General features: G+C 26.5%; 5 protein-coding genes across 8 annotated transcripts; 3 read left to right on the forward strand and 2 right to left on the reverse strand.

Annotated features, from left to right (window-relative positions):
• The first annotated feature begins 545 nt into the window (after positions 1-545).
• On the forward strand, positions 546-24,072 carry LOC113555992. 4 transcript variants are annotated; one of them, XM_026960661.1, is made up of 21 exons: positions 546-918; positions 1,086-1,162; positions 3,112-3,318; positions 4,442-4,825; positions 4,891-5,029; positions 9,307-9,486; positions 12,068-12,253; positions 13,458-13,573; positions 14,335-14,377; positions 14,464-14,651; positions 14,720-14,819; positions 15,202-15,340; positions 16,338-16,473; positions 19,981-20,140; positions 21,536-21,648; positions 21,715-21,906; positions 22,098-22,285; positions 22,359-22,503; positions 23,313-23,525; positions 23,585-23,658; positions 23,863-24,072. In XM_026960661.1, exons 3-21 carry the CDS (start codon positions 3,130-3,132, stop codon positions 23,939-23,941), a joined length of 2,964 nt encoding a protein of 987 aa, XP_026816462.1. In that variant the 5' UTR covers positions 546-918; positions 1,086-1,162; positions 3,112-3,129; the 3' UTR covers positions 23,942-24,072. The 4 variants fall into 4 exon arrangements, with proteins under 4 accessions (XP_026816462.1, XP_026816465.1, XP_026816463.1 ...); XM_026960664.1 differs by lacking the exon at positions 3,112-3,318 and having other exon boundaries at positions 547-918; XM_026960662.1 differs by lacking the exon at positions 546-918 and having other exon boundaries at positions 1,106-1,123.
• A 9,819-nt stretch (positions 24,073-33,891) lies between these two features.
• On the forward strand, positions 33,892-37,707 carry LOC113558734. Its single transcript, XM_026964260.1, has 3 exons — positions 33,892-34,019; positions 36,499-36,981; positions 37,514-37,707. The coding sequence occupies exons 2-3, from the start codon at positions 36,536-36,538 to the stop codon at positions 37,644-37,646; spliced, it is 579 nt and encodes a 192-aa protein (XP_026820061.1). The 5' UTR covers positions 33,892-34,019; positions 36,499-36,535; the 3' UTR covers positions 37,647-37,707.
• Positions 37,708-39,144: 1,437 nt separating this feature from the next.
• LOC113556744 (cytoplasmic dynein 1 light intermediate chain 2-like) lies at positions 39,145-43,807 on the reverse strand. The gene is made up of 10 exons (XM_026961873.1): positions 43,581-43,807; positions 43,253-43,326; positions 43,074-43,190; positions 42,740-42,970; positions 41,506-41,633; positions 40,810-41,039; positions 40,234-40,345; positions 39,963-40,172; positions 39,786-39,903; positions 39,145-39,700 (listed from the first exon to the last, which is right to left on the reverse strand). Exons 1-10 carry the CDS (start codon positions 43,601-43,603, stop codon positions 39,504-39,506), a joined length of 1,440 nt encoding a protein of 479 aa, XP_026817674.1. The 5' UTR covers positions 43,604-43,807; the 3' UTR covers positions 39,145-39,503.
• Positions 43,808-46,066: 2,259 nt separating this feature from the next.
• Positions 46,067-49,553, reverse strand: LOC113557282. Its single transcript, XM_026962722.1, has 9 exons — positions 49,335-49,553; positions 49,182-49,262; positions 48,826-49,120; positions 48,035-48,341; positions 47,850-47,949; positions 47,388-47,740; positions 47,073-47,331; positions 46,761-46,928; positions 46,067-46,649 (listed from the first exon to the last, which is right to left on the reverse strand). The coding sequence occupies exons 1-9, from the start codon at positions 49,395-49,397 to the stop codon at positions 46,104-46,106; spliced, it is 2,172 nt and encodes a 723-aa protein (XP_026818523.1). The 5' UTR covers positions 49,398-49,553; the 3' UTR covers positions 46,067-46,103.
• An 8,120-nt stretch (positions 49,554-57,673) lies between these two features.
• On the forward strand, positions 57,674-90,142 carry LOC113556078 (MFS-type transporter SLC18B1-like). Its single transcript, XM_026960811.1, is given in 14 exon segments — positions 57,674-57,721; positions 75,176-75,730; positions 81,694-81,789; positions 82,278-82,351; positions 83,674-83,821; positions 83,938-84,006; positions 84,107-84,197; positions 84,302-84,456; positions 85,911-86,104; positions 87,219-87,314; positions 88,066-88,140; positions 88,408-88,501; positions 89,944-89,971; positions 89,974-90,142. Coding segments are annotated over 14 exon segments (1,881 nt in total). The 3' UTR covers positions 90,132-90,142.
• The last annotated feature ends 17,578 nt before the right edge of the window (positions 90,143-107,720 follow it).

A 107,720-nucleotide genomic window follows, 5' to 3' on the forward strand; every position in this document is an offset into this window, starting at 1 on the left:
ATATACATCTAAATACACTTTAATAAAATATAACTATTCAAATTGCAGGTAGGAATATCATTGGTTATAAGGTACCGTTTTTCTGATACATTTATTTTAAGCATGTCATTAGTAAAATGCATGCTCAGATCCTATAATATGAAGTTTACAGTTGCCCTTTGACTTCTTACAATTTTGGTTCATCACAAAAATTGAAAAATTAATCCATTTGGTACATCTAAACAGTTATTATTTAAAATTCATTTTTTTATGTATAACAATTTTGTACTTGAAAACTCACCGCTCAGGATCTTTGGGAAATCTAAAAAACCTGTACCCTATGCACGGAGATCGCCTCTCGCATGCATTAACAGCACACACATTTCCTTGGTACGTGGACATATTTATAATTAATCAACTAATTAATTTTTTTTTAAATAACGTTTACTTTATACAAATCAATAAAATATGTACTGTTTTTAATAACTATAGTCTATAATTGTATTTTATTTTATTAGATTATGTTCTATATTTACCGTGGTATCAAAATACAGCAGGCCGAATGGATATGGAACCGCGGGAAAAAGACTGATAACAGGTTGTAGCGTAGTAATCGCATTCCGGCGGCAATCCAGTGATCGGTGCTATCGGACGTCGTGCATATCGCGATGTAATCGACATATTGTGTTTTTTTTTGTGGTACATTTCCATGGAATATGGAAACGCATATCTTTCGGCACGTGATGTTTATGAATCGTTAGTTTGTCACTATCAAACGAACGGTTGTTAAATACCATACTGCTAGACCGATTTCGAATATACAGCGGCCGTCAGAGTTTCTGACATTTCATCACTTATCGGTTCTGTGAAGATTATAATATAATGTGTTTTATGGCTTACACCCTATATATATATATATATATATGAACACGTAATTATGTAAGTACTTTCGTTCACGTGTAAGCGAATCTGCCGAGTACGATGCTCGGTGTGCGTTGCTACCTATATTTGTCAGACATGTCGAACTTCTGGATTACAATATCATTGTTTCAATGAAAACAAAATAGATGCACCGATATAATGCCTAAATTCTTTTAATATTTTAGATATCGACTTGGAATGTTCAAATGGATACCACATTATAGTTTAGCTCATTGATTTACTTTACATTATTCAGATAGAGGTTTGTACAATCAATAAAAATATCTTAAAATTTTATAATTACTCGTTTATCATTTAGTCCATTTTCTAAAATCAATGAATAAAAATAATTTAAATAAATCTCGGACGTTTCTTTTATTTACTATGCTGGGTATATCTGAGTTAGTACGATTACTAATTTTGATTTTAGGGATTCGAATCCATAGTATACGTACCCGAGGTGGCTCGCTAAAAGTTTTAACAGCACACGAAAAATTAAAATATTTTTATAAACCAGATATCAATGAATTGGCATCAAGTATCAAACAAAAAATCACATTAAAAAAATAAATAATTAACAAAGTACCTAATATTATTATATTCTGTATCTAAACTAACCTTTTTATATTATTACATTAATTTTACTATGAAATTACTATAATTTTTTTCTTACTACATTGAATACAATGTAAATAATATTGTCCATGGCAAACTTGAAAAAAAAAGGTAATTTTTATCATGTAGCGTTCAAATTATTTGCTACCATTGTTCTATATGACGCTTATTCTGATGATCTGAATAAGTTCTATACAACGATTAGTGCTATACTGACATCATAGGCATCTCTACTAATAACTGAAATCTATAATATTTTATGTTCTCTGTGATTACATTTAATCTTTCAACACTTTTTATTCAGATTTGTTATTAGCAAAATTTTAATATTCTTATTGGTACTTGTTTGTTATTACATGTATAACATGCTGTATTGTAATACACATAGGCCTCTTCATCTATTTATTCTGAAACATTTTGTATCTTATAACATTTTCAAATAAAAGTCAATAATAATATATTACAGCAAATAAACTCTTAAAAATTCATCTTTTTCAATATTAAAAATTGTTTGTAAATTGTATTAAAATGATTTAATACAATATTAATCAGCATTATGAAATACCTTTAGAAAAAAGTTATAATAACTTATATAAGCTATATTTTTAAACAATTAAGGAATTCTTTCTAGCTTTTATTTTTATCAAAATGTTAAAATGTTCACTTTAGCTACAGTATTGACATAATTAGTATCAGGGTTGGGACGTATTATACCTGATTGTATAATTGATATATTATACTATGTATTATATGTATTATACTTCACGCATTAAATGTCCAATTATAAGTAATATGTTTTATACACGAGTACAAAAATTTTTAAGTGTTTATTATGCTCTTAAAATTGAAGAAAAGCATTTAAACTCTACTGAAGATTATTAATAATAAGAGAATACCTAAATTATTTGATTTTAATTTTGAATATTTAATATAAATAAATAAATGTGTTATAATATATCATAACATCTATAACTATTAACTAATGATACTTTAAAAAAACATAAGATTTTATTGTGTTATACATTTTAGATGGTATAAAATGTATAATATGTTGACACATATAAAACTTTTATACAGAAATTTGTCCAACCCTGATTAGTATATAAAAGTTATTAATTTTAATTAATATTAAACTTAAAAAAATAATGAAAATTTAATTGATAAAAATAAGCAATTTTGTAATAACTTTTTTTAAATCAATAATATATATTAAAGCTAGCTGATAATGATTAATATTTAAATTTATATAGATCTAGTTATTACACATAACATTAAAATAATGCTACTTAATAATTTAAGTATCAATCTATAAATTGAATACTCTGGATATTATTAAATTAATATTTTATTAGCATTGTTAAATTTACCAATTAAGGTTTATTTACAATTTACTTAATAATTATATAATTTTTAATTTTAAATTCACAAAGTAAAATTACTCAACATTTGTTTAATCTATTTTGTTCCTTATTAATAAAATTGTTATAAATATATGAAATTTAAAAATAACTTAAATTTATAAATATGACAATATTCTTTACATGTAGTACCAAAATTAGAAATAAAATAATAATATATATATATATTTTTTTATAGGTATTTCATTTACCTAACATGGAACAACCAGATTTAAAGTATTTAAAAACGGTTATACGGAGTATTTTAACTAGCTCTCCGAGTAAAGTGACAATTTCTCAAATATTAAATGAATACTCTAACTATGAAGGTATACAATTACCATTTAAGCATTTGGGGTTTAAGACTGTTTATGAATTACTAGAAAATATGTCTGATGTTTTAAGAGTAAGTTGAAAACATGTTTTGCTCAAGTTTATTTTGATATGGTCGATGAATTAAATAAATTACATTTTTTATTAAAAAGTTATATTTTATAAATGATCATTAAGCCTATTTTAGGGGACTGCTTCAATAAGTATTGTACAGTACAGTATTTTAAGTTTTGTATAAAAAATAATAATAGTTAGGTATTTTGCTTGTTTATTTTTTAAAGGGTTATGCTGTCATTACACAAAGTAGTTGTGTTTAGACTTAATCATCTGTTAAAAATACAAAATTGATTAAATTTTAATTTTGATTAATTGACAAGTTTAATGATTAATAATCTAAGTGGTTTTAATGTTTGTTTTTTTAATAAAATGATTTTTCAGTAAAAGCTGTTTTTATATATAATTTAATGCACAATAGCAAATTTGTTTCAGCAGTTAAAATTTAATGTTGCAAGTTATAATATTAGAGCAAACTATCAATTATTATCAAATTTAAAGATAAATAATTATTTGTTTTATTTTTATATTTTTATATTTTAATTAATTTTGTTTTAATTTTTAAGTTTATTTAAATTGCGATATTTCACATACTCATTTCTTGCTTTAAATTAAAACATAAGAATAATGGACGTTTAAAAACAGATGATGTGCAAACTTTAAATTATATACAAGATAGTATTGCCTTTAAAGTGCCTTAAAATAGTGACCATTATATTTATTGACATGTAGTTGCTAGTACTTTAGTACAAAAATAATAAGTAAACCATTCATACAGCTAATAATATTTCTAAATTAAACTAACTCATTAAATTGTTTAATTTATTTGTCATACCCTCTTAAGTCACCAAAATAATAAATATTGTAATATCAAAATTACCAAAATGTTTCTTCTTAAAACATAGTTTACAGAATTTCTCTTTAGTCAATGACTTATAATTGTTTTGTGAGAATGGAATAGAGATAGAAATTTTAATTTCTAGGGGCACTAAATCATGGCACTGATGGTTATACTTATGATAAATTATTATGCATTAAGTGCAGCTTTAAATCTTACTACTACACGGTTTAATAGAATATTTTAATCGTTATTGAATTAAATTAAATGTATGTTATTTATAGTTGACATTCTTTTATTTTAGATACCGCCAAACCCAAATTTGAACTCATTTATTATACTTATTGTTGATCAAAAAACTTCACATCTCAGAGAACTTGTTGTAAATCAAAAAACTAAAAGGCAGCGTCCTAAAAGAAATACTCCTACCCTAAGAAGTAATAATCACATGCCGAAGTCTGCCAATTTTAGATCTCGTTCTAACAATTACAATAATCATAGAAATGAGTATACCACTCCTACTAGATCTGAATTTAATACTCTTAGAAATGAATATAGCACTCTAAGGTCTGATACCACTGCTCGTGGATATGACCATATTAAAATCAAATCTTTTAACTCAAAACCTAAAGGTTCTGTGACAACAAACCTCAGGAATAGTATAGAAAATCTATGCAATACTTCAGAAGTAAGTTTTTTTACAACATTAACAATTATTATTTTTTTATCAAATAATTTCTAATTTTTATTTAGATAGTAAGTATTAATAAATTAAAGAATTGTCTAATAAATCATCCTGATTATAAGAAAATGGGTACAACTAATATTGAAGAATCTATAAACATGTTAAAATATTTTATCTATATTGATAGAGGAGGAGTACACCTTAAAGGTAATAATCAAAAAAGTAAATTTATTTTATACTTTATGCATTCATTATTATGTTTATTAATTATAAATATTTTGTAACTTGTATATATAATACAACTTTTTGTTTGAATGTAGTAGCTATACAAATAATACAGAATTTATGATAATATATTGTAATCATAGTGAATTATCATGACTTTATTTTATATAACTTATAGTTTGTGATATTTTCACACTAATCTACATTTTTTTTTGTAACATTGTCTTCACATATTAGTTATTACTATTTGAAATATTATTTTCATTGATAATCAATCCATACATTTACTTATGAAAATTATTCACCCAACAACTCTTCATTATATATTAACCCTTAGACAACTTCATTCTTCAATTTTTTTTCTTTTTAAGTTACCTTATTAGTTATAAAGCATCCCAATTAAAAAGATAAAAAAAAGAAAAAAACTTTTGTTTTCTTTTAAGTTTTAAACCTAAAACATTTGCACATTTGTTTGTAGTACACGAAAAAGTAGAAGAATAAGTGATAAATCTGTTTTATTCTAAAAGGAATTCATTAGTTTTGCATTTTTCATGAACTATTCTTTTTATTAATTATGCAGAAATCAGTATCACATAATTACTATTATTATAAATTACTTCAATTAAATAACCATCTGCGCATATTTAAAAGTTATTTGTAATAATTAACATAATTTGTTAAAATTAAGCTGTTTGTGCATAAAATTCTGTTTAAACTAATTGGGACCTTCAGTTATGGGGGAATACAAAGATCTTCTTTCATCACTTCAATGAAATTTTATTTACTTGTCACATATGCTTATAGTACAATGTACTAAGTACATATTATCAGGGTTGGGCAAGTAACTTTGTTTATTGTTACTGGTTACAAGTTACAAGTTACTCTAAAACTGTACACTAAAAGTTTATTGTAATAATATATTAATTATTTTTTACTGAAAAATGAATATGATTTATTTCCCTTAAGAAAAACTAATTTTTCAAAATTTTTGTCCGATAATTACTAATATTTATTGTGGGACAATGAATAAATTCAGCAAATGAAAATAGCCTTTCCACTGAAGCAGAAGAACAAAAATGTGTGTTAAATTTCATAAATAGTTTTTTAATCATGGTATAATTATTTAAAATTATGATATTATGACTTCTAAATTTGCTTTTGAATCAGCTATTGTTTATTCTTGAGATGAAAATACAAAATAATCATCTTCATATGGTTTAGCTGAAGAATCTATAACAGTGGTTTCAATAACAACTTTTCAACAGTATTTATACACATTTTGAATTCTCTCTTTTCCATATCATTATTCTTGGGTATCCATCTAAGTTTAAATGCTGGGTGAAAACATGATGCCAATTTAGCTTCATTCACTTCAGGTGATAAGTCAAAAAACAATTTAAAACATTTTTCGAGTGATTTAAGTAAAGGATCAATAAGATTTGCTATGAAACGAAAATTTTGTTCCTTAAGTGATTGTATTCGAAACCTCAATGAAAATAAAGTGGGAATTAAATTACAATAAAAAAAATTTGTTTCTCCTTGTAAATGATCCAATGTAGTAGCAATAGGTTTCATTAATTAAACATACTCTGACAAATAATCAATATGACAATATCTAATTCTTTAGTTAATGTATTTAATTTGTCTTTATATTTTAATAATTAAAATACTGAATTCAATCTAGTTATAATAGGGAACGATAATGAACAATTTAAAATATTACTTATTATTTCTGATGACTTAAGTTTTCTAGACATATTCCATAAAGATGAATATTTGGCAATCGCTGGGTGATAATATCTATTGATAGTTGAGGTTTATTATTGAAATCTGTTGTTGCAATCAAACTTAATGTATGAGCCTATGAAGGGCATAACATAAGTGACGAGGAAGTAAAAAACTATTTGAATCATATCCAATTTCAACAAATGTTAACTCTTGATTATCGTCTTCTTCTTCATCTAATTAAAATAAATTATTTATGCTATAGAAACATGCTTACCTTCTTCATCAGATTCCTCTAAAAGTTTTTTTTAATTTTAAGCCAAATTCCTTAAATGCGTTGACAAAATTTGATCTATTATCAGTAATTGTATATGTAATTTGATCATATGTTTGGTTTACCAAATATCAGGTGTTGTGCAAATATAAACTTGTTTATTATAAAATAAATTCATAGCATTCACAGTTGATTCATCATTAATCCTTAGTCACTGATATTTTTTGTCAATTTTCGTCTTGATAAATTTTAACATCAGAATCTAATTCTAAATATGCATAGTTGATTAATACTAATAGGTGTGCAAAAAACAATAAATAGTCAATAGGTAATAATTAGAACATGGATTTATATACATTAAAAACCAACCAAATATGCGCTAAAAATAATAATATGCATAAGAAATTAGCAAAAAAAATTATTTTTTGTACATTTAATTAATGCAATATATTTAAAAAATCACGGAACCCTACTGAAATGTTAAAATATGCAAAAAAAATATGCGAAAAAAAATTACGAAACCAAGGGGGTGGCTAACGGGCTTTAGCCCCAAACATTTTGATAATTTTATTAGGTATATTGACTTTAAATTATTATACAAAAAAATTACCAACAAACGGAATTGAAACATTAGGTGTAACATAATATTATATATCTATACCTGTCATTCCGGGCCCCGGGAGAGACCACTGTTTTATGTTTAAATTTTATTAATATTAATTATTATAAATACTATTAATATTTAAAAATGATTTAAATTTAGCCTCCCCCCCCCAAAAAAAAAATATTCTGGGTGTGCCCCTGTACGAAACCCTACTAAAATGTTAAAATATTCATAAAAAATGCAAAAAAAAATTAGTAAAAAAATGTATTTTTTGAACATTTAATTAATACAATATATTTTAAAAAGTTACGGAACACTTATATGTATACTTATTTAAAATATTATAATATATCCAGAATAAATATGCAAATGCATAAAAATCCGCGCTCTAGTAATAATATATTAACCATTAATATATTTTTTTAAATCTTCATTCTCAACAGTTAGGAGAGGTTTCATGCTGTTTATAATATAGTTCATTATATTTGTATTTAATAATTATTACTTTGATACACTATTATTGAAATCCAGTTTTAATTGTTTTTTTTCGGAGTACCAAGATGTTTAATTTTTACTTTTGTTGAAGAATGTGACTAAACAAATTTTTTAAAATTCTAATTTACCTGGATGCAGTCGCAAAAAAATAATTTAAAACAAATATTACTTATAGTAACAGTATTATATTTATACACCAATGGTTTAACATTTTGTATCTATTAGGAACAAGCCATGGCATGTATTTTGTATTTTGTAATGTAAAAATGTATAAGATACATATTCAATAGATAGGTAAAGTAAGTACTTTTTCATGCGTTCGAAAATTTGAAGTATGTTTGTTTGAGCCGCTAATATGTTTTTCTTCGCATTTATTAGCTTTATACAACATACATCTAGCTACAATATTTTCATTTTTTTTAACAACAACTTTAAAAATTGTTCCATTTAACACAGCAGGTTGATAATCCACATTTGTAAAAAATAAAACGATTCAAGTTTTACACTAGTCGACAGTACAATCACAAGTAAACAGCGTAAACTCGCAGTAGTCGCAATAGTTTTGTACTAACTCGTAAACTCGTATTGCCTTCGTAAATCGTAACAGTCGTTTAACCCATCAGCAGGCGCGTACCTATGCACGTTTTGTATGAAAATTATGTATTATAATTATAAATTTATCGACATAACTTTATCTACGTAGACCGATTAATACTGGGATTTTTCCTATTCCACAATAACGTATTTGTTATAAATACTTAATAATTGTTATCTTTTTTATGTCTTTTTCAAATTATTATCGACGTATATTTCAGTCTACTTCGTCCTATCGTACGAAATACGTCTCTCGCGTATTTCAATTTTTTTTATAATAATATGATAATTTATCACACAGTGGTGAATATTAAATGTGTATATAATGTATCATGTAACTTTAATTGTAACTGTAACTTTCATATTAAGTTAAATTAAAAATGAGTACTTGTCACAAGTTACAAGTTACATAACTTATTTACATGTAACTATGATATGCACATAATCATTGAAATAAAAATTATTATACGTTAAAAAAAAATATTTAATGTTTTGATATTATATATTTCAAAAAAATAAATAATTAATCAAAATGTTTATACTATTTATTTTGTATTTAATTTTAAGATTCTCCATTTGAAATATTTCCATCCAAGACATCTGATTTAAGAAAATACACAATACCAACATCTGCGAGTTACCTGAATAGTTTTGTTGATGAAAACAAGGAAATGTCATATTATGAACAAAATTATGATCATTTTGATGAAATGAATGATTCAAGTTCTGAAGACCTATATAGACCTGGTAGGCTTACCATTTATCTAGTATATTTGTTATGTATATTAATACATCAATAATTTAATAACCACTAGTTTATAAAGCTCGAGCTTTGATTATAGAATAGACAATGGTATAGGGACTTTTAATGATGAAAATTGTATTTATAATAACTGCCGATTGCTATTTACGATATTTAACGATAGCATTTTATGAACTCAATTATACTATTACTGATGACAATTATAACATATTCCTAGATCAGTTTGTGGCAGTAAAAGGAAAAAACCAATAAGCCTATGATAAAAAGAATTAAGCCTATATTTTCTTTGCATTGCACTATCTCCACAATATTGTTAGTTATTATTATGTCGTGTTGTATGTAACTGGAGAGTAATAATTTATTTTATTACAAAAAATTAACTTACTTTTCAATGTAATGATTCAGTAAAATTTGCTTTGTATAAATGTATTTTACTGAATATTAGAAATACTATACTAGATTTACTTAATTTTAACAATAGAGCAAATTTTTATTGTATTTTAATACTCAATGATTTTTTATAAAATTAAATAAATTATTTTGTGTTTGTTTTAAAAATAATAAGAACACAACAGCATAAATAATGTTCTTCATTAAATTATTGTTATAATTTATAAATAAAATAACACAATTGTGTTTTGTACTCAATAACAAAACACAACTGTATTATTTTATACATATTGAATATGTTTGATTTAGGAACCAACAATAGTCTGCGTGATTTAATGAAAAATGATTCTGAGTGAAAATAGACCTAGATTACATTACATAAGGTAATTTTAACAAATTTTTATAATTTTTGTTTCCCTCGGAATCTAAAATTAATCAAATAGATCAGCGGTTCTAAACCCATATAATAAATAAAATACAGTAGAACCCGTTTAAGAGGCACTCCAAGGAACCAGTTAAAAATAGCGTTTTAAGAGGGAAATCGTATTAAGCGGGTACAAACATTTTTTATTATATTTTATAATACATCCATGTAATATACATACAAATTATATCTTTTACTTTGCAGAGTGAATTATTACATATAAAAAAATTAAAATTTAAGTAAAATATTACAATTATATTACATATATTATTTTATATTACTTATTTCAAAAAATCATCTCTTTCTTTGTTTCACATTTTTGATGTTTTTTTTAATACAGGAAGTTTTCAATTTTATTAAGATGTTATCGACGATGGTTATCGTCCGATAACCAGTACAAATACACATATACATTATTTGTTTTTTTTTTATTATTAGTGAGGTATTTCTTTAAATTGTATACAATGTATTTTTATATTAACATCATTGACAAGACGAGCGTCTTATCTGGGAACATAGAGCGTATACTATCTTATTTGTTATTTTTTTTTTTATTTATCTATTTTCATTAATTGTTCTTATTGTTCCATGTGTAACAGATATAATAAAAAATATTACAAAAAAAAAAAAATATATATAATTGTATTCTCCATCTTCTATGTCTATTGTCTATTCTATAATAGAAGTATTACGAGTATAGTTATATTTTTTGTTTTAATGTAGTACTTAATTATCAAAGTAATAAAAAATGTATAATATTTTAAGTAAGTTTATCAAAGTTTATAATGAAGTATTATGAGTTCATATTAATTTATGTCATATTTTATATATCTTATAAATTTAATCATAGCAATAAAAAATTAAGTATATAACTGTAGTTTTGCTATTATACAATTTACATTTAGTGAATTGCAACTTTAACTTTATGTTGCTAATTAATTTGATATTGATTTAATTAATTAGCAACATAAAGTTAGCTTTTGAACTCTGCCATAGTCATGATTAGAGAACTGATTTTATTGTAATAAAAAAATCAATATATGTATCAATTTTTCTTAAAATATTGAATAAAAAATCCAAAATATGTAAATATTAAAAAAAATATATCATTATTGAAAATTACAAAAAAATAAATATTTTATAATTATAAATATTTAATAAAAGTAATACAAATGAAATGATGTAGGTATATATAATTATGAATATTATTTCAGAACAAACAAAGTAATGAGAAACAAAATTTTACTGTGGGTTTGCAAATAAAAGATTTGGTTGGAGAATACTTTTGTATTGGCTAAAAGACCGTTCCACATCAATTGATGTGATAGGGACGTAATTCTTATTCACTATATTAGGAGTGAATTCAATTTCCAGAAATCCTTGTTGAATTTCTCCTATTAAAATATCTTTGTCATAGATTTATTTCAAGTAGAATTATCTAAATTATAAACTTCTTTTACCAGATTTAAAATATGTCATTCCAATAAAAATATGTATTTACAATAAAATCCGTTCCCTAGTCATGTTCAATAGATAAGTTTAATCTGGTCAAAGTAAAATTTAGCTAGTTTCTATAGAATTTGAAATTACAACTATGCTTGATCACAAAAATACTGATGTTCCATTAATCTCAATATACTCGTATGTTGATCAATGTCCTTAAGCTTAAAAATGTTACAAAGCCAATAGAATAAGTTTTGTTTAGAGTAATTTAGTTTAAACTATGTTAATATAATTCTATGTTGTAACAGAAAATGAATATAAAATAAACCAAAAATCTATCAGTACTGTGCATCATGGTAATACAAATTTGCCAAATGGTATTTCTCCACAATATGTTGAAAGATGTCAGAAGTTGTGCACTGATGATTCATTGTCAGAACTAGATGCATCGAATCAGTCAACAGCTCAGAACTTGGTTAATATGTTCAAAACAGGTGTGTCCTATTTAAAATTTAGTATAATGTTTTTTTTTAATTTTTATTTATATTGGTCGAGTAATAACCAGTATAAATTCAGGTTAAGTGCATCCTACTCTGTATGTTATACTGTAAAACATTCAGATTCATCATAATAAGATACCCTACTTATTTCTTATAGAATGGAAATTATTAAAAAAAATATGTTATTGTATTCAATTCATATATTTTTTTAAATTTGTTTTATGTGTTATTTATTTTTTACTTACATCACCATTTAGAACTGTAAAAATTAAAATATTTATGCAATACTTGTTTTTGACAAAATTGGTTTAGTTATTTTGATAAACACTAAATATTTACATATTTATTTACACTAAATAATTATGCTAGCATTTTCTAGACACAATATAAGTTAAGAAATATTTTAAACAATTTTAGTTATTTTCTAGTAATTTAAAAAATATATATCATAGATATAACAAAACTTTTTTCTATCTCTTAAAATTTTTAAAATACACTACTATTGTCACTATTATCTATTTGTCCCACGATCTCTTTTACATGTCACAGTTATAAAGAACAATCAGTTGGATAATTCAAATTTGGTAGTTTTGTACGAAGAGGAAGCCCATTTTACCACAGAAATAGTGATACTAAAAGAGTGCTAAAAGATAACAATGCCAAACCTAAATTCAAAATACTAAAATTTCTGGGATTGGAGATAGTGATGTATGTGGTTGATGTGTTAGAGGTTAGAGGTTAGGTCAAGGTAGAAACGGTAATGAAGTGTCTTTGTCGAGACCGGGTTTCTTATGTAAAATCTTAGCTAGCTAGTTTTGAAAACCATGCAGTGAAAACTAGATCTAGATTCCACTATTATAATTAGATCTGTCGGCTGAAGATTACCAATGCCTTTTATATAATTTTTGATTGTGCACTACTCATGGAACCAACAGATCTACTCAAGGTGATTACTCGAGAAAGCATATTTGTTTTTAACATTAAGTGGTCATAAACTACTGCAAAGTAATTTTTATTATACAGATCCTCTATTTCTATCAGTTAAAAAGATAAAAAATAAATACCACACAGACACAAATTTAAAGGAAAAATATAATATTCAATTATGTTTTGGTTTGAGAATTCTTTATAAAAATAAAATTGTGTTCAATTATAATTATACATTTCATTTGTGTAATAATTGTTATCTATGTTGTAGATTTGAATGATTCAGTGTCAAAAAATAATGACTTAATTCCAACTCAAAATAATGTTAAAAATAGATTGATGTCGTCAATAGTTCAACAGTTCACTACTAAACCTTTTCATCATAAAGTAAATATTATTATCATTATTATTTAATTATTATTTATACTTACATTGTTGTATTGTATAGTTTAAATGTTTAATGTTCTTTAAAATTTAAAGTATTTTAGTAGGTTTTTTAATACATGATTAATAACTATCTATATAAATAACTAACTATTTAATAATTCATCTTAGAGCAACAGACCAAACGTTTTGATTTGATCTCAGGGAAAGAAAGAAGTTTCACTACATCTGTACCGCATACTTGCAACACTCACTCTTTTAATCTTTTTTAAATTTTATTTATTTTCATCGTGTTCTCTTGATATTCTATTAAATTTTTAATATCATTTAAACCTTATTTGTTGTACAGTTCTATAGATACTTATTAGATTAATCTCTCTAAATTATTAATTAAAAATAAATAGATAAATCTTGTACTTTTTAAAGTATGATTGTATTATTCGGTGGCAACTGGTTTAGTTAGCTTCTGAAAATAAAAACCGCTAGCTCATAGTTTTATAAACAAAAATAATGTTTACTATACTTTAATAGCACTGAATGTTTGAAGTAATGCTATTTATTGGCAAGTAGTTGTCATAACAATAAAAAAAGTTATATTTATTTAAATACAAATATTTCGATTTGAAATCTTTTAGCCAATTCATTATAAAATATAATCTGAGTCGTGACTTTTATCAATGTCTTTATATTAATGTAATTTAAAAACGTATAAGTTATACAGAAACCATTTGTTAATAGTTATTTATTTTTAATATATTTTATAGATTGTGTCCAAAATAGAATGTGAAGCAAATAGTGATATGAAAAGTAAGTGCCTAGCAATTGTTACAAAATTAATTTATTATTTACAGTTATTTCTTAATAACACAATGGGATTATTATTGTATATCTAGATTCTAAAATCCAAAAAGATGATTATAAAAGTGCCATTGTTGCTATTATAGCTAGATCTAATGAACCAATTACTGTAAATAAAGTATTAGCCATATTTGAAGAAGAACGAGGTTATACTTTTCCATTTCAAAAATTTTCGTGTGGAACATGCATGGATTTTTTTCGTTTGTATCCAGATATGTTTAGAGTAACTAATTTTGAATTTGGAATATTACTTTACAGTACTAAATATAAATTAAATTACATTTTTTATAGTTGGATAATCAATGCTCCACCAACAGTATTGTTAGTCTAGAAAAACAAATTATGTTGAAACCAAGAAAAACGACTATTAGAAAACACTTTATTAAAGCATGTAAGTCATAAAAATTAATTGCTTTATAATTAAATTGCATTTTATTTGTAATGCTTTTAATAATACAATACTAGATAATAAATTAATACTTTATAGAATTATTGGTGTTTTGTAGATTATAGTTTAACATCTTTTTAAATTGTGTAAAAAAGTTCTAATTTTAAATGTTATATTATTATTAAAATATTAGGTATGCATGTATATTTTTTGTGATTTTCATATAAACAAGTTCTAAAACAAAGTATTGTTAACATAAAATATTTAAATTATGTATAGAATATCTATATGTCTTAAAATCATTATTTTTTTTAAAATTAATTTTACATACTATTAATAGTGCTATATTAAATATTTAATGTTAGTTTATTATTTATATTTTAAGCCATATTTAACAATGTTGCTGTTACCAATTCAGAAAACAAATTTTTAAATGACAGTAAGTTTATATCTCAACTTTTATCAGATGAAAGTGATAATCAGAATAATAAAGATCCCATTATTGATAATTCATACCAAGCACAGTAAGTATAATATAATATAAAATCCCATAAAACTGACTGTTGTGATACAAAAATTATGACAAAATATTGGAATTAATTTTGAGCTGATCTTATATCCTAGTAATAAAGTATAAAAATATATTTTATAGGAATTGAAGTGCTTCAAATGTTTAAGACATTGCCTTATTTAATATCAAACAATATATAGTATATTAGTTGTTCAAAATGTTCAAAACGTTTTGTTAAATAATTCTGAAAAGCTAGTTTAATATGATATTAAAAATATATCTACTATATATTAAACCATGACTTTTGAGTTCTATAATTTTAGTTTTAGATTTTTTTTTTTTTATACAATTGTAATTTAAAAAAAAATATTTTTAATTATTTTCAAATCTATACTATAAACACTATAGTAACCTACTAAAACTTAAGAAATTCATAAATATTATATTTATTTATTTACTATACTGGGTAATCCATTTAATGTAAGTCACTCATTATTTAAAAAAAGAATTATAAACATTTCTGAATATATTTTTGTTATATCATTTTAAGTTGTTAAAAACACTTTTTTTCTAATAAATATTTTTTTGAATTATGTTTTATTACTATTTGTTATTCCTTATTCTAAATCAGAATATTTTTGGAGTACTTCAATTTTTTATATTTCTTATATTTTTAATTTTTTGTTTTTTTTTTGCTTTTGAATAAGGAATTAAAAATATATGTTTTAAAGAATTATAATGATAAAAAACATAATAAAAAAAAAATTAAAAATTAAAAATAAAAAAAAAAATTATAATTTTTATCTGAATATATTTATATATATATAAATATATTTCAAAAACGTTAGTTTTTTCTATAATTATGAATGTTTTATGTTAAATACATCACCTTGTATTATATATGAATTTATATGGTTATAACTATAACATAAAATGTCTTTATTAGAGCTAATTTATCATTTTTCTCTAAAATATAATTTTAATTATTCTGATTTTTTTTTGCATTGCAGTTCTGTAAAGTCAATAGAGTCATATGAAATGTATGACTCTGATACAATATTGGACACAATGAAAGTAAAAATGCGCCGTATTTTAACTAAACATAAAGATGGTATATTGTGTAATGATTTTATGGATATTTATGGTGTAAGTATTCAATTAAAATAATTTTTTTTTTTTATTCATATGACATACAAAGAATGACATCTCCAGATAATATTACCTTACTATTAGATAAAAGATAAATTAAATTATTTTAACTAACATAAATTAACATTTTAAGATCTAAAAAACATGCCACATTAAATATTATTATCTTAAGAGACCAGCCAGGTCACTGTGTCTGCAGTTATTTTGATGAAGTTTTCCAGATTACTATCTTATCATCTTCTAGTTAGTAATCCAATATTAGGTGTTAAATCAACTGCGCACCTTTGTTACAGCACACTAGGCTCTCTAAGTTTCCCATTTTTGCGTAAATTTGTTTACATAGCCTAACCTTTCTTGCACTATGTGTATGCAGTGAGTAACCCAGTAATTCTTAGTAGGTCCATTCACATTTTCTACACGAATCCCTCCTGGTTTTTTTCTTATCCATACAATTGGGTTAAAATTCCTCATCTTATTGATGATTGAGGTTCTTGTTCTTGTATTGACGAAGGAAGAGATTCTTTAATAGTCAGATAGAGGGTAGCCATTGGTTATTTGTGCTTGAAACTGTACCCAATATCCAGTGGCGGCTTGTGGTATGGTGCACAGGAACACGTGAACCACCCATAAAAATTATATGAAAAAATTATTAGTTTCCTATAGTAACATATAATTGATTATTATGCAAATGGTCTGTAATATAAAAATAAAGTTTTTGCAAACGATTAAATAATTTCGCGGAGCACAATTTGTTTGTGCTCTGGGTGGCCGTGTAAAAATTAGCTACATGCCTCGACACGTCAGTTAATAATTTGGAGCACATTTAATATGTGCACCAAACCTTCTTTATCGTGTTGCGATGTCGCATCATTCATCGAAACGATAATACATTATTGTACATCAACTGCCGCCAGTGTATATATTTAGGTAAGATAAGTAGGTACATTATTTTGGTATGTACCTATAGTAAAATAAATTTTTTACCATCAAACATAGATATCTTATACATTTTTTATGTACCACCTGTAAACCTCACGAGCCAACACGGCCAATATTATAATATGCAATATGTCCATGCTATACTAAGATACTCTGGTAGTTAATCATTTTTTATTCTGTAATTGTAGAAGTATACAATTTATTATTCTCTTCAGTTTCTATATAGTTTAGGTGAAACATCCTACCTGAGGTCCTATTTCCTAAGGAACTATTTTAATAGTAATTTGTTAAATGTTAAGCCTTGTCTTACACTACTATATATTATGTCGTTAGCATAATTGTACTAAAATTTAGTCTCTATTCTCTATATAATGGTATATGTGGGTAAATGTGTTAAAGAGAATTAGAGCTAGGATAGACTCTTGAGTTAATCATTTTTCTAAATATTGCTTTTCTGGTTTCCAAGAAATATTCAAAACAATTTATTTCAAAGATGGTACATCGTATCAAATGTGGGAATGAAATAATGTTTGATAACATACTCAAAAGCTCATCTAATTTCTATAGCAAATCGCTTTTCCAAATCATTGCACATATTATGCTGCAGAATGGTCAATGAAAGTAGCTCCAGACTGAGATGATCTGTTATCTATAGAGTGATAATTAGTTGGTTTATAAGCTGGCTTTCTTGATTTTAAGGTATGATTATCTTTACCATTTTTCAACATCTAAAGATTTTGTTACTTTTAGAAATTGCATGTAAGATATTTACTTATTAAAGATGGGCTTTAGGGTCTAAGTTATCCAAGTATTCCGGGTGTATCCAGTGGCGGCTTGTGGTATGGTGCACAGGAACACGTGAACCACCCATAAAAATTATATGAAAAAATTATTAGTTTCCTATAGTAACATATAATTGATTATTATGCAAATGGTCTGTAATATAAAAATAAAGTTTTTGCAAACGATTAAATAATTTCGCGGAGCACAATTTGTTTGTGCTCTGGGTGGCCGTGTAAAAATTAGCTACATGCCTCGACACGTCAGTTAATAATTTGGAGCACATTTAATATGTGCACCAAACCTTCTTTATCGTGTTGCGATGTCGCATCATTCATCGAAACGATAATACATTATTGTACATCAACTGCCGCCAGTGTATATATTTAGGTAAGATAAGTAGGTACATTATTTTGGTATGTACCTATAGTAAAATAAATTTTTTACCATCAAACATAGATATCTTATACATTTTTTATGTACCACCTGTAAACCTCACGAGCCAACACGGCCAATATTATAATATGCAATATGTCCATGCTATACTAAGATACTCTGGTAGTTAATCATTTTTTATTCTGTAATTGTAGAAGTATACAATTTATTATTCTCTTCAGTTTCTATATAGTTTAGGTGAAACATCCTACCTGAGGTCCTATTTCCTAAGGAACTATTTTAATAGTAATTTGTTAAATGTTAAGCCTTGTCTTACACTACTATATATTATGTCGTTAGCATAATTGTACTAAAATTTAGTCTCTATTCTCTATATAATGGTATATGTGGGTAAATGTGTTAAAGAGAATTAGAGCTAGGATAGACTCTTGAGTTAATCATTTTTCTAAATATTGCTTTTCTGGTTTCCAAGAAATATTCAAAACAATTTATTTCAAAGATGGTACATCGTATCAAATGTGGGAATGAAATAATGTTTGATAACATACTCAAAAGCTCATCTAATTTCTATAGCAAATCGCTTTTCCAAATCATTGCACATATTATGCTGCAGAATGGTCAATGAAAGTAGCTCCAGACTGAGATGATCTGTTATCTATAGAGTGATAATTAGTTGGTTTATAAGCTGGCTTTCTTGATTTTAAGGTATGATTATCTTTACCATTTTTCAACATCTAAAGATTTTGTTACTTTTAGAAATTGCATGTAAGATATTTACTTATTAAAGATGGGCTTTAGGGTCTAAGTTATCCAAGTATTCCGGGTGTACAGTCAAGACAGTGTAAAGTTGGTACTGTTGGCAGGTTTTATTAATTTGTTAAAAGTCTTTTTTAATACTTTTTGCTGCATGCATCTTGTTCATTATTTTCTTAGAATTTTTCATTAAAATGGCTTATGGTTTTATATTTATTGGAAGAATTTACCTTCAAACCCATTTAGTAATTTTCACGCTTTTCTGCATGTTTAAAGACTAAATTGTGTCAATCCACTTCTTTATTTTGGTAACATTTAAGGATGATAGCAGTTGTACAAAACATTTTTTATGATATTCACTAGATAATTTAACTTGTATAACAGATTGGTTATTATAATAGCTTGAACTTATTAATATTATAATTTAATTTATTATATTTATTTATTAGTAATTAGTAAATATTAATAGTTCTATTTAAATATGGCATATGAACTTTTTTTCTAGCTATAACTTATATTTTAAAATAGATACGTTAATTTGTATTTAATAATAATTATTTATTTTTTGCTTTTAAAATAATTTAACGAATCATTGAATCATTCCAAAGATTAATCTATTGAATAATTATTTTACAGAAAGAATATAACAGTTATTTTAATTTTTCTGAATATGGATTTCGAAGCATGAGAGATATGGCTTACAAGTTACCATCTGTATTTTATGTAAAAGTAACTGATGATGACCATGAATGTATTCTATTTGAAGCTGATAAACGAAGTGAACTAGAAAATAACGGTTAGTATGATGAATGTGTTAATCATAACCTAATAAATAATTGCAAAATAACAAAAATGTTTTTCTTATTATTATTTTTTTACCAAAATATATAATAATTAATTATACAATACAACAAAAATTAATTTTTAGTTTAAAAGTAGTCTCATTTTTTTAATAATAAAAATATCTGGAATTAATACTCATTTTGAAGTACTTTAGATTTTAATGTTTGCTTTGATCTTATTAATTTTAATTTCAAAAAAGCCAGTTGTGGCTGTAATTCAACATAATCCTTGATAATGTTCTCAGAAAATAGTATTATAAGTTGATAGGATAACATAATATCAATAAGCATCTTGAGTATTTTTTGGTTTTCGGTTGCTTGAGAATTTTTTGATCTGATGTGAGATATATCACTATTTTACAATAAATAGTCATTGCTGTGTTAATTTCTGACTAATTTTGTTAGAATCTATTACTATAATTTATTACTTTAGAAAAAAACTCATAATTTAGTTTCAATTAGTCCATCCATTGTATTCATATTGGTATTTAGTTTTTGAATTTATTCTTATTTGGTTTCTATCACTGGCTACCATTGAATTGGCTCCCAATTTTGGGTAAATATGAATTCAACTCTTGAATTGGCTCCATAAATTGTTAAATTTTATTATCCAACCAGGGGTTCTCATATTATAAGTGTTTACTTTTACAACGTCAACCTAATAATATAGCCTGGCAGTTTGACAAAAAACTTTTTATATTAGATGTTTAAGATGTCTAATGTCCTTAAAGTAGTTTTCTAATAATTGGATGGCGAATGGATTGACATAGTAATTTAGTCTCATTTTGTATTTGTGAACAAACTTTTGCATTTTGTTTATCATTGGATTTTGTCTGCTATTATTAGCAGCTTCACAGAAAATTGCATCATTTCTTTCAAACTGGTAGACTTCAATGATCCAAAAAGCAATATTTTGACAGTATTGTATTTCATTGATATTAGACATACTGGCAAAGTGGCAAACTACATAGTTAAATACTATAATTCAAATTGGTTTTATAATAGCTATATACAGAAGCCATCAAAAACAAGGCTATCTCTGAGCGTGGTTCAACTAACCAGTAAAGTTTTCTCATGTTTTCTTTAATTTTCATTTTTTTCTGCCTGAGTAAAATTTTCAAAATATTATGCAAAGTATATACAATAAATACAGTTTAAAATTTTAACTTATTTATGTATCACCTATTAATTGACTATCTAACAAACTTATCTATCTATCCACACATAATTTATTTCACTGGAATACTGTTAATCTATAAAGTACATTCAAGACATCTTTGATTTAAGATATATAATAATAAAAATAAATATGAACTATTTTTTAATTAAAAAAATAAAATTATTTTCAGATCCATCACTATATTATAAAAATATTCCAAAGACTATATTGTGTAATCTTTCAAACTTCTTTAATAAGTATCGGAATGGTGTCAAATTGGATGAATTAATGTCTTTATATTGTGTAAGATTATATTAAATTAAATAATTTTTCTTTACAACAAATATTTAAGTTGTATTTATTTTTCAGGCAGAATATGGCCGAGCTTATGAACCATTAAAGTATGGATATTCTTCTGAAAAACACATGTTCGAATGTTTAGATAAAATGGTTGAAATAGAAAATAATGAGCTGTTTACTGTAGATGCTTTTGCCTATACAACATGGTTGAAAAATAAAGATCCAATAGATAACTATGCTAACAATTCAGTAGTATTGCCAGTATGTATTAAATAATTTATACTTTTTAATAAAATATATATTGTGTTAATTATCTAATTTTAAATAATTCTTATTTTTTTTTAAACAACTTTAAAAACTGTTAAAAATAAAATCTTAATTTTTAATTTATATACTATTGTAATTATAAAAATTTAATTTGACGTTTCACTGGATTGTTTTGTCATACACAGGATCATGATTTTCTATTGCATTACTCTGGCAAGGATATCTGCAATGGAAGATTTAAGTATTCTAAAGTGAAGTTGCATGATGAAAAATGTATAAAAGTCATAGTTGCTGAAATTTATAACCCAAGTTCATTTTACATTCAATTATCAGCAGAAGTCAATAACCTGAATAGTTTCATGGATAGATTGCAGTTAGTTTATAATTTCATTAATTTGTTGATACATAGTTGTCTTAGTAACTTTGTAACTTTTATGTTATTATAGAGTGTATTACAATGAAAATGAAGAAAAGTACAAAGTTATACCAAAACTAATTCTTCCAGAATTAGCATGTACTTCATGTTTTGAGGATTCCAATCTGTGGCACAGGGCTATAGTATTAAAAATAGTTGATGAAGAAAATGTGAAAGTAACTAAGTTTTCTAAATATATATATAGCTTATATTAAATTAAAAATTAATAAAAATCTGTTTTAGTTTATAAGTTAATATTTCTATGGTTATAATAAGTGAATAGTATCTGGTAATCTTCTGTAATTTGTTATTGATTTTTAATACTATTAACTCTACAGTCTACACGAAATACATAAAATAAAATATAACTAGTGCTATATAAATAATAACTAAGTTTTACTATTTATAATTACATATTTTTAGAGTAGAAACTGGTCTTAAACTTTTTCCGAGTAAAAGTAATAATTCTTTGGACACTTAAGACTAAATTAGTTATTTAGTGTTTTTGTCTTGTAGAGCTTTGTAAAGATGTTTTGTTCAGGAGTTGCTATAAAAAGTTGCTGTATTGGTAATACTTATAATAAAAAATAAATATTCGGAAAAAAATTAGAATTACAATAGTATTAAGATTCTATAATTCCATCTTTCTGGTTGATAACAATTGTACTGATGCAATTATTGTGCCAATATCAGTGTATATTTGTATACATATTTTTATCAATATTTTGTGCCAAAACAATATAGTTTTTCAATTAGAGTTATTAATTATTTTTTTTTTTTTTTAATAGATTTTATGATTAAATTTAAAACAAATTTGTAATTTTTATTTATTTGTTTTAAATTATGTTTAGTATTAAACATGTGAAAATTATATAAACTATTATATAAAAATTATATAAATTATATAATTTTCACATGTTTAATACTAAACATAATTTTTTATTTAATTGGCAAAAATATTAAATTCCTTTTCATTATTTTTTAGTTATTATATGTTGATTATGGATCAATTGAAATAGTACCAAAAACAAATGTAAGACTTTTAGCATCACAATTTGGGGCATACCCTACTCAAGCAGTGCATTGTGGTTTGTACAATTTTAATGAATTAAATTATCCACGAGAAATAAGTGAATCTTTTGCTGAAATCACTGAGGACCATGTGTTAGAAGCACAGTTTCATCCACCAACATCTGAAGTAATTTTTTAAATAATCACAGTTTTATTTAATTATTATTAAATTTTATTTTTTATCAGGATGATTCTCAAAAAATGATTGTAACATTGTTTTTGAATACTATACACGGAAGAATTAATATAAACAACAAATGGTAAGCTATAAATATTTTATTTATAAGTGTTATTTGAAATTGAATGAAATTATTCTTTTAAACCCACAATACTTGAATATTTTACTTTGAAATGAGTTTTGGGTTATGAATATATTTTTATCTTTTGTGGCTATTGCTAGAAAACAATTTAAAATATTTTATTATATATTGCATTATTTTATTTATTTTCAATGTTATTTTTAGTTCTAAAGTAATGATAAATCAATTAAATAAAAATCAAGAATCCGTTAGGAAGATGATTTATAGATTAATGCAAGAATAAGAAAAGTAAAGCAACACGAAAACAGAATGTCTTTTGATTATTAAATATTTAATTTAATTTAATTTAATTGTTTAAAATATAGTTATACTATATTATTTCATGTATATTTGCATTATTTGAAATATGTAAATAATTACTAACATATTTAAAAATAAAAAGTTTGCTCATTATTATATAGAATTGATTTGTTGAAAGTGTTTTATGTGTGTATCTATTTATATATATCATGCAAATAGTTACGCATTTTAACTGATTTTTTTAGTTACTACATTTTGTGACTTGATAATAAAAATTGATTTAATATTATTTTTATTTTTGAATGGTAAATTTGTAGTTGGAATATTGTACTAGAGTATATGATTTTTTGAGCCATACCGTCTTGTCAAGTGAATTCCAAAAATAAAAAGACATATGAAGTAGTAACTAATCATTTTATTGTTATTAGTTATATGAAAAATAAAACAAAAGATAATGTTAAATATTATTAATTTTTTGTTTGTTTTTTGTTATTGCAATATTTCTAAAATGTTTGACTAACGTGTATTTAAATCATCACTTTAATGAACTGTTATTCTTTAAAACGTACTTATATAATAATGTGGTAATAAAATGAATATATTCAATATCGATAATAATGGTATTATTACGATATAAAAATAGATAATGAAATAATATGTAATTGTTCTTGGAAATTTCGGCATTTTTATAATTTATAATACTTAACAGGTAAATTGTATTAGAAACATAAAATATTGTTTCGTTATTGAGAGTGACTATATGTTATAGAAAATGAATTGACTAATGAGTTATAAAGCAACCAACCACTATTATGTAATGTTTACGTTATAAAGAGTTTTCACTGTAGTTTGAATGTTAATACCAATTATGAGTGTATTTATAACTGTGTAAGAAAGATCCATTAAAAGGTCCAGTAAAGTAATAATTGTTGATGTATGTTTAAGCTATTTAATTTGTGTTACGAATTACATTATACAGTGGAACCTCGATTTTCCGGGGTAATGGTAGGGAGGGGATCACATGGATAAATGAAAATCACGGTTAATCAAGACTTTTTATAATAATGTAATTTTTATTTAATTATAATTATAATTAGAAATATATACAATAATGTTATACATCTACAGACCATACTTTTTTTTAAATTTTCAAAAGAATGAGCACGGTTAATTACGAACACAGATAATTGAGTCACAGATAATCGAGGTTCTACTGTAAATGTTTATGATGGTTTAGATATCGAATATTACTGAGTTATTAGTCAGATGTTAAATCATATCAATATATATGTATGTTGAATCTAATTTAAATTAATTAAGTAAAAATTTAAATTAAATAAAACATTAGCATTAAGGTTGTACTGGTTTCGATTTTATCATAAGTTTAACGAATTCATGCTATAAATTATATAATTTTTCTATTGTTATATTAAAGGTATTAGTGATTCATATTATCATTAAAATATTAAATTTAAGAAATAAGCCCTTTAATTCACCTAACCACATTACATTTATATTTTGTGCATTATTTTATATTGTTGATTAAGCGCTATACATATTTTATCATTAATAATAAATATAATAAATAAATACTAATATGTTTGCAAAAGTATTCAGAAAAATATAGTTTTATTTTGATTGCTTAAAAAAACTACATTATAGCACATAAATTAATTATATTTATATTTATTTTGTAATAATGTACTTAAAATAACATATTTGAAGCATAAAGTAGATATGAGTTATTATGGCAATGTGGCTGCTCAATAACTCACTATTGATACAAGTTATACATAACTAAAAAATATTATTGTTTAATCACTTCAAATAAAAATTTGAATTCTAGAAATTTCATATAAATTATGTATTTATTTGTACACTATACAATTATAAATTACATAATGAATTATTTCTTAACCATAACCTATAATTATCATAGAAAATGCTAGTTAACATAAACATATATACATTATACATATATTAGTATAATAAATAAAAAGTAAAACTAATATTTAATATACAACAATACAACATATACAGTAAATAGATGTTGTTTTAACTAACTTTAGAGCATTTTTTTAGAGCTATAACATAATATTCACTATACGCTTAAGTTTATTATTAACCAACTCTTTGGATATTGTGTAATATTTATTTATTTGTTGAAATACGATAGGGTTGAATCCAATTCAATTATGTTTAAACTTATAACAGATTTAATTGATAAAATAACAATAACAATTAAATAACTATACCACAATTATAATCATAATAAATAAAATCAGTACTTGTTGGTCAGTTTCATCATTCTATACAAACTGCAAAGAATTAGTTTTAAAATAATAAATAGAAAAAGTTCTAAGAGGCGATAAAATTTTTTTTACTGGAGTTAATAGTTTTTGACAATACTAGATTATTATTTATGCATATATCTGATATATCTACCGAGGATTTTAATCTAAGGGCACGAAGAGCAGGTAAAATTTAGAGCTAGCTACCATAGGGCGGGCAATCAAAGAGAAGTATGAATACGATACATATAGTAGAATAACTGCTATATTTTATTTTATTTTTTCCTTTTTTAATTTTTTTTTTGTAATGTTAAATATTTAATGTAGGTATATAAAGTTAAAATATGAATAGTTATAATGATTCCCTTTAATAACTTTGATTTAGATTTTTTATTTAATGAAAAAAATACTATTTGTTATTAACAACTGTAATCATTTTAGTGTAATAATGATCTTGCTGTCTTTTCACTGAACATTAGAAGTATCAGAAAACATCTTAACGAATTATTAATGGTTTTAAGTTCTGCTATTATTAAATTTGATATTATGTTGTCTGAGACAGCGGCGTTATTTGGGGTGGGGGGGGGCAACTTGGGCATTTGCCCTAGTCTAACATTTACATCAACCTTAAGTCGGTACATTTAAAAATTATAAGAAGTCTTATTTTTAAATATTTATTTATTATTTTTTAAAGCCATTGTTATAAATCATAATAATGAACATTAATATTTTATAAGTAAAAATGTATCATAATATTATATTGAATTATTAACCGTAAAAACTTAAATATTAAATATTTAACAACTCAAATCGGGTTATTGTATTAATAGTGTATTTTGTTATTGTTCCCTTAAAGGACCATCCAAATCAAAAAACTATAATTATTTTATTACCATAATAAATAGAATAGAATCTAATTAAGATAATGATACAACTAAACTTCGTTTATGACTATTCGTTCCCTAATCCCTAGTTGGACATTGCGCGTGATATCATGGATTTGTTCGCCGCGGCGGCGGACATGTATAATACACGGCAATATTTATCAATTTTTGGTTTAACTTAAAATAAATATAATCAGCTTATTTTTCGAATGAACTAATCCAATATATTTTAGAGTACCTCATATTTTTTTTTTTTTAAAAAAAATTGGAATGAACCACAATATGTAGTTGTGTATAATTTCTTAATTTTTATTAATTTTAATATTATAGTAATTTGTTTATTTTTATGATTTTTATAATATTATATTTTTTAGGTAAATGTTTATTCTTGTTATATGTTATAGATATTATAGTTTCTAAAGTTAAAAATACTATAGTAAAATATTAGACTATTGTGAAACAAAATTAAGTTTTTCTTTGAATAAATGTTTTTTTTTTAATACTTTCAAATTAAATTATGTACATTTTTATAAAAATTTTACTTGCTTCCAATTGTATAATTAAACGGTACATAAAATATAATCACAAGACACTTTAAACATAGAATTAACAGTTATAAAATTTGTAGCCAAATCGTTATACAATTCCCATTGGACTTGTAAACCCCCAACTTTAAAATGTGCACCCCAAAAAATAAAACGATTTGTCTGTTTTAATTTACCTATTTGAACACTAAACTGTGCAAATTAAAAAATTTTAACTTTAATTTCAAAAAAAAAATTGTTTGTCTTAAGATTTAGCAACCGAACTGGCTTTCAAAGGATTTATGATAAAAATTACTTAGGATGATCATTGAATTTTATACCAGGACTTTTTTATCATGAACCAGTCAATACTGCGGTAATTTTTAGGAATTTTTAAATAATTTTTATATAACTTAAGTTTCTAAAATTTTACTTTTTTTTATAATTTTGACATTTTTATCTACTTCCCTTGTTCGATAAAACATTATCAACTTTTGAATTTCAAATAGCAATTTATGTATGAAGTTTCAAAAATGGTATTTATTTTATGAATTTTTATGTTAAATTTATGTTTTTTAATAACCCGTTAACGATGTATAGACATTGGCGCAACTAAGGGGTTGCAAAAGGGACTTGTGCACCCCAAAAAATAAAACAATCTGCCTATTTTAAAGTATATAATTTCATTAGTAAAAATAATTTGTACTAGCTATATAAATAAGTACCTATCTACATAACACCAACACGTTTAAGCCGAAAAAAGTTTGGCCAACCCTGAGATGGTCATAGCTTCGGTTTTCTTTACAAACGAAAATGTTGTTTTTAAAAAACTTAACAAACGACTTAAAAACCTTAAGTTATGTTTTGATAAACATTTTTGATATTGAGGGGGGAGGCTGGAGAAATGTCTGTGTCGATAAATATTATCGTCGTCTGTTTCTTCGAGTAATAACCATTAAATTAGTTGGTTTTTGTTATTATCCATGTTTGTGTTAGTCAAATTATGACACAAATTAAAACTTATAATACATATTTGATATGAAAATTCAATAGGTACTTATCGATTTTATTAAATCAAAACAAAATGATCACATAAAGTATTCGGTTATAATAATTGATTATAATATTATTATAACAGCTATTATCTAATCAGTTATCTCTTATTATTCAGCCCCGGTCCCGGTCTATGAGACCGTGTATGGTATATTATATAAAATAGCTCCCGTAAGAGACTGTGATTATTATTCGGTCGCAATCGATCTAGTCTAACTGTACCTTAAAAAAATATATCAATAGTTTTTCGACAAAAATAATTTAAATATAATTGTATAATAATCTAGTAGGTACATCAAAAATCGTATTATTACTAACGAAATGTTTCTTTGTGTCAACTTGCTCTTATCGAATAAAATTTGTTAAAACAATAAAATTACTGAATATAACTTAAAAAAAGTACCTATTTGGTAGGGAGCCTCTAATAATTTTTAAGAGGATCTACCAGAATTTTCCTATATCCCGCCGCGTAGCCGGGACAGTACGCGCTTGAGTCTTGTTTTTACCTTTGTCCTTGGAGTTTGATAATAGAACATTTCACTAAAATATTTAAGCTAAATGTACAATAGTGGAATTGCTAAACGATATATTTTGGTATGGAAACACATGCGGGTACGACGTTCTCTCAAGATGCATATAATTGAGTGCTATATTATTATGTTACGACTTTAAAACATTATGGTGCTCATCGTTAAGAGAACGTAGTACTCGCATGTGTTGTCTCCGTCTTACACACGTATAACATAGCAAATTTTCGTTCACGAGTTTCAATATTGTGCTGTTAGTTTTGATAATAGGGTGAACTGACTTATTATACAATTTAAAGGTAAGATTATTATCCAGGGCCCCGCATAGCCTTTTATTGATATTATAATTTTTAAGTAAGTCATGATCTTTTTGAAACTGCACATTTTAAGTTCCAAAACAATAATCTCTGTATAGATTTACCTATGACGTAGAACGGTAGATGGCGTCCCTCTTATCGTCTGAATACGAGAGAATACATATATTCGGGTGTTGGGGCCTCTTAAAATAATAAAAATAATAATTTTCTAAAACTATATAAATTCAATTTTTCTTCACCCTTACGTATTTAATAGTTAAATCACTAACAAATTAATTTTCAAATGGCAACCTAAATTTAAAATATCATCAAATAATAGGGCTATTTTTGAATTTGATTTTGATGTTCAAATTAATATTTTTCGTTCATTTGTTAACGAGTAATAGCTGCTCAAAGTTGGTTTGTTTGAGGTTTTTAAGTATTCAATCCACCGATTTTCATGGCTGTAAGGACTGAAGAATTGATCATAGCATATTAAAACACAATTATTATTTACAATTTTACAAAGAATAAATACGATCAAAACTACTGGCATACCTTTGGTTATTATTTAAATTAGATTGAATGATAGACAATATGTTATTACAGGTTGGACTTTGTAACTACAGGTTACTACAAAGATAATTTATTTTATAAATCACTATAATATCACTAATATTTGGGTAGGGTGGATAATAAAATTTAAATAGGGTGGCTGTTGACTAGATTATTCAAAATGTTGTTCGGCGCCACTGTTGTATACAACTGTAGATATACCTAATAGTTTATCTGGCGTGCCTGTGTATGGCTGCATACAACAGATTGTAGACTGTGACAACAAAGAACCTTTTTTTTTTAATTTACTTTTGTGAATAGGTGTAACTTTTTTCACCCAAAAATGACCTTCCACTTGTCGATCAAATATAATTAATTTGTTTCTCTTTTTATGTAAACATAATTGCTTTTTTTAGTCTACGGATCACGTTTAAAAGCTTAGGAAATATATTTTCAAAATTAGTTTAATAAAGCCATTTAGTATAACCCAAGGGGCAATTTTACAATTATTTTAAGGCTGAATGAAGAAATTACTTTATCCTTATTTTATCATATTTGATCGTAAAGTATACGTAGCCAAAACAAATACCATTTAATGCCACAAAATTATAATAGTAGGTACATTTTAATAACAGTGATAAAAATATAAATTTACTTAATATAAGCGGTGATAAAACTATAGAAATAGTATTATAAATAAGTATATCTATTCCTTTTAGATACTCAGGTATGAAGCAACAGAAAAATTATCTTATATCCCATGCCATATTTGATATTTTTATCGCATTATTTTTTTTTTTTTTGAGTAGTGTAGTTTCTATAGAGTAGGTATACACTGTATAACATGTATGTATAAGCAGTATGCACATATATAAGAATGTACGGTTTATCAAAAGGTATAATATGTGGAAAATACAGGGATTATATTGTACATCATATAGAATGTTCTGACACAAACCGGTTTGCATCTGTTAGTAAGAAGGAGCTCGATAAATTGTGTCCACCATAGTATACGTATATTTTAATAGTAGTAAAATGAATATTGTAAAAAAATAAATACCTAGTAGATAAGTTAGGTCCTGTTTCTACTTTTGATTATTATACACATATTACATTTACTGCTATACTGCTACCATTATTATTATATTATATTAAAAAGTACGTTGATAAATTAATTTTATTTTTATCGAAATATACAGAAATGTATAATTTGATGCTTCCTGAACCTCAATTTACCTACTACTTTTTTCCCGGAACCCAATTAACCGAAAAAGGTCATTAGAGTCAATTTCCCAATTTACTATCCCGAGTGTTAAAATGATGTACACTTTATAATATCTATCCTATATAATAACCAATATATTTCAATAGATATTCGATAGAAGGTTAAGGAACGTCGAACATAACATATAGTAAGGTATACTGTCATTTAAGGCATAAAGGCATCGGTATGTATACTGTATGTATATAAAATTCGTTTAACGTGCTTATTGTAATAATGTATAATATATGTACAATGAAACCTCTGAATGGCGGACACTCTCGGTTACCAAAATTGTGTTCGTTATTAGGAGATGTCCGTTATTCAGAGGGGATACATTTTTGAAATTTATTTGAATAATAATGTACTATGTATGTATGTATAATATTATTATTTATTATTTATTGTAAATTATTACATTTTTATATTTTTACAAATTATTATTAATTATTATTTTTATTTAAAGTATATTTTTGCAATCAAAATTATAAACATGTATTTTTAAATTATTTTTGTTTGAAAAAATCGGTGAGCCTTGTCTGTTTATAATTACATCACTGTCTCTCAACAGTAATACTAGAATACACATACAAATGTGAATACGTATTATTTTCAAATAAAGATTAGGGACTTAAGAACTTCCTATTAAAATAATGTCCGTTATTTGAAGAGTCCGCTATTCGTAAGTTTTTCTATTGAAAAGTAGTGAAAATGTCCCCGTTCCCCAAAAAATCGTCCGTTATTGGGAGGTGTCTGTTAGTGGAGGTTTCACTGTATATTAGATATACAGTGACTTCCAAAATTCCCCCACCACCCTTAAAATCTCCGTGGAAAATCAATAAATTTAAATTTGATTAATTTTACTGTAATACCGCAAAGAAATTTTGATTGAATGGTATAAGATTCGATTTTTTTTTTTTTAATTCAAACACTATCAAAAAATGTTTTTCATTATAACTAATTCAAAAAATTAATTGTTTTAATAAAAATCTAATAAAAAACCGCTTTTAAATATATTGATTTTTGACGAAGATACTAAAAGAAAGGGACGAGGATCCGAGATTTTTGGATCATACTGTATTCCACTACACTGTATTCATTTTCTCCTCTATTTTAATCGGCTAAGGGTAGCCGCCCAGCAATATACTATGTATGGCGTACAAAGTGCGTTCTAAAATACGCTGCGTCGTCGAAAACAACTGTTGATTTTAAACAGTGTATTATAAAATTTGCGAAAATCCTTAAAACATTTAATCGTAGAGGCAATAGTTCCTTAATAATCGTTGTTCAAATCATATTAGTTTAAAACCTGTGCACACTAACCCAACCCCCATTAACCAATACTTGATACCTTATAAAACAATTATATAGGTATCGTTACAATTTTATTATTTTAGTAGGAATAATATGGAATGCGGTAAAATCGGTACCCCAGTCTTGTTTTCGACCTACGGCCAACCCTCGTCGAATATGTGCGAGCAGCTGCACCGATTACAATGGCAGTGGGTCGTATTGTCGTCACAAGTGGTTGGCCTTGGAGAATGGAATGTGGTGTGCTATGACCGTTGTATGGACGCGTGGGGTGTGATGCACATTGTACAGTGTTTGTCGACTTTTACTGCGTTCTATAGATACAATATTAACAATTATGTTAGTAATACAAGATGTATAATCGATATGAGTGTAGCGTTCTGTAATTTCAGTGTTACCACTATAACCAATGGAAGTTGATACATTATTGTACATCTTCTTTACAATAAATTCAATAAACAAACTTAATTTATCAGTAAAAAAAAAAAAAAATCAAAAACATGATTGATAAATTAAATCATAACTACGGGTTTAGCCTTTCTACACACATAATGCATCTATACTGTCTATACATTATATTATTATCATTATTATTATAATAATTGTTATTGTGTACCTATTATAATTAAATAAGTATTGCTGATGCCTGAGCCTGATTATGATATCCATAAGTTGACAAATGACGAATTGACGCTCGATCAAATATGTCTCTTTGTTGGGAAAATGACTGTGATGAAATGACGGTACGCCATATTAATAATATGTATGATATATAATCATGCACTACACACGAACAATGACAATTAATAATTAATATTTAAATTTAAAAAAAAAATGTTTTGTTCCGTAAGAATTCAGTGCCGGCGCTAGATATTGCGGGGCCCTGGACATGGTATTAGCCATTAGGTACCCCAGAGTACCCCATTCTAATATTATACATGTGTGTTGTGTAGTATAGAATAATACATTTATAAACTTATAATTTATTAATTTAAATTGTATTAATGTAAAATGTCAATGTATCTCACAAGAGCGGGTCCCTGGACATTTGTCCCATTTTTCCTCCCCTAGCGCCGGCACTGCGTAAGATAACAATATCTGTTTAAAAGAAAAAAGGCGCGTTGTCGATCATCAATAGCTCCGTGTACCATGGACGGTGTTACCACTAACCGCCCGTTGTTACAGTGGCGCGCCCATCGGTAGACCGCCCTAGCGCGTGTAGCATTGCTTAGCGTCAGCGCTGGCTCATTTGCTGTTCGCCTGTTCCCGACAATCGTAGTCAGTTTCGTGGTTCGTCCCGATAAAAATCCATTATCCAATCAACTGTGTTACTGGGTCATCCCCATTGGACTGCTACTGGTAATATGATTTGCATATAATTATTTAATATTATATTTGTGCTTATTTTAATTCTTGTCTGTTACGGACTGGAGAAATATTTCCACCGAACGTGTGCGTGTGTGTATGTATGTGTGTGTGTGTGTGCGTGCGCGTGCGCGCACGCGTATGTGTGTGTGAGTGGTGTGTGTGTGTACAGGGTGCTCAACAAGTTTGGAAACGTTCATTAGACTAGTTAGGACTGATAAACGATATTACAGTATAATATTAATGAAGTTGATAAATATTTTACATTATAAATGAATAGCAGTGTAATTTTTCTATGCATGTATTAAAATAAGCTTTCAGTAATGATTTAAAGGTTCCAAATTTTTTGAACACCTGGTATGTATTCATATTTATTTATATTAGTGATTCTTAACCAGTATTCAGTGAACTTGGTGTAAGTGTTTCACCAACATTTTAAAATCAGTTATTCATTAATCATTATTTTATTATTATTTAATTACTAACATGTATGCAAATTGTGTTATGCTATACATGCATTATTTAATATTATTTAAATTAAAAAATATATTTAAATACTGTTTTATTTTACGGTTGTGTTCCATCATTCGAATAAGGTTAAGAGCCACTGATACACATGTTAATGTACAAGTAATGCATACTAAATTGTATTTTTACCTCTCTGATTACTAACTATTTCATTGACAGCTACTATATATCTTCACAAGTAAAAATGTATGTGCTTATTTAAATAATAAAAAAATAAAAATCTACAAGATAATAATTTCTTTGATTTTGATTTGATCGTAACTAGGGCTAGGATTTTAGAGCATAATAAATAACAAAAAAAGCACAAAATTGTTTTAAAAAAACAAAAATGAAACATATTTATTCTTTAAAAAAGCAAAAAAAAAAGCATGACTTAAAATTAACATGAATTAGTTATAATTTTATAAAACTGAATAAAAAAAAATTGAAAATTAATTTAAATTAAAAAAAGAATTTACAACCATGTATTTGGCAAGGTTTTCAGAAGTTAAACTGACTCTATTGTCTGTGAGGATGTTTTTATACAACACATTTTGAACTGGTCGATATCAATGTTATACGAGTACTGAGTAAGTTCTACAGACTATATGTAATAGCCGATAAGCTATCGGCCCATAAGATATCTGTAAATCGATAATCTATACATTTAAGGTTGTTTCACACTAATGATACAGTCACGGTCATTATTGCGGGTTTTCATATTTCTTGTTAAGTAAATAAACATTTATTTTTATAGCTGAACAGATATAAAAATTCCAGTTACAATAACTGAAAAAAGCAAATAAAAATTTTTAATAGGATGTATTATCAAAAATGTGGTAATACTTCAGTATTTGGCAAATTAGAAGTAAAATAGAATACATAAGACAAAAAGATTTTCCATTAATGACAAAGTAATTAAAAACATTCTTAACCATATCAAATAACACAGCAAGTTGTAAAAAATAATTTTCCTGCTTAGAAATATTTAAAACAAACATATCTTGGAACAACAATAGTGTAATAACGGCTAAGTAGCCTAGTTTAGGTTTGGTTACAACCAAAAAAAATTTAAAATAAATTTTGTTTATATTATTATAAAACAAAGTTATTACTATTAAAATATATCAATTTATTATTTATTAATTTATAAAGGAAATTGAAGTATTGCTGGTATTGGTAGGTTAGAAATAAAAATATTTCTCTGCACCATCAAAAATTGAAGTCAATTTATGCCATTGATACTACTTTACTTATACTTACTTTTAATTTTATTCCATTTTTTTTCTCATGAATATTATGCCATTAAATTGGCATTAATCAATATTATTAATTTATTAATAATTCAATATTCATGAGAAAAAAATGGAATAAAAATGCTCTAAAGTCCCTAGTTACGATCAAATCAAAATCAAAGAAATTATTATCTTGTAGATTTTTATTTTTTATTATTTAAATAAGCACATACATTTTCACTTGTGAAGATATATAGTAGCTGTCAATGAAATAGTTAGTAATCAGAGAGGTAAAAATATAATTTAGTATGCATTACTTGTACATTAACATGTATATCAGTGGCTCTTCACCTTTTTCAAATGATGGAACACAACCGTAAAATAAAACAGTATTTAAATATATTTTTTAATTTAAATAATCTATTAATTATTTAAATAATTTATTAATAAATTAATAATATTGATTAATGCCAATTTAATGGCATAAGATTCCATTGTTAAAATATAATTTTATTACATGTAAATAAGATACAATAAAAGATAAAATGTTTGTTTGTTTCCTAGTCAAAAGTCCTGAATATGTAAATACAATGCAAATTAATTAATTAATTGTTCATGTATTGTTAAAAATATAGAAAATACATAGATAGGTCAAATTTTTGATAAAATTATTAATTTTAACATCTAAGACATTTAACGGTATTAATCAAGTTATTTTTTCTTTTAAACAGATACTATTAGTAAATTGGAAAAAAAAAGAACAACAAGATGGAAAAAGTACAAGAATCGAAAAAAAAATTGTTCAACCCTAAAACAATGGTGAAATACGACCATGTGGAGGTTAATAACAACCGTCCGCTATGGGTCTGCAAATTTTGCTTAAAAGTTTTGCTTAGTGAACTTAGTGCTATGTCACACCATGCAACTTGTAAACCAGCACCGACTAAGAGATCCTTAAGAATTGAAAAAATCCGTGAGAAAAATCAGGCGGCTGTGAAGAATCAGGAGGCTGTGAAGAATCAGGCGGCTGAGAAAATTCCGGTGGCAAAAAAAACTCGTGGGACCAAGAGAATTCGAGTGACCAAGAACACTCAGACGGCCAAGAAAATTCGTCTGACCAAGAACACTCAGATGGCCATGAAAATTCCCAAAGTTGAAATGGTCCCGAAAACTCCCAAAGTTGAAATGGCCATGAAAACTCCCAAAGTTGAAAGGTAAAATAATATTTGAATCACCATTATTCAAGAGGAGGTTATACCCGCATATAAGTGTTGTATCTGTTTTACATACATACATACATACATACAATGTAAAACATTTTTGTTAAGCAAAATTAATTTTGCAATGTTAGCTTAAATATTAGATAGAGTACATTTACCTATTATTAAATTTAAAGGTGAGAATATTATCACAGAAATGTCATATACTTTTATTGATATTATCATTTTAAAGCGAATTATGGATATTTTAAAGTTGTAATATTTTACATACCTTTAACTCACTTTAAAATGATATTATCAATAAAAGCATATAACATTTCCATAATATTCTTACCTTTAAATTTGATAATAGGTAAATTTACTCTAATATTAAAGCTAATATCACAAAATGTTTTCTGCTGAACACAAATTGGCTCTGATGTACGTTATTTAAGACAGAGACATAGGGGAGTATAACGTCATCTTAATGGTTATTGTTCATTTAAAAGTTATAATATCTTATTTTTTTTTCATATTTTGTGTTTAGTGATAATAACGTACCGCCTTATATCTGTTTGTGCTGCAACTACGTGTTCGGACGTAAAGTTTCATTTGAGCAACATCTGCGGCTTAAACAAATTAAAGAAGCCGTGTCTGATGAGGAAGAAAATACTTACTAAATGAAGATGAACTATAAGAAGTTTAAAAAATAACTCATATATTTATTCTGATAACAATGATTATTATATTCTATTTTTGAGTCAGATTGTATTAGAATTCTTATTATTTGTTATTTGTTCTTCTTTATTAAAAATCTAATAATAATTAATAACAATTTTTAAGAACTGTTCTTTATTAAGCATACCTATTCATTATTTGTTGGTAACTGAATTATTTAGTATTTAATTGAAATATTAAATTTATCTTCATTAGATTTATTTAGAGGACGTTATACCCACACATGTTGTCTCCGTATTACTACTGCATACCATGCAAAAAAAAAAAAAATAACTCAACAGTTCCAATTTTATGTATTTAACTTGAATATTCAAGTGTAATGGCATATTATCAAACTCAAAGGTAATAACATCTGATCTCTCATCAGTTTTTCCAGTATTTTAATTTTTAAGCGAGGTATGAGTGTAAAATATTAATATTAAAAAATGCTCATAATTAATTGTATAATAGTTTGGGGAAAAATTGATTTGAATTATCTCAAGTAAACATAATAAAAAATTTATATCAGTTTTTAAAATTATATACCTACAATACTATGACCATATAGGTATGATTGACAATATATCGGTACATTTTGATTGAAATAAATATTCCTTCCCCCGCAAGGTAAATTAAAAAATGGTTTCATCGGTGTTTTTGCACACACTAGTATGACATCCTCAGTCTTATTAAAGCCCTATAATGTATAATGAATCAAGAAAAATATTTTTTCAATTTTCTAACATATTGCTATTTTTAAAACTTTTATTAAACGGTCATTTTAATATCAAAAAGATTAGTTGTGTTTATTTTCTTATTGTAATTGATTTATTCTATTAACAATCCAATACTTATATGATTTTAAGTAGTGTCAAGATTATGTATAAAACTATAAAACTATTAGGTTTTAGCTTAATCATTATAAAATGGTCTATTAAATGTATACAAAAATTACAATTATTTCATATAAAAATTTAAAGTGCATGTTGACCACAATAACAAATATAGTATAGTACTCTAAATAAAAAAAAGATACAAATTTTATAAAACTATAAACATATACAAACATATAGGTGCTAGTTAAAATTAAAAGCAGTAGTTAAAGGGCGTGTATTTTTTACTTCAATGTTATAATTAACTTTCAGTACATTTACACGTTATATTGATGACAAGTTGTATGTTTATGGCCCAACTTAGAAGTTGTTGTGATAAAGGAAATTCGTTTTAAATATATTTAACTTTTATAAATTTCTATAAAAATTAATATTTAAATTGATTTGAAAAATAGATGATATAAATAAGATGAAACTTTTTTAAATTTTAGTTTGCCTGTATATTGAAAAATATTACCCACATAACCGTCACACTTTAAATACCACAAAATTTATTTCTAAAATTAAAATAAATATATATATTTTTTTTGAATAAACCATATACTTAAATTATAAAAAAACAAGCATGATAATTCTATATTAACTTTAATAATTTTGAGGTTTTAAAACAAGTAAGATAATAAAACTATAAAATTCAGTGTCATAGTATTGTGTCTCATTATTCATATCTTGGGGACACTATGTCTTTTAACTTGTTTATCTAAGTTTGGCTCAAGTTATACAAGAATTATTGACTATTTTGAAATATAAACCGTGCAATAATATAATAAAAATAAAAATAATATTTAAAGGTTTAGTATAAAAAAATCAATAAGTATTTTATATGTTCACTCTAAGCTAAAAAAAAATAAATAAATAAAATTGCACAAAAGGTTAATGATTATTAGGTTATCACAAAAATAGGAAAAATAATTTATCGACCCTGAATTAACATTCTGACGATGATTTTTCACCAAAAGTAGTTGAGATTTGTTCCTCAATTCCGTTTTCAGATGAGTTTGTTTCAGTAGACGTATCATGTGATAAATTCAATGTTCGTTTAGCCAATCTGTTGAGTTCAGCTGCTGTGTCTGTATGATATTCATTTTTCTCCAAAGATAGAGATTTTGAACCAGACAACTCACCTATAACATACAATAAAATAGTTTGAATTGTTGGGTATGAATATATGACAATGTATGATGATGATATGAAAAAATATGTGATTACTTGATGTTTTGGTTACAACAGGACTTTGATTGGATTTTTTATGCAACAAAGAATTGAAAAAGTTAGCTAATACTCCTTCACCTGGAGTTGACGTGTTAGCTGATTTTACTGGATCGATCTATAACATAACATATAGATGTAAAATCAAACTATTAATGTTTTAGGGAGCTATCTAACCTTTTTTGTTGGAGAGCCTTGCCCTTGACTAGTTAACGATAGACGTCTATCACCTGTCTTAGAAACACCTGTCAGTGATCTCATAACAGAGTCTTGTCTTGGTATACCAATGGCTGATTGTTGACTTGTACTCTGGTTCAGTAATCCTAATTGTTTGTTCAAAAATACTTGTTCATCTTCTGCTTGGATTTCATGGTCTTTAGCAAAAGCCTGAGAAAAAAAGATGGGTAATAAAACAAAATTGTTGTATAAATTGCTATACAATACAAACCTTTCTTGTATTAACTTTTGTTATAACAGAGTTATAGAATTCATCAGGTTTTATGGTTTGCATGTTATCGTAAAGAATACTAATCTTCTTCATACTATCCCATCCTGCTGGTCTGAAACAAAAAAACCAAGCACTATGCATGTTATAAAAGTTTATTAAAATCAGCACATATTTCATGTTTTATAATAAGATTATATACAGTAGTGTTGTGGTAATCCAAACGGCTTCAAATGTTCATCGTCACTGTTCTATTATTGTACTCGTAATTATGTAGACCAATAAAATAATAATCATGACAACTATTACGACTGCATATCACACATGTGCATCGATAACGATTATTTGTCGAGGGTCATACTTTCAGTGTATGATCGTTAGTTTATAGTGATTTAATTTATGTCGAAAAAAGTACATGAAAACGGTCCCACATAAACAAAGTTATAGGTAATCTGAATGGCCCCTTTCCTCAATTCCCTTCAGATTACCGCAACACTACTGTAATTATTAAAATTCATAACTCTCTAATCACAATTTAATAAATGTTTAAAATTCAAACAATCACAATAATAAACCTACATGAAAACTGCATCTTTTTCAACAATCAATGCTGGTGTTTTAAATGGAAAGTTATAAATCTTATGTGTAAGGAATTTATATAATAAATCACAGTTTTTGTCTTCCTTGGCTGAAGTATAAAATAGTGATGCACCATACTGTAAACAAAATTTGCGTACTGCTTGTTGTATGAAATCAAAATGTTCATCCTTATAGTCATTTTCTTTTTCCAAAAAACTTATGTAATCAGTCTATAACAAATAATAATAGATGTATCAGTTAACATTGGTTATACAATAATTATTTTAAGAAGAATCCATACCTGCATGCATTAATTCTTATTTACTAACACAACAATTTAAAAAAGAATTTTAATCAGAAGAATCGATTTTATACTCTTATTTCTTATATTAGAATGAATTGTATTATTAAAATAATAATAATGAATATTATTAAATTTAAAGCTAAGAATTTTATCCATGGCCCCATGTAGGTTTTTTAAGTAATTTTTTAAAATTTGTAACTTTTAAAATTTATATAGGACTTTGAATAATATTATTACCTTTAAATTGTATAATAAAATAATTTACAATGTTAATTAATGGTGTAAACATTTTATTATATTATGTAAAATATAAAAACAAAGAACACTTGTGGATACAGCATCCTTTAAATCAAAATACTTATATTATCAATGATACCAATCAATATACATACCATTGTAACAACAACAATTATATTTAAACCTAAATTTCTTGTAAGTACACCATCTCCAAGTGACGGTTCCCAATACCCATTTTTATCACCAACATTTTCTTCGATGTATTCATTCCATTTTTTAATGCCTGTAAATAAAAAACAACAATATTTGGTGAAGAACAGTGTTGCTGTGTTGGAATAAAAATCAATCTAATATAATATGTTATCAAAATAAAATATAATAAACATAGCTTTTGTAAGTATATAAAATAATAGGAAATTTTATAAATTCACCAATTGATTTTTTTACAACAATAGTTTTGAATCGACATTATTTAATTATGCGTAAACAAATTAAATAGTTTTGTATTCATAATAATATTAGTCAATAAGGTAAAAATTACATTATAATATAAGTGTACAATACAAGTAGCATACAATGATTTTAAGTACTGTAATATATTACATTATTTTAACCCGAAAATATATAGTTCATTAAGAGGACGCTACACCCACATGTGTTTTCTCTATCTTACACAAGTAAAACATAGCAATAACTTTTTCTTGCGAAATAGAACCACTCTGTAGTGAAAATTAAAACTCCAAATTGATAAACATTTAATTAAAAACATTATCTGTGGAATGTGGTTTTTATTTTTTTGATATCACCTACATGGAAAAAGTTATTATTTCAAAATTCATTATTTTTGAACTTGAATAACTTTTTTTGTTGTTCAGGTATTGAAAAAAATAAAAGACATTTCACAGCCAATGTTATGTGATGAAAATGTTGTTTCTTAGTTATGAGTTTATGACTGTAGCTTTCTTGGTTCTTTCCGGCCCAAAACAGTTTTTACCATGTTTTGCATTTTTAAGACAGAGACATCACTTGCGGATGTAGCGTCCTCTTAACTTAATACTAAATTGTATCCATATTATGATCAAATTTAGGTATATTAAATATTTGTTTTTCTCTTTTTATTTGACTTATAAAAAAATATAAAATACTCGTATAATAAAGAATAAGTGTAATTCAATATAGGTAATATCTATTAAAATCAAACAAAAATTTAAGTTCCAACAAATATATTACATTGTTCTATATATCTGGTGACATATTATACAACTACAATACAATTTACAAGAACTCTAATTGGTAAATAAATAAATAAAATTAATCAATTTCAACATTATAAATTAAATTGCTTTTAATAATAGTTTTTTTTAACTAAATTCAATAGTTAACACTTACAATTGTGTCTATATTCTCGGAGTTCTTCACTAGGAATTGGCAAATTGTCAATGTAGTCTTGTAGTAATGTTGCCCAACTTTCTAGCTGATCCATTATATTCCAAGGTGTTTTCATAGAAACAACAAACATAATCAATGTGTTCTTAAAGTTCTTCTCTGACAAAGCAAATTTTAATAGAAATGAGTACTTAGGATTTCCATCTTGTACCCATACATTCAATTTTGTATGATCTAGAAATTAGTATTATTTCATATTGTATTCATAGTCATAATATAAATTTCAAATATATAATTATAAATATTTAGTTACATCATCACCTGATAACTAACTAACCTTCTTTATAATCATCACGAATATCAATATACGCATATTCCAGTCCAATTCCCTTTGTTAGATCGTCAATACCCTGCAACTTTGCCACAAGAGTGGTTTTACCACATTGGTTATCGCCTAAAAAAAATTAATAATATAGTACCCATAGCAGAAACAAATATAATTTTACTATAGTTTACCTATTATAATCATTGACTTGTCAGTTGGTAACCGGGTCCCGCCCTTTTCTTTTAATGAGATCAACATGGAATTCCTACAACAAAACATAAAACATTATGTCGGTACATTTATGGGTCTATAACGGTTGGTAAAAATCAACCATTCATTAACATTTTATGAAACAAATACGGATTAAGATTTTACATACATTATTCAAGTTTAAAATTTTATATGATTTACTAACTCAAACGGACATTTTTACAACCAAACAATGTTTTACTGTTGACACCATATGTTTAGTATGATTGTAGTTCATACTTATGCAACAAAATGGTATTGAACACTCACCATAAATTTTCTTCTTCTTGCATTTTACTGTAAGAAGTGTTGTGCTTGGCGATTCAACAGCAGAGTATTGCCAGCTGACAAAGTTATAACAATAATAATAAACTTATACTTAAATTAACACGATAACAATTTAATTTAAGTCAATACAATAAAAAAATAATCAAGTATTATATATTAAAAACTATTCTGTCAATTTGTCATTATGTTGTACTAAATAAATTATGAAATTGGTAGTTTTTTTTTATTATGTTTTGGAGTGATTCAGTGATATCATTAATGTAATGTGATTATAATAAAATCTTATCACATTACTCTTCAAAATGGTGATAAAACTGTTATCACAGAAACTAATCTTTAATCACAGATAGAAATGATAGAATAAACATGAATATTTATTCTACATAATATCTGTGTCGCTAATATACACAACATAGATGATCTTTAAAATTAGTATACTTACCTATGGATTGTGGAAGCAGATCGTCAGTGTTCTGAGTTCTAGAACATAACAAACCCGAAGAACCGAAGAATGCAGCAATATTAGAGATGACGGTGATTGAGGTTTATGTGGGTATTGGTGTTTGGAATTTGTACATTTTACACAATGTGCCTGTTAAATAAATTTAAGCTATTGCACCGAAAAATAAATCGTATTGTGGACGGCTAAAGACATAGTCACGAAGTATCTAGGAATACGATTTTTTTTTTTTATAGGTACGTATTTCGATATCATTAGCACAGTGTATCAGTATATTGGTGTGTGTGTGTGTGTGTGTTGGTTTTGAAATTCTGACATGGCATTCCAAAACAGCAATATAACAATATTAATGATATGCATTACGGCATTAACAAATAGGTAATAAATTACTAGTATGTGTACTCATTGTATATTTAAAAATTAAAATTAAATCATGATGTTTAACTTGGTTATAAGTGATTACTAATGACAAATAACGCATCAGGTTTCTTTATATTAACATATATTTGATTTTAAATACAAATATATATTTAAATAATTATGATTGTACTGAGTTAAAATAAATTGAACAGAACAAACATTTTGGACACAATATGACAGACACCATCGCTGTGAACCTGGCTTTAGTTATACAGATGATATATATTTCATAGATAGATTAATGATTTTTGGTTTATAAACAAAATAAGAAAAAAATGTTGGTATATATTATACAAGAGTAAATGACATCTAATCCACCAATAAGTATTAAGCCAGGATGATTCTCAACATTTTTGTACAGTATTATTTTAATAGATATTAAATAAAAAATAATTAGGAATATTAATGTATTTACGTTTTGTTTTACACAATTTAAATTCATAGTTTTTGTTCATATAAAAAAAAAAAAACATTTTAAAATAATATATTATTCATTTTTGTAAAAATGATTTCATAATATTTTGAATAAATTTCAGATTTTTAAAATTAAGAAAATTGAACACAAGTATGAAATATATAATTTATTAAATTCTTGATATTTTATGTTTATAAAAATTAATTCCGTTTACATATACCTAATTTGTTGGTATAAGCATTGACTTTATAATATACAGATAAGCCATTCTATTGTTAATAGTGGGAGCGGCTAATTGCATTCAGCCGTTGGGCGTCACTGTGTTTGATAGCATTCAAGAGAAGTAAACATAGGACTAGTGCTGTTTTCTAATCAATCAGTGGTATAAGTAACTCATCTTATCTTGAGTTATGTTTAAAGTATAGAAAAAGAAAGATCACACAAAGTGTATCTGGTCCATTAAAAACAATTTTAACAACATACAAATGTTGTACAAATAAAAAATATTTTGCCAAATAATATAATACAATCTATTATGTTATAGAAATAAATCTTACTTGTTTTTTTATACATTTTATATAGCATTTATAATATGGTGATAATCATTTTAACTGATAGGTTAGATAACATTTTGCTTCTCCAGAAGAAATAAATGTTAATTGTGTCGTAGGCTCATGCAGACGTTCCCTAAACCCTAATCTGAGACTAATATGTGTAAATTGAAAATAGTTCTAATACCTGTACCTTCTTAAATTTAATCATGAATAATCATGTATATAAAATGTATTTTTTCTTCTGAGATCACAGGTGGCATGATCTAATTATGATGATACTGTATTGACTAGTTCATATATTATAATCATATACTTTTTCAACAATTTAAAATTGTTGATCTTAATTTTTTAGTATTTTATCAATGCCGTGTTTCTCCACGCAGCATTTGAATCAATTCCTAAGGACTCATATTGAATTAAAACTTACATCAGTTTAACTTTATTTTGGTTTGGAATCTTACGAAAAATTATAATTTATAATTTATTATAAAGTATTTTAATTTTTTATTCATTTGTACATTCATAAAAGCATTAATATTATGTAAAATGTATTATAAATAAGCTATTATAACTAATTAATAACATTAAAATATTTACAAATAACAATTAAAACATCACTCTATATACTGATTTAAGTTAACATTTAACTTGACACATTAAAAATCTTTAGTATTAAATTTTATTGCCTCACAAATATTATTTAAAAGAGATGAACATTGTTTTAATCTTTCTAACTCATCTGCTGTTATTTGAGTTTTGCTCACAATATCATTCAAACAGTCAATATCTGTTCTTAATGTATCTAATACTTTATCTAATTTACCATTAAATGTACACATGTGTTGAAATTTTCCACACAAGGACAATTGTTCGAAATATTGTATGAAATCATCATGACTATAAGTATGATTGATTTTCATTTCCAAATAATCTTTTATAATAGTTCTAACTTCAGGTTGTTTAAAAATCATAGAAATTAAGTTATTGTGACTTTCAGTAACACTAGAAAAATACACTATAGTTTCAATGGTCCATTGTTGTACTAATGGATGATGATCAAATAAGTATTGAAGAAAAATTTCCATTATTAGTTTTTCTTGAAACCGTGGCATATGCAATAATATTGATCGGATCAAGCGTAGCCTGCATCGCTTCATTTCTGTAGTATCATCATAAGAACAGCTACTCAATATTTTAATAATCTAGCAATAATAATAAATACATATATATATATATATTAATATAATGTTAATATATTTTTTTTTATTTTAATATATTCTTTTCTTTTTTAATTTATCCTAATATTGTTGTACCTTTGGAATAATTGTTTTTAGTAATTTTTCAGAACCAATACTGACTTCAATTAATGCACATACATATTCTGGCGGGTATTCGTCCTTAACACAATTCCATAAATGTATTATTTCCCTATTTAAGTGTTCATAATTTGTTTGTTCTGGTAATATACTCATGATTTTTATCTAAAATAAATATTATACAACTATTTTAATATAATCAATTTAGTTCCATGAACATGCAACACAAAATAAACATAGGCAAATTAATAAAAGAATATTAACTTAAAAAATGAAAATGAAGCAGAAAAACTGAAAATTGTTTAGTACCATTTCCGATAATTGATTGTATTCTGAAAGTGTTGAAATATGAAGTATTCCAATAGTAGATTTCAGACTTGGTAATTTTAATTGAGGACAACAGTTCATTAATTGCTTTTTATTTGTAATTAAAGAAAAATGTCTTTTCAACAACATTTCAAGATAAATGTTTTGTGGACATTGTGTAAAACATGGAAAAACAATCAATGCTTCAAAAAGTTTGGCTAATTTTGCAAATTGTAAGATACATGAATCAGGTGACAAATATCTAAAAAAAAAAAATTGATTTTCTTTGTATTTAAAAAAAAAAAAATTAAATCAAACCTCATAATAATCATCCACAAGTCACTACTAAACAAGGCTGGCCAATACTCAGTATTGAGAATATTTTGAATTAAAATGTTTTCAACATTTTCAAACAAACTGTAATCTGACACCAGAATTAAGGACGTTACATTAATCAGTAAGTCTTCGTAGATATCTACATTGTAACAACACATTGCAGATTCTGAAGATTTAATCAATTTAAAAACATTGCATATAAGCTGATGAGATTGTTGGCTGCCATAGGGAGATCTGAAGAAACGTCTTGTTAGCAGCATTGCAATATGCATAGTAGACATCTTTTCACTCGAAGAGTTGCTATTAATTATTTCTTGACAGCTTGACTGAAATATCTAAAGCATAAAAAATCAGAACTCTTAACAAGTTTAAAGTTTATTTTTGATTTAGGCTTCTTAATTATTTTTTGTTGATTATAAATACATTATAACTAATTTGAATTACCTCTAAAAATGTATCATCTGATAACAACACTAACTTATCGACAAATTGTGATAATCTATCTTTGACAGCGACAGCATCTTGTGTATAAGATAACCAATAGCTAGAATGACAAATGAAAAAATATCACTGAGCATAAACTGATGCAAACTGTATTTGATTAAAATGATATAATTATATATTCACACCTATTTAAGAATAAAATAAACTTTAATAATATGTTATGAGATTTTGATAAATGGCCATATGAACAAAGCTTAACTAAAACACTCATCATATATGTTGATAATTTTAATGACGCTTCATCATTTGACTGGAAAGATAAAATTGTTTTTTTAATTTCTGAGCACAGAAAATTGATTGGTTCATCAATTATGATACATAATTTTGCAGAATATTTCATTAATATGTTAATATATGCTTTCCAATGAGAAACCATAATTTTGTTGCTTGTAGTATATACTGCTTCAGCACCACGCCAAATGCACTGTAATACTGTAAAGAGCACAAATATTAAAATATAGTGAGAACTTACAAGGAATTGATCTGTTGACGTATAAGCACATTATTTTTGTACGACAAACCTATTTATAAATTTGTAGTAGACTACAAAAATATTTTAAGAAGATATCAATACATTATTAGTTTTCTATATCTGGCCCACACTTAATATAGTCTGTTGTAATTTTTTTTTTTTTTAAACAATTTGATATACATTAAAATTTACAAAAATAAAAGTATTTATTTTTTTATAAATTTAAATAATAATATAAAATATAAAAACGATAAGTTAAATATTCAAAAAATCATGAAAAAATTAAATTTATGCAAATGCATGGGCCTTAGGTACAAAACAAATATTGTGTTAAAATCATCTTAAAAAATAACAACACAATGTTAACCTATGTTAGTCAGTAATAGCAATAACAGATAATTGAGTTTACCCAAAAATCATATAAATAGTCACAATATATCTTACCTCTAAGCAATAAGCTTGAGTCATCTGGTATTGAGACATCAAATCTCACTTTTTCTGAGATACTAAAAAATAATATCTGTATTTCAGATGCCGTTTTGAATAATTCGGTAAGTAATTGCTTTACATTCATAATTAAATTTCCATAGATCAGATTGCTTTCTGAACAATGTTTAAACAAAGCAATTATGTCTTTTTCATATAATACAAGATCACTAACTATACTGCTTGATGTACAAGATCCTTTTTCAATACATTCCATAGAATTTTTTTTAGTGTTCAGTATTTCAATACAATCCTGAAAATCATTTAAATCATTTAATTTTTTTTTTTTAGAAATGATTTAGATATTACAGTACCTGCAATAATTTATGCACAGAGGATTCTTTACTTCCTTCATAATTCAAATCATTGACGATTTGTTTTACATTATCCAATTTCTAAGAACAGTTAAATAAATATAATTAAAACACTTTAATTCATAATAAGTAAATAATTAAATAAATTAATACTTTTATCAGATCTGTGTCATGAAAATCAACTAAAAAGTTTTCTTCGGTACTGTCATCCATCATTTTTCCTACTTTATAACATAATAGATTAATAGAATACTTATTTTTTTTTTAAATGTTTATGCTTCAATATTAATATCACTTAAAAAATAAATAATAACTTAATAACTTAACAACGAAACGACTGTATAGTGTAGCGTGTAGTGTAGTGTTACACAACAAAGGATTTTACGAAATTCTTAAAATGATAACAAATTGGCGCGATATGTTCTTACTTCTTATCACTAAAGACAGTGAATGATAATATTTTAATCAAAATAATAAATATTTTTAAAATTATTAAAATTTACAATTTCCATTAAATGATTGCCCATCGGTATAGCTATATTTTATTAAACCCCCTCCCCACGGACAAATCTACAAAAGTTGTGATTATCTTCGTTTTGCCCACATCATATAGGTTTTGATTTAACTGAAAATAGGTAGGTCGTAGGTTTAAAGTTTAATAGCTTTTTCCACCGCTCTGCACTGTTGCACTGGTGCACATTATGCATGTTTCACTTTCCACCTGGAACACTAGTGCTAACTATATGACATTTTTTATGTTTCACATCACTGCGGCCAGTGTTTTGCACCGAGTGCATTGATAGTTGCACGAGATCCAGTCTAGGTATATGCTTATAATCCAGTCGACGGTAGGTTTAATCATTTTTCCATAGACATATAATAAAATAGACCAGAAATGATAGCCGTTTTACGCGTAATACACTGAAGCCAACGTGTGTGTGAGAGAGACAGACAATGTGCGGTTTATTCGTGGAAGAAAATGTCTTTGTTTTGTCACTTTTTTCAAAAATATGTACTTTATATAGGTTGATATACCGTATTTTGAAATTTTAAATTTATAAAACGGAATACCAGAAATAATGATAATGTCGAAAATATCAAAAATTATATGTCTGCATTTTTCTGATAAAATTGATGGTTGATACAGTCTGATAATACTGATATAACAAATTATACGATATATAATTTGTAAAGGTTTTAAGTTTTTGAATTAATTTTGTTATTGAACATCATAATACTGACACTTCTAGTACGATCGTCGATCACTACTAATACTAAGTATAGTACGGTGAACTAGTAACTAGTGGATTTTTTTTAATGTAAGGTTTAAAGAGTTTTTCTTTTCACTCATCCAAAGTCCAAAAATATCACGATAAAAAGATAGTAGGTACTATGAACAGTGAAAACTAAAATGTTTCAAAACTTCCGAAGAATTTTGAGTTGTATTTTCAATCCTTATTGACTATTAAAAGTTACTAATTTTTAATAATTTCCTCGTTGACTTAAGTTTCGCTTCCATTTTCCACGTATAGACGTTGAACGTGCATCATACTTACGCGCGCTGATGAAATTACGAAAACACGACTGAAGTAGGTTATTAAAGCCTCGATTACACTGAGCAAATTTACTCGCTAGTCGCTGCTTGTCAGCCGACATTGTAGTGCGCGTTGTGTAGCGACTAGTCCGATTACACTTGAGAGTTGATTTATTAGCTCATTTACTCGTTCAGACCGTACAGTAGCCATTAGTAGCTATACTTGCTATAGCACACTAGATCCGCTATCGCCATACAGTAAAATGAGAGGCACCACAACAATTTTATTTTACTATACCGATTCTAGATTCTAAAACTTAGGATCGTATATTATTTTAGACCCAAACCTGAAAAAAATTATCTACCAAGTGACAAAACTTTGTTTGGTAGTTTGGCATCGGTATTAATAACTAATTTATTTCTGAACGTGATAACTAATAATATAATAATATACTTCAGTAAGCAAAATCATATCATTTTTTTTTTTTTACAAATATTTAGTGTACAATTGGTATAGATTTGTATGCCTATTGATCAAATTCGTACTACCTCCCTCTCAAACCCCAATTTATTAGTCTTGTTAAGTATTCAAATATTTGTATTTAAATAAATACTTTAAATTTTGTTTTTTTTTTAAATAATATTTCAGTATGATTCTAAGAATTGATTATAAGAATTATAAGATTTCATCAAATACCTAAGTAGATAATAGAAAAGTTAACCGGGTTGGCTCCGAATTAGAAATTCTTGAAGCTATTAAAGTATTAAAGTATTATGACTATATTCAATTTAAATACTTTTAAATAAGTTTAAGCATCTAGATATTTGTGATAAACGTACATATATTTCAATATAAAAAAGTATTTTTAAAGTATTTATATTTGTATTTAATAGCATTCTTCCCTCGCGTCATTTATGCTAGGTACTTACTATAAATAAAAAAATATCCATTATTATTATTGTACTATTTTTTATGAATAGATTATAAAATTTTCTAAGTAAAAAATGTTTTTAAATTAACAGTGGTATTGCGGTAACATACTATCACTAACGATATTTTATTAATAATATGATTAATATGATCATATTAATTACTATACATAATAACCGTTGACTAAAAAACTAACAATATTTTAAAAATAAGCATTGTATTAAATTATATTATAACTACATAGGTACTAATTATTTCATAACATTGAAAAAGTCACTCCGTTATAATATATAGCGAAGGTTTTGAGTGTACTTCGTCATTGAGTAGGTCACTGCAATGGGTCATAAATCATTGCATACGACAAATTATCCTAATAGCAAAGAGCCAAAGACGATGTGTCAACTTTGATTTCTAAGGGTGTAATTTATTTATATTAATGTATATAATATATTACATTTATTTATTATATAATCAATGTACTTTCAGCAATTTATTGCTATAATTTATATAGATATTATTAAAAATGATTCTGATTTCTAAGCCTAGACGATCATCGAATTATGTATATCTATGTACAAAATAATTCGTAAATAAATTTTAACAAATTTCGACAATATTTGAAAATCAAATGCTTATTATAGAAAAAAATTTTAACCATTGTATTTTCGATATTTTTTTATTACTGTAAAATATTCATACTTTATTACTCACAGCAAAAATGTTACCATACATAAGTAAAAGTCCCATGTGGTCTTATTTTGTCATGGTTTACACGAGTCCCCCCTCTCTCGTAAAAATGTGTACGCCCCTGATATAAATGGTCAATTCACACAATGTAATCGACACTTATCGTTTGCTGTCACACGTGTCCGCCTGCACGCGTTTCATTACAGACTCTAACCTTTTATCATTTAGGAAAAATAATCGTAAAACGTATGACAATGCAATGGGAATAATATTATTATGTAGTATGTACCATACTCCATTATAGTAGAGCCGCAATATCATCGCAGTTGCATTATAATTTTATCTAAATCATTAAACGAGACGCAGTGATGACATACAGACAACGTTGTAATGACAACTAATGACGATTGACAGGTCAAGTATAATAATGAAATATTGAGATAAGCCTCGCGCAGGACGGTCGTCGTACGTGACCCTATTGGCGGGCGCTGCTAGCATAAACCTACATAAGAGCAGGATCCCATGCACAGCTCTCGTATAGCCCACTATTCGGTATAATATCTATAAGTCTGAGGCCTGCAGAGCACTTTCATATAAGTTGTCACGATAATTTGTTACTCAACATTTAGATATGAATAATTTTCATCTGAATATATAAATATATTATGTAAGTTTGCTAGGAATAATTTTATTAGTTTACACTTAAAATATTCGGATGACATTAATTTGCACTTATAGACAATAATATTTTATTTGATCATTGGAATATTGCATTTCATTCAATATTGAATGGCAATGGCTAGATGTTTAAATGTCGAATTGTAATAAACAATGATAAAGTCGTGTTTGTTTACAAATTACACTCGTGCGGTCTTCTGACTTTATTCGTTATTGTTATAGTTGCTATTCAATCGAGTACCAATTGGTAGCTTGCAAAGTTGCAACATCATCCGCACAGAGCGTCATGAATATAATTTTGGTAAAATTTAATCGGCGCGCGTATTATATACGTGTATCCGTAAAACGGGAAAAGGATTTGACTTTATAAAACAACCTTTATAATCTTCATATAAGAGAATAAGAAATTAGATTTCTCTACTTTAAATACTTAATTATTTTTGTTTATTTTCAAGAAAATATACATCTATACTAAAGTTTTGTTTGTGTACCGGGTTAAAGAAAAAAGTTTTATGTAAGTAGCCAAGTAGGTATAATTACAATTTAAAAATTTTACAAAATTGAAATATTAATACGTTTATGTATGTAGGTATGGTATATTGGTATATTATGGTGGGAGCATATTATATTAGTAATCACATAAAATATACAAGCATTGAATGATGGACTATATAATAAAACTATATATTATTGTGTTTGACCGAAATATGAATAACATACAGACAGCAATATACACCATAATATTACTAATCCTTTAGAGTTTAGATGATAAAAATGATTGAATTTGGCAACGTTGAAAAAAAGCGTGCTCAATCGTAATACCTCCTAAAAATGTTGCTACGATAAGGACCAAATGTCCAAATATACTTACCGGTGTAACAAAATTACTACGCAAGACAACAGTAAGTACCTACCTATGATAATGTAATATTATTATTCCTGTTTATACTTACCTATATGCTACTGCAGTAAACAATAATGATCGATGAACCTGTATGTCTATAACGTGTTCCGCCTAATCTTATTTTGATTATTATTAATTTATATCACACAATTAATACAAATACGTGTGTAGGTATAAACAATAGTTATTGAACTTCTGAACATGTATTGTAATAATTGGCTAACCTTTCTTATTTACAACCATTAAAACAGGTACTTATAAGAAAAAAACATCTTCCATTTAGCAAACCCGATAGGTGGCTGATATTACTCAATTTATTCCTTTTACGCCAATCTTTTGGTTGATTATGTCATATACACTTAGGTAAATACAACATAATAACTACACTCAACTACTCAAGTACTAACGCTTTTGCACTGACACCTTAAAAAAAATAATTTACAATTATTGCACTATATCATTGTCTATCTACCTACATGTCAAAACAAACAGGACCATTTATTTTTTACGACTATCTCCATTTCGATGTAAATGATTTTGTAAGGAACATCGTACAAAGCATTTCGACACAATTGTTATACTTAAATACCCTGCAGTCATCAAATTGATGATTCTTTCTTTTTTCTCATTTTTTTTTTATTTCATTTGACATTTTGTTATAGTACATATGCATCTCATTTTTCAATTTATGAAAATGCTTATAATATCAACACGACAACAGCAAATAGGTACTAAACTGTATTGCGATTTAATGTAAATAATAAATACAACTTACTGTACATTTATATAATATACGTGTATATATAATGTATATATCTAGTGGCTATATTATATAGGGACACAGAAATGTATAAATGCACTGTGTACCACATAATATAATACATACACTTCCGGACGGATATTAAAACACGGTTGTTAAAACGTTGCATGCTTGCATGATATTCTGTAGATTTGTCATTGCATATTATGCAAAACAATAAAATAGAGTTATTGTTATTATAAATTATCAATATTGATTAATCGTGATGTGCCCATAGAATTATACGTTCAATAAGCGTGTGTGCATTGGCCTCTTGCTATTTTATATAACATTAACATAACACAATTTTTTAAAGTTATCAATACGGTTATAAATTATGTTAATTAACAGGCGAATGTCAATAGTATAGCAATTATAATATTAGTAGATGATGAAATATTTACTGTTTTACGTGATCGAATTATATCGAAAAATATGAGGAGACATTCGGAAGAATAAATAAGGTACACGTACAAATATTAGGATAAAATGATGTTACGATTTATAGTTATAATTCCCAATAAATATTGACAACTCTTATGAAACACCGTATAATACCACATAGGTACAAATTATTATGATATATTGCACGCTTATTATGTCGGTATCTAATCTAACACAAATATTAGATTTGGTCGTTTCATAAAACGTCAATTGATCCGCGATTAAGCCTTAATTCGAATCGCGTTATTCAAATGTACCCGAAGGTACACACAAAGGAAAAAAAGAATTAAACATTTACTATATTTCGTTAGCAAAAATAAAAACAAAACTTGTAAGAAATACTAATTTTACTTTACCTAATTATTTTGTAATGCACTAATGCACCGCCTATGTATAAACATTTAAACGTTTTAACGTTTTAAATGATTAAGAACGTCCACTGAATGTAGATAATTATATTATAATAATAATAATTACGCGTTATAAATAAACACCTATAATTCAATAATATAACAACTATTCTAAGTTCCAACAGGCAAGAGACAACAATCGATAACAAGACATATTTTATGTTACACAGTATAAAATATTAAATCTATACACTACATGCTCTTACTATTTTTATGACGATTTCTTGAAACTGTTTTTCCCATTAATATTATATTTTATTCAAGCCGAATGGAAAATATGGTAGGTACCTACGAATAATGTCAAAATACATAAATGACATTTATATAAATATATAAACGGTTTGTTCCAAAAGTGAAAAGTCTCATGTTCAACCCTAAGTATTTTAGACTCTCGCAGTCTCATTATATTATTGCCTCTGTGAATATATTTTATATGAATATTTGTCAACGCAAAACTGAAAATTATCACTATATAGATATTATATATTAGAGGGCCACATATTTATAGTTTCAAGAACAAAAATTTGTTTTCTCATCGAGTACTTTAAAATATGAGATGGTAAATGCATACAGCTAATTTATGTAAATATTCTTAAGACTGAATAATTTAACGTTTCCATTAAGTGTACAATTATTTACTAGTTACAGGTATACAGGTGTATATAATTCAAATTAACATCAAGAATTACAGTTGGGCATACTAAAGAGGTGAATATAAAAGTAGGTAGGTATAATATTATATTATTAAAATATAATATTAATGGTGATCAGGTGGACAACTACGAATATAAAAACGGCGAGTCTTCTTGTATAATTTTGGTTGAATCAACAACTCTCTATTTATAATTACAACAATAAAACAGAATAGAAACATTTTTGAGACAAAATATTACATAAATATATGATATGTATACAAATACAATTTATCGGATGTAGCGTCAACACCGGTTGAAATTAAATATAAATCAAAATAATATAGTCAAATGTCGCCGTAGACAGAAATAAAATAGAAATCCTTTGATGTTTACTGCTTTTGAACGGACTCGAAAATGTTTCCAGAAACACGTAGGTACTTACATAATATTATTATAGTGTCGCCAGTTTGGACGATGTCTCGTAAATGTTTTCGTTTATCTCCTATTTATCGCAGAATCGTCGGGGGACAGAATGTTGCTGTATCGTCGATTTGATACAATTTGAATACTGCAGTAATTTAAATATGTATACCACATCTATTTTTCACGGTATCTATATTACCACCATTCGTTTGATTACGATTTTTCGAATAATTTCACTAATTGTATCACATATTAATAACCACCCAGGTAGGTTAATTATAATATAGCCTAGCTTTATTATATAGGTAAACAATTGGTGCTTGGAACGCTCGAGCCTCATTAGTTATTGTAACTTCCTGTACACCGGCCATCGGCCGCACCGGAAGATATTCGACCAAAACTACTGTAATGTTTGTTGTAATGACGAGTATGATATAGAATACTATACTTGTAATGCGTATTTTGTACGCCGGCGTATATCTGTATCTCATTATCTGTACATTTTCGTTTGTGTTCATATTATCTATATAGCACCTATCAATATTATTAATGGAAAAATGTATAAATCGATTTTAATGAAATATTATAATAAACACAATATACATATAGAAATATTCTCCTGCTGTAGTATTATACCTATATTATAGTATACATATATATGAGGACCTATACAGTAGGAATATCCAACAATATGCATTATTATGACACTAATTATTATTATAACTACCTATATAGTTTTGTACTTTGGGTCTATGTCACACTTAACGACCGACGTTATCTCACGTGTTTTTATTGGGCGTATTTTATAAGATAACTAATGCCTTATTATTGACTTTTTTTTTTCTGAACAATCGTTCAAAACTCTTCAGGCACTTGCGACCTGTGATCACCAGTGATCTAACCTGTAACCAATAAATCTACTTAAAATTCATTTCAATCGAATCAACTGCTTCTGATTTTTAATATTAAATTATTTTAGTACTTTTTAAATCACTAATTTTTTAACTTTTTTTCAACCAACGGTGTCCAATAAAAACACGTGATATTATGCTCTTCGACGAACCCAGACGTCAACATTTTACCAATCATATAAAGGTAATAAATGCGTATTAAAAGATTTAAAAATCGTATAATAACCACTGATTAATTAAAAATTAATTATCATAGTACATACATATTACATAAATATAAGATGATTCAAATTTTAATATTATCTATACATTACGCTTTCTCAGCTTAATTTTATTGTTTATATTATATTTTTTTACAAATTTATCATGAAAATATTATATCCATTTGTAAAAAGTGTTTAATAGGTCTATGCGTGTATTCGTACAATGGATGTAAATTTAGAGACTCATCTCTGTAAATTATTATTTTTTGTAGCTATTTTCATACTTTGTATAATTTTTTTTTACATAATAATCGGCATGTTTGTCATTTTATCCTCGATGAATTGCAGATAATTGTTTTAGACCGCTTTAGTCACTAAATATCTTTAACGTGCGTCCTCCCACACATTTATTTATTAGTCACCAATGTCTATATAATGGTGATGTAAAACAAAAGAAAATTATTGTTTGTATATTCTACTACCAATAACGTATCAATAAATGCGTATCACTGGGTTTATTTAAACAGTCAAATCAAATAGTAGAATATTTAACTATACTGTGCTGAAATGATTCACAAAAGACGTATTATGTAGTCTTTGGTACCTACTCATAAACCCCAAACAAAGACTAAAGTTCACGTTTATTAGGCATGCCATTGCTTCATGAAGTTAATCTATATGTGTTTGCCAAATATTAAAATAAATGCTAATAATGGTATTAGAGATGTGTCATGATATGATTCACATAATTTATTTCTTTGCAATATAATTCGCACTAGATAACTAATGGTCAATGATTGTTAAACGTAGACTTGATTATTTATCTTTAGAATTAATTTGTATACTCATTTTAAAATTGCATTGGAATCGTTGAAATACTAGTATTACATTCAATATTTAAATATGTATAGAATATTTTTTTTTGAAATATTTCAGTTAATCCTAATATAATTGTCTGTAAAAATAAAAAATATATTTAGTTTGATGATAAACATATAATAATTTACAAATTACTAAAATAAATTTGGCCGACCGTCAAATTATAGAACACACCACGTTACTACACACTTATTTTTGATATACTCATATTTTAGATTCTGAGCGAACTGATTATTATAGTTTTATAGTAATGCATGTACCTATTTTTAAATACAGTTTTTATTTTTAATGTCTATCTTCACCAATAAAAATGCTTCAATTTTCAATTTTGAGTGTGGTTTCTGGTGAAAAATTGTATTTAGTTTGTCAAAAGTAAATATTTTCCCTGTACTTTTCAAGAAACGGAATTGAATTTTTATGCAAAATCAGTTTTCGACTAAATCGATCTTGTTATTTTTATTGTAATTAAAAAATGAATAACTGCAGAAATTAGAAAATTTTCAAAAAGTCATTAAATCAGCATTTTCTATACACGATATATATTTTGTTTCTTTTGTGTATTTATAAACAATTGAAATTTTACATGAAATAACGATGATTATAAAGGTATACATAATACAATTAAAAATGATAATTATATGTATTATTTAAAGTTTGTATTTAGGCATAAGAGATAATAAGATTAAAGTTTTATTTGATTTTAAATATAGGAGGCTATACTGATATTATAGGTACCGACTACCTAATATAGTATACCTAATATACATTGTTTAATTGACCAACATATAGTCCTATGGTTTTTTATCATTGATTATTGAGCCTATATAGATTTTCTTTTTAATAATAATAGTTTCACATACGTACTTGAATCTTTGCAAAAAAGTTTTATGGGTAGGTAGGTATACAATTCATTAATAATTCAAGTATATAAATTTAAATAATCACGAATGACACTTCAATTAATCGTACAAATTGCTACAAATTTAAACTTAAAATGATTAAATCGCCTTCAATGTAATCACGTGTTCAGAACATCATAGAGTATAATATACTGTACTTACGTTTTATTTGATGTAGTAATTAATAATGCTCTAAGTAGCAATTTTTGTTTTTGCATCTTTAATTTTGCAATTTTAGAATAAGGTATTTACTTACCTATAAACATTATTAAAGTAATTATTACGTTTTAAAAAAGGAAAACATTAAAATGTACAACGTACATGCAAGTAGCATTATAAAATATGTTGCTTAGTTAATATAATATATTACTGATACTATATATTTTTATATCGTATTTATTATGTATACATAAGATGTTTCAATATAATATACAAATATACACATTTATACATATGTATTATGTATACATACGATATTTCAATATAATATACAAATATACACATTATACATATTTAGTTATGTTATGACTTTTAAGAATAAATATATTGATATTGTATGTTACTAATTATCCATTTCAATGGGATATTTCGTAATAGTTTAAATAAAAAAAATGATTTTTTTAATTATCTACGTACATTTTGTAATCATCATCGGCTAATAACCACACAGTTGATGTATTAAACAAAAAATATTTACTATATTGAATAATAAACACAAGGAAAAGATAAAAATGTACATAAAAATAAAATAAAACTTTAAATATTATTATAAATATTATAATATTAAACATTGCGCAGCAATATTTACAGTCGAAACCGGAATACGTGTAGTGAATACTGAATAGGTTATTATTACTTTATTAGTCCCTTATTAGGGTATAATGAAGAACAATCGAGTAAAAATTACCAAATTCGTATATATTATTATATTAAAAAATATAATATTATAACTAATAATTGTTATCGCATGATTTTCGAACTATAAAATTTGGACAGAAACTGCAATTTGATACGATTTTTGTTTAATGGTACATAATATATAATATTGATTACAACAGTTTATAATGAATACAAATAAATCAGAACGTCAATTTTTTGCTATTTTTATTATTAATAAGTAATTTAACTAAATAAAATTTATCGAATGACTTCATTTAAATTAATTATTAAGATGTGTATACCAATATACCTATCACATTCAATTCTCTAATTTTAGTTACAAGTTTATTACTCAATAAAGTAGCAAGACGTATAGCCGTATAGATAAATATAAATTATATTACTTGTTAAAGTAATTGATTTAATATTTTTATAAGCACTTTAACCCTGATATCTGTATTTATATAATATATAAATACATATTATTATATGTATACCTAATATTTTTTATTAAAGTATTAATCTGTTATTAAATCAGTAAAACTAGTTTAGTTGCATCTCAAATCACTGATATTATTATTAGTTTACACAGTTTTTGTGTTTTATCAATTTGAATAACAGAAACAATATAGTTGCGTCTTGCGTGTAATAGTTGCATAGTTTAGAAGTATCGAATACTCAGTATAGTTAATAATTTAATATGTTGACGTCAAAGTTCTAAAACATTTAAACTTCATCGGGAATTTCAGCGCATAATTTAATATTTATGTAGTATATACAGTGATATATTATAGAGAATAGGAATATTTTTATAACAAACTTTAATTTCTTAATATGATTTGTTGGTATGATGAATAACATAAAATGAAAATGAAAACAAACGTCCAAAATTGTGTACTTACACAATAACGTACTTTGATCTCTTAGTCCTAGAATATACAATCTATATGTTTATGCTTTTGTTTTTAAATTCACATCTTACAATTTGTTAAGTATTTAAATTTTTTTATATTGCAGTTATGATACTAGTGTTAATAATAATGTTAAGAGAATCGATAAAAAACTATACGTTATATAATTGTAAAATAATTGTGTATTGATGGTGTTAAAAAGAAAGAAATTGAGTTCAGTATTTGAAGATAAAAGGGTGACTATTATTATCGAGTCGTTTTTAATACACCAGTTTATAAATGAGTATATAATTTTTTAATGTTGCATTGTTGCCTCTCTCCTGCAGGCGCCCGTTAGGTTCACGTAACACACGGTGTGTTGATCCTCAGCTACTCGTAAGGAGGGAAGGAGTTCGTTACAGTGGAAAATCCCTCGGGTAAATGTCCAAATACAAAATTAATTGATTGCAATTTCACGAGCAAAGCGATTGGTTTTGATTTAGTTTGTCATATGCCACCAGCAATACAGTACCCATAGAATAACATGCGAATTGACGTCACTGTAAGACTTATCCCGAGACGGTATTATAAATTATACTATTATTATAGTGATGCCAAATGTTAATAAAGTAAACATTATCATTATTTGATACTATAAATCAAAGCACGATCTGTGTACAGTGTACTTGTGTACATATACGGCTAGACTTCCATGCGTTATACTAATTTAAATAATATCTGCGTTAAATAGTATATATCACAAGGCTATTATTAGTGTAATAATGACCATTGCGTTTATAATTTAACGGCGATAAATATCAATACGCGTGGTATATGGCAAAACATTCATTAATAATATATACATGCTTCTATTTCATATTACAAAGCTGAAAAGTTTGTACGTTTGAACGTGCTAATCTCAGAAACTACCAGACCGATTTCAATAAGTATTTATATCAATAGATTTTGTGTGAGACTCTGAGGGTCAACTTTCAACTTCTATTTTTAACACCTACCTATATGTGGGTTATGTATGTCCATCCACCCATATTGGTCAAATTAGTTATGTTAATAAATAGATTCATTTTATTTATAGTTTATTAGTTATAAATTATAAGTATTTTAAATTTATATGAGTCGAGTGGACCAATATTTTGTGGACAATGTTGCTTATTGTCCGCGTCTACTCTGTATTGCTCATTTAGACTTTAAATACTTAAATTATAAATTCATACAATATTTATCTAAAATTCAATTTTTTAACATAGAATTAATACTCCAAAAAATACTTTTCTTCAAAATAAAGAATTATGCATGTTTTCATAAAAAAAAAAGTAAAACACTTAAAAATCATAATTATAAAAATATAATTTTTTTTTTATTAAAAAATAATAACAATAAAAATAGAAAAACTATATTGTTTTAGAAAAATTATTTTTTTTAGCAAGTTAAAATTATTTAAAATAATGGTATACAATGTCTTATACCTTAAAGTTCCAAACAGTCAAAAATTGCAGGCAAATATTTGTTTTATCGGGTACGGTTTAAATGTTAATGTTATGCTTATTATAGGAATTATACGTCCAAATTATTTAAAAATACTTTAGATTGGTCGTTTTTTTTTATAATGTTATAACTTTATAAGTTATAAAAATATAAAGTATATAATAATTATCTGAAGTTGGTATGATTACAGTGAATTTCAATAGATTATAAATCGAATAAGTAAAAATATTTCGCGTCTTAAGAGGCTGCCACACATTAACTTTTTTAATGGGCTTGACGCTTGGCAAAAACGATTTTAATAAAAAAAATTAAAATTTTAAATATATTTAAACATTAGGTAGTTCAAAGTAATTTATAAGTGGTCCTATTCTTGTACCATTTGTAGATATAGTTGTTGCGTAATTACAAAATTATATAGAAAAACTGTATCACGTTGGAAAGAATCAAAAAAGTTACAGTGATGGATATTAATACCATTATAATGTATTATAATGAAAATTTAATAATAACATTTTCATTTTAAAAAGAAGTACATTTTTATTGTGCAATAACCATTATTTTATCATGATTACCAAAAACAAAAAAGTAATTCAAATTTTATAAATATAAAAACAGACTAAAAAAAGATTGTTTTGTTATGGTATCGAAAAAATAAAAACGATATTATCAGAGTTTATTTTTATGGTGAAAATTTGGTTTTTAACTCCAACTATTATAATCTGAGTGGTATTTGTTCTTACGGAATGGTCCTTAACAAACAATTTATAGATATGTCAATGTGTGGCGACCTTTTAAAGCTTAAACTATATTTTCAAGGATACTTTTTTTTTTGTTAAGACACAAATAATGGAAAACTGAAACACACTTTAAAGCAGGATCACTGTTTGTGAATTTAAAATTTAAAATAAATAAATAAATTCGACGATAAATGTATTGCTTTAATTCCTACTTACCATTTATTTTTATAAATAAACTATCTTTTCGAAATTATTTTCAAATGCTATCCTCGACATTTTGCCAAAAGAACACCGAATAATGATCAATAATCAATTTAATATTATTCAAATGTACATTAACATATTGGACTAAAATCTATAAAAAAAATATTTTATAAAAATCATAGATATATTATAAATCATAAATCTGTATAAGCAGTTCTTTTTTAAACTGCCACTGTACTTGTACTCTCTATACTTTAATAAGTAAAAAAATTATTAAATCTAGCTATTTTTAATTTTATTATTATAAAATACATTCTTTTTTATTTTGAAAGCATATTTTTATGTTTAATCAACTCATCGTAGTAAACGTTATGAAGTGATAATATGTTTGTTATAAAATATATATTCATGTACGGACTTAATAGATCAGCATTATGATAAAGTTATAAAGTTGTGAACCAATTTAATTATATTATATAAATTTAATTTGTATTCCTATCGATATTCGACATTACACTAAGTATACAATACCTTCCACGAACAAAATAATTACGCCACTGAAATACTACAAATCTACAATATATTTTATGACCAGACATTCTAGTCAATTGTCAAAAGCTTAAGTAATTAAAAAAAAAAGCAACGCGACAGTGTGAAATCAAAATCACTTATTCAAAATAAATTAGTAAAAAAAAAATGCTAAACTGAAATTTATAAACAGTTAGAAATTATTATTTGGAAGGATTTTTAAACGCAATCACGTTATGCTTATCATTATTATAATTATGATTTTCAAAGCTTTTTTAATAACTGTTATTAATAAATATAATAATTTAATAAAAAATTAAAGATCCATCGAGTCCTGGAACGTCAGACACTTGTTTGCCCCTTTCAACTCTCAAACTTCAAACCTTCTCACTTCAAAACATTTTTAATTACTATATTTTTATGGTTGTACATAATTTTATAATTGGGTACTTACTGCTTAAATTAAAAAAAATAATAATTAGTTAATAAGACGAGCAAAATAACTATGTAATATTATATCATATATTATAATCATATTACATATTAAATATTAATATGTAATTATAAATTAATAAACAACTGAAGACGGCAATATACTATTACGTATACATTTGCACTAATTTACAAAATGTATGTTATCAAATATCTGCAATTTATCATTTAGTACTTTTTATGATATGAACAATTTGATATTATAAATTAAATAATAGCTATGATATTATTGGAAATATTCTTTCTAAATTTCTAATAATATTGTGCTGTGGATGCTGGAAGATTCAAAAGTTTCTCTGCTGTTATCTTGACACTGTTAGTTTTAACCAAAGACCAAAAAACTTAAGGAATAATTTGTCGTTTTCCAAAAAACAATTACGAAAATACCGGCCTTTTACTTATATTCGTGTGAATTATTCGTTCCAAATCATCACTTAAAAAAATGATCGAATTAGGTATATTATTGTGAATAGGTTTTTTATACGTTTGGATGTAACTATACGTCCCAACCTTGATCATAATAATATATAGAAAAACGTCCAATCTATTTATCTCGACGTGCTTGTACAATACTGTATAATATATTATAATAGACCAACGTATATTTGTTTCTACGTTTTCGTACAAAAGTTCTCGGTTTACGAATACGTTCCAGCGGAAGCCGTAAGACTTTCGTACCTCTGGAAATTTAATACAGCTTATAATTGAGAAGTTCTCCCGTGTACATTTATTATTACGGCAGTAGTTCGTCAGTTTCGTTTTATTTTTTTTTTTTAAATAATATATTATTATATAATCCTCAGTGGTTAGCTGACACGAGAACAAACAGAGTTTTATTGTTTCTATTGCCAGTATTACCTAGTCGATTTTCTTGCTGTAATACCGCGGGCGCCCGCCTGTGTACATTACGATATTTTCATAAGTATTCATACGGTATAATTAGTGTTTTAATTGGTTTCATTCAAGTTGCTGCAGTAAATAGAACTACAAACAGGTACTCGAGCCAATGTAATTTATAATTTTAATTTCATACGGCTTCATGTACGAATTATTGTTGGCGCTGTGCAATTTCATTGAACGTTATCTTCTTAAAGTACGTAAATCACTTCATTGATTCGATTACAGTTATCTATACAGTCAACTTAATCGCAAACCTGCGGTAATGCCCTAGCTGGGCTCAATGTTTAAAATGCACGCGGGCCACGGCATAAAAAGTACTTACGTCTTAATGTCGTACACGTTAGATCATCTAATTTAATCTCTTCGAATTTACATTTTATTTGATTAACGTTAATGTATGCAGCCAAAAGGTGAATTTCGGATTAACTTATTACTGGTTTCATTATGACTACCTTAATACATAAAACGTGACAAAAATAATAGGGAAAGTAGGTAGGCACTTACTATACTTACAAACTTACTAATCTCGAAAGCACAATTACTAATCTATTATAATTTATATGTGTCATATATTTGAATTTTCTAAAATAAAATATCGTCCAATGTAAACTCATTCTATTAAGACGTCATACATTGCGCTGGTTTTTATGTATCGAATGTTAATATATATCTGTTTAATGATATAACAAAATTAAATGTTAGTACTTATTGGAAGTTAGGAAAGATGTCAGTGTATAAACTGTTGTATCATAATATTATTCATAATTCATAACCATATATTACACAATTGTCACAATATCGTCATAACAAAACTAATCTTACTATTTTTTATTGTGTAACCAAACAAATTTACTAGGCAAGGAATGATCCTACATTGCCCATTGTACATTTTTAAAAATTCTTTATTATTAATTTATGATTTGCTCAATATGGGATTTTCTTGATGTATAAAAAATACTGCATGACCCTAATAAATATTTATTAGGTTAAGTTTATCTAATTTTAACAGTTTGGTTACAAAATACATTCCAAAAGCTGATTATATAAAATATGTAGGAAAAATATAACATTATAACAGTGATATTATGCGTTACCTAAACTATTTAGCCACTATTTAATATAAATCGTTTAAAAATGCTAGTTTACGGAATGTATAAAATAATTTTTGGTAATTATTAATGTAGGTATATTTTTGGTATATATTTAATTAAAAAGGTTCATTAAAGTATAAAAATTCCTTAAAATAAATAATTATAAACATATAAAATCATTTATATTAATTATGTTAAACATTACTGGTTCAAATTCAGTCTAGTATTAATGCATTATAAAATATTTACTTGTTTTGAATTTTACGTTAATATTAGTGATTATTAAACAAAACGTAAATGAATATTTGAAATTTAGATAAAATATAATAGAGGTAATAAGTAAAAGCTGCTTTTGTGATCACAAATCGACATTTATACAATTTTTTAACTTTTATTGAGTATTTGTTTTATTTGAGTATTAAAAATAATACTTATTTTCAGATAAAACTGAGTTTCATTAATTTAATCTATAAGTAAAAAAAAAAATAAATAAATAAAAATAATAAAACTACGTATAAATTAATAATTACCTAATAAATATATTAGCTTCAAGTACCTACTCCGTGAAAAATATTGAATTACTAAACAATATGGTACTTGAAAATTATAATGATTAGTACATGTAGCATGAATAATCTCTACCTTATCGCTCGAATAATATTTTTGATGCGTAAAAACTAAACACATAGGTGTCATTGATTTGGTCGTTATAAATAGAATGTATATAATATTATTGTGTAACAAAAAAAAATCAATGTTCCATGCCTTCATATCTGCAAAAAACAAAATAAAAATTAAATTATTTTTAAAAAAACTCTTAGAATATAAGTATTCATTATATTGTCTGTATTTACAAATCATATTAACTGTAATTCAAAAGGTAAACATGAATTAATAGTATGTCATCCGATGCAATGTTTACAAAAATATTAAATCCGCGATTTAAATATGCTCATAATAGGTTTGTATCGGTCGCACATACACGTATCGTTTGAACACGGTTATTATAGGTAGTTGATAATAATTATGGTTTGTGGGAATTTCAACTCAATAATGATAGTATTAATTATTACATATACATTTAAACTTCAATCATGAGCAATGAGCATGCTACACCAAACATCAGTCGTATAAAGAATACTTATTTTTCTGTATTCAAAATATTCAAGCACATTTTTGAACAAACGCACAATTATACACAATACCTTGTTTTCAAAGTATTAAGGATATTTATTTTAATTAAAATACTTGAAAAAGAATTCGAACATTCTTTTTTGACATCATCAATTTTATTTAATTTTCCCAGAAATCTCTTTTTTTCAAACTTACGTAACTTCTAATGTGTTTAAATATTATATGCAAAAGAAAATGATATAATTTATATTTATTATATTCTTTGGGCGCGTTGTGTTATATATAAAGGAACATAAATTCAGTATTCTACATGGATTAGATGTAATAATTAGTGTTTTAATAAACCCTATCGAGTATTTTTTTTCAAAAAAAGCGTTTATAATTTAATAATACTGAGAATATTATAGGTTTGGATGTGAAATACTATTACATTTTGATTGACAAATTATTGTTTCGTAGAAACAAACCCATTTTTTTCACGCGAATAAAAAATATTTTAAATACGTATTTGAATACTTCATCTTACGATGAACAAATGTAATACAAAAATAACTACGAGTTAGGTTAGGTAAACAATATTGTTAAATTTTTTTTAAGAGACAATCTTCGCGAAATTAATTCATTCGAAATAAGATTTAAAATCGATTAAAAAAAAAAAAAAAACAAAAACATACACGTACGAAACACATGGCATGCTCGACACGCGTATTACACCGTATGCAATTTGACGTAATATCTTCAAGCTGAAACCCCACAAAAAAAAAAAATTAAAAAAACACAGTATGATTTTATTGTTATTCGATATTATATTATGTGTATTATTATGAATTCCATAGCATTATAAATGTATTATATTTTCTCTATAACGCGTGTATACCTATGATTTAAGCACTAAAATATGGTTTAGGTTATTATTCTATTTAATCATACGTGTACATAATTATAGATCGCTTTTATAGTCATATAAGTTAAAACTGTTATTAGCGAAAAAATCTGATTTTCTTATTGACCGTTTTGAATTTATTAATAAATTAGATTTTTCAACAAGTTTAGGGTTATGATGCCGCAGGTATTGTAGGAATTCTTGTAATCAATCCAGGGATCCTGGGATCACAAAAGAGGTCCATGATCGAATTCTGTAGGTCTGAGCGTACGATACTATACCCACAGTTAATTTATTACTATTAGGCAAATAACTTGTGCGGAGTTGTGGATGTATTATAATAATTAATAACGTTCAAATATTCCATTTATTTATATTATATAGGTATATATAATATTATTAGAAGTACCGACCTACATCTCAACTCACGGAGATACAAACAAAAACTTGTGTGTGTGTGTGTCTGTAATATAATATGTATCAGTCATTATACCAGAGTAATATATTAGTGATATTGTGTGTATAAGACTTATAATTTATAAGTGTGTTGTAAAATAACGTGTACAATGTACAAAACATACACGAATAAGAACATTATTACGACTCTGGTGGAGCCGTATATAGGATGACTGGTAGGCACATACTCGATGTATAGTGATTATGTTTATGTATATTGTATCTAGGTACATGGATTTTTGTTTTTGTTAAACACGAGCGGTTTATTATTCACGACCACTATGTATTTATCTGACAAAAACATACTTGTAGCATGTAGATAATAATAATATTTTATAAACCTATATATATATATATATAATTCACAATCATCCATTAAATCAAATAATGTTGCAGATAATTCCAGCGAGCACAGCGTTTGTTAAATTGTATTCCTGAGTAGGTACCTCGTATCATACATAATATTATATAATTATTTTATTTTATTTTCGTTGAACTAAAAAGTCAAGCACATACAGGGTGTCCCGCGAGGATTTACCCATTGCGATATCTCCTGAAATAATGAAGATATCATAATTCTGGTTTTTTAATAAGATTCACAGGAACAAGAACTACAAATATTTCATGTTTTAATTTATTTTTGTGTTTTGATAAAGAAGTTTAAAAAAATGTATTTTTTTATTTAATTATTTAAAAAAAAATTGAAGATAGCCATTTTGTAGAGTTTTTTTTTCTGAAAATATTGACGTTTTAACATTTTAATTTCATCAATTTCCTGGTTTTTAATATTTTTTCTAGTTTCGAAAAAAACTGCGAATTATTTAATACGATAGTGCCATAGTGCGATAGTGGTATCATTGTATCAAACATGTGGCCCGTTTGCTCGTACGGCTGGCGAACGGGTTTTTTTTCGAAACTATTTAATTATTTCAGGAGATATCGCAATGGGTAAATGCTCGCGGGACACTCTGTATAAATTTGTTACAGTTGATTTAGTATGACCCGGGTAATTTTAACAGTGAATGCGAACAAATTAATTTTTTTGCGGCATTTTTGATTCGATTTATAATTTATTACTAATAATAATTATATTATGTTAACTACCCATATTGTGTTTTTGACGGAGAAGATAATTGATATAATATTAATTAAATTGTATTGTTACGCGTTTATTATATCACAAATATACAATTATTATGCTTTGAAATTCAAAACGGGTGAATGTTTTAGTCGTTTTAGATTCTAAGCGCAGCGATAAATAAATCGGTTATTATAACCGCGTGGCGCATTTCCTATAATAATGTCGATTGCTGTAGTACAATCGTATACATTAGGTATACGTTACTCTCTATACTTACTTCTGTGGCTCGTGACATCATCTCGACAGCTAAAAACAATTATTTCGTAATTTTTATTCATGTAGATATTTGAATATTTTTCTAACAATTTACAGTAATAATACGAGTATAATAATGTACGCACATACGTAAACATAACACTCGTGTTAGTGCACGCTTGTAAATACAGATTTAAATGCAATATAGCTAGGACTTCGATCGACGTGGGTATTTATGGTTTATGGATATTTGTCTAACGATTTTTTTCAGGGAAGTGTATAGATAAAGATTTAGAATAGACGTACGTGTGACCTGTTCGTATACAGTATATCGGCAAACCTATTATATGTTTGTACACAATAGGTATATAATAAAACAAGTTAAGAATTCAGATCATAAAAAGTCGAAAAATAACCCATCATAATAAACAAACTATAAGAACTATAAATAAATATGCATATCTTTTGTTACGTATACGCCATTATATTATACATATTTTAACTCAAAAAAATTATTGCCATACATAGGTATCTAATATTGGACGTTCGTTTACTCCGTATATCGTTTTAAATTTTAAATTAATTTTCGTTGTATAGAACATGTAAAAACAATGCACAAAATTACGTCAAAACGTATTGACTAATCAATATTGATATAGTAAATGTTTCTCAATGAGCATTATTATTATAACTGTAGAAATTTAAAAAAATGTATCAATATACATATTGTTATAACACGTAACAATACTATTATGGGCTGCTAACATACCGACTCGATTGCGAAAGAATGTATAGGCAAAAGTGACTCCGACGAGGCGATTTTCTATTGTTGAACGATTATTATCAGTATTATAGGTTATCGTATACGCTCGAAATTTCGACTACGATAAATGCGTATATTTTAAATAAAAATATTGTTCTTAAATCATATATATATATATACGTATAGGGAAATGTGATCCTATACTTACCTAATTGGTATCAAATAATGAATATCCAATACGATGTGTATATGGATACATCACTACTTTTTATTTTATTTAGACAAGCCCTACTTTACTCAAAAATTAAGTAGTTGGTTTGCAAGTTGGTCAAAAAAAATAACTACACTGAAATATTATTATTATAATATGTATTACGTATACACTACACATAGAACAAACCCCAATAGATAATTTATCTATAATAATAGATAATTTAAAAATAGAACATGCACTTTTTTGTGTATCTATTTGTCTAAAATCCACTAAGCACTGTAAAATTTAAATCATTTAATTTAAACAAATGCACGCTAAATAAAATTGTATTTTATCCATGTAGATACTAATATCTAGTGAATTGTAGTAGAGTACGGACTATAAAATACGATTCGAATTCGCATTTTTCTATTTTTTATTTCATTCATTCGCAGAAGTGCATGCACTTTTCTCGGACCTTTTATACTGTATTTGTATAGGGTTTCCGTTTTTAATCAAACCACACTGGATGACGTGTTCATCGTAGAGTAAACTAATATAATATTATAATTATAAATGTCAATAAAATCACGTTAGATGTTTGAAGTGCTTGAACTTCAGACTGTGAAGCAACGAGTATACTATTTCTGTTTCGAACAGACAGGAGATACTCTTCCTCATAATATTATATTTATTACCCCTAACGGTTTCCTGTTAAGCGAATACGTAACAAGTAAAGCCGAAAATATGAAATCGTGTATCTATTTTAATTAACTGCCTAATTGTTATCATAGAAACTATCACCAGTACACCACCCTGCAGCATTATGTTATACCATTGTATTAGCACGAGGCTATTGATCCCAAGAAACGGCTTCTGAAGTTAATAATTAGTATCAACTTATATTATAATAATATATTTAAATCCGTGCTCTGTTTTAATTAAAAAGATTAGATTAAGTTCGAAACTTGTGTGTATCTTTGAGATTTTATTAAAGAAAATAATATGTTCTATGCTGTATGTATATTATAGAAACTTTTCGTAAGTACCTAGTTATACTACTTGGCTACTTAATTTATTTTAAATCCACCAAATTAATAATAAATTAGGAGTGTTTGTACATTTTTAAACTAAATAGGAAATATTTCATCGTTATTAAGTGGTATATCTAAATATTAAATAAATAATTAATTTTTATATTGAAAGATGTAACAGATGCAAATTACTATTTTTTTAATATTTATGATAATTATAGAAAAGGTACTTATAAATATTTCATTTAATATTCTTAAAATTCTGTTTAATCCTAAATTTAGTTCATGACTAAAATAAGAGTGATTTTACATTTTTGTTAAATTTATATAATATACATAGGTATTCATATTTATTTACGTATCTACCAGACACCAGTGCCGTACTTATGAATCTATTTCGGGGAATGGGGTCAAATCTTAGGTTTTGTTTTTTTAGTATAAAAACATATTTGTAAACCCATTGCGTTTTCTTACATCTAATTGTGTAAAATAGGTATCTGTATAAAGTTTTTCTACCTGTATAAAAAAAATAAGATATGAATAACAGTGCTGGTGCTTTTACTGTTCAGTAATATACACCTAAAAATTTAAATACCTATGAAAAAAGGTGCACCAAGCATGATCATCTCACTTTTTTCTTCAATAATCCAATCGTTTAAAATTTGATGGAAAATAATTTAGTTTAGTTAATCGCTGTATTACATGTACATGCATATAATATGCTGTACCTAAAATTGTAAGCTTATTTAGTACTGATGGGTAATTCCGAGTAGGGTGTTATTCGAATAAAATTGTATACAGGTCTATCTGTATATATTTAGATATTATTTTATTCGAATGTTTTCAAACATAATTCTAATACTAATGTGTTATAGTTATAGTATAATTCATATAAATTATAATATTGACAAATAACATTTTTTTACATTTTTCATTATGAAGTAAGTCTAGTCTACGTGCATGACCTAAGAATAAATATTAAATACGTTATTATTCTAGTAAACAGTCCTATTCTCAGTACCTATACTGGCTATACTATAGTGTCATCTAGCATAACTTAGTTATTCTGTATTAAAATTTATATTAACGTATATTAAATTAAATACATTTTTAATAATTTATTATTCTAACATTATGTTAATTTATATTATCTAATTTGTAATACCAACAACTATGAGCAATTTACTAAAATGCGACAAATTATCAGATGACATGTTTGAAAAAAGTGTGATTTTGAAATGTAATTTAAACTTTTTTAGTATGGATATTGAATATATATAATATTAATAATAATTTGTTATAGTTATTTATTTTGTTTTTGTTATTATTTTTTAACATTTACTATTATTTATTATATTGTCATTTTTCGTAATTACCTATTATGAAACTATTATAATGATATTGTGATTCATAATAATAAAACAACGATAAGATATTAAATATCTTTGCAATTATTAAGAATAAAATAAAATTTAGAATCACGTGACTTAAAATCCAAAGCTATCTATTATTTTTTAATAATTGCGTGTTTAAAATTCTAAATCATAATTCATAATATGTTTAATATTTAATAAAATATGATAAAAGATGATTATTCGAATAATTATATTTAAAAATTATTTAAATTATTTTTATTTGAATAATAATGTTTTCAAATTATTCAAATACATGTTTATTGGAATAATTTTAATAAAATATTCGAATAATTTTTTATTCTGATCAAATTTTATTTAAATAACCATCTAAATACAATTATATTAAAAAACGCTCTTGTCTGATAGGTATACGATATAATTTTTATCGTGATTATATATTTTGCGCTAAATTGCGATATTCTACCAATAAATCAAAAATACTTATGCAGTGTATTATATAATACGTAAACTGATTTGCTTGAATAAAAGTTCTTTTAAAGTTTTAATTATTTGCTATCATTTATTATTATGTACTCAAATAATTTTGCCATGTTACTATACAATTCAATCTACAGTAGTTTTGTATTATTTTTTAATACCTAGTTATATTTATAGAAATAATAAACATTATTTACATTAAATATTATATTCATCCATATTATACTATTTATACTCGTATACACTACAAACAGTGCAAACAGAACAATTGTAATGCGTTTTCGAATTTTCATTGTAGTTTGTATTTTGACGATTTATATAAATAGTTAGATATATGTAAATATAAACATGTACATGATAACTGATTATATATAGCCACAGTAATAATACATGTCTAATATCATATTTCACAATGCATAATATAATTTATACATAATTTCCGGAACAAAATAAAATGTAGTAGCAATGTAGCATTCACAAATATAATATAAACATTATTCATTAATAAAAATACATTTTTAATGATATATATTTTCAAATATTTTTTGTTATAATGGCTTATTGTGTAAAGGTGCATATTATAATATTATTTTGACCATCTTTCGGATACCATATAATATTGTACGAGCAAATGGGACAAAAAATGTTACCTATACAAATAAGGTGTACTCCATCACCTTCTGAGGACTTCCCCCACCTCCAATTCTCATTACTTTAACCACTGAAAACGGGCGGTATTAAAATTTTGTTTGTTTGTTTGTTCTTTACGTGCACGCAGTTCCAGAGCCTGACAAACCTACCATGTGGGCTGGAGTCCAACAACAACATAGCCACCGCGGGGGTGAGCATGGACGAAGAGGACGGTAGTGCGGACGATGACGAGCACATACGAACCGGCCGGTCCAACGACGACGATTACGACGACAACAACGTGGTCTCGACGTCGTTCGCTGGACCGTCCGAGGCGACCGCCGGCAAAGCGCTCATCAACGGCATCCGTAATGGTGGTGCCGGGGGCGGTGGAAGCGGGACCGGTATCGAAAAGTTCCGCATCGATTATCCGAAAAAATTCCACAACGCCCGCAGCATGTCGCTGTCCATGGAACGGAACGCTTACTGCGAACTGTGCCGGTTTTCGCGAAGTCCCGTGCCGTTTGACCGCGGCGGCGGAGGAGGCAGTGGCGATGGCGGTGAACCGGACGACCGCGACAAGGGCGTCCGCCGGTACTTTGGGTTCACCATCAAACAGTACATGGCGCTCGGTTCACTCGCGCTGGTCGACTTTCTCGGGTTTTGCTCCATGTCCGTCATGGCACCGACCTTTCCGAAAGAGGTACTTCTACACATTATATACTTTATATCGATATTAGATACCTATTATATATCTACAACAATGTATACACTTAAACGGATACCGGGCAGATTGCAGAACTGTTGCAGTACGCGCACATGTAGGCGGGCACGGGGCTTAGGGGTAAGGGGTTGTGGACTTGTGGTCCGGGCACTCGACACTTGAGTAATGTACGCGTAGATTTTCAGCTGCAGCGCGAATGAGATCAACGATTGTCTCTAGCGAAAGTCCCGACTGCAAGGCATATTTTTGTCACACTAGGACTATAGGTGAACAGAACACTGGAACGTTAAGTACGAGCGTATATAAATATATATTTTTGCATAGACAACGGTCGGGTTTGGTTTGCAAAGCACAGATAACAGTTAATTCTGCATTTTCAACATAGACCATTTCAAATCAACATGTTAATGAACTCAATAAATTTATCATTTCTTTTAAATACAGTTCATCTATTTACTATACGTATGTAATAATCTAGTATCTACCTTGTACAGTATAGATAAATCAAAATACATTTTGTCATTATAATTTATAAATATACAAATGAAATGATGTTCGTTGGTGACCACATAATTTATGTGTAAAAACGGATGGGCCGATTGGGTTCATTATTATTTTTTCTTTTAATGTTCAGTATTACATCACCCCGAATAACAGGATTGCTCGAGTGATAATGTGTCTGCTGTATTAGTTTATTAACATTTCAGACATTGAATAAATATAGGGTATGCGTTGTTATATCGTGTTCGATTGTTACTTCGAACGATGGTCATACGTTTCTTAGACCTGTAGAATAGAACTCAGAAAAATTTTAACATAATAGTCTAACAACCCAGTCGCAAGGCCGATTCGTATATAGAGAACCAACCAATTACTTTTTATAAAAATAGGATTATAAGTATTAATATCGTGAGTCGTTTGGTTTGAAAGAACGAGGAAGACGTGTTGAACAACCGAGATGTATATGCTTCTTAATAGTTCGACAGGCGGCAACTACTATACTTGAATGTCAATCGACAACGCTGCCAGTAACATTGGTTAGGTTAGGTTAGGTTAGGTTTTGTTACAACGCATTCATGCGCGGGATTGAAATAATAGATAATTTTAAGTGAACCGAGTTTTGAGGAGTTTGGGTTGTCGGAAGTGAATCAGTTTTGGCTTGACCCATTGTACTTATTTCCAACAAGTAACAAATGTTATCTTATTATTAGTAATTATGAGAAGCAATTTTTTTGGATATTTTCGAAAATAATATAATTTTCAACATCATTTTTTTTGGAATTGTGAATAAATAACTAAATTTTGGATTTTTGGTACCTAAATACTTTTAGCACAATTTTAGTAGTTATGGTTCAGTACAGTGGTGACTAGTGTGTTGACGATATAAACTATTTAGTATTTAATATGGACGTAAACATTTTCTAATATTTTTTTAACTCGGGGAGGAAAACGACTTTTTCATATCGATAATTATAAACTTAGTGTATATCAAGTTATGTCCTGTTTGAAGCATTCAGTCTTAAGCCTGTTAAAGTGAGAAAGAAAATGTGTGCGCAAACAAGTTCTAATACTATAGGGATTTTCGTCACAGGAAGCCAAAATATATGTGCGAAAATGAATTGTAGCCCAATAGATTTACTAGGAAAAATTATCGTATAATGGCGCGAAAATTATGAAAATATGATTTTGATTGATTTAAATTTTGTTATTTCTTCGCAATTCCGAAAATAAATCATTTATTAAATTCTGAATTGTGCATTTAATATAGTACGAGTACTACGTGTGCTTTAAGTAATGTTTATCTCAAACATACTTAAGAGGATTCTATAGGTTACCCGTGTCCCGCGATCCATATGTGTTATCTCCGTCTTAAACCATAGAACATCGTAAAATTGCACCGATTTTGTGTTGTTAGCTTTAATATTAGTGTGAATTATTGACCTATGATAAAACTTACAATATTAAGAACGTTATCTATTATCTATTGTAGGTTTTCTACGATATTTTAAATTTTAAGCTATTTATGAGCATTTTTATTTAATAGTATTCTGCATAGGTACTTATAACAGTAATAACTCGCTTAATAAATTGAAGTATCATAAAAAGCTGACGAGAAACAACAGATACGATTTGCACCTTTCAGTTTTATCATAGGTCAATCAATTCACTGTAATATAATATTAAATAAGCTAATAACACAAAAACGAATCTACTGAACGTCAATTTGTTATGCTGAACGTTTTGTTCACGACGGACACAACAAATGTGGGCGTGGCATTCATAGTTAATAGTTATATGCAGAAGCTCCGTTAAATTATGTTAATGAACTCAATGAATTTATCACTTCTTTCAAATGCAGTTCATCTATTTTAGTAACCCACTTAACGATAGTATGTGCTTCAAAAATTTCCTGGATTTTTCTTGCATTTCGAATACTCTGATGAACGTTAAAAAAGTATTTGAAGTGTAATTAAAATGACTATTTTATGGTTTCAACAGTACTAAAAATAAAAGCCTAAGTACTGTAGTACCTATTTACTTGTATGCTAAATTCTATATGAGAATTTCTCTGTTGTTTTTGTCTCATATTAATTTCAAAAAAATACATTTAATCAAAAAAATCATTCGTAAAAATTCTTGTCCCGAAGATCTCTCATTGATAAGTAAATACGCATTTGTCAAATGCGTACAGTCATATTCAATATTTATTAGAAAATTTATTCATTTCAAAAGTTTTTTTTTTAACGACTATGTGCAATATGCATCTATATTCGATGTTGTCGTCGTATTCAATTTCCGCGGATTCTACAACTCGGTCTTTTTAAATCGTAATATAATACTAATATCGTGTATATCCTAGGTTTTATAATAAGTATACGCGTTAATAATATACTCACGTCGGCCAGACGTCCGTGTGTCCGTAGATAAAACGCGACCACGTCGTTATCGTAGTTAGACTCTACAGGTCCACGTCAGACAGACGCGGGCTTACTATATATATTGTCTTTGCTGTCTGCCATACATGCCCACGTCCACTCGTTGATCACCGTCAACCCTTAAAATCCTGCACAAAGCACAACCGTATTATTATTTATATATACTGCGCAATATATTTAAGTTACCTACATTTACAGTTTTATGGGATTTCGTGATGGGTTTATGTGTACGCGGACTGCGGGACGATATCTATCCCCTTTTAGCGTTCCAAAGCGTATAATACAGCTTACTGTTTCGTTAGTACCCGTGGGTGGGTATCTACATAATAAAATATACTACGTACATATAGACTGTGTATAGTGGTATAGTATAATATGTAAATAACTGTACAATAATGTATAGAACGTATTGCCCGAGGGCTAAGGTTTCACGTAACGTAAACCAATCGATTTAGCCGATTTTGGCGTACGTGTACATATAATAAGGAAAAATAAGACACTAATACCGATTTTAATAAAATTTAATGTACATGGCAATATGTAGAAACTACAGAAATACGACGTGCTGTTCGGATTACCCAATAGGTACAAACACAGCATGCCATGACTCGTTTAATTTAAAATTACGATCGATGTACACGCCAAGGGCGGATTTACCTATGTGATAGCGGCCCTTGGTCGGAATATATTCTGAGGAATCCATATAAAATACATACAGTTTTTGATTATTAAATAATTCTTCCATTTTTTAAATGTGTAGAAAACAATTACTCGTTATCACTTTTCGTTAAATAATGACAAAATAATAATAACAACTACTATAATAGTCTATTTATATTATATGGGTAGTCTTTTAACTAACATTTTGTGTTCTAACTTTTTATTTTTTTTACTTAGTAAGGTGTAAATATTTATTTTCCGTTGTACTACGTCCGTCACAATAATGATGATTGATATTAGCGTTAATTGGTTTTAACATCGTTGAATACGTCGTTGACCGTCATATAACTATGACCTTTTACTTATAATTTCCGATCCACGTGTGTATATTTAGAAACACTTCGAAAGATAGAAACGATCGAATGTGTACAGCGATCACGGACGGTACAAGCAACCACTTGATTATTCTATAACAACCATAACACCGCTGTATTTAAATTTTAAACTCATATTGCACGCGTTAATACAATAGCACTAAATTGCAAAAATATCTATTTTTTTGACAAAAAATTAATTTTAATAGAAAAATAAATATTTATATTATTTATTTTTGGTATGTGTACATTTAAATTTTAAACACAATAAATGTTTGTATATCAATAGTTAAATAATTATGGAATTTTTTTTTGGGGGGGGGGGAAATATATTATAGGTTAACCATCCATTATATTTCGTTACTTACCTACTGAATATGTAGACATGTAGCAGTATTTAGTATAGTTTAGTATGACTTGTGACTTAGTGTTATTTAGTAATATTTACCATTCTAGATACGCTTAAACCTAGTCTAACCTATAGGGATTAGGGATAGTTCAAAAATGTACCACAATAATCACCACGAATATATGAATATATATAAAGATACTATATTACATAAATACGATATGAATTATGAGATGTATTTAGGTGGCAGGATGGGGTTAGTTTGGACATTAGGCGGTGACATTTTAATAGTAAACAATTTTTGGGTGATTTATTATTATTTGTTATATATAATACTACATACATGTATTTACTGTTGTCTGTTAGTTATTTTGTAGTGGTTCAAAAAATATTAGTCGCAGATATTTAAAAATTCCGCTATTGTCATTTTCTATGTACAATTAAATTTTAAAAATATTTCAATTACAAATTAGTCAATATTAATCTTACTTTTTCACCTCGAATTCTACGGTATGTCGATACTAGCTTATTGTTTGCATTATTTTTTTGCAAAAATTAGTTTAATCCGTCGAATTAAGAAATGAAATAATGTATACTATCCTTAGAAACCCAAACTGCTATTTTATGGATTTCTAATATGTATTAGTTTGTAATAGCTAATAAGTACCTACCTACGCTTGTAATAATGTAAATAATATTATCGAATTTGATATACTTAAATAGTTAAATATATATATATATATATATTAGTGCAGACAATATTATATATTACTAAACGCTATTTTCATAATGCAGTATATAGTATACATTATATATTTATATATAATGCATATGTACCTACTATTATTAATATACGATAGTAGTATGTATAAATATTTGCGTATTATGTACATGCAAGAGTATTTATAGAAAACTGATAACATTATACTAGTAGTAGGCGATAACGTAAATACATATTATTATATATGAAAACAAGAGAGTCATCCTAAACTTATGGCATCCAACTATTTTATAACAGGTAAAACTAATATATAAATAACTTTACCGTGACCACCAACCTACCATGTTCTAAAGGGGTAGTTGTTAATGGGGATGGGCGTCACTAATCCTCACCGCTGATTAATATTGTAGTATTATTGAACAAGACATAACAGGAAGCACAAATACGAGTACGAAATATTATAAAGTTACATTTCTATTAAGAAAAAACAATATCCTAAAGTAGTCTAAACATTATAGTTTATTGGTAATTATTAATGATTTATAATCAGCCCCTGTACAAACTATCGATATTTTTATGCACAATGTATCTATTTATAACAGATAGTATTAGATTCTATCAAGCATTTTATTTATTTATTTGTATATTTACATTGGTGGACTCAGTTACAATAAATTATTATTATATCTGATGGCATATAAAAAGTGTACACATTTATTTTGTTAATTAATGCACAATTCGGATTTATACTATATTTGTAAGACCGCAATTGTGTGATTAAATGTGAAAGATGAATAATGAAATATAAGTGTTCGGTTATGATTATCTTACTGAGCAGACAATATAATAATTTATAAATGTGATGATAAACGTACAATCAAACTTTTTTATTATTTTTTCAGGCTGAAAAAAAAGATATGACAGTTTCTGAAGCTGGTCTTGTTTTTAGTTTTTTTGCTTTGATAATGTTTTTACTCTCTCCAGCAATGGGATCGATAGTAAGTACAAATTTTTTTATATACATAAATATACTTGATATTGATGTCTAATAAACTATCACCAATGAGTGATTGCTTCCTACGCTAGATTTATGTGACATTTTATTGTATATATAGTTTTTTATTTTAACAAAAATGTTCAAAAATTGTAATTAGTATGACATTATACTAACTATATTTTTTTCATAACTATAACGTGAAACGCATTAGCGCATTGATAAATCAAAAAATACTATAAGTTCCACTCCTTCCTTCAAAACAAAAAAAATTATTATAAATAAAAGAATTAAATTGAAATAAGATTTTACAAAAATATATACATTGTTATGACAATAAAATATTTAAGCTTTTTTTATTGAGATTGTTTTAAATTAAATCATTTTCTGTTATTTGATTTACACGCTATACGTATTTACAGATATAGATAAATATAAAATGTATTTGTTAATACCATAATACCTACTATAAAATTTAAATGTTTTTTATAGATGCCAATATTTGGTACAAAATGTTTGTTTATATCAGGGGTGTTTATCTCCGGAGTATGCAATATGCTGTTTGGGTAAGTACACATTGTGTTATTATATAAAGTATATAGGCACTATTGTTTTTTTATATTGATTATTATTGATTTGAAAATATTATTTTTATTGGTGAGTTTAATGTATGAGGGTGTAAACGTTTATAACACAGACAAAATATAAATAGACTGGGTAGGTAGAACATTAGTGACACTGTTGGTAAATTATTCTTAAATTCCTTACAATTTTATTTTTTATAGAGTATATAAAACAATATTCATATTATCTTTAGAATGAATATAATATATATTGATATTTACTCGATATTTATTATTTACAAACAGATACAGGCTTGTCAAAACGGTTGTTATATAATTACCATTTTTTTACTATGTCAATAATACATTTTGACCAACTTGTTAATGTTAAATATTCAAGTATAATAAACAAACTACAAATTAACTATTTAAGAGTTAAAACACTTAAAATTGCATTAGATTATAGGTATATCTATATAAGCTAAACGTATATGCTGCTATGACGAACTATATAAATTTAAGTTTTTTAATTTATCAAAAACAAGTAAACAAACTATTATGGAGTCTTAAGTTGTTTAAACTTTAAATATTCGAAATAAATTGTAGTTCTCGTAGCCCAAACTACGAGTACAGTTGTACAGTTTTAATTCAGAATAAAATATTTCAACTAACTCACCAGTTAGTTAACAATTTATATTTATCGTAAGATTGATGAAAATTACGCCTAGTGCAGACCATCTTTAAAAATCAATATTACGTTCGTAATACATTTAAGTACATGAACAATGGACTGATGTCGTTGGTAAGGATGCTAAAATCACTTTACTTCTAACAGTTTTTAGATTGAAATATTAATATTTGTCTATTCCATTGGAATATTTTCTAAATTATTTTTGGTTATCTCAGAGAATATTATTATAAACACTTTTTTTATAACATTTATTGGAAATCATATAGTAATACTTATGTGATGTCACATTTGAGACTTAAAAATACAATCTCCGCAGATATGTCAAAATTACCTTTATGCACACAGGGTAATAGTAACCGATGATAACAAAGAAATAATTTTATTGCTAACATGTAAAATAATAAAACAAAATAGTTTATGAAAAGTATAAATAATATATAATATAATATAATAGTATAAATATGAATATACAAAACAAACATTGTGTAACGGAAGAAAAACATTCAATAGTCTCAAAATAATATGTAACATCTAGAATTTAGATGATTATAGACACTTACGTAACATAATTTTTAAATGCTTTGACTTGTCAATAATTAATAATAATAGTTTTATCGTTGGGATATTATTACAGGCTATTACCAATGGTACAAGATAACTTCCAATTTAAAATACTATGCTTTATAGTACGAGGACTGGAAGCAATTGGCGCAAGTGCATTTTCTACATCAAGTTTTGTTTATGTCATCCAACTATTTCCAGAAAACGTCAGTAGCGTTTTAGTAAGTTTTCAATATTCATTGGACATATCATACACAATTATTATTATAATAATTTTTAAATGTGGCATGAATTTTTCGTGTAACTATCACTTTTTTAACACATTTTTTTTTTTAAGGGCATACTAGAAACATTTGTCGGTTTAGGTATGAGTGTCGGACCTGCAATAGGAGGATTGTTGTCATCGGTAAATGAAATAATATTAGAATAAATATTCTGATTTATAAATATACTTATTTTAAGCAAATTTCCACTCTTCAATTAATTTTGATTTTTTTTCCATGTAGGTCGGGGGTTATGCAATGCCATTTTTCGTTGTGGGTCTCTTAATGGTGGCTACGGTGCCACTGCATATTTACCTCATGCCTCCAATTAGAGGTAATCAATTTTCTTTTAATATATTTTGTATATAGTTTTTGTATATATTACCTAAGTGTAATAATTGATATAATATACGTTTATGTGTTGAATTATTAAAATAGACGATGTAAAAGCATCGCAAGCTGTTGGCAGCCGATCCAAAGGTATAATTAAATTACTCATAATCCCGTCAGCTTTTGTTGTCGGCGCTGTCATTACGGTCACATCCAACTTTTGGGCATCACTCGATCCAACGCTCGAACCACACTTAAGAGAGGTATAATATAAATACAATTATTCCGTATACGTTGACATATTTCATTACATTATAGCAATGGCGTTTCGAATCCATACTTTTGTCAACTTACAGCCCATGCATGATTTAGGTACTTTTTGTTTTGTTTGTCGAGTCAAACAAACAACAACTATTCTCTCGGGAATAACACTTCGTCACAGTAATGACGATAGTAGGTATTTTTAGTGATAACTATACTAATAACTTGTATGAAATCATATAGAGACTAATTTGTAGTTAATTTTTAATTTACAAGTACGTTCATCTGTAAGTTTCAACACACATTTTATTTACCATCGTTATAACTCATAACCTATTTAAAATATGTCTCGTATAGTATGCAAATTATATACATTTATACTTTTATAGCATCAGTATTTTTTTAAATATACATATATTATACCGCATGGAAAATTATATAAATCATACAACAAAAGATCATATTACAAAATATGATGTATATTGTGTATATATATATAGTAAAATTATACATTATAGTACTATAAAGAGTGTCTCAACACTTTTGTCTTCATCTATATATTTTTTTTAAACTAATATTTTTAAATATGATTTTGAAAAATTATTATTATATTTGCAGAGATTAATTTCTCGTCTTAGTCTATATATACGGACTTGTTTGTGCAAGGTTTATGAATTTATTTTAAATATTAAAATATAGTTATGTAAGTTTTAATATTAGGCAGGAGGCAAGTAGAGTAATAGTAGTTGAGTAATAGGTTTATTATTATACTATAACCGTTAACCATGTACATGTATACTTACTTATATCTATATTTACCTATCTAATATAGTATTATGATATTATACGCATCGGCTGCTTACACATTTATATAAATATATAATATAATCCTTATATCTTGCCTAAACTTAAACAGACCTTTATAACTCCTAAAATAATAATAATATAAAATATTAGAAATTCAAAGCTTATAGTTTTTGTAAATATTTACGTAAATTAGTTATATGAATTAACTACCAATCTGAGATTTTTAAAACATATTTTTATTTTTTTTTTATTTTAAGTGTAACATTACTTACAATTATAATACTTTTAACTCTCTAATACAGTAATGTCAAAAAATATTAATGTAAATTATTGCCAGGATTAAACACGTCGAATGTGTGAAACAACCAAACAACCAGCGATAATACAAATATATTAAATATTTCACTTTATTATAGTTAATGACATATATTAAAACAAAAGTTTGGTGAATTTATATCTATTATTTCAAGAAAGTCATTTGAACTTTCTCCAAATTAAAAAATGATAAGCTATCAAGTATAACTCATTTAACTTGAATTTATCCTGAGATAATAAATAAATGTATGCAACTTTGTACGGAACAATAAAAATTATTTGATGAACTATAGATTTTTTTTACAATGTGTACTAAAATAACTGAATTTCACAGATGGGCTTATCAACTCACGAGGTTGGACTCGTATTTTTGTTTTGTTCAATATTGTACGGAGTATCAAGTCCATTTTGGGGTTACATTGCTGATAAGTACAATAACCATTGGTCAATGATGGCCGTCGGATTGTTTTCATCAGCTATCGGACTATTCATCTTAGCTCCTCTTCCGTGGTTCCCAGTGAATCAAGAGTAAGATAAATAATAAATATCTAAATCATAGTATACACCACCGTAAAGTATATTTTTCATCTAAATTAATAAAATATATTAATTTGCCTTATCAATTATCATCGTACGTATACTTAGCTATACATGCCTACATAATTATAAATAATCACATAAACCGTAGAGCTTTTGATTTAGTTTTTAATCAGTAAACTATTATAGAAATGATGTTTATGCAATTGATGCACATTATAGCAGAATAAACTAAAAAATATAATGACTTAACTGAATTTTTTTAAGTTTCAGCGAGATTATATAAAAAAAAATAAAGCTAATAATTTATAGCTATCTTCCGCATTAAGAGTATAAAAAAATAGATCTGTAATTCCTCTTTATTTTATTCGTAGTTTGTTGTTACGTACCATTTGTTATTATTCCGACGAGTTGGCAAAACTAGTATAATGACGTATTTAGATTGAGGATGGACCGTCTTGGTCCAGAGAGATTTGTCGTGTGTATAGTATAGTGAACGTTTTCAGTTTGTGTTTTTAACACGAATAAAAGAAAACAATTGTCTATGGAACAAAAAGCTAATATTATTTGAAGACTAGAATAAACTCATATGAAACGTCTAGGACCTTTGAAACTTAAGTTAAGTTCGCTATGTAATATAAATGTAAAGCTGTTCATAAAATAAACAGTACATCTATATAATTTAAAAATTTAGAATTAAATACTACAGAATATTTATATTCAAAATTTAGTTATACAGACGGTAAATTATCGTGTGTTTATATTATATAGTTAAATTACTTAGACATACTGTTAATGTAACGTGTAAGCTTATTCTTAAATTATGTACAATTGCAATCGTCGGTAATACTGTTAATTATATGTGATATAACTGTTCAACGGACTAAAGAAAATATTGGTCACAATAATTGAATAATACCATTATTCATAAAACTAGGTTTAAAAAAATGTAATTATATATTTTAATGAAATTATGTAGGTGCGTTTAAGTAAAATATATTTTAATAACCGTGTAAAAAAACCAATTATTATTATCTATTGTTTTGTGAGCGTTGTATGTATATATCAAATAATTATTTTGAATGCAATATTTAATACTTTATAGCATTTTATGGTTGAACCTCGTCGGACTTGGAATTTTGGGCGTGTCAGCGTCGTTAACAATGATGCCAGCATTTAACTTCATTTTATCAAGTGCAATGTAAGTTACACGTAAAGGCATATATTATATTACTCATATAGTCATAGGAATTATCTCAATTTATTTGAGTGGTTGGGGTGGGGGAGGGCTAAACAAATTTAGGTATTCCAAATAGCTCAGTCGTGGAGAATTTACCACAGGTTATGTGCCACATTTTATCAAAACATTTTTATATACTCAATAATAATTGACACTTGTCCCAGGAGGATGTATATAGGTTGTACCCCACATACACCCATCTACCATGAAATAAACTACAACGATAAATAAGAAATTATAGGAAATAATGGTAACTATAAAATCAAAAAGAAAATAGTAGGTAATGGAAGTAATGGATGGTACACTGAATTGAGATAATATTATATTAAAATGTCAGCACACTATATATATTTTTTGTTTTCTCTCTATGAGCCACGCGAGACATAGCAAATTTTCGTTCAATAGATCCAATCTATAGTGTTTTTTTTTAAAATATTAAATTGAATTGACCTATTTACAAACTTAATATTAAGAACATTATTCTTGTTTTACAATAGAGTTTTTACGATATTTCAATTTTTCTGTGTCATGTTGGCCTTCCCTGTTATAGACTATAGACATAGTGTAAGTACACTAATCAACGTATTACAGCGTTATGCATTGGTACACGTCGGTATACATTATACCTATACGTCTATACTGTACATTTAATAATAATAATAAATATCTAATAATGATTTAATTAATTATACATGGACACATATGTTTTTAGAGAAAATGGATTTCAAGAAAGCGTTTCTACATTTGGAACTGTCGCCGGATTTTGGTCCTCGGCCTATTCACTTGGGTACCATAACAATAATATAATTATTATTAAATAATGTTAAATCTCAAATATTTTTAAGACATAATAAGTTAAGACATGGATTTAAGAAAATCTGTTATTGTAACCGTACACTTTTCGTTGGTATATTTAACAGCGTTATTGTCTATGCTTGATAATATTTGTCTCCTATTATTGCGGCATGCACTAATTGTATTGAATATTTTAACTTGATATAATATACTATTTAAGAAAATAAAATGTGCCTAACATGTTTTTTCATCATTTCAGTGATATGACCGGTCCATCGTTGGGAGGCGTTCTTTTACAACATTTCGGGTTTTCTATATGTATGACTACAATGGGTCTGTTTTGTTTAGTAGTGGTAAGAAAAAAATACTAATTTCAGCGTTAACTATTTTATTATTTACTGTGCAAAAGATGTATCACATTATTATATCATTGTAGTCAGAGTTAAGTTATTTTTAAACAAAAAATACTACAACATTTATAACTAAACATAGACGTTTATCTAGTATTTAAAATATCTACGTGTTTCATAATGTTATAATTGTGTTTTTGTGTATCTAGAAATATCTTGTGCCATAGCTAAGGGGAGTGCCAAAGTATAATTAGTAATTATCTATTACTATCGAACGAGTAATATATATTATGTGTCATGCGCGGTGCACGGGTGCGTGGGGAAAGCGTTTTCTTTATCGTAAATTATAATTGAATTCATTGGACAATTCGATTAAAAATATGGAATGTTTTATTAATTTTATCGTAAAGGAACAATTAACTTTTAATTATTCTTTTAAATAATACACATCCAAATCGAACAATATAACACAAATGCATATTTCAATTATAAAGTTTTTTTTTTATTATTATTTATTTTATTTGGTATAAACAATCTATACAGTTTATTACGTTGAGCTTATGTGATAAGAGAAACAACAACAAAAAAAAAACATTACGTGATGGGTATGATTTAAGCAACCACCCATTAGTGGCTCTTGACTTAAAGATAAAAAATTTTTTTTTTATTTATTATTATAATTTAGTTTTATTGTATGAAAAAGTTAAACATTAAAGTTTTGTAGTAGATCGCGGCACCACTTCCTTTTTAACCTTCGGGTAGGATTACCTGTTAATGTGAGGACGGAAAGGTTTTTTATGAGAGGATTAGGATGATATTGAAGTCGTTTATGAAAACGAGTGTAAAAAATACGTGCTTCCTCCTCTATAAAGTTTATAAAATAATAAATTATAATCGGTTTATTGTAAATTTTTAATTATTATTATGTCCTTTTAAATAATTATTTTTTTCATTCGTTAAATAGGTACACTATTTAATTTTAATCTTTACTCATGATTTAATTATTTTGGATAACTGATTAATTAAGTTTGGCGATGCTCAAGCATAAATAAATACATAATCTGCTTATATATTTGCCTCAAAATGTATTAAACTGTTCAATAAAAAGTATTTTAACCTCTCGTATTAAAGTAAAAGTATTAGCAAATATTTATTTAAGTAACCTCAACTTTTCTTCCACTCATAATGAAACGAATAATAAAGATTAATAAAGATTAACGATATCATTATGACATTTAAACTTTACTTTTTTATTCGTATTTATGAATAAGGCGTTTTTTTTTTTTTTTGCTCTATAATTTTACAAACAAATAAACTATTGAATACGAAATATAAAACAGTTTTAAACATTAAACATTTATAATGAATATCTTTAGTTGCATAATAAACGATTATGGGTTACAGTTATGTACGTACCATGTATTTATTATATTCATTTTTTTTAGGGTGTGATTACGATTGGGTTTTTTGGGCTTATAAAAAAAAAAAAAAACGTCCAAGAACGATGTCGGACAAAAGTCCGCTAAACGATCCCAGAATTATACATCCACGGTATAATTCGCTAAACGACGATCGCGGTGGATCAATGTTAATTTCAAATTTTTCAACTAAAACCGAAACCACTGAAGTGTAAATTAAATCTGTGAGTAGCATATTATGCAATATTTAACTACTTCTTTTTACGTATTACTATGTAAGAAAATAACATAGCTAAATAGTATCTGCAAGTTATTAATAATAATTTTGTATTTCAGGTAAATCGTTCTACCTGTGTCGAAAGTTCCATTCCATATTTGTTCATTGTTTTCGGCAAAAGGAGGATTCATTAATAATAGTTTATTTTTAGATAATATCTTTATTATTCCAATTAGTAAATAACTTTAGTTGATAAATTATTTTACTTCAGAAATAACTAAACTTGACCTTTACATTTTTTCGAAAAATATATTTTATAGTATGTAAAATTAAAGATTTAGTATTAACTATTTTAAACTATATTATTGCTAATTTTATGTGAATTATATAAGTATTTTTTTTTAGTATATTTTTATATTATACTAAATATTGCATTTTAAATTGACTGATTTCATGAATCACAACAAATAAAACAATATTTTGTTTGTAAAAATAAATATTAATACATAATATTACTTTATAATGTAATACTTACTATATTATATGAGATTATTGATTGTTAATATTTTAATTGATTTAAATATTAAGTCAAACCAACAGCATGAGAAATAATAAGGTATGGTTTAAGATTATAGATTAAATTTGATTGCCATGCGTCGTAATAATACCCAAGTAGTTGTATAATGTATTGCATATAATAGTAGTATGATAGGTACATTGATACCTGTATAACATTAAATATAGAACTAAAACCCCTAAAACTGTTGTAGAAAACTTTTGAATAAAATGCGAGTGTTTTTAACTTGGCTACATACAGTTAATATAACGATATACATTGATGAATATCTGTTGGGGATGTTGAGTGGACCGCATACCCTGGAGGTTTTTATTACTTCAGTTATTGTTCACGTATTATATATATATACATACATACATACATAGTTTTAATGTTTTAAATGTTTTAATTCATTTCCTCCCGGAAGCATTATGAAAACCACCCCTGTAATAAATCATGTAGCAAATCATTTTTACGTAGGTACGTGGTAACCGCAGAATCAGAAGTGCGTGCATAATTCAATGCATTTAAGTATAAAACAATGGTTTTCAACATTTACTTTTCACGACGACGTTCCAATTTTAATCCAATTAATGGTGACTTAACCATATAATTTTAACCAATTAATTAAGTTTTGAAAAACTAATAAAAAAAACAATTTAAATCTATGTTGATTATTATTTATTATGTTTATTTTTCGTGATACCGTTTTAATAACAAAAAAATATAAATTTACATAATTAAAATTGGTTTTTTGTTATGAAGGTACCTAAACGCTTAAAATAAGTACGTACTTTTTCAATTATAAAAAGTGCATAATACATTGTAAATTGTAATATTAATAATATTACTTATTATATTATACCTACTAGTAAGATTTTAATTTTTTTTTTTTTAATAATATGATTTAAATTAAAATACAGTTCTGATGACTGAAAATAAATGTTATAAATAATTAATTAAGTCATAATGTAAAACATCTTTCTGTAATTAAAACGTAAAATATTTTGAAAAATAATTAGCCTTGACCAATTTTATAAGACTGCAGCTTATACGTCTCAGTGGTGCTGAAGTCCATGTTTCAGATCCTACCTCTTTTTTGAAAAATGTGGCCATATTATATTATCATTTATCATCATAACTTTATTATTAATAAATGTATATTTTTACAATCCCTCCATCCAAATTGAATATTTTTTTACACCAATGGGTATGGGTATTGAGGCCATGAAGTTTTGAAATTGCCCGACCATATTTTAATAATTTCGGCGCCACTATACGTACTATACGTACCTTATACAACGTTGAATATATTATTAAAAAAGAACGGATTTAAATGTAAAATGCATTTTTTTCTGAAAATATTGCTTTTCTAGCACAAAGTTCATTTTATACATCAAGAAATTAAAAATATAATTTTTTTGTTACATTTTTTGATATCGTTAGTGCATTTTTAATGTTTTTAAGTCATTTTTATATAAAAATGTATAAAATTCGATAAGAATTAAGCAACACCTGATTATACAGTGCTATTATGAAATACAAGATAAAAGTATAACGAATGTATCTATCTAAATTGTATACTCATTTTCAGAATACAAATAAGATAGGAGAACTAGAAGATGATGAAAATAATACAAGTAATTAATACATATAAGAATAAAAATTTATATAGTTAAACAAATTTAAAAAGTTAAACATTTTTCAATGTTAAAAATAATTTTAAGAACATTTTTTTAGTGTATTTTTAAAAAAAATTCTGTTATGAGTGAATTAAATTGTATTTTTTAAGGCATTTTTCTTGTTTTTTAGAGTACCTATTTAAATCTGTTTCCTAATTATTATAATTATACAAATAGGTATGTATTAGAAGTAGCTAATAATCGTAGGAATAGACGTATATAATATTATATATATTAAATATTTTATATATTATAATGCCTATAAACCTAGATACCTACTATCCTTATGAAATTAAATAATAATTAATTAATTACTTATTCAAATGTCACTCGTAGTTTTTGGAGTACCTATTCCCATTAAAATCCTTTTAATACATTACTCGATTAGTCGATTACTCAAAACTCGATTTCGCGATAAACTCACCGTATATAATTCTTAGCTTCTTTTTCTTGTGTTGCTTCAGTTTACCGTGATTATGATAACGTTTTTACTAATAACTTGTCTAATAAATTATATGTATATAATTGATTATTTGACACTCATTAGACGGTCAAAACAATGGGATATTTTCGTACAAAACTGGCCAAAATTAAATTTTTGCGAATGAATTTATATAATAATATTAAGATATAATACAAAAGTATTTACTATTTATTTAATATTTAATATTTATTTAATATCTTTGATTTCACCATATCGACAATGAAATGTTATTACTTTTGTCGCTACTGCAACGCCTTAGGTTTTAGAACATAACATTACAAATGCATCGGTAAAAAAAAGTCAACTTTAATTTTGGTTAGTTAATTTTGTTTCCCATAATAATATATCCGTATTATATATTTTCTGAAAATTTATAATTACAACGCAATGTTTAATCATTGTAAAAACAAAATGTTCCTACCTAAAACGTATTTTTCTAGTAACTACAAGTTATACAACTATATGGAAATTAAAATTAATACATAATTTATAAACTTAAGCGCATTCAATACAGACTGTTTTTAAGAAGTTCAATATAGGCAATCCTCTAAGTGCTAGCGTGAGTGTCGTGTAAATGTATGCTTAGTAAGTGATCATTAGTGTGTGCGTACTGCGTAGTGAGTGTGTGTGTTGTAACTGTAGTGTCAAAGAAATAGTAGAGCGCTCCCCTACTTGCGCACACTTGTCAATAACGCGCTATACGAATATTAATAATTAGGTTTTTTTTTTTTTGTTGTGTGTATTAGTATTTAGTATCAATCATTTGCCAATTTGCAAACCTACATTAATTCATCCGATACAATTTTTAAAACATATTTGATATGTCGTAAAGTTTATTCGAAAATGACTATCTTCGATATTTTACACTAATATTATTCAAAATTTAAATTTTAAGATACTCAATATTCAAAACTTATTTAGAAGAGTTTAAGAGTTAAATTTCAAAAAAGTGAAAAGTCGTTTTCTAGTAAGCGAATTGAAATATATTCTGACTGTTTTTAGAAGTCTTATCCAATTACATTTATGGAATATTCGATGCGATTGCCATAAGATATGTCTATTTTAGTGTATAACTCAGCCTTCATGGAATCCTCTTAACATTGAAAAACATTTTGATCCTGATTATTGGGCTATTACGATTAAATTTCACTTTTATTCGTACCTATAGGAGGTATAAGTATATTATATCTCCATTTAAAGTGCAAGACAATAATGTGCGAATAGTTTAAATTTTATTTTGGATAGGATAGTCGCGGCCGGCATTAAGTTATATACTGTGAAACTTATGTACACGGGGCTCTAAAAATCTTGAGAAGTCGCATCACAGTAAAAAAATCATCGACCGTAAACAATGTTTTTTTTTTTTTTGGAAATTATTATAATTAATAAAAGCGCTATTTTTCGATTCGATTCGAGATGATATATGAATAGTTTTTTACCTGTAAAATATCGGAGCCGAGTTAACAATAATCACCCATTCGAATTATCCGATTGTGTCCGTTATAGAGAGGTTTCATTGTTCACGCGTAATGGATGGTTTCGTTTCGTGGCGTCGGTTGAAAAAAAAAACGATTGTACTAATTTTTTTTTTTTTTTTTTAATATAGCTATACGCGCATTATCATATTGTAATATGGGGATTGAGTTCTATAAAGACTACGCCGTATGGTGCAGCGTAGTATAGTTGTGCTGACGTGCAGTGCGTAGAACGGTATATTTGTACAAAAGTGTATAAGCGTATATATACCGTGATGGGAAGGGCAAGAGTTACCAAACGCGTAAAGAGACAAGTGCGACAAGGGGATGGATTCGCGAACAAAGCGTCACGTACTGACCGCGTATATATATATATTTATTATAATATTATACACAATACACGCACACTGCGGTCTGCGAGTAACGGCGAGAAATAAATTCCCCGCGAGCAGTTTGCATATATATATATATACAGGGGAACTGGGTCGTGTCTTGTGTATACATATCATAATATATATATATGCCTATACAATGCAGCACTTATATTATATTCACCCTTCTACAGTTCCGTGTTATACACGAGCTTAGTTTTCTGGGTAAAACGAAGGTGTGGAAGAATTCCTAGTGGCTGCAGTGTGGCTTAAGTTACAAGTTTGATTTAGTGGGTTCCACGACCGGACGAGCTGGTGTATTATAAATAGGTGTGGTTGTACTGCGCACAGTTATTTCCACGTACGTTTATCATATCGTCAACGAATCATTTGTATATTATTTCATTTTCTATAAGGCTTCATTAGTCATTGCGAACAGACCGTATTATTAAAAAAAATAATTTTAGCAAGATTTTTTTTTTTTATATTAAACTTTTATTTCTATCGTGTACATCTTAATAAAACATTTATGCAAAAATTAGCTAGTCCGAATTCTGAAAATTAATAATTGCGCATATTTTATTTATTATTATTATTGTTGTTTGTTCGACCGGCAGACTCAAAACCAGAGTTCAGAGAAGTTTGTATTAATTTACAGTACACAGTATACACGATTGTATTTTTAATGCAAACATAAAAAAGAGCGCTCGCCATATTATACGGTGTACTGAAATTAACTTTAGGTGCTTTTATTTGTATAAGTAGGAAGTTATTAAGTATTAAAAATAATTTCTGACGAACATTATAGTTAGATATATTAATTATCTTCTTTTCGCTCGCTTTCTGCAGTACATATATTATATATAAAGTTTTATACATATTTACTAATTTAATAGTCTACGACATATAATAATACGTATATTAATATATAAATATATTAATCTGTAGAAATAATTTAAGATAAATTATAATTCATATTTAAAATATTTAAATACATTTTCAAAAAAAAAAAAAAAATATAAATATATGATTTGGATTTTATATCTTTCATATTAAAAATGTACAACTCCATTGCCCACGACTAATAGCTATACCAAAATTCAAAATGTTCAAAGAAAAAAACGTATAAATAAAGTTATTGTTAAATTTTAATACTTCTAATATCGTGTTATTGCAGAATTATAGCGAATTACAATAACACCGAAATGAATGTTGCCGATAATAATGTAATTACCCTTTTGTTCGATCGTTTATTGTTCGACCACGTCGCCGTTTACTAAACACCAATGTTTGGTAATCAAAAATTGAATACACCGTAGAATATAATCGAATAATTATTGTAGGAACGTTATTAATACCTACACCTATAAATTATAATATAATATATTTTTAATTACGCCTATAGAATTTAGTGAACTGTACAGGTATAGATATCACTATACGTTACAAAAATATATACCGTTATATATGTGTACGCGGCATGTGCCATTGGCACAGAGGCGAAAATAAACATATTAATTAACGGGCGCCAAACACATATCACGCAATCAACACGTCATGCGGACGTTCGAATCCCCCTTAGACGGTGACAGGGGTGGCTCGAGTGGCTCGAGTGGTACGAGATGGAGTGGGGGTGGAAGGGGTGATGCGTGTAATGAAGCGTTTCCATAGTAATGCTCGGCCGATGGGGTTCGACGATGACTGCAGTGGGAAATCAATGTCAGGTGGTGGGGGATGGGATCGAGTTTATGTATGGGCTAACACCCATATACATTATTTTATATGCATAATGAATGACACCTATATACACACGCTGTTTGGCATTAAAAATTATACGAAAAAGCGAGTATTGCTTTATGTTATAAGAAAAGTGTTACGAATAAAATCTTTATTTGAGAAAACACGTATGCACGTCGTGTGTGCACTTGACGTGTTTTAGGTACGTAAATGCTAATAATTTATCGGTCGACAGAAACAGATGAGTTCAAAAGAAAACAGTTCGAGTCTAGATTAACCTTAACTTGTTCTGAATCATTATGCATTCTGACATTGATGACTATAGTTCGTAGACCGTAGTTAGGATGGCCGTATTGTTTAAAAATCAAAACGAACGATTTTGGCTCAACTCTAAAAAATAAATTGTAAAAACTGTTGTTATTTAATATTTTTTTCAACGATATTTTGAAGATAATGTTCGCCCGTATTATATTATATTGCATTATAATATGTGTATTACACTACAGTGCAATACACCAATAAAGGACATGTCTCATGCTTATCGCTGATTACAGTTCATCACTCCATGCTCGTTACACACAAAAACTGTTGTACATAAGTTGTATAGCTCTTGACTTTGGTTTTAATAACTAATGCCAACAACAAACAACTCGATACAAAACAGTAAAAATATTGTTTAATGTTTCTTTTTTACGCGCTTATCTACAAATATAATATTATTATTGGGTTAACGGAATTAAAACGGGACTATCTACTAAAAACGGAATAAGAAAAAAAAAACGATGACTCGTTCGAAGTTTGTCGAGACAAGGGGATAATATTATATTAATGTGATGTTCAAAAAAAAAGGGATAACCCCGTTTTAAACGGGAAGTTTGGTATGGTCACCACTCACCCTATCGTAGTATACGTATCTTCGTCCGTATACGCACACTCTATGCAAAACGATGATGTAGTTGTAGTCATAATTAATATCATATACTATATTATGTGTATTAATATAATATAGTTATTAATATAATCGTGAATATGCTATTGAAAACTCGTCGATGCGTGTGTCGCCGAGTTTTATAAATTTTCTATAAGAATAGAAAATGTCGGTAGGCTGTAGTTTGTATTAATTAATTAATCATACACATTTGACATGTTTATTTTACGGTGAAATAAGACGATAAAAATTATTTGTGATTCTTTTAAACGATATTCTATAGGTAGGTGCCTCCTAACTGCAATACTATTGCTTTTATTGTTGTTATTAAGTTGTAAACGAGTTTCACATAAAATAACTATTGTTACAATATACCTATACATAATAATAATTTATTAATATTAATATACACCTATTCCAAAAACTAATTCTATGAAACTCGGCGCGGGGGCTGTAATCACCTCGTCACCCTTCGTAAACACATCCCTATACTGATCAGATATATAGTTACGTCAAAGCGCATTGGCGTCGTGTATCGGTTATGAGGTGCTAACAAGCGCGCTTTAGGAAATTAATTTTAAGCGTTCGTGAAATGGGGGCGGAATATTCGCAGACAGAAACTTAAGAAACTTTAATGAGTTACCGACGTTACCGTGTATACTGACTGCAATGCCACGACGCGTCGACGCAGCCACCGGCGTACACGCTTGACTGTAAAGTAAACATTATATTTATCAGCGTTATACAAGTGTGAGCGCGTTACGTGCATGTACCCATTATTATAACATATCATGTGTATTACTTTTAGGAAATTAATACATATAATATTAAAAAAGAACTGGTAACCCCCGAATTGGGTTCCCGTAGTTATACTTGAAATCCGAATTGTATATACTTACAGTATCAGTCTTCCTATATTATGGTAAGATTAACGAAATTTATGAGATTTTACTATTGTATTACTATAAACTTTAGGGTTATTAACCTATATTTGTGTAGAATGTATCAAATTTTAGAGATTTTTGGTATGTATACAAATTATTATTATAAAGCCTAAAATAAATGTGATTTACAGTGAACTAAAAGAAAAAGTAGATCGAAATATTTATACATATTATAACAATGTTGATATACCATTGTACCGACGTCTATATAAAAGACAAATATAAATGTATTTAAAAAATCTAGCTAATGTTTATTTTAACAAGTAACAATTTATTGTTTAAAATTTAAATAAATTAAATTTGTCGTTTATCAACAAATATATTGAAATGACTTTGACTAGACAAAAAGTTTTGTAAACCGTGTTTTAAAACCAATTCGTTACTACTTTACTAGTTTACTACCATAAAAAAATGATCTTATAAAAATATAACCATGTTTAAATTACTTTGACATCTATTAATTTAGGGTTTTATGATGGCTATTTATTTATTTAAATGAAAATGTAAAATATTTCTTGTTATATATTATTTAAGTCCTAATGAAATAAACCGTACTTATGATTGGTAAATGGTAACGCAATTTTAATCGGATAAGCTTGCACGCTATAAATAATAATTAAAACATATTTAATCTTTACCGAATATCGGAATATATACCTATATGTGTGACGTATATTAGGAAAAATATAAATTATCCAATGCAATAAATATCATTATTAACAATAGATGGTAATAATTTCGTATAAATAAATGCATCTAAGTTTACTTATTGTTTCATACAAAATACTTTACTTGTTTATATATTTAATCATCAAATAGTTTTTCTTTTTCTAACACCAGTAATGTCTATTTATCATCTGTATTTTGTACAATATACATATGAGAGCAATTTGATCCAATGCGATCGCCTGCTAGGGACATTTTTAATCATTAAACTATATTCTCATTTTTATAATATAAGAGTTTTGTCTAAAATAATAATATTAATATTACTGGCCTCACCGGTAATTAAAATGAAAATTTTTACATAAACAAAACTGTGCTGGCTACTTTCAGAGAAGAGTGTTTTACTTTTATTGAATCGCACAGATTCTAAACTTATTTATTGCTATATTTCAAGCAACTATAGTTCATTGTTTATTTTGCAACTAATCGTAACAGTTGAAAAGATTTCAACCCATCATATTACTTTTCAAGAAAGTGTAATTTATTTAAACGTAAGTACTTTAAATGGTTAAAGTCTTAGTATGTACAGTTGTACAGTAAATGTGATTACTTCTTTAGGATTCCATTATGTTCAGTTACAAGATATCATTTTGTGTGAAATGTAGGCAAAAAACTGGATGGATAAATCCAGTGGTATTAAAAATGACGAGAAACAGAGTACCAGGATTACGCGGAAAGTGTTGCAAATGTAAATGTAATAAGTCTACATTTGTATGTTTGGCTTATTATAAGAAATTAATGCAAAAGTAGTAAGATTTTTTGTATTTCATACATCATAAATTATCAAAACTATAAAATAATCTCAATAAAGTGTTGATCAAAAATACTATTCACATGATTATTTTAGGAGGAAAAAATATTTATCTATTTTTATTATAATATATTATTAGAAATTTTAAACATATGTTTTAAAATTAAAAAAAAAATATATATTTTTTTTAGTCGATGCAGTGGATCACGCAAAGCCCGTTAATGTTGGGAAACAAGCGTATATCAAAGTAAAAAAATTATTTTAATGCACTTCAAAATATTTCAAATGGATTAGTATAAGAAATAAATGTATTCTTAAATACAAAAATAAATAAACAATTAACAAAAATCTAAGATTTTTTTATTGAGATTTATATAATTCATAACGATTGAGATTTATAAATAATGTTAAACGTGCATGTTATTACTAAAATAGTAAAATTACAAAAACATTATAGTACAATTTTGATATACCTAACCAGACATGATTATTACTATTTTTTCAATATAGGTATACAAAGGCCTAACTGAGGGGAGAGTTCAGGGGTCCGGACCTCCCACAGAATTTTTAAAAGTAGTGGTATGTATAGTTTATTGACTATAAAATGTAAGTATCTATATTAAAATAAACATTTTGGACCCCGGGAATAATTTTTCTGTTACGGCCTTCATTTTTGTAGGCCGTAACAGAAAAAGTATAGGCAATAACCTACATATATCTAAAAACTATGATTTTTCATTTCAAGTTTAAATTATTAATTATTATAGTCAAATAAACTAGCAATACTCAAAATTAATTGTTATAACTTATATATCTAGTAAAAATGTTCGTATTGTCGTTTTTTTTAAATATGTAGATAATATAGGTATTGTAATATTTGTTCATAATACAAATTTTAAAACGTCAAATTCATTGTATTTTTATGTTATAAAATGTCATAGAGAAACATATAATAGTAAGTTATTGATAATTGTATGATATTTGAAAAATCACGACAATACGAGTATATAGGCATATTATTTTATTATTATATTACTGTTGTTGCAAATATTGTATAAAATGTACAAGTTTTAGTCTATGTTGAATGACTTATGTCTGACAAATGGTTCCGCACTACTGAATTCGGTCACCACTAAACCACTGTCTATTATGACACTTATAGTTATATGTATAAACACGTAAAATACCAACTATACTTTTCGATGAAAACCAATGCATTGGCGATACTATATTATAACCGTGCGCACGAGTGCAGCGAATAGTACTTTTTCTGCATCATCCACAGGCAATATTTATTTTGTTTATTTGTTTAAAAAACGTATACATAGTATGAATAGTTTTAAAAATACAAAATTTTATTTCAAATATGAATGTTCAATGTTGATGATCGAATGAAAAATTAAAATTATTTATCAATGCGTTGATAAAGTCATTTTATAAAATACACATACGGACACAAGTACATCACTAGTACACAACAATGTACATTATTATATTGACAGGAGATAAACGTTACATTGAGCACATACTTTCGTCGAATAATATTTGATAACTATGTCTACTTAATAATAAACATACTCATAGTTATGGATGAGTTCAGTTATGGGGGAATAGAAAAAAAATCAAATACAAATACTATTTAATCTGTTCAAAACATTGCCTCCAGAAATGTGAAAACGAATTAATGTCCCATCTCTTGTGTATGAAATCTTACAGATAGACCTAAAATTAAAAACTGCAGTGTATGAAGAAGCCAAATTCTTCTATAAAAGATAATTTTAAGATTTCGTAATCGTCAATCATCCCATCCAAATCCACTAATTCAAAACGTATCATCTTTATCAATTCCTGATGGCTGGTAATCCTCGTAGTCGCAGCACGTAGATGCCTTAAGTATGAAATATGAATCGTGACATAATCTCTTACACAAACGATTGATAAACATACATAATAGAATATGTCATCAACGAGTGACCTTTTTCGCATCATTTTCTGAGATTTTCCTGTCACAATTTATTTTTTTTCAATTATCGTACGATACTTATTGTGTCAACACACTCAACTTGATATAGATTGTACTATAGTCTATAATATTGTTTGTACAAAAATGATAATAATCTTAATAATTTCTACTCTCTATATAATAACCGATAAGACAAGAATAATCGTAGCCCATGGTGTATGCCTCTAATGCCCTGTAGGCTATATGGCTATGTTAATAAATCTAGATTAATCTTAGTCCGTGGTATGGACTATGGACTAACTTCGCTAAAAATCTTTATAAAATACCAACATTACAATAATATGCTCTCAAACTCTGGCTAGTCTTCAGAATTAGATTCTCATTAGTAATAGCTTATAATATTTATAATATTACGCCACTGGATCTGTGTAAATGTTATTTTAACAAATCTTACAATAATTTAATATGTAATTTCTAACGTCGAAGGTAAGCGAATACAACAATACATTTATATTTATTTATATTATATTAAATTTATTTAATCTGAAAGCCATTTTTAGTTTTTCTTGTACGGCGGTTTCTTAGTCGGTAAGTATGTACATCGGATTGAAAACAAACTAAAAATGTATTTACTGTAAAATCAATTATTCGCATTTACATACAAGCTGAGGAAGCACGATCAGCCATATGGTTCATATGTTAAACATTGAAATTTTATAATATAGTATTATTGAAATAAAAAAAAAACTGTTGTTCTACGTTTGAAAGAACAATGGTCAATAATTGTTCAGATAATCATTTTAAATAAAATGTAAAACGGCATGATTGTTAAATAAATATTACCATAGTTTTTTTTATTGGTTATTCATTATTACTTATTAGTTATTACAAAATTTCAAATTAAAATTAATTTATTTATTACCTAGTTATTTTGTGAATTTTATTATATTCAAAATATCAGGGAAATGTTTTTGTTATTTTTGTATTCACGAATCCTTCATATATTGTATTGTTAAAAATGTAAATATATTTCTACTCGTATATATATATACTTATAGTGTCTATTAGTTTATTGACTATTGTATAATATTACAAAATAGTTAAAGCATACATTAAATGCGACTCTGAAATAAATAAAAATAATAATTAATATTAGGTAATCAATAACTCTTTCACTACGTTGACTGTTATGGCTTTTATAATTTTATATAGGCATGGTTGTAAAATGATTGATATAACATATGATGACTCTTACTTATCTACAAAACAAAATATATATTATAATAGTGTTTGTAGTTTGTATGTTATAAGTTCATAATAACTAGGGCATGGATGTTGTTGCATTTGCAACTTTTTTTCCTAGTTTTTCAATATATTGCTAAGTACGTTTTAAATGCGTTTCATGTAACTACGAAGTAAAATCTAAAAGTTTTAATTGTAATTTTTTGCTATTTTTGCAATTTTATTGAATTTATTCATTTAAACAACTCTTTTAGTTTTAGTCAACACTCAACCGTCGTAACATCTATGTTATCTTATAAAATAAACATTTTTTCAAGTTGATAGGTATTTAATACAGCACAAAAATAATTTGTGAAATATGACTATTTGACAATTATTATGCGCTATATTGTTATAATTTTTTATTTATAGCCACTCCGAATAGAATACTAAATTTGAAACCATTATTTATATTTATATTTTTGGTAGAATTTTATATTATAACAGTTATTAACGCTGTTATTTTTTAGTCCAATTTTTGGTATTTTTTAGTATAATATTATAATAAATTTTACTAGTGTTATAGTACTACATAACATCCGAGCTCTAATAATTACTATATTTTCAATACCATTTTAATTTAAACAAATCATACTGATTCGAGTTCTAAAAAAATGTTTTGAAATTCTTAATAAATATACCCTAGCTGTTTACCGAATATTAAACGAATAGTATTTTATTAATAACTAATAAGCAATTAAAGTTAAGATGAAGTGCACCAGCATCATAAATTTAATTGAGTAGGTATTCGTTCCCCTTTTATCTAAATGCGTATAAACATAAAAATAAAACTATTGCTTCAGTGTTTGATATTAATTATCGACGGTCGACGTTTAAATATTTATTTATTCTGTTTTAGTCAACGATATAGGTTGACATTTAAAATTGAAATGTTGATTGTGACTTTACCAAGAATCATAAAAAGCTGAAAATATAAATAGAAACATGAAATATTACAATTTAAGGTTTCATATACATATTCCAGATAGAAAATTTCCAAAAATAAAAAAAAATGAATCTTGTATTTTTCTGACAAATGTTAATATATTTTTAGTTAAATTCAGTAAATTTAAATATAATTTTTTGTATTCAAAATTTCCAAATAACCATACAGTTTTCATGAAAAACAAAAAGCAGCGTATTATTCATTTCATTATATATACCTACATAAATAAAATAATTTCTACAACTATAACAAAGTCGTAAGGGAAAGAAAAGTTATTATGTATTTCACAAAATCAGTCCCATCTAAATATTAATAATAATATGTCGTCGGTTTTTAATTTGAATTATTTATATCTTCTATGACGGTGCAAACGCGTAGAAGCGGATGGGCTAACTCGCGTGGATTGGACGAACCACCAGAGTATATTCAGTAATATCATATTATTAATATTATTATAGTACACCTACCCTGTGCACGCATATTCGAAAGCGAAAGTTTTTACGAAGGGAAACGGTCATTGCCGACACTATACCCTGCTGCTAGCCAAAACGCGCAGTATACACTTATAATACTGCGTAGTACGTATAAAGCATTAAAGCTTATTCGTAATCATCAGAGGAGTTTCACGTATCCCGCGTATCCTCTTTCTTCGTTGACCGCGTTAAATATTTGTAGTGAAAATAGATATCCTAATATTTATTTTCTACTCACATTAGACGAGTATAATCATACTAGGTATATATATTTGAGACTCGTGTGATGTGCCTGAGGTCTGCAGGGCACACCCTAATGTACGAAACACTCGTTTATATATATATATATATATATAGATCTATAAACAGATATATATACAGATTACAGGGTAATTCTTTTATCATTAAACACTCATTATTTCGTCAAGTATTGACTTTTTACATTTTTTTTTTTTCAAAATATTTTGTTTCGTGTTTTTCTCAAACTGCACGAAACTATTATTTTGTTACCCTTTTGTTTAACGGTGAAAGGTGAAACCATTATAAACTTTTGATTTTCAAATGGCAACCTATATTTAAAATGTACTAAATTAATAGGCTTATTTTTTTTTATGAATTTTAACGATCAAATTTAATTTTTTTAATTTTTTTGCGAGATATAGCTTTTCAAAGTTAGGTGGATTTTTTGGTTTTATAATACTTATTGTTCAATATGTAATAAACTCGTTATCGACTAGGAACTTTGTACCTTTAGTTACCAACGCCTCACAGCCGTAATAACCTGTAGGACGATCACCTAAAAACCTCAAACCACCCAACATTGAGCAGCTATAACTCACTAACGGTCAAATGAAAAATAATAATTTTAACGTTAAAATTCATAAAAAAATAGCCCTTCTATTTTATGACATTTTAACTATAGATTGCCATTTGAAAATCAAAAATTGATAGTAATTTCACTATTAAATATAAGGGCGCAAAAAATAAAAATGTTATAGTTTTAAAAGAGCATAAAACTAAATATTTTGAAAAAAAAAAATTGAAAAAAGTTGACACTTTTTGAAATAATGAGTGTTTAATCATAAAAGAATCAACCTGTATATAAATAATGAAACAAGATTAAACATAGAATTAGTTTTCTATGGATATTTTTTTTTGTATAAAAAACAATTTCTTAGCAGACACCTACTATAGTGCAGTTCACACACACGATTTTGTAATAGGTAGTTCTTAAAATTCATAAACTTCATTTATTTTAATTCAAAGGACCAAACTAAAAATGTTGCTTTGGCATTCCTATCTAAGTACACGTTATCATTATGGAGCTTGAATATTTCTTTAGAATTATAATTGGAATACGTGTTGCGATGTACTATTGGAATTAAAATGAGTAGTTTTGGCTAAAAATATGAAGTTGCCAGGTCCCTTATGGTTATTTGCTAAGTACAAGAAGTGCCGATCGTGTTTGTACGAATATATAGTAATTACGAGTTTAATTAATTCTGCAGTCTACAGCAGTTTATTTATTTTTATGTATTTTGATTGCACTTTTATCATTACACTCTTATATTGAACTGCTATTTGCTATCTACGCGTGGTATTAAACACCCTATGGCCTATATAGTAAAAGTGAATTTACATTCAAATAAATATATTAACAATTCTTTTGCTTTATCTACCAACAATTTTCGAAAAAAGAAAAAGGAATAAATAATTGAACAAGTATAAAATTGTTCACTGTCTATATACCTATCACAAAATTTGTGATATATAATTAATAATAATATACTGAAGAATATATTAGTATTAGTAACTATAGTGACGAATATTTATCAAGCAAATATAGTACTTATAAATTATATTATAATAGTCCTAATTGTGAGAGGGGGGGTTGTGTAATACCGTGAAATATTATAACTTTAAATTATTTTAGAATGAAGAGACACGCACTGCTACCGTCTATCATCGGTTAGCTGATTATAGTCAATGCCTAGAGTTGTGTATTCTTCGTTTTAAATTAATTGAAATATAGTATGCATTTTAAACAAATATTGAAGTACCAGTCGCGCCATTTTAGTAAAAGAACAAAAGGTCCTGTGAAGAAATAACTGTGTTTAATTGCGAGCGCAGATTGCAGTTTTAAAAAAATATATGTATATACCTTCTGTGTAATATAAAAGGAGGCAGTCTACGGTTTTCGCTTACGTATATATTGGTATACCGTTCGCGAGATTCTGAGAAATGTTGAATTAGCACTTAAAAAATGCATAAAGATTAAAAAAATAAAACCCTTAAAGTGAGTATCTTATATTTTAAGATTATAACTTTAATCAAACTTAACCTGCCCGTGGATATGATCTCGTTGAGATACGGGAATTAAAGGTTAGAAGGTATTGGGCGTTTCAAAATATACTGCCACTGCAGCTTAATAAATATTATATTTTATCCGAAACTGAAAGAACGCCGATGCTTGACGAGTTAAGAATTATGATTGCAGTCACAGCCACGCCAGTATTGATATTATTATACTTATCTAAGGAGTTCTAAGCTCATTCTGTCTACTCATCAGCATATTAATAAATTATTATTTACGAATAATATATATATCGTATGAATGTCAAGATTGTTTTCTTTTTATACGAAGTATAACAATAATTATATAATATATTATTAAATATTGTATTATATAATACAAAAATGTATATTCTAACAAACGCCTAATTATTGCATAAATTATTGAGTTCGCTTATTAGTTTATTACTTAATTTAAATTATCATTTTAAATAATGAAAAGTTTTAATTTTTGGGTACTATACTCAATGCCTAATATGGTACCTTCAATATTTCACTTACTATAATGTTTGGATCTTACGCATAAATATAAAATTTATATTATGTGTTACAAGATTTACAAGAATATTAAGTATTATGTTTGATAAAACATATTCTAGAAAAACTAAGATTTTATTCAAAAACTACCAATATAATATGTGCCTCTGACTCAAGAGCTTAAATTTTAAGGCCTCTATTATAAAATGTCAAAAGGTGTGCAGGCTCATACTATTAAGACTACTTATATAATAGGAATTTAATGTTTAGACATTATATTTGTACCACGCATAGCGTTTACTTATATAATACTGTCTATACCTGATCAAAAAAGTTAAATAAATCAATAATTAATTATACATTGACTAAAAATTAAAATTTTAATAAATTACTACTATAACTATAAATATATACAATATATGATATATATCAGCTTAATGT

This window comes from Rhopalosiphum maidis, chromosome 3 (genome assembly GCF_003676215.2).
Source record: "Rhopalosiphum maidis isolate BTI-1 chromosome 3, ASM367621v3, whole genome shotgun sequence".
In the NCBI taxonomy this organism is placed as follows: Eukaryota; Metazoa; Arthropoda; class Insecta; order Hemiptera; family Aphididae; genus Rhopalosiphum; species Rhopalosiphum maidis.

What these genes read in the sequence shown, in the direction of transcription:
- LOC113558734 (XM_026964260.1), top strand. Translation starts at nt 36,536, where the DNA reads ATGGAAAAAGTACAAGAATCGAAAAAAAAATTGTTCAACCCTAAAACA. An exon ending in AAAACTCCCAAAGTTGAAAG is followed by an intron (nt 36,982 to 37,513) that starts GTAAAATAATAT and finishes TTTTGTGTTTAG; the next exon opens with TGATAATAACGTACCGCCTT.
- LOC113555992 (XM_026960661.1), top strand. Translation starts at nt 3,130, where the DNA reads ATGGAACAACCAGATTTAAAGTATTTAAAAACGGTTATACGGAGTATT. An exon ending in AGCAAATAGTGATATGAAAA is followed by an intron (nt 14,378 to 14,463) that starts GTAAGTGCCTAG and finishes TTGTATATCTAG; the next exon opens with ATTCTAAAATCCAAAAAGAT. An exon ending in AAGTGAACTAGAAAATAACG is followed by an intron (nt 20,141 to 21,535) that starts GTTAGTATGATG and finishes AATTATTTTCAG; the next exon opens with ATCCATCACTATATTATAAA.
- LOC113557282 (XM_026962722.1), bottom strand. Translation starts at nt 49,397, where the DNA reads ATGATGGATGACAGTACCGAAGAAAACTTTTTAGTTGATTTTCATGAC. An exon ending in TTGTGGATGATTATTATGAG is followed by an intron (nt 47,332 to 47,387) that starts GTTTGATTTAAT and finishes TTTTTTTTTTAG; the next exon opens with ATATTTGTCACCTGATTCAT. An exon ending in TAAAAACAATTATTCCAAAG is followed by an intron (nt 46,650 to 46,760) that starts GTACAACAATAT and finishes TATTATTGCTAG; the next exon opens with ATTATTAAAATATTGAGTAG.
- LOC113556744 (XM_026961873.1), bottom strand. Translation starts at nt 43,603, where the DNA reads ATGCAAGAAGAAGAAAATTTATG. An exon ending in TAATTGTTGTTGTTACAATG is followed by an intron (nt 41,040 to 41,505) that starts GTATGTATATTG and finishes TATTTGTTATAG; the next exon opens with ACTGATTACATAAGTTTTTT. An exon ending in GAAAAAGATGCAGTTTTCAT is followed by an intron (nt 40,346 to 40,809) that starts GTAGGTTTATTA and finishes TTTTTGTTTCAG; the next exon opens with ACCAGCAGGATGGGATAGTA.